Source organism: Dipodomys merriami, unplaced genomic scaffold, assembly GCF_024711535.1.
Source record: "Dipodomys merriami isolate MVZ:Mamm:240054 unplaced genomic scaffold, mDipMer1.0.p SCAF_3, whole genome shotgun sequence".
Taxonomy (NCBI): Eukaryota; Metazoa; Chordata; class Mammalia; order Rodentia; family Heteromyidae; genus Dipodomys; species Dipodomys merriami.
Window position 1 is genome coordinate 101,516,003 of NW_027204492.1, and position 144,179 is coordinate 101,660,181.

The window sequence follows — 144,179 nt, forward strand, 5'->3', positions numbered from 1 at the left end:
GTGATGGAACACCACTCAAGCTAGCAAGCCCAGCAAACAAGAGGCCTTGAGTTTAAACTCCTAGTACCACCAAAATGCACATATGCACATGCGTGCACATGCACACACACACACACACACACACACACACACACACACACACACACACACACACACGACCCCACTTTATTTAGGCTAGAGATATGGCTCAAGTGGTAGAGCAGCCATAAGCAAGCAAATACAACACCTTGTGTTCAAGCTCCTGTACCAGCAAAAAGAAAAGAAAAAATCCAGTCATCTTGACTGATGTTTGGTTAAAAGATTCAGCATCATAGTCTTACATTGCCACACAAAATTAGCAGTTGGAAATGGGAAAGGGGAAAAACCTAGACTCCGAAATACGATATTGCCACTAACTGGGAGAAGAAATAGAGAAGAGACTGAAGTTTGAGTGGAAATTGATGAGTTTGCTTTTTTTCATATTGAGATTGAAATATCCATGAACCAACCATAGTTTGACTTATTTTTAAAAGTTTGTGAGTGTATTGGAGTTTGGGATAACAGAGCTGGAACTTAGCATGGCATTGTTAGTAGCTGAAACTGGAAGAGTAGGTGAAGTTACCTTGGAATAGTTGTGGTCTAAAAGGATTAATGGATTGGATATGGCAAAATAAGGAAGACAGCTATTGCGGAAATTAAGAAAAACATGGTCAGATAAACAGAAGAAGAATCAGGACAAGGTAGTGTCTTGAAAATTGGCAGACAGCACTGTTACTCATTTCTCAGATACTTTGTAGCTGAATAGGAGATATGATTGGTTCTTGCCAATGAAATGATAAGGAAAGTGATTGGTTTGTCTTAAAGAAGATGCTTCTTATGGACTTCTGGTCTCTCTTTTCTGCCTAAGTGAGCAGGGATGCCCCAGATGGGGAAGCATCTGTCAACCTGAATGCCAGAGTGACAAATGAAACAAATACTTAATGCCCTTCACATAGCCACAATGTCATTGAAAAAAGTGTGGTAAAATTGTAGGATTAATTATCAGTCTACTATGACTCATTCTATTTTGGGTTAATGTAGACAGTGAGGCAGTAGCATATTTAACAAAGGAGAGATTGCTTGCTACATTCTCAGATAATGGATTTTTCACCATCACCAGGTGAAACAATTTTAAAGGATCTCAATTATAACAATCTGATGGAGAATCCATATTGTTTTTTGGCTTTAACTAGCAAATATGCTAATCAGATCAATAAAATAGTGAACATGAACTGAAAATGAACATTGCACCATATAGGTACACTACAATATATTTTCCTTATTCTCAGCTTAAAATCTTGTTTTGTAAGAAAAGACAAGCCTTAATATTTTCTCCTTAGTCCAAGCAGATCTAAATTTATAAGAAATTTTTATTCTCTGTATTTAGTCATAGTCAGATTGTTGAGAATTCTGGGTACTACTGTTAGAAAGAATTGATAAAGAAGCCGTCATCACAGCCTATTTAACCTACAATATGATTGAAATCGAATTTTTTTCTCATACTTCAGGCTTAGTGTTGATTCTAGCCAATAAGAATCAAACTAAATGTCATTGTACATAGAGAACGGTGACAGAGTAAGAAGAAACATGTGCCAGATATATAGATAGTATATTTGAAAAAAACATCATAATAAATCCCAAAGCTACAGAGATACAAAATGAAGGAAATCTGACTGGCCCCAAATGCTCATGTCTAATCATGAATTGAAAATATTTATAAATAACAGAAAAGTGTCTTATGAAGCTTGTAATTATGATATGAAGTGTTCCAGCATTGAGAAAAAATAAAAATCACCTAAAATGATAAAATATACATGAAATATGCTTTTCTTATGCAGTATTTTCAATATCTTCAAACTCTTTTTCTATACTATTTTCAAAACAAATCCTAAGAATCTTCTCAGATTTATGAAAAATATATTAAGTGCTATCCTTGGATACCAAACTATCCTTAATCATACTGTACCCAAGATGAGTTTCTCTGTTCTTCATTAATTAGCTATTATCAACAAAAAATCCCTCTTTACTGAAGCACTTCATTTATCCTATACAAATGAGGAATGAAAAATTAAGGCTAATATTTCTTGATAGTAAGTGCTGAGCTTTTTATTTTATTTTTGGCATTGCTGGAGTTTGAACTCAGGGTCTCATGCTTGCCAAGCAGATGGTCCATGCCTTGAGCCAGTCCACAGGCCCTGAACTTTTAAAATATTAATAATTTCTATTGATTTAATTAAAATGACTGAAAATCTTCCTATAGTGTTTTAGGAATTAACTATGTTAGAGGTTATTATTTCTATAATTTAGCTTCATAAGTGTTAATAATCTATATGTGATCTATATTCTTTTAAATAAAAGATCAACTACTTCAACATACAACATGAAAACTGAGTGAAAAAGTTTTTGATAAGTAGTTGATGTGTAAATATTGCAAATGAATTCACGAGAACATTTTCAAATGCTTTACCTTTATTTCTCAACATAGTTCTTAGATAGTGGGTGCTTTTATTTCAATATTGAAAGTGAGAAAAAATGTCACATGGCTAGTATATGGTGAGCCTAGAGTCAAACACCAGGTTTTTGGTTCTATAATCCTGTGCTTTTAAGTACTGCATTTGCCTTTCTAGATAATGTGAGATAAAATATTTTCTATAAGCTATGTAAAATTATATGAAAGGTTTAGAGTTAATTCTGTTACATGCTAGTTCTTATTAATATGTATCTTATTCTGTTTTCTGTTACCAAATCATAATGATACAGACCCAGTAAGTTGTCCAGAAGAAGAGTTTCATCTTGGCTTATGGTTCAGGTTGGAAGTCTAAGGACTGTATCTGATAAAGGCATTCTTGCTTGCAGGTCATCACCTGGGTTGTGTGTGTGTGTGTGTGTGTGTGTGTGTGTGTGTGTGTGTGTGTGTGTGTGTGTGTGTGTGTGTGTGTGTGTGTGTGTTCGCAAGTCTTCCTCTTTTCTCACAGAGTAACCAGTTAATCATGGAGGCTTCACCTTGAGGACCTGATCTAATCATACTCACCTCCCAAAGGCCTCTACACTGTAGTTGGATCAGATTTTCACCCTCTTAATACCGTACAAAGGGGATTAAACTTTAAGAGTTTCCACAGTGACAAATAAGTTCCAAATCATAGCTTATGCTCTCTTGAGAGTCCAGTGCTTGTATTTAATTTTCCATATTTTACTGGCAAAATAATCAGGTATCACTTAGCTGTTCTTGTAAATGGCTTATTTTACTATTTTAATGTCTTCCTAACATCTGTATTTGGAATGTCCTGTTCTTCTTAACATTTATTTTTCTTAATCTTTAAAAATATATTTAATACTAATATATGCCATCTAGGCACTGGTGGCTCATCCTAGCTATTAAGGAGGTTGAGATCTGAGTATGGTGGTTCAAAGCCACTCTAGGAAGAAAAATCTGTGAAACTCTTATCTCTAGTTAACCAACAAAAAGCTGGAATTGGAGATGTGGCTCAAGTGGTAGAGTATCAGATTGAGTGAAAAAGCCAAGCAAGAGCTTAGTTCCTGAGTTCATGCCACAGTACAGGCACAAAAAAAAGAAAAAGAAAAGAATAATGCATGTTACAACATACTACCCTCCACAGATCTGGTAGATTTTAATGTTAGAGAACCTTGAAAGAATTTCTCCAATACTTTTTCTTAAAAACTGTTTTTTTCCTTTTAAATATTATTTTAGTATTGATTTTATTTCACTTTTTGTTTCATTTTGTTTTTCTTGTTATTTATATGTGGGCCAGCACATGTGAGAGTGTGGTGAGCAATGAGGGGTTAGTAAACAAGATATAGGATGATAAGGTGAAAGTCCAGCAAATGCTGAAGTGGAGGAAGTGCATTTTCACAATGCTGAAAAACGAAATGGCAAAATGGGAACACAAGTGTTGTTTACACAGATAGATGCCTTTGTAGGAGCATTGTGAGTTTATAGAAAAGATGCTATCCTACAGAATAGACGCCATTATATGCACAATGCTTCATTTTACATTATCCAGTGTCCTGACAGAGACTGTCTGAAAGTAGGTAAGAAAGTTCTAACAGAGACTACATGTCTGAAATGACTTTGTCCTTTCATCTAATGCTCTTCCCACTCAGATCACTCTGAAACTTTACACTGTTATTCATAGATTTCCCAAACCTATTCATACAAGTTGTATAGACCCCTCACCAGATTCTCAGTCTTGTCTTCTCCGTGTTCCTTCTCTATCTTATACTAAACTCTAGATCCAGAACCCTGACTGTCTTAGCTTCTGTGGATTGGAATAGCACATAGGGTCCTTCTTCTAGATTCTGGAGGTTGCTCTCCCTATTAATCCTCCAGATTTTCTTTACTAAATGAAGTTGCCTAGAACTATTTTTTGATACCTGATAATTCTCACTAAATCTTTGCCTAAGTAATGGGACACGTTTTATTTATATCTTTCAATATCAAAGCATACACAAAGGAACTCTAGTACTCTAACCATCACTATAGACATCTCACTTTGTACAGATGGTTTAAGTTCCTATTCAATCTGCTTTCCTCAAACAAGGAAATAGCCAGGCGCCAATGACTCACGCCTACAATCCTAGCTACTCAGAAGCCAGCTCAGGCAGGAAAGTCTGTGAGACTCTTATCTCCAATTAATCAAAGAAAAGGTTAGAAATGGCACTGTGGCTCAAATGGTAGAGTGCTAGCCTTGAGCAAAAGCAGCTCAGAGACAGTGCCCAGGCCCAGAATTCAAGCTCCAGTACTGGCAAAACAAAACAAAACAAAAATCCCAAACCCAAGAAAAAATTAAGATAATTCTGAGATATTTTAACTATACAACTGAAACAAAAATCACTTAACTCATGCAAAAACAAGTCCTCCCTCAGACTCTGCAGAATTATACTGCAGTCAATTTAGTTAAAATATCACTGTAAAGAAGTGGAGTCATGAGCCAGGTGCCAATTGCTCACACCTGTAATCCTAGCTACTCAGGAGGCTGAGATCTGAGGATCGTGGTTCAAAGCCAGCCCGAGCAGGAAAGCCCCTGTGAGACTTTTATCTCCAATTGATCACAGAAAGAGTTGGAAGTGCCACTGTGGCTCAAGTGGTAGAGTGCTAGCCTTGAGCAAAAGGAGCTCAGGGTCAGCACCCAGGCCCAGAGTTCAAGCCCCAGGATCAGGGGGAAAAGAGTGGAGTTAGATTCCCTCAGTGTAAAGCACAGAGTACTAGCATAGTGATTTGAGAGTGTCTCACCATAAAAGGTTATCACCCTTATTTCTCAGAAAGTCTCTAGATGTGTGTATAAAACATACCCAGTCTTTTCATTGTGTTCACTTGTACTAGGGACAAAAGTACATACTACTCTCCCCCCACCCCCGCACAGATAAAGATTCTTTATGGTTTACTGGAATAAAAAACAAACAGTGAACAAGAAGTTTAATTTATTACAATTTATTCTTATGCTCTTGAATAGTGAAAACACATTGTTGTCTATATTTTGTTATACTGAACAATGAATTAGCAAGGGTTAAAAACTGATCATCTTTGACTACTTTTTCTCTATTTCACAATTTGACTGCATTTTATTTTGCATTTCTATTCCAATACTATGTTTCCTTGTTACAGATCACTAAATATGATAAAAGCTTTCTCAGTTTTTGTTGATAGTAAAATATGTGTTAATCCTAACAAAGAGCATCAAGTACGTAGTCTATCTATTACTACATGTAGATACCAATGCTAATTGAAAAGTCTTTTTGAGATTTAAAAACTTTCCACAAAAGATAAATCTATAAGTTGCTCATGTAGGACAGAAACAAAGATTGAATATGTATTGTGTTTCCTTAATTCACCACCTCTTCAAATGCAAGGTGAAGTGTCTCAGACTTTATTCTTGGTGGGAGAAGCTGTTGGAGCGTGCAAGAGCTAAGAAACTAGTAAGAAGTATAACTGCCAATCTTGTTTGGGATCGTTCTTCTTCATCTTTCAAAGCATCTTCATACCACGATGAAAAGGCACTAGGCGTGGTATTGTGGGTCATAGCCAGAAATTCAAGCACTCTCATCTTGCTTGTTTCAATATGAGCTCGAGGACCCCACAGGAACTGATAGCGTGGAGGATCACTATCAGGAACTTGCTGGTATTCTAAATATTTTTCCTGCACCAAATCTTCGGTGATGACCTTCTTTACATTTCCGTAGGCAAAGTGATTTATTTCATCGTGGATCCCCATCGCATTAAGCACTTTCCAGACATCCTCTTCGTTGGCACAATTTCCTTTCATGAAGATGACACACAGGATGGTCATCAAAAGGCCATTTCTCGGTATGATCTCACCACTCAGCCTTGCATCACAGATAGGATGTAATTTGCTGACAAGAATATAGTAATGCCTGATTGGATCCGATTCCTTCACATCAATTCCAAAAGCCAGCACCATCAGCTCTGAGGCTTTTTTGAGAATCTCATTGAAATGGGCCTTATCCTTTTTGATGACAAACCTGATCATATCTAACTTGGTTATAAGTTCTCCCATGTTATATTTGCGTATGATGAACTGTACCAGCAAAATAGCTTTCTGATCTATAATGGATACAACTGAACTATCAGTGTTGGGAAGTGCTTGGGAAGTGGTTGGCATTTCCTCAGCTAGGCTAGTGACACTTGCATCAAATTTGTGGCATAAAATACATGCAGAAGGATCCGTGGTAGGTTTGGCCTGCTCAGGCTGCTGGGATTTGTTACATGCTTCAGCAGCAGCAGCAGCAGGAGCAGCAGCAGCAGCAGGAGGAGGAGCAGGAGGAGCAGCAGCAGCAGCAGGAGCAGCAGCAGGAGGAGGAGGAGCAGCAGGAGAAGGAGGAGCAGCAGCAGCAGGAGTAGCAGTAGGAGCAGCAGGAGCAGCAGCTCTAGCTCCAGATCCACCTCCACCTCTATTAAGAGAGGAGGAAGAGGGGGTCTCTTCCTCCTCTGCTGCAGTAGGGGCCTGTTCACCTCGAGATTCACTTTTAGCCTTGTTGCGTTTCTCACGAGCACGTAGCTTACTTTTTTGACCACGAGGCATGATGATTCTGGTCTGTACTGGCGCACACCTAGAGGAGGGAGAATGGTATGGTGTTTGTATCTTCCGAGAGAGACTACCTTGTTTTTGGTTGGTTGTTTTTCTTTTCTTTTCTTTCTTTTTTTTTTGTTTTGTTTTGTTTTTGTTTTTGGTACCAGTCCTAGGTTTTGAACTCAGTGCCTGATCACTGTCTCTGAGCTTTTGTACTCAAAGCTAGTACACTACAACTTGAGCCAACGTGAGCTACACAGCTCACTTCTAGTTGTTGTTTAATGTTTTCTGGTGTTAATTGAGGAGTCTCACAGACTTTCCTGCCTGGGCTGGCTTCAAACTACGATTTCAGATCTCAGACTCCTGAGTAGCTAGGACTATAGGCATGAGCTACTGGTGCCTTCAAAAAATAATCTTGCTTAAAAATTTTTTTATTGTTATTATAAGAGTGATGCAGAGGGGTTACAGTTACATAAGTCCGGTATTGAACACATTTCTTTTTGGACAGGGTCACTCCTTTCCTTGTACTGTCCCAGTTTTTCCCTCCCATCCTTACCCTCAAGTTATATAGTTCATTTTCAACCCACCTTGATTTTTACCTGAGGCTGCCTCTCCAGGTTTCTACCAGATCACTGCTCTGACGGGGTTCCTGTTGGGCTCACTGGAGAAAGAGTGAGAGTGGGTATGTCTTAGGCTGCAGTCTGCCAACTCCGTGTAGGACACAAAGCATGGGCAGGTAGTAGGTCTGGGCTCTGAGAGGTAGGAAGAGGTCCTTGAGTTCACATACATGTCCACTGGCCCCCTTCCCTCCGTAGCTCTGAAGTTATATGGATGAGCCCTGAGAAGCCAACGAGGGAGGGGTCCAACCAGGAACCCCTTTCCAGACATGACAACAGAAGCTAGCAGATTTTTCAGTGTCTCCCTTGAACGAAGGCCTGCCCTCCCAGGCAGCCCTGCCGGAGCTTCCTAAAGCTGATAACAGAAACTGGATGACTTGTTTTCAGTTTTGACTCCCTAAAGTTTCCATCTGACCAAGGCTTTCCCTCCCAGACCCACTCTCCCTGACAGCCCTGCCTGGAGCAGGGGGCGTGGTGGTGGGGGGTTCCGGGGGGGGGGGGACCACTAGGGCAGTGTTCTGACATCCTTCTGTTGTCGTGTAGGTAGTCCCCACCTTCCTTGCTCACAATCCTCTCCTTTATTTTGTCTCTGTCCTGAGACTTTTCCTTTGCTGATCTGAGTCCACAAGCCTCAGATCTGTCTTCAGTCCTTGGCAATCTGGCCGCAGAACTGAGAGGGTGTCCGGCCAAACGGACGTTCCTAGAACTTCTTAACACTTGAGTCAGAGGCTGGCTGAATGAGCAGAGTTCTGTTCACTAGGGGCACTGCTTACGTGGGGGGGGTTCTATTCACGTGGGGCTCTGTTCCTGCTGGGGGCAGAGGCAGGCCTAGCCCTGCAAGGCTGTCACACTGCATCACTCCTCCCCTCAGGAACACCTGAGCTGGCCTTCCTTAGATCCTGAGCTCTGATCTCCTCCTCCACTTAGGACCTCCCAGGGGCGGGGCTCTGTGTTGTACCATTTGATTGGATGTGGGTAGGGGGTGATACATCCCGCAGTTCTTAGGCCTGGCTGTGAAGCCTAGTAGAATGTTTTCATGCTCTTGGCCACCAACTCCGTGAAAGCTCTTGAATTTCCTCTTCTGCAAACCTTGCAGAGAATGGCTCACAGTGGAGATGCAGACCTGAAAGCAGCACTAAGCAGACTCCTGGATTTGTTGGTTGCCTTATAAGAAAATACAAGCACACTGGAAATTAGGGTCTGCTCACCAGCCAAACTTAGATTTAGGAAACCTTCTATTTGAGGGCTACTTTCTAAGGGAAAAACCTTAGGCACAGAAATTTGTGAGACATATATCTTTTGACATTACCCACACTAGTCTGTTCTATTCTGGGCCTTTTATCATCTGCATCCCTAGCAAGCATATGTATGCCTGCATATTATTTTTCTTGAAACACAACCTTTTATATTAGATTAGAGGTTTCTGGTGGTCACTAGCACACTTTCTAGAAATGTACCATCTCCATTCAGTTACAAATCCTGGAGCCTGAGGTGCAGCATCTGATTCTCCAGTAAAGCAGTAGAAATTCATTGTCCCAGAGCAAACTAGAAAAAAAAAGCAAGGCCCAAACTAGACCTAGGGGAAGGGCTCTGCAATTTGGCAAAGGACAGGGGCCGGACACGTGTGCTGTCACTAAGGCAGTTTGCTCTCAAGGGGCCTTGGGACTAGGGGCAGGGGCCGGGGCCTCAGGCAAGTGAGCCCCACAGACAGTTTAAGTCTCAATTTTATTTTCCATCTTTAGGCCTGCCTTAAGTACTTTGGCCATAGGGTACGTATCACCTGAGGAATTTCTTGAAGTTGTGGGAATAAGAGACAGCAGGTTGGCCTCAACTTGGGAGGAGTAAAATAGTGGAGCATCTGGGCCTAGCTCTCTTACCAGCTGTGTGCATTTGAAAATGTTTTAGTTCTTTATCTGCCAAGTGAATCTCATATAGTACCATCTTGTAGGGTTATGGGAACATATTTAGTAGATGTAAAGCACCTGGTAAAGTGACTTGCCAATATTGGGTCTTTAATGAATGGAAGATGTATGATTATGTTCACACTAGAAGAGAACTACTTTCATCTCTGGGAACTTTTCTTGATTGTATCCTGAAGTTAGAAAATATGCATTGCTCTAGGACAAAGAAAATAAGTCAGCTAAAATGCTGATAAGCAACTAACACTCAGATTTCCTCAGTAGAGAATATTTAATACAGAGGCAGACACCTCACTGGGGTTCAGTTCAATGCTTGCAGGCTTTACCATAAGGACCAGCAATCTCCTTTTCCTTTGATGTCCCACTCAACAGACTTCTATTTTCATTTATTTCACTACCACAAAACCTAGGCCCACTATGGAATGTTGCCTAATGAAGGGAATAGGCTCTGGTTTCCCAAGCTTAAAGAATGCCTTCCCAGTGGTTTCTTGGCATCGCTCCTCAAGAATCACACACACACACACACACACACACACACACACACACACACACAAACACACACAATTTACAAACTCTAAAGAAAATGTGCATAAAACACTGGTCTCTGCACTGTGTTCAACTGCACCAGAAGAGCAGAGCTTCTAGCATTCTTACCCTAGGCAGAGATTCTCTCTGCTCTATAATCCCAAAGAATTAATTTCCTATTCTAGGGTTAACCTTGGAACTGCAGGGCTCATGGGCTGAGGGTTTGACATCTGCTCTTGATTATTAGTCTCACCTAAAATGGGACTAGCTTAACATATCTCCGAACAAATGACTTGCAATGTTCTCAAGCCACAGTGTCTTGACTCAGAGAATTTCCACTTGACCTGCTCCCATCTACAATCTACCCTCATACCATCCTGAGTCCCTTTTCATCTGTTACTGAATATCATACCATCTTCCTAGTGGAACAACTTTTTTTTTTACATTCTCAAACTCTACAGGCAGAAGATACGTCTCCTTTCTCTTAGCAGCATCTTTATTGCTAACACAGAGCAGATGCTCAATTAATGAGAATAAATGTGTTAGTGGGCAAGGAATATACTTTAATATTTTATCTTCATTCTGGAATCAGAAAACCAAGGATATATCTTTGAATTTCACAAAAGAAAAACAAACATGAATTAAGGCAATCCAACAACTATGTTTAGATGTTTTGCTTTATTTTAAATACTCCAATTATATGCAGGGGGGTCTGTTACACATTTTCAAAAATATTTTCATGCCCAAACCATGTTTTCTGGTTCTCTAAACAGATATTTTTGTAGATTTTTTTACAATGTATTTCACAGTAACAGTTCTTATACTGAAGTCTGAAAACATGTGATCTATGCTGTTAATAACCATGGCTTTGAAATGGAAGATTGTTATCAACAGAGAGATGTCTGAATAATAATGTGTAACAGGAATGCAATATGTTAACATATTACACTATTGCCATCAGCTTCTTTACAACTAAGTGATGAATTTGCCTCCAACTTCATTGCTGGTGGGAGGAAGTGCCAGGTACATCTGGATCCTTGGCTGAAACTTTAGCCTTTGATGAAACTTTAGCTCTAGCTCGCTCTTCTTCCTCTCTAAGCGCTTCTTCATAATGGCCAGGGAAATCACTAGGGACGGTATCATTGACCTTTGCTAAAAATTCAAGCACCTGCATTTTTGAGGTTTCAGCATGGGCACGGGGACCCCATAGGAACTGGTAACGTGGAGGATCACTACCTGGCACCTGCTGGTATTCTAGATATTTTTCCTTCACCATATCCTGAGTAATAAGCTTTCTGGGCTCCCCAAAGATAATGTGCTTCCTCCCATCATAAACGCCCAAAATACTCAGGAACTCCCACACTTCCTCCTCAGTAGCACAGTTGCCATTTAAGAAGATAACACCCAGTAGAGGCATTAGAAGCCCATTCTTGGGAAATTCTAAGCCACTGGGCATCCCACCACTGTTGGTAAATTCTGCCTTGCTGACTAAGGTATAGCATGGACTATTGGGTTTGATTTCCTTTAACTCAAGTCCAAATACGAGGTCCATACGCTCAGATGCTTTCTGGAGTATTTCAGGAAAATGGTCTTTGAATCTTCTATTGATAATTTTCATCATTTCTCCCCTCACAATAGGCTGTTTGGTTTTGTACTTGTACAGCAGATACTGCATCAGCATCCCGGCCTTTCTCAGAATGAGATCTTTCCACGGATGCTCAGTAAAGGGTGGGGCCCTGGCAGGATGAGCAGCTTCTGCCCCTCGGGGATTGGCACTTTTACTAGACTTTTTGAGAGAGTCAGCAGCAGTAGCTTTTGAGGTGGTGGCCAGTGGAGCCTTGGACGTGGCGAGAGGTGGCATTCTGGAGGTGGAGGCGACTGGTGCCTTGGTGGTGGTGGCAACTGGTGTCTTGGTGGTGGAAACGACTGGTGCTTTGGTGGTGATGGCGGTGGCAACTGGTGCCTTGGTAGTGGTGGCGGCGGTGATGGCGCCTGGTGACTTAGCGGTGGTGGTGGCGACTGGTGCCTTGGTGGTGGCAGTGACTGGCACCTTCGAGGAGGTGGCATGTGGAGCCTTGGAGATGGTGGGTGGAGCTCCATTTTTTCTCTTAGCAGAATCTTCAGCTGAGGTGCTGGGGATGGTATCTCTAGAACCACCTCCAGGGCAGTAGGTGGACTCTTTTGTGTCAGCTCTGGTGGCGTGAGGTTCATCGGTACTCTGGTGACTGTCTTGGGTCTCGTGGTAGCGTTTGTCTTGAGCAGCACGAAGCTTGCTCCCTAGCCCCCGGGGCATGATGACTGCAGTGAAAGAAACGCAGACAGGAATGTGGGCTAGAGAGCAAGTATTGGGACCTGGGGAGGGAAAATGAGATCCTGTCAGTACTTTCACAAAGGGGATACCACTTGAGCTCTGAAGGAGCCACCTCTGTAGGTTTCTGAGTGAGGACTACTGTATGAATCCACTGGGCTGTGTTTTTGTTCAGCCGATCCCTTAGAAAACCGGTGGAGGCCTGGCTCTGGTGGCTCAAGCCTCTGACCTGAAGGTGAGTTGGGAGGATCGGGGTTGGAAGCTAGCCCAGGCAGGCAAAGACACTTGTCTCCAATTAACAGGCCAAAAAATAAAAATAAAAACCCACAAAACAAAAAAAAAAGAAAAAAAAAACCCCGTCGAAGTGGAGCTGTGGCTCAAGTGGTAGAGCACTAGCCTTGCGCAAAAAGAAGCCCAAGGACAGTATCCAGGCCCTGAGTTCAAGCCCCAGCAACAGTGCCCCGTGGCCCTTTCCTCAGCTCAAGTGGACAATTCAAAGTTCTTTAGGAAACTTACTTCTTTTACAATCAAGACCATTGCCCGCTGTGGGGTTCGAACCGGGCAGGGGCTTTTCATCAGGCAGAAAGCCCTCGATTTCCAGAGACGGCTAAAATGGAGTCTCTTCAACGTCTTATAACTCTGGCCAGTGAATACCCCGGGCAGGCCTTCAGGGAGGGTTTTTATGAGGTAGGGGATTGTTACGTGGGGTTGACAGGGTTGACAGAACTCTGAGTTCACATTCAGGGACCTTTAGATTGACTCCGCCTAGATGAAGCTTGAAATTTCTGACAGGGCAGCTCCTGATGCTCTGATTCTGAGATCCAAGTTAGAGGCCTCTGCAAGGCCTGGAGGACCCAATCTCTTTCCTCAGCAAGGCAAAGGAAGTAAGCAGGAAACTATATCCGGTGTGGGGGGGGTGGGGGGGGAAGGGGAGATAGTCAAACGTTAGGGTGAGTTCTTAAAGGAGCCCACTGCTTTAAAGTTGATCTGCTCTAGGTCATCACCTCAATATTTAGCAGCATTTCGGATTCCTCAGGATATTGCCCGAAGTCCATAGGCTTTAAACCAAAAGCACACTTTCCTCAGTCCCTTCAGAGGAAATTGGGCTATAGACCTGCCTTCCCCACGGAACCTCTCAAGCCTGAGAGCAAGAAGCTGGGGCTTGTCTCCCTATTTTGGAATGTATCATCCTATTAGAACTTAGGGTCTTCATCTCTCTCTCTCCATATATATATATATATATATATATATATATATATATATATATATATATATATATATATAAATATATATATATATGATACTGTACAGAGGGGTTACAGTTACATGAGTAAGGTAATGAGTATATTTCCTATCAAGCTTTGTTATCCCCTCCTTTGTTTTACCCCTGCCATCCCTTCCCTCCCCACCTCCCTAACTCCTCCCTCCCCACCCCAACCCCCAAAGCTGTAAAGTTCATTTTTAACATAGTGTCTTGTACATCTCATTGCTAGAATGGGCCAACCTGTGTCCTTGTTTCAACATTTTGCTTTTTCCCTTCCCCTCCCCAAATTAGAAAAATGTATATACAAGATGCAGGGCACCAGAATCAAATACAGTGAAAACAGGGGTTATACATGGAGGAAAAAAACATACAAAAGAAACAAAAAAAATCACATAGTACATTAAAAAACGACAAAAAAGATAAAACCTCTTGTGTCCCTATCGTGGGGTTCATTTCGCTTAACATCATCTTATATGGTCATATGTACATAGCTTTTGACCTTCTCTGTTTATCCAAACATATACTACTTATTGCAAATAAGGGAAACCATGGGACCTATGTTTCTTTGGGTCTGGCTTACCTCACTTAATATTCTTTCTAAGTCTGTCCATTTCCTAACAAATGGGGGGGGTCCGGTTGTGGGGCCTGAACCTGTGAGCTGTCCCTCAGCTCTTCAGCTCTTCAGCTCAAGGCTAGCACTCTACCACTTGAGCCACAGCGCCACTTCCAGCTTTTTTCTTTTTGCTTATGTAGTGCTGAGGAATCGAACCCAGGGCCTCAGGCATGCAAGGCAAGCACTCTACCACTGAGTGACCTTTCCAGCCCCTATTTCCTAACAAATGGGACGGTGTCATTCTTTCTGATGGAGGCAACAAGCAGTAACAGACTTCTCACCCAAGAAAAACCCCAGAACTGGATGGGTTTACAGCTGAATTCTACAAGGCCTTCAAAGCAGAACTCACACCAATACTCCTCCAACCCTTCAATGAAATTCAAAGTGAAAGGTCACTACCAAATTCTTTCTATGAAGCCATCATAACCCTCATCCCAAAACCAGACAGGGATGCATCAAAGAAAGAGAACTATAGACCAATTTCTTAGATGAAATCAAAATTGATACAAAACTTCTTAACAAAATTTTGGCTAATCTACTTCAAGGGTCTTCCTTTTGACTTCAGTTTTCTAAGATTCTCTATTTTATAGAAGTAGTTCCCTGACCATTCTAAATCATCACTGTTTTCTGAGACTTTCTGGTTAAAAATAGACACTCTGGTGCTTCAAAGCCAGGTGTGGGATCTGTGAGGTACTCTGATACTGAAGGTCTCCTCCTTAACAGTCTTAATACTGATTCTTGTTAGGTCCTCCATCTTCTCCCTCAGCAAAATCTGAGGCTATCTCCACTTAGAATGAAGCCTTTACCCCACCTGAGATTTTCCAGGCAGAAATCAGCCTGATATCTGTGTGGGACTTTCTACAACAAACAGCAGAGGAAACTTTGGGGATCTCCTTTGAGGGGCCTCTCTGGAGAGAGTGTTACTATTAATTCACATTCATATCCCTAGTTAGACAAGTGACCAATCTCATAAGTCTCTTCCTTATTTATTTGAACCTGCTTCTCTCAATTTGGAAGTTCTGCCTCTATCATAATTTTGAATGAGAAGTCAGAGGGATTGTCATATGACCCTGCAAAAATCCAGCGAATTTCCTGGCTACAAACCCAGCAGAGAAGAGGGCCTTGATCGAGGAGTGATGTGTTAGAAATTGCAACAAAAGACAAGTAATTCAATGACTATATTGATAAATCTATATTTGTTGCCAATTAACTTATGTAGAGTAAAATAAGATTTTAAAATATTTTATAATTTAGCTTAGGAAAGCTAATGAAAACAGATTTTTTGTTTTGGAAGTTACATTTACTTTTCCCCTATTTAATTTTAACTTATATACATTTTCTGGCTACATGGTTTTTCTGTGTCTCTTTCACCCAAATTGTATTTTGAGATACTTTTTAAAGGTATTATAACCATAATTTATGAGAGACAAGAAAGTAATTGAAATCAGGAGTTTATGTTAGCATGTTAAAATATATGAATTTATTTTTCTTGTTCAGTCCTCTGCCAGGTAGGTGTGTGTGTGTGTGTGTGTGTGTGTGTGTGTGTGTGTGTGTGTGTGTGTGTGTGTGTGTGTGTGTGTGTGTGTGTGTGTGTGTTTCAAATGGGCTTGAACTCAGGGCCTGGTCTCTGCCCCTGAGCTTTTGTACTCAAAGCTACCACTCCACCACTTGAGCCATAGCTCTATTTCTAGCTTTTTCATGGTTAATTGGAGATAAGAGGGCTGGGAAGGTGGCTCAGTGGTAGAGTGCTTGCCTTGCATGCCTGAGGCCCTGGGTTCAATTCCTCAGCACCACATAAGCAAAAAGAAAAAAGCCGGAAGTGGCGCTGTGGATCAAATGGTAGAGCGCTATCCTTGAGCTGAAGAGCTGAGGGACAGCGCCCAGGCCTAGAGTTCAGGCCCCACAACTGGACCCAAAAAAATAAAAAAAATTAAAAAAATTAAAAAAATAAAAAAAAAAGAGTCTCATGGACTTTCTTGTCCATGCTGGCTTCAAACCATGATCATCAGATCTTAGCTTCCTGAGAAGCTAGAATTACAGGCAAAAGCCACGAGCATATGATATTATTTTTACTACTGAGTATACACTATTGGTTTCATTTTAATTTTGCTGCTCACTGATATTCTACACTAAGACATTCTCATTTTTATCAGCTCATATTTTGCTTCATATTTGTCTATGTACTAGTATCCTAAGTAAAATTCTAGTTTTATGTCCCAGCTTAAAAAACAAACAGGGATTTCAGGATAGATGTTGCTCTGGTTTGTGAGGGAAAACCCCACCCCACTTAACTATTTCTTCTTTGCCAACAAAACCGTAGTTATAAAAGATTTACTTTCTACAGAAAAGTATAGCATGGATCTGATTTTTGCATATATAGCTGACCACATTATCTCTATCCCCCCACTTTCTTTTTTTTTTCCTTCTCTTTTTTCAGTAATAGGTTTTGAACTTAGAACTTCTTGCTTGATAATTTGTCATTCTACCACTTGAACCATGCTTCCAGCCCTATGTTTTTGTTTTTGAGAACTTTTCTTTGGATCACATTGAACTGGGATTCCTTTGCTCTTTGCCTTCTGAGCAGCTAGGATTAAAGTCATGATCCTTCAATATTGGGCTTTGAGTATCATCATCTCTTTTTGCTCCTTATTCACATGTCAAGTATTTTGATATTCCTGTTTCTTAGGTTGTATATAGCAATATAATGCTTTGGACACAGAGTTTGTCATTTTATCATTGTGGATACATTTTTGAATCATAGATGAAAAAAAACATAAGCTATGTGTGCATGGCTAGCCACAATCAGGGATGAATGTGAGTTCTAGGGGAATTGTGAGCAAGAGTCTAGTCCTAGCCCTATCACTTACTAGCTGTGTGGCTAAGGCACACTACCGAATTGTATGAATCCAGATTATCTCTGCAAAATCAGTTCATAAGATCTGTTGTAGAATGTACTTAATGTGTGCAAAGCATCTGGCACATTATTTGGAGGGAATTGAGACTTAAAACAGTACCTGTTATTATTACCCCATTAAATCATATTTTACTTTCTAAATGGAATAATGCAACTTAAATTCTCTAGAAATTAGTTTAAGGACCAACTCTAGCCTTTCCTTCAAGCCATTCTTATTTTCATGAATTTAGCCACAATGCCAAATCCAGATGTTCTTTATAGTTTGCATGCGCATGCGCACGTGCACACACACACACACACACGCATGCACACACACACACACACACACACACACACACACACACACACACACATTCACACATTGGTTCTTTATTGGAATGGGCTCCCCAGACCATGGCACAATACCAACCCAGTGACTTCTGAGTTTCCAACCTCAAAAGAGTATCAATCTTATTTTTCAGAAGCTCTCTGGATACTAGATGCATAATAATAACTACTAATGTACTGGGGTGTTTTAGTTTTTGTTTTAGTTTGCTGTCACTTATGATAAAAAGCACAAGACACTCTCAATCCCAGTCACTGGTGAAGATTCTCTCTGGTTTGGTCATAGTCCAAAGTCTCTATGAAAGGCACTTTTCTATTTTAGAGTGGGATTCTCAACTCTGGAACCTTCTAATCTCTTGCTTCTAGAAGCTCAGCACCTTACACTATGCAGCCAGCTTAAAATTACTTACCTCTTAGGTATGTTCAGGACCTTCAGGCTAGTGATCTCACCTTCTCTAGAACTGATGACAGATATGATTGGTATTCATGGAAGAAATAATTGATAAGTTGGACTTAACTGACTTTAAATTTTTTTGCTTTGGTAAAGACATTAAGCCAATGAAAAGAGAACCCACAGACTGGGAGAAAATATTTTTAAATGATACATGTGAAAAAGGGCTGTGATTCAAAGGATACAAAAAGTCTTAACTCTCCATAGTAAGAAATAAACAATTCTATTTTTTAAAACAGTCAAAAGACCTCAGCATGTTGAATCATTCTATGATCCTAGCTACTTGGGAAGCTGAGAATGGGAGATGGAAGTTCAAGGTCAGCATCAGCAAATGTTTTTGAGACCCCTTCTCAATCAGTAGCTGGGAATGGTGGCATGTATGTGTCAACTTAGCTATGTGGAAGGCTGAGATTTTGAAGCAGTATGGCTCAAGATCAACTCTCGTGGGGCATATCTCTCGTCCCTGCTTTACTGGGAAGATAAATAGGAAAAATGCAATCCAGGAGTGGGCCAGACAAAAGTGAAATGATTCCTTAAATGAACTAGATCTTTCAAAAAAATTAAGTGACAGGAATGCAAAACAAATCTTGTCAAGGAGGATAAGAGTAGATACCAGAATGAAAGGATAAGGAGAGAAGAGAGGGTGAAGGAAGGCGAATATAGTCACAATAATTTGGTAGCATGTGAAAAGGGAATGAAGAAACTTGTTGAGATTGGTTTGAGAAGGGGAAAAGGGGATGGGCAAGAGTGATCGAGGGAGTGAGTCTGACCAAGGTATATTGTATGGATGTATGTACAGGTAAAAAAAATAAACCCTCCTTGTACAACTAACAAATATTAATAAAGTGTGGAAAAAATAAAATAGAGCCTGTAATCCTAACTACTCAAGTGACTGAGATCTGAGGACATCACTTCAAAGTGAGCCCCATCAAGTAAGTTCATGAAACTCTTTATCTCTAATTAGCCACCAAAACGCCAGAAGTGAAGTTGTGGCTCAAGTGATAGAGTGGTACCCTTGAGTGTAAACGCTTAAAGACAACACCCAGGCCCTGAGTTCATGCCCCAATACTGGCACAAATAAAAGAAAATAATATCATTTCTCATGAAAAAAAATAGTGCAGAAAGGGACCAGGGCTGTGACTTAGTCAACTGTACAGCTCCTACATAACAACTGTGAAGCCCTATGTTCAAACCCCAGTCAGCACCTCCTCATGGGCAAAAGATCTGAACAATACAACTCATTTAGCACTTGATATCAACCAACAGATTTGGTGAGGTTAGATATAACATTACTGCACATCTATTAGATGGTCACAATCTAAAACAATGACAACTAATGCTGCTGGAAAGTGGGATTTCTGAGGCTTCTGGAAAATCCTAGCACAGTTGTGTTCTTGGATCCTCCCCTAAAACAGGAAAGTAGGAGGTAGGAGGGAGAATACTGAGCACTTTTGAGACATGGGATCTCACTTTGGGCCAGGCAGGGTTGCTCAAAGTATGTATCTTACATCTCACCCCGAGACATAGTGACTGTGGTCAGGGTTAACCGGCAGGAATGTGGATCAGAGAGCAAGAGATGGAAGAACCTGAATATTGTGTAACGTAAACTCTGATTCATTGCCGGTGAGGATGTAAAAGGTTAAAGCCCCTTTGGAAAATAGTTTTGCAGTTTGATACTTATTTCATGCTTTCACCATAAGATTTGTACTTCTTGATATTTACTCAAGAATTGTACTTTGTGATACTTACCTAAACCAGTTGAAAAAGTACATGTACATGAAAAACCTGTACACAAGCCAGGTGCCAGTGGCTCACACTTGTAATCCTAGCTACTCAGGAGGCTGAGATGTGAGGATTGCAGTTCAAAGCCAGCCTAGGAAGAAAAGTCCCTGTGATACTCTTGACTCCAAGAACCAGAAGTGGCACTGTGGCTTAAAGTGATTGAGCACTAACCTTCAGTGAAAAGCTCAGGGACTGTGCCCAGGCCTGAGTTTGAGCCCCACAACTCACTCACACACACACACACACACACACACACACACACACACACACACACACACACACACACACACAATCAAACCTGCACACTAGTGTCAATAGAAGCTTTATTCATAATTATGCAAACTGGAATATAACCAAGATGTCCTTCAGTATGTGATGGGATATATGACCTATAGTAAATCTAGACAACAGAATATTATTCACCACTGAAAGAAATGAGCTACCAAATCATGAAAAGACATGGAAGAAATTTAGATGGCTATCACTAAGTGAAAGAAGCCAATTTGAAAAGGTTGTATATTATTGCTTTTGGCCTCTTGGCTACAGTTAAGTGGAAAAAGGCTACAGACTGAATATATGACATTTTGGGGAGAGGCAAAAGTTATAGGCCATTGATCTAAAAAGATCAAGGGACAGAGGAAGTGAGAGATAAATAATATAGGAGTTTTAGGGCAATGATTCTATATTAATGAATGTATGTCAGTATATATTTGTTGAAAATTGCCAGAACACACAATAAACCATAAATATAAACGATGGACTTTATGCTAAAGTGGTGTGTAGTATAGGTTCATTCACTGGAACCAGTGTGACACTCTGGTGTGGGATATTGATCTAAAGAAGGCTGTGCAGGGATGGGGACAGACTGTGTACAGGGACACTCTTTACTTTCTGCTTAGTTTTGCTGTGAACTTAAAATTGTTCCACATAAATAGAGTTATTTTTATTTTTTATTTTATTTATTTATTTACTTATTTATTTATTTTTAATTTTTTTTGTTGGTCATGGGGCTTGAACTCTGGGCCTGGGTGCTGTCCCTGAGCTCTTCAGTTCAAGGCAAGCATTCTACCACTTGAGCCACAGTGCCACATCCGGTTTTCTGATGGTTAATTGGAGATAAGAGTCTCCTGGACTTACTTGCCTGGCCTGGCTTTGAACCTCGACCCTTAGATCCCAACCTTCTGAGTAGCTAGGATTACATGCATGAGCCACTGGCACCTGCTGATGAACTTGGTGCCCCATAACTTGCCTTTGAATTTGTAGGCTTGGGCACACTCTGCCTAATATTGAACATACTCAAACTCATTTGTTCCCATCTGTATTTCAGGGTGGATGGTACCACCCACATCCACCCACTTCTCACTTGCTTTTCTTCATTTGACTCCTAGCAGGGTCTGGACTCTCCTCTTCTCAGGAATTTTGCTTCATAAAAGAACTGTACCTCCTCAGGACAGGAGGAAAAGGGCTTGGCTTTATCTGGCAACAAGTGGCATAGTCTACAGAAGTGACATCTAGGACAGACAGATTGATGTCCTATCATGGTCTGCACTTCTAAGCATCTGAACTCAAGATCCTAAATTTGATTGATAGGAGACCCTAGACCCAGTTCCTCCCTCTGCTGAGCTGGAACCACGCCCACTCAGACCTGGACTCTCATTTCACTGTTACTCCTGAGAAAGCTATGAGGGCTGCTTTCTGATACTTATGTGTGACCCTCATCGATGGCAAAAGATTCTGTGGTGGTCCCACCGAGAGAGGTTTGGTGGCTCCAGTGCTCCAGTGGCTGCAGATTACCCACAACTTGGGTAATCTTCCCTCTATGGACCTGGGTCAGTGAGCCTCAGAGCAAGGTCTTGACCATCTTGAGACCACCAAGGTGGAAATATGGTTCAGTCCCATCTTGTTAGAGTTGTTTGGGAACTCTCTGGGCTGACAGGTCATGGATCTCAAGGCCCCATTGCTCTAGGTGTTTTCCTCCCTTATTCAGGGTCCTTCACTTGATATGTCAGAGACTGAGATTCCTTAGTGCAAGATGCAAAAGTCTCTGAGAATCTTGGAAAAAAACAGAGTAGATGCCCAGGCTGATAACTCTGCCTGGCATATTGTCCCTTTACTTTTTCTACATTAGAGTATGTATGTTGGCTCCTGTTTTCTTTAATGAGGAAATACTTCATACCAGGGTCCCTGTCTCCCACAAGTTATCAAAGATGGGGAATTCTAAGTTTTGTGTTTTTTATTTTATTTTATTCCAGTACTGGGCCTACAAAAATCTGTGTATCATACTTGCTCATCTTGCTTCCTCCTCTGGTGCCGTGACACTTGAGCCATACCTCTAGCCTAGCTTTTTACTAGACATTTTGGAGATGAAGTCTTGTGGATTTTCTGCTCAATATGGCTTTGAAATGTGATCCTCCAGATTTCAGCTTCCTGAGTAGATAGAATTAGAGGTGTGAGCAACTGCGGCCTGGCATAAGACGAAGAATTTGTAACACAAGAAAGCTCCTGGGGACAGATAAAAAAGAGGGAGAAAGCACATTGATCTATTCACTTTCTTTAAAGTTAAAAAAATACCTTTCTGTTGGGTGCTGATGGCTCATACCTGTAATGTTAGCTACTCAGAAGGCTGAGATCCATAGGATCTCAATTCAAAACCATCCCTGAGAAGTCCACCAGATTTCATCTCCCATTAATTAGCAAAAACCAAGCTGGGATCTATAAAACTTGAGAGTAGGAATGGGAGGAGAAAATAGAGGAGAACAATAGGAGAGGTGACATTAACTAAGAAGCATTATACTCAAAATGTGACTTATAAAATTGTAACCTCTTTGCACAACTACTTGATAATGATGACGATGATAATGATGATGATGATGATGATGATGATGATGATGATGATGATGATGATGATGATAAAAAAAACTGGCTGGAGGCATGACTTAAGTGGCAGTATCAGTTATGAAGCAAACCCAGAAATCTCAAGGTCCTGCATTCAAACTATGGTACTGAAAAAGGTTAACTTTCTAAAAGAAAAAGCTGTCTAAAATATCTATCTATAACATATCTATACATAACATATATAACATATAACATATAATCTTTTGAGGTAATCTGACTTTGCATATGTAGACAATCATGTTGTCACAATATTATCTTCTTTCCTCTCGATTTCTTTGGTATTATTATTGTTTTATATAAGAATTCCAATCTATGGGATTGGACAAAGAATCCTTCATTTTTATCCCTGAGATACATTTGAGAATAGTGAGAATAAGCATGAAATAAGAATCGGGTGCCAGTGGCTCATGCCTGTAATCCTAGCTACTCAGGAAGCTGAGATCTGAGGATCGAGGTTCAAAGACAGCCGGGGCAGGAAGGTCCGTGAGACTCTTATCTCCAATAAACTACTAGAAAACCGGAAGTGACGCTGTGGCTCAAGCAGTAGAGCACTCGCCTTGAGCTGAAGAGTGCAGGGACAGCGCCTAAGCCAGGAGTTCAAGCCCCACGACCGACCAAAAAAAAAAAAAAAAAGAATGAAAGGAGCTAAGTGCCGGTGGTTGATGCCTGTAATCCTAGCCACTCAGGAGGCTGTGATCTGCAGGATCAAGGTTCAAAGCCAGTCCAGAAAGAAAAGTGTTCAAGACTACATCTCCAAAATAATTAGCAAGAAGTCAGACTAGAGGTGTGGCTCAAATTGTAGAGCACCAGCATAGCAATGAAATCTGAGCAAGTGAAGATTCTGAATTCACACACTGGTACCAGCAACGTACACACACAGATACATACATGCGTGCACATATATGTATGTGTGTATATATATATGGACACAAATCCAGCTTCCAGTTGGGAGAAATGGATTAACATGTCCTTTACATTTAAGCCATAGTTATTGTCACAAATCCTTTACTTACAAGCTATGTGAAATTGTTCATATAATCCAAATATGAGCTTTATGCTTTTCATCAGTGAAGTGGATAAGCTTTGTCTTATAATAATGTTTAAAGGTGTATTATGTATGGGATATTAAAAAAAGTACCAGCTGTTAAGCCCAACTCCAGTGGCTCACACCTGTAATCATAGTTGCTCAGAGATCTTCAAAGCCAGCCTGGGCAGAAAAGTTTACAAGAGTCCATCTCCAAAATAAACAGCAACAAGTAGGACTAAGGTTGTGGGCTCCAGCGATAATGTGTTAGCCTAGCACATACAAGGCCCTGAGTTCAATCCTCAGCTCTTCAAAAAAAATGTACTAGTTCTTGTTATGCTTGCTAGGGTTAACTTGTCCCTTGATGTTAAAAATCCACTACACTGGTATTATTTTTAACCTAAAAATGTAGATATTTTGCTATATTTAAAAGCAAAGAAAACTTATAAAATGCTATTTAGCACTTTATCCTTACCTCTTGTGTGATCAATCAATCAATGACAGTGTAAGGTAGATATCCTCAGTTGATGTAATACTAAGCTGCTAAAATGTATTTCCAGGACCATAAACTTTGCCTTCTTTCAGCTGCCTGTTCTATCTATACTGATTCTATTTTCTCCCATTTAACCATCACTTAGATTGTAGACCTAGCCTAGAGGTTGACAAATGATTCCACAGGGGGTAAACTATTGAATACCTTCATTTCTGTGTGCCAGTAATGGAGCTTGAACTTCAGGCCTCAAGCTCTCCCTCAGCTTTTTTCACTCATGACTCTACCACTTAGCCCATGCCTCCACCCTTGCCTTTTACTTATTAATCAGAAATGGAGTCTCGAAAACTTTTCTGCCTAGCTGGCTTTGATCTAAGAATCTCCAGGTGTCATCCTCCGGAGTAGCCAAGATTACAGGTGTGGGTTATTAGCACCCAGCCCAATTGAATGTCAATTGAATGAAGCAAGCTCTGAGTCGCCCCATTGAGGTCAAAGAGTGCTATCACACTGTCTAATAGGCATCCTATGTCCTTTCAGATTATCACCCTCATTTCCCAGATTCTCTGTGGCTGCAATGTATACTGAATACTTCATGTGTACAAGGTTTTGGCTGTGCTAGCACACACGTTCCATCCTTCCACCAGGTGAATATCCTCTCTGGTCTTCTCACAGTATCTTAAGTAAGCGTTAAGCATATTTTCCCATTCAAGGTGTAAGTCTTTCAACTCAGACATACCTTGTGAGACTCTGGATCTTTCTCACCACTCCCACAACCCTTGTGCCTCTCTTTAAAGTGGAAGCCCTCTCACATCTGAGGAGTTTACAGTTTCCTAAGGTCCAACACTGCCTCAGTCAGGTAAATTACACAAAACCATCTTTAAACTATGTCCTTCCTTTCCTAATACTTTTTCATTAGTTCTTTCTGCCTTAAGAGTGTATACCACTATTTTGACAGCTGCATCTGGACTTTATTATTGCATGATCAGTTGCTGGGTTTTCTTTTTTCTTGGTAAATTGATATTTAGGGAAGGAATGAATCTGTGAACACGGAAGTCTAGTTTATTATGACTTAAGTCTGCATTCTTGAAGAAATCAGCACCATATACTTACTGTGTTTTACTTTCATAAAATATAGAGCAAAACAGGTTAAAAATTCACATTTGACTCTATCACTCTTTTCTATTTCTCCATTCTGTATGTTTTACTGCACATTTTTCTCTATTCTAGGTTGTCATGAAGCAGGTCTTAAAATATGATGGGAATTTCCCCAATTTGCTTAGTAAAACAATAATACTCTTACCCTTAAATGATGATGTGTTAACAATATAATTCATATGCTAACACCAGACTGGGAAATACAAGGAACATTTGAAAAATATTTTAAAAATCCATATAAATCTTCAAATTATCCTGATGAGCATACTCTGTTATAAATTCTGTGTTTTCAGTCACACCCAGTCCTCCAGTTCTTAAAACAATGACTTTCCCCTTCAGTTCATAACTGAGGTATGGCCTGGATGTATGTATTGCTCAGTTTTTACCAGTGACTTTGAGGTATCTTTTTTCCTCTTTCAAAGCCTCATCATAGCAGGATTGGAAGGTACTGGGGACTGTATGATTGATTCGGGCCCAAAACTCTAGTATTTTCATCTTGGTAGTTTCAGTGTGGGCTCTTGGGCCCCACAGGAACTCATAGTGAGGAGGATCACTGTTTGGCACCTCCCGGTACTCCAGGTATTTAAGCTTCACAAAATCTTCGGTGATGAGCTTCCTTGGCTCCCCAAAAAGAAAGTGTTTCTTCCCATCATAGATTTTCATCTTATTCAGGAATTCCCAGATCTTCTCCTCACTGGCACAGTTGCCTTTTAGGAATATCACACCCAGGATATTCATCAGGAGACCTGTTTTGGGATAACCTTTACCAGCATTCACTCTGCCATCATTAGGGAGATTCATTTTGTTGACAATGACATAGGAATGTTTGGTGGTAATATTTTCCTGTAAATCAATACCAAATACGACCTCCATGTTGAACGCAGCTCTTCTAAGGATCTCCTGGAAGTGTTTCTTATACTTTTTGTTGACAATCTTCAGCATATCTTCTTTCAGAATGGGCTTTTTCATTATATACTTATCCATCATAAACTCCACCAACACCTGAGCTACGTTATTTAGAACATCTCCATTAGAATTCTTGGTGGGTACAAGAGGAGATTGTTTTTCCTTAGTTTGGCATGTGGTTTCTTTCTGTGATCTTGTGGAAGAATCATCTTCAGGGACAGTGGTAGAACGGGCTTTCTCAAGTGTATTAAAAACAATTTGTGGCGTACAGGCAGACTTTGAGCGAGTAATCATCCCCCATTGAGGAAGGGGGGATGTGCTTCTAGTTGGCTCAGGACTCTGCAATTCTTGGGTCTTCTTTGAGGCCTGGCAGCATTTTTCATGACTTCTGCGATTACTTCTCTGAGCCCGAGGCATGGTGCCTGCAGTGAGGGACACAGCAAGCAAAAGTGAGGGCTCGAGAGTTGGCAAGGAACAAACCTGGAGGGGAGAGAGTGAGAGAATAGAAGCACTTCTAGCAGGTAGACACCTTCTGATTTTAAGAAATCTGCCCCTGCAGGTTACTCTAAGATTTCTGCTCTATGAACTTGCTAGGCTCCTGTTCTGGTCAGCCTGTTCCCTGAGAACCCTTTGGAAATAATTAAAATGTACTGTAGAGGCTCTAGTCTACCACCCCTTTGTGGTGTGCACTAGTAATGAGGATGTGGTGGCAAATCTAATTCCTGTGGGTCCCCCTGTGCTCTGGGTTAGATGCACCTCCTTACACTCAAGACCATCATATCATATCAACTGTTCATACTGTCTGGGACCCTCCCAACAATGTATGACCCAGGCACTACTAACAGCTATGCTGCATGAATTTTGACACCTCCAAACAATGTCCCTATTTCCCCAGAGCGATCTAAAGTGAAAGGGCAGCTCAACACACCATCTTTGCTAAGACTCATTCAGTTCTAAGAGTTTGTGAAGATCTGCTCTGAAATATGTAGGTTAAGGTCCTTAGTTGTCCTTCAGGGTCCTCACTCGTGCCTCCTCTTATATGAAGGCCTAGAGCAAAATAATGCTACCAAAGAGAAGAGAGAGTTCCCATATTCCTCACCTCCATATGTGGTCCACTCCTCAGGGCTACATGTAGCTATGGAGGGAGGCATCCTAAGCCTTGTTTTGGTGGGGGAGGGAGAAGGGAAGTGGTAGTAACTATCATCATTTAGGAACATTCATTTTGAGTTCTGGGAGACTCTAGGTCTTCTCTGAAAAACTGGGTCATACAGTAAGTCCAACCTGTTTTTGACTCTCCCGATGGAAAAAGAACAAGATGGCTTGGCAGCTTTTTCAGGAGATTTCCAAGGAAGTAACCGAATGTGTGAGAACACAGGCCTTAGAGTCAGTTCCCCTTGTTTCTCACTCAGGTCTGCGATATGACAGTCAGAATAACCACTGACGTCGCTTAAAAGACTTGCTGAGTTGGGCGCTGGCTGCTTGGGCCTGTAATCTTAGCTACTCAGGAGGCTGAGATCTGAGGATGGCCATTGGAAGCTAGCCCGAGCTGATCGCCAATAAGCTACTCAGAAAAAGCTGCAAGTGGTGCTGTGGCTCAAGTGGCAGAGTGCTAGCTTTGAGTACAGTGAGGCTCAGGGACAGTGCCCAGGTCCTGAATAGAAGCCACAGGACACACACACACACACACACACACACACACACACACACACACACACACACACACACACACACACACACACACACCTTCAGAAATAAGTACGGGAATACCGCTTTATGTTTGTTTTGATGCTTGGATTGGGGAGTAATACCTTCATAACAATTTAGTGGTTTCAATTTAACTCCAATTAGTGCTCTGACCTACTCCACGGACAGAATCTAGAATCCTCCATTATACTGACTCTGTCTCTGTTTCTCTCTGTTTCTCTCTCTGTCTCTGTCTCTGCCTCCCCCACCCACCCCCCTCTCCCTGTCTGTCTCCTGGGAATTCCTCATGTGTGTTTTCACCGAGATTAATAGGGGGCCATCAGATAGGGGTAGAACTTGGTGGAGACCTTTGATTAACTTACCTCCAATTGAGAGCCCTCACCTAGAATCCAGAACAGTCTTGAGTATTCACGAATCAATTCGTTACGTGCTGCGTCACGTCGCGCCCAACGGCACCACGGCACGTACGTCGCAGGAATTCACAATCTGTCAGATGACGTGTCGCGCCACGGTTCAGGGATTCATGACTTCTCAGATGACATGTACATAGCAAGACGTCACGATCAGTCTCTCAAGATGCTGTGTTGTCTTGGGTCACGCCACATTGTGCTGCTAGGACACAAATCTCGGCCTTCGTCCCAGAGGAAGTGAACATGGAGCACATCCGGATATAGGCTATCTGGGGTCTCTGAGGCTGACAGCAGGGGGCGATATCTTAAAAGACACCCCCCATCTCTGTTTTTTCTTTTTTTTTCTTTTTTTTAATTTGGTCGTGGGGCCTGAACTCTGGGCCTGGGCGCTGTCCCTCAGCTCTTCAGCTCAAGGCTAGCGCTCTACCACTTGAGCCACAGCGCCACTTCCCCCCATCTCTGTTTTTGAGCCACTGTCTTGTGCAAACTTTGATACGTAACAGAGCACAGAACGCCGAGCACAGGATTTCTCCCTATACTGGAAAGAGTTATATAATATCCAAACCAAGGCTATGCCTATACCTAGGTCAAGCTCATCAGAAGAGACTTAGAGGTTCCACAAACATCAACTTATTGACAATAGAATGCTTACCTTAGGTCCTCAGATCTACTCATGGAATCTATCTTCATCTAGTCGGAATTTTTTCTAAGATGTCTCCTCTGTAAAACTAAGGTCCCACCTAGGGACTTTACTAGGACTCTGTTTCTGGGATCTTTCAGAAAGAAATGAGGTACACCTCAGTCTAAATGACTCTGTCCACTGCCTCAAAACCAGTGGGGTCCTGTAGATCCTGGTAGTACTCCCTCTACTACATATCATCACTTTCTGGGGCCTAAAAGGTCTGGCATCTATGGCCAGGCTTTTGTGCTTCTCTTTTCTTGGGAAGTGGTTATCTGAGTGGCACTGCTTGTCCTCACCTTAACTCTAGTTAGAGCCAAGACTCCTCATGTTGAAGAACAAGGTCACTATTAGATAAGGCCTTCGCCTCCTGGAGACTTCCCAGGAGGAAATGAGGAGCTGTTCAGCCTTGTAGTTCTGCCTGAGGTACCCCAGAGTTAAAGACAGAATCTGAAACCATGTGAAATCCCCTCTTTTGTGGGTTTATCCATCTCTTATTTCTGTCAAAAAAACTCTTCTTGATCCAGGCCTGACCTAGGACTCCATTCTCCCTGACAAGGAATCAGAGCATATAAGAATCTTCTCTTCCTGAGATCTCTAAATGGAAAGTGGGGGGAGGCACATTAGATTAGAGGTATCTTGGTTATGAGAGAGCTAATAACAGAGTTGTAATTGTATGCAACACACTATATTTTTTTCTAAAGTACTGAGGTTTGAATTGAGTCCTTTCTACTCACTCAGCTTGCTTGCTAGGCTGGTGCTCTTGTACTTGATCCACACTCACATCCAACTTTTTACTGTTTATTTTGGGGAAGGAATCTTGTGGACTTTTCTGTGGGCTAGCTTTGACCTGGGATCCTCCATATCTCTTCTGCCCCTTGATTAAATATAAATTATGGTAATGAGTCACTGGCACCTGCCAAGACATCATTGTTCGTGTGTGTGTGTGTGTGTGTGTGTGTGTGTGTATATGCGTGTGCGCACGTGTGTGCGTGCACGTGTATACATGTCCAGTCCTGGGTCTTGAACTCAGGGTCTAGGTGCTGTCCCTGAGCTTTTGTGCTCTATGTTGGTGCTCTACCACTTGAGCCACAACTCTACTTCCAGCTTTTTTGTGAGAGTGGAGATGACTCTCATGGAATTTACTGCCTGGGCTAGCTTCAGACCAAGATCCTTAGATCTCAGTTTCCTAAGTAGCTAGATTACAGGCATGAGCTACTGGTGCCTGACTGGCACCATTCTGTTCAAATAGTCCTCATTTGGAGTCCTCTTTTTATTTTCTCTTGGCTCAACTAAGGTTACCTCCCTTAGGCCAGTATTCTCACTTGGTATGAAGGAAGGATGTCTAGTGTGTTGGTACTTCTTAGAGCATTCTAGGTCTGAGATCAGGCCATTTGTTATGGGATGGGGGTCTCTAAATAATGTATTCAGAGAATACTCAATTTTCTTGCATTAAGTGTTTCTTGAGAATGTCATATCTTGGCAAAAACTGTTCCTTCTCAACTTTGCAGGTATTTGTCCCAGGCCTGATGTGAGATGGGGCTGCTGCCATGCAAGGCATGCTGAGTTCTCAGAGAAAAATGATGCTGATGTATTCTTCATTCCAATAACCAGTATTGAGTGTAAGTATCTCTTAATATGTCTCTATTAATTGGTTCACTTCCTTTGTGCAGAGTTGTTTTTCAAGGTGGCTGTGTGATCTCTGAATTTGGACTCTTTTTCATTGCACACTTGCTTGGACATATTATCCATGTGTATGTGTCTGTTTGCTTTTTTGTTTGTAATATTCACTTATTGTAGCATTTTTTCATTGCTATGGCTAAGAAGCCTAATCCAGTCTTTGGTATAGAATCATTTTTACTGCTTTAGGACACCCTAAGAGGAAGTGATGGGATGCTGACTTTTTTAAAATTAATATTGTTTTATGATACTGTAATATACACTGAGAATTCCCTAAGAAAGTGAATGCTTTGCATAGAATTGAAAAGCAAAGGGAATTAAGAGACACAGGGTCTGCCAAGGCAGAGAAGACTGGAAATCACATTGTGAGCTATAGAACAATTCAGACCAGAGCCTACTCCTAGCTGTCTGTTGTGAATTACTTCATTTTATCAAATTCAAAGACAAAGAAATTTCAACTAAAGAAAATTTTTCTAAAGCAAGAAAAAATATATGCAATGTATCCCCATTAGAAGATGCTGTCCAACATAGTTATGTGATCTCTAAATTTGGATTATTTGTCATTGCATATCTGCTAAGTCATATTATCAATGTATGTTAGTTTGTTTTCTTATTTACTTGTAACCTTCACTTATTGTACCATTTTTCCATAGTGTTAGCTAAGCAGTCTAATCTAATATTTAGGTACAGAATCAATTTTAGTGCTTTAGGTGCATGCTGGCTTTTTATTAATATTGTTAATGATATCATATTGGACACTAAAAATTCCCTATAAGACTGAGTACTTTGAAGAGTATTGAGAAAAAAAGTGAATTAAGGGACACCAGATCAGCTCAAGGCCAGGAGGACTGGAAAGCAGTGTGAGCTATAGAACAATTCAGACTGGGAGCCTAGTTTCAGTTATTTTATTAGTGTATAGTAATTGTAGAATATAATGGGCTGAATGATGTTTTCTTTATCTCATTCCTTAATAGGCTCTCAGGCTGATTCTATGACTAGTCTATAGTGAATAATGCTACAATAAACATGGATGTACAAATATCTCTTTTTTTTGGGGGGGTCCAGTCGTGAGGCCTGAACTCTGGGCCTGGGCACTGTCCCTCAGCTCTTCAGCTCAGGGCTAGCGCTCTATCACTTGAGCCACAGCTCACTTCTGGCTTTTTTTCTTTTTGCTTATGTGGTGCTGAGGAATTGAACCCAGGGCCTCATGCATGCAAGGCAAGTGCTCTACCACTGAGCCACCTTCCCAGCCGTGTACAAGTATCTCTATTGTATGCTGATTGCAATTCCTTTAATTATTCAGGTTTCTTTTGATATCCAAGAGTGGTATAGCAGGATCATGTGATAATTTAATTTTTAGCTCTTTTAGGAAGCATCATACTGATTTCCATAGTGGATAGACTAATTTACATTCCCACCAACAGCGTATATGTGTTCCTCTTCTCTTGCACCTTCTCCAGCATTTGTTATTTTCTGTAGTCTTTTTCTGTTTTGGAGATGCTGGAACTTAAACTCAGTGCCTCACATTTGCTCTACCCTGAGCCATACTTCCAGGTAATGGTGATGAGATGCATTGTGATTGGTTTGAGATAGAATTTCAGTGTAATGTTTTTGTTTTGTTTGATAGAACTGTTGCAGGATATTTGGACAGAGAGTCTAGATACTAAGGCTTTCCAAGAAGCAATGTTTGTGCCAGCACAGACTCAATGGACTTGTGTCCAAAGAGCTGACCTCTGAGAACAAAGGGGAATTGCCTTATATACCTTTACAAGCAGATTGTGTGAGCAAAAAACCAATTCTGTCCCATAGATAGTTACATACTATTGCATTGACTAGCTCTTTCTCAGTGCTATGTATTCCTTTCCAGACACTAAGTACTGTGTGACCATTTCCAGGTTTACTTTCGTTAACGTTCCGTTTCCTGCCACATCATCCCCTCATGTTATTCCCTCCCCCTCTACTGCATTATTCTCTCTTTTGATGCTCAAACTCACCAAGGGTCAATGAGCAGCATCCTGCTTGAGGAATTTGTATTTGAACAGCATCATTTCATGGGCTGCCTTCTTTCTGCAGTGGCCTCCATAATGGCTCTGATAGACTGCAGTACTAAGGAAACTAAGCAGGATAATATTAAGAATGCCCCTAAACAAGGACCATTGCTCCCATCAGGGTCTTGAATCTGTTCAAGGCAGAGAACCATCCTCTAAACAGGTCATTTGGATTTTGGACTCCATCCTTTCCTAGTTTGGATGGGGAAATGGGCAATCTTTCTCATCCTGTCTGTGATTTCTTCTATAACCTTTTCTTGCATCATCAATTTACAAACAACAGTTTCTTAGATTTAATTTTCCACTCACACCTTCATTGGAGGCAATAAGTAGTCTTAGGCTAGGCAGTTTGGGTATATTTGCATTGATATGTTATTTGGCCAGTATATCAAGGGCACTTGCAGGTTCATAAGTTATAATTCTGACTTCTGCCTGGAGGTAAGTAATGCAATTGAGCATATAAATTGGGGTGAGATAGTCACAGGACCCCTCTTCTACACAAGCTGCAGAACTATAATACAGAATGATTCACTCAGGAGGCCACTTATTATCTTTCTAATTTGTGAGACACCCCATTTTTGTCTACTCAATTTTTCTTCATAACTTCTAACATTTTTACACTGTTTGAGAGGGAGCAAGAAGAAGGATGACCATGGGCTGGGTAGGTGGCTTAGTGGTAGAATGCTTGCCTACCATGCACGAAGCCCTGGGTTCTATTCCTCAGTACTACATGAACAGAAAAAAACCAGAAGTGGCGCTGTGGTTCAAGCAGTAGAATGCTAGCCTTGAGCAAAAAGAAGCTCAGGGACAGTGTCAAGGCCCTGAGTTCAAGCCCCAGGACTGGCAAGAAAAATGAAGGATGACTTGATTGTGCCAAGACCTTAACCTGCTGCTGGGTAACAATCCTGCCACTCTATGTCTATAGTTAAATTACTACAGGCATGGAGGTTGGGGGAGTTGGCTAGTGGGTGAGGCTCAGGTTCCACGTTATTTGGAGATTTCCACTATGGGTCTTCTAGGTGGTGTCATGGTAAAACTTTTATCCTAAACAAATCCTCCATTGGAGTAGTGAACTGGCCTTTTGGGCAGGAGATATAGTAATTTCAGATAATAAAAATTTTTTAGGAGTTAGACATTTTCCCCATGATTGGTGGAAGTGGTCTCATTAAAGGGTTCCCATGGGTCCAGCTCTTTAGCTTCTCATGGAAAGTGGTCTTGCAGGTTTGTTACCCCCACAAACATCACATGAAGTGACCTTCAGTTTCTGGGATATGGGCCTGGCCAGCAAGAAGAACAGGTTTTTAGCTTTGATAGAGATAGGAAACCCACCTGCATTTCCTAATAAGAAGAGTAAAAGACTTGATATGAGGAATGCTTATGGGTAATTGTGATGAGTTTGAAGTATAGCAGGGTCATTGGATTTTTTTTTTTTATTTTTGGGTCCGGTTGTGGGCCTGAACTCTGGGCCTGGGTGCTGTCCCTTAGCTCATCAGTTCAAGGCTAGCACACTACCACTTGAGTCACAGCACCACTTCCAGCTTTTTTTTCTGCTTATGTGGGCCTGAGGAATTGAACCCAGGGCCTCATGCATATAAGGCAAGCACTCTACCACTGAGCCACAGTCCCAGCCCTGGGTCATTGTATTTGTACACTTTCCATCAATTTGAATGTCAATTGGGTGTCTGGTCCCCCACTGGGGTTCACTGACATTTAAAATGATAAATTTACAGGGTTACATGTACTAAGAGAGCAATCAGAGGTTGCTGCCCCTTACTGGCATAAGGAATTTGTTGCCAAATTCCCCATTTCACACAGCCCCAATAGAAGCAGTAGACTTCTTCATAAGATGCATAACCAGTCCAGGGATTGGTGTCCTCTAGACACATATATTCGTCATTTAGCCTATAGGTCCTTTTACAGGCTAGCTCCTCACAGTAGCTCCAAATAGTGGTGTTTGCATTTATTGGAGGACACATATCAAAGTATATGGACACAGGCTTGATAGAGTCTCTAACCCTTTGTACAGTTCATAATTTTTCCAATGCTGATAAAATTTTGGACCTCTAACCATTGTTATCGAGGGCAGTATGTGGGGTTGAAACAGATAGGTTGATTACCATGGGAGCACACGCAGTAGGTGGTAAGGTTATGGGTGTACGGGTACATGACCTAGTGACAGTACCTACACAGGAGTAGTGGGGAAAAAAACAGTCTTGGTAACAACATTCTATGCCAGGGTACTGCATATGTACAAATAACAGTCTGAGGTTTAAGGATCCCCTAGGAGAGAATCAATTAGTTTTGACACAAGGAAAACAAGGAAGGGACTCATCCTTAGGGAGTAGAAAGCAGTTCCTCAGGCTTCTTTGTATGTAAATTAATCAGCTTCCAGAATGACTAAAGCAAGGCTGTTGTCTCGCTGCTTGCTGCTCCGGAGTAGCTTGATCTTGGAGGGTCAGCCTGTGGAAGGGCTTGGATGTATCAGAAGGTAACTTTGCATAGTAACCCTGGGTCAGGGATATATTACTACTACTAATAATAACAACAATAACAATAATAATAATTCAAGATAAGCTAGCTTCTTTGGGCTGTGGTAGAACCAGGGAGCAATCTCAGCTACCTTAACTATAGTAGGTATAGACAAAATAACAATGAAAGGGCCCCTCCAATGGGTTTTTTTTTTTTTTTTGTCGGTCGTGGGGCTTGAACTCTGGGCCTGGGCGCTGTCCCTCAGCTCTTCAGCTCAAGGCAAGCGCTCTACCACTTGAGCTACAGCGCCACTTCCGGTTTTCTGGTGGTTTATTGGAGATAGGAGTCTCACGGTCTCTCCTGCCCGGGCTGGCTTTGAACCGCGATCCTCAGATCTCAGCCTCCTGAGTAGCTAGGATTACAGGCCTGAGCCACCAGCGCCTGGCTTCAATGGGTTTTAATGGTTGGACAATCCCATTCCTTCACCTGTGCAATATCCCCTGGTTTGTAAGGGTGCATGAGAGTTGTCAGGCTAATATGAAGATTCTTGCAGACCTAGTCAATGATTTTTGAGAGAGTCCACTCAAGGACCTGTATCTCTTGTCTCAAGGTGAGGTCACCTATCTATTCAAGGTCTCCTTGCATACCCCTGATTAGGTTGAGGATCCATAGAGATCTTCAAAGAGTGAAAGCCTTGAAGACTAGATCGAATCCTTAGTAATGCTATGGGCAATAATGGATCCCAATATAGATGGGATTCCTGATACAGTGTTTCCATTTGTAATTTTAGGGTCCTATTCATATGTCCCACTATCCCCAAACATTGGGAGTGGTAGGTCACATGCAACTTTTCTATGATTCCTAAGCCTTTAGCTACCAGTAGTAGCACTTTAGTTACTCAGACTGCTCCATTATTCGGCTCAATAGCAGATATCCCAAACCAAGGAATGGTTTCCTTTAACAGATACCTAGCCACCTCTTGGGCTGTAGGTTCCTTCATGGAACTGCTTGACAAATGTGGGAGCCAGAGACTTAGGTTTTCCACCATCCCTCTCATAGAAAACTTCCCTTCCTCGTCTTGAACCAACCCTGTTCCTGTGGTGTGCATTGTTGGTATCATTCTGCTAAGGGACACAAGAACACCACCACTGTTAGAATGATTGGGGCCAGTCCTTTTGTGAGGGCTACTTGTTTGGACTCTCAGTCAGCTCTCCAATTTACCCAAACAATTATTTCACCTCCCTTTTGGTGCCCTCAACAGTATATAACTGCCACCTGTTTAGGGACCCATACTGTGTCTAGCAGTTCAAGGATTTCTTGTCCATACTTGATACTTTTCCTCCTGAGTTAAGCAGGCCTCTCTCTTTACAGAGAGTCCCATGGGCACGAATGGTTGTGAAGGCATATTTTGAGTCAATATAGATATTTATCTGTATTCTTGCAGTAAGCTGGACTGCCTATGTAAGGGAAATTTGTCCAGCCTTTTGTGCAGAAGTTCTACCAAGCAGCAGGAGGGCTTGAATGACTGAGTTCAGAGTTATCACCACATGCCTGGCAAAGTGCATGTCGTTCTGGACAAAGCTGCTGCCATCTGTAAAGTATTCAACATCCAGATGGCCAATAGGCTGGTTGGTTTGAGAAAACCTCATCCATACTCTCTAGGCATTCATGCTTTAGGGGGCCTGGATCAATTGGCAATAGGGTAGTTTGGTTTAAAGTCTTAACAACTTCCAGCCAGATGTACAGGTTTTCTCATAGACTACTCTGGTATTTGACTGGGTAGAAGTTGTTCTGTTAGTAATTCCCCTTATAGTCCATGAGAGTCAGTATGGAATGAGGAACCTGGACAGTGAGTTCTTACCCTAGAGTGAGCTTATCTGCTCCCACCACCAGAACAATGGTGGCTGCTAGGGCACACAGGCAAGGTAGCCAGCCTTGGGAAACTGCAGAGAATTCTTTGACAAGTAAGCCATCAGATGGTGACAGAATCCTAGTATCTGAGTGAGGACTTGGACAACTGTTCCCTTTCACTCATGAACATACAAGAAAACAGGCTTCATCAGATTTGGTAGGCTTAAAGCAGGGACATTTGTGAGTGCCCTCCTGATTTCTCTATAGGCTTTCTCTTATGCCTCTTCACATACTAAGGGTTTCCATTCTATCCCCTTTGTGGTTTCATAGAGAGGTTTGGCCAAGAGGGAGTTAAAGATCTAAATTCATCAGGAACCAATGACTCCCTAAAACTTTCTGGTTTGCTGGTGGGTCTTAGAGGCCAGAATGGAACATACAGCGCACTTCCTCTTGAGGTTGAGACTGTGTTGCCTTATGGTGAGTGAAAACAAAGGTATTTAATGTTGTTTTGGCAAATCTGGGAGTTTTTTTCTGAGAACTCTTGAACCCTGCCTCCCATAAAAGAGAAGGAGGCAGGTAAGCTTCTTCCATATAGTCTTTCTGAGTTGGTCCAGCCAATAGGAGGTCATCCACATACTGAAGGACTGTGCAATCATGCTGGTCAGCTGGGAATGCTTGGAGCTTGGATGCTAAAGCAGTTCTAAAGATAGTAGGGGAGTTTTTGAAACCTTGTGGCAACTGAGGCTAGGTTAGCTGTCACTTTCCTCCAGTATTGGAATTTTCCCACTGGAAGGTAAAAATAGGCTGGCTCTGTAGCGTCAGACAGATGAAGAAAAATGAGTCCTTAAGATCTAGGCAAGTAAAAAACTTTGCCTCATCTGTAACAAAGCCTAAAAGCATATAGGGATTCGGGACAATGGGATGCAGGGCAACAGCTGCTGAATAAACTGCTCAGGGTCCCGGAACTAGCCTGAAATCCTCTAGTCTCTGGCTTTGTGACTAGATGATTTCATGTCCAGAACACCATACGGGGTGTTTCAGGATGACTAGCAAGATTGGAGATCCTATATGTTAGGAGTCTGAAAAGGCGTTTTTGAATTCCCACCTGAGCCGTGCAAGGAATGAAATAGTGTTTTTGGCTGATGGGCGTGGGCCTCCCACTTGGGTTCCACAACTACTGGGGGCATGTTTTGGGCCAGACTTGGGGATTATCTTCAGTCCACAAATCTAGGATCTTGAAGGGAAACTCAGAAATCTCAGGAGACCTTCCACCAGGGGCATGGAGCTTCCATTCATCTTCTTGATTGACTAACCATCAGAGTTAGAATTTTTGCCTCAGGTCCTCTCCGTTTGAAGGTTGACATGCCCTCAGAATCAAAGGTAATCTGTGCTTCCAGTTTACATAATAAGTCTCTGCCCATCAAGGCCACAAGGCAATCAGAGATAAAAGAATTCAGGCCTTACCTCATGGCTCCCAAGATTGCATTGTCTAGATTCCAAGAAGGGGCAGCAGGCCCTGTTCCTATAGCCCCAAAAATTGGGCCTACTAGTGGGGTCCCAACTGAATGTTCTGCTCCGATGTCAATGGAGACAGCCTTCTATCTTCATTGGGACCACAGGCTTCTGGTGTCCTGGCGGCCCAGTATAATGGAACCTGATCTGTTCCATTCCTCCGCATAGTCTTCTAGGGCTGCCAGGCTCAGTGTTTTCCTCCCAGGTGTCAGGCTCCCTGCAGGAGGGCTGATACTTGGCCTTTTCGTCATGACTGCAGGGGAGGGGTGGGGGGATCCTGGATGATGTTCTGGGGATTACCTGGCTCATTGGGGGACAATCATTCTTCCAGTTCACATCCTAGCAACAGTAGGCATATTAATGTCACCCTAGTTCCACCCTAGGGCAGGGGCATCCTGGAGAAATTGGTGACTCATAGCTCTGTTTGGTTCAGTCCCCTGGGACCACCTAACCACTCAACAAGGGCTGCACCCATGAGGTCTACTTTCCTTTACATAGTCCTACGGTCCTCCTGTTTTGCTTCCTGATCTTGATTGACAAAAACCTTTGTGGCTATCTTGAAGAGCTGGCTGGCATTCATTCCAGTGAATTATTCTAGTTTCTATAATTTCTACTTTATGTCCCCTTGGGCCTGGCCAACAAAAGAAGCATTAATTTTCTGTTGGTGTTCAGTGGCTAAAGAGGGCACAGGTGAAAGGCCTCACATAACCACTGAGAAATTAGGCTAGGACTCTCATCTGGTTCCTGGAGGGCTGCTGATATTTTGCTTATGTTTATGACCTTCTTTCTTCCTTCTTTCTTGCCTCCTAATAGGGCTTCCCGGTATTGACTCAAGCCACTCACTGATAGTCTCCATAACCATTAGGTCCCTATGGGGGTTCTCCTTGGAGAAAACTGAGCATGAATATTTGCTTGGGCATTGAAATTACCAATGGGGGCATGGTCTTCCGACCATTTTTCCAACCACGTTACAGTGTAATACAGTGTCATGCTTTAGAATAAATAGTGTGTCCGAAGTCGCTGGCAGTTTTTCCAGACGGCTTTATGAGTGTGAATGACAGATTATATTAAATCAATCGGAGACTGAGGTTTTTCTGTGATGTTTCCAGTTTGGGAAGTCTGTGGTTGTGAAGGGTAGTATATGAACGTTTTCCTTGCTCTTTGTATTTGACCCTGCTGCTTAGAATACAGCAGGCTTGAACTGCTCTCAGGGTCATCTATAGGGTGATGGGAGTTTGAGGAGAGGCCCTCATGGGACCTCTTGATTGAATGGAGGTTGTGGACTGGTAGACTTGGAGTGGACATCACAGCCACAGAATTTGGGGGAGTCAAAAGACCGGAGGTTCCAGATGCTTCCAGGCCAGCTTTTACAAGTGTAACTGTCCCTCAGGCTTGTTATCTGATATTCAAGGTTTGAGTGTGGAACTGGGTGCTGGTAGCACATAGGGCAGTGGCGTTTCCTCAGGTTCTTTGGCCAATACAGGCTCTTTTGATTTCTCCCTATACTTGGAACTTGCAACCACTCTGGCCTCTAGAACCTACAGACCTGTTCCAGACAGTATTTCAGTCTTGAGTGTTGGCTGAGGACCAAATTCTGCCAACAATTAATATAGGAAAACTAATTACCCTATAAACTTCATTGATTACAGTCTTGTCTGGTGACCCTTCCATGAGCCATCCTACACCAAAGGCAGGCCAGTCTAATTCACAAAGGTTCCTAAGCTTGCTAGGAGTTAACTGGACTCCGTAGTTTCATTAAATCCCTTCTTACATTTTTTAAGCATATACCACCCACTTCTTCCCAGTACCAGATGTCAAGATAGAAAAGGAGGGGTAGGGGTTTTGAAGGGAAGGTAAGGGGTCCTCGTCCCTGGCAGAACAATATGTGCCCTTTATTGGTAATCTGGACATGGTTGCCTGGCAAAGAACTGTACTACACAGGGTACTCACTTCCTAGTCAGGCTACATCTGACTAGGAAGAGGTAACCTGGCTATTAATCTAATCTTGTTGTTACAATTAAGGTATGTATACATTCATTGTATGCAGTCTTATGTAATAATAGTTGGCCAGATGCCATTTTTTTGTGAGATGGGGTATAAAGAGCCACCATTGATCAACACTGTTGGAAGGGTTACTGGTGATCAGAATATAGACATTGTGCTTCTCTTGGACAGAATAAACCCATGAACGGAGTATGCTACTATGCTTGAGAATGGGTCCCAGACAGTGATTGCCACTAATACATCATTGTAATCTTTTTTCACACCTCACTTTATTTTGGTAATATTATTGTTCCAGCCACATATTAAAAACCCAGTATTTGACCACAAAGTTTTTTAAAAAAATAAAACAATTGTTTGTGATACATTTGCAATAATGAGGCTGTCTAAGGAAGGCCTCAGACTAGGAGGAGTGAAACTGTAGATTTTGACTTAGACCAGGAGTATAGTCTATGTTGTTATTTACCAGCTGTGTAAACTGTGTAAGTTATCAAACTCTTTGAACCTCAGGCTCTGCATCTATGTTTCGATAAGCCCAATTTGTTAGACTGGTAGAGGGAGTATAATGATGGAATGCACTTGGCATACTGACATATATTGGAACACTTCCTTCTGCTGTACTTTATAGCCAATGATTTTACTTCCCTGAGAAGATATCTTCTTCCTATGAAGATGATAGCAGAAGGCTCACCTGATAGCCTGACTAGAAGCCTTCTAGGGCTGATTCCAAAAGGCAAAGCATGACATTTTTTTCTCCTTCTATTCAAATATACCTAGTCACTTTTATTCTTCCCAAGTTCTCTGATTAGACTCTTGTCAGAACTCAGGGCTCCCTTCCTTTTTAACTTGTGGTATCTCTTTGTAGTGAGTTCTGTACCTCCCCGATAATCCACAGGAAGAAGTGAGGTTGGCCTTTTCTAGCTATACACTTAGTGGACTTACAAGAATGAAGGCTGTGACAGACATATTGGGAACTTATGATGGGTGATTTCATACAGGATATCAATTCATTGTCCCAAAATCTAACTTCCAGGCACTCTTGGGTGACCATGCTAAAGGAAGACCCCTACTTTCTTGTTATCCCTGAGTGAGAACTGATAGGCACCTTTGCTTAACATTTCTGTCTGGGGTCTCTAAAGAATGGCAATTGGGAGGATTTTATATGCCTCTCACTGATATTATACTTCACTTTCTTTAGTGTCCTCCATCTGAATCCTGGAAAAACTTAAAATTCTCCGACTTGACTTGAAGCCTATTTCCTCATTCTAAGGTTCCTAAATCCCTGACACCCCCTAGGAAGAAGTAACTTCTGCGTTCACAACTATTAAAGCTCCCGCTAGGGAAATAGCAGTGGACGGAATCTTTGTTGCTCCCACAATGGTGGGAGCATGAGTCTCACCTTCACCCCTAGTACAAACTGGAAGTACACTCTCTGCTGATCTGATGTTGCCCACTTTGTCAACGTTAGCTTGGTTTGACTTAGAAGTTAGCATGAGTCACTAGGCCACCATATTGATGTCTCTCAGAGTCCTGGGAATTTCTTGTCTTTGAGACTATTCCTCTTTCAGCAACTGAGAGGCAACAGCTTGAAATATTTGCCTGTGGCAATTGGGAATTTTGAAGGATACTTATCTTCTCTGCTCAATATTCACTTTTTGGTTGGTACTAATGGAATTTGGATATCTATGTCCTAACTATGTCTGACATCATATTATTTTAGCCTTAATGCTTTTATTCCTAAGAAATATTAGGACTCCTTTCTCTTTGGATATGATGATTCTACCCTAAGGAGAATACCTATCCAGTATCTGGGTTTGAACTTAGGGCCTTACACTGTGTGTGTGTGTGTGTGTCTATCTGTCTGTCTGTCTGTCTGTGTCTGTGTGTTTGTATGTTTGGTCCTGGAGCTTGAACTCTATGATTGGGAACTCACTGTCCATGAGATTTTTTTTTTTTGCTCAAGGATAGTAGTGCTGAAGTACAGCTTCACTTCCAGTTGTTTGGTAGTTAATTGGAGATAAGTCTGAAGACTTTCCTGTCTAGGTTCAAATTGTGATCCTCAGATCTCAGCCTTTTGAGAAGCTAGAATTACAGGCCCAAGCCATCAATACTCAGCCATGGCCTTGCACTCTGGATTGGCTTTTCTGTCATGGTTGCACTCTACAACTTGAGCCACATTTCACCTGGCTTTTCCTTGGTATTGGAGATGGAGTCTTGAAGACTGTTCTGCCTCATATGACTTTGATCCAAGATCCTTCATGTCTCAGCATCCTAAATAGCTGGATCATAGGCATGAACCACAAGTGCATGGCCTCTTGCTCTTATAACTGTCATAAACCTGAAGAATATTTGAGGAGATGCATAGACTGACAGTTGTCTCAAACTACCTGTTTCTCAGACTATGTGGGACTGGTCTCTCTGTGACATGCTCCATATTCTGGGGGTGTTAATCTTCCCAGACCAACTACATAAACATGTAATGTTGGCATCTCAAAGATTTATCTTGGTTCTGTCTCTGGCATTAAATAATTTCAGGGAAATGTCTATTCCTGCACATTCTAGAGTAATTTCTCCTCTTCAAACCTTGTAGAGAATGGATCTCTGTCCTAGAAGTGATGTGAGAGGATGTTGTAACACAGGGCAGGGGCACAACATAAGCTGAGGTTATATAGTACTGTAAATGTAAACAATCATTCTATCACTGAATTCTCTTTCATTGTTTATGCTTTTCAATTACTTTTTGTAATCTTATTGCTCCAGTTTATGCAGTCCACTAAAATATTTGTGGCACAAGGCCATTTTTTTTAATCTATTAAAACAGATGTTGGAGTGCTAAGGGGAAAAAACCTAAAAGACAAGAGTATAGCCTCAATTTAGGATTAGTGTGGGCTCTAGTTAAAGAGTCCAGTCTCAATCCTACCACATTGCTAGCCATCTGAACTTTGGCACATTACCAAACTCTGTAAGCCTCAAGCTCTCCATTGAGAAGTAAGTTTGACAGAATTTACCTGTAGGATTAGGAAGATATCTAATGTATACAAAAGTACCTGTGGTAGTATCCGTCTTGTGTAGATACTACAACCTGACACTTGCTAATATGATTATCTTTACCTGAGATGTTATCATCCATGTCTGTAGGATTGAAAAACTTTATCATCCAGGAGATGTCACAGAATATGCAGAATCCTAAGACAAAAATATACAAAAAAACAGAAAATGTTTTTCCCTAGTTTTTCTGTTTGACAAGGAAAACTATGTAATCTTTTCTCTTTGTCCCCACTTTACCCTGTTTTTTACCTTCTTATGAAATAGAGTATTCCACTCTTTTTCACATTGATAGATTTTTCTATATTCTGTCACTGCAAGAGCAGATGCTAAGTCTCTTTTGACTAAACATCCCCAGAACAAAGCTTGAACACTCCCCAAGAAGGAGATGTTTGGCTAAAATGTAAGCCATGAGTAAGAAATGTAATTTCTATGGTTCATTTTTTCATATATTCCTGAATAAAATCAGCATTATCTATGTATATGTCTGTCTGTTATATGTTTGACAAGAAAGACTAAGTAGAGTAAAGCAAAAACAAGAGCTAAATGTTTTCCTTTATCTTCTGCTTATTGTGGGTCTTTCATGTTTCCAAGAATCTCCATCTTCCAATGAGGCTAGCTTTCTTTTTATCACCAAAGCTCATTAATAAATTCAAATCTTTATTTCAAAACAAATGCACACACACACACACACACACACAACAAAACACCTAACACTATGCTTGCCAAACATTAATAAATGTGAACCGTTAACATTTACTATATCTATTCTGACTCTCAAGCATTGAACACCAGTTGAAAAATGTAAAACAAAAATATTTATCAATGACTTACTAATTTGTAACATGAACAAAAATTAGCAGGCCTTTCAATTAAAAAAACCGTGAAGACTCTATCTCAGATATCACTAAGAAGAGTTCTTGGACTTGACCTTACGACGTGATTTGGCTTTAGCACTGGTGCCATGGCTGGTTGTCGTTTCAATTTGAACTCTTTCTTCCTCTTCTCTCAAAGCCTCTTCATAATGGGCTGGAAAAATAGTGGGATCAGCTTCATTAACTCTGGCTAAAAACTCCATGATTTTCATCTTGTTGGCTTTAACATGGGCTCTGGGACCCCACAGGAACTCATAGCGAGGAGGATCACTGTTGGGCACCTGACGGTACTCCAGATATTGCTCTTGCACTAGATCATGCGTGATGAGCTTCCTGGTATCTCCAAAGATGAAGTGATCACAACCATCATAGACTCCTAAGGTATTCAGGAATTCCCAGATCTCCTCTTCTGTGGTGCAGTTGTCATTTAAGAAGATCACACCCAGCAGAGGTGTCAGAAGCCCGGTTCTGGGAAAACCCAAGTCACCGATGAGATTCTCATTGTTGCTGAGGTCGAGCTTGTTTTCTAGGGTATAGGAGTTACCCTTAGGCTTGACTTCCTTCAACTCAAGACCAAAGACCAGATCTATGCGATCAGAAGCTCTCTTGAGGATCTCAGGGAAGTGCTCTTTGAACCTTTTATTGACTATTTTTATCATCTCCCCTTTCAGAATGGGCTCTTTCATCTTATACTTGAGCAGCAGGTATTGCATCACCAGCCCTGACTTCCTCATTAGCAGATCTTTCCATCCTCTATCCCTGGCCACTGCAGCCTTAGAGGTATGCTCACCTTCTGCCCCTCTGCTCCTGCTACCTTTACCAGACTTTTTGGGTAAAATGCCTACAGCAGCCACAGCGTTGGGTGGAGCTTGCTGATACTTTTGGGAAAAGCCAGTGGCTGAGGTGCCTGAAGCAGCATCACCGGAGCAAGAGGTAGCCATTTCTTCCTCTGCTGTAGTGGCCTGAGCATCTTCAAAATTCTGAGGAGGCCCATCTCGGGTTTGGCGCCGTTTCTCACGAGAACGGAGTTTACTCTTCTGTCCCCGGGGCATGATGGCTGTGGTCAGGGCCAGAAAAAAAAAGTGTGAATAGCAAGGAAGTTGCCTGGGATAGCTGCAAAGGCAAACTGAGAATCTATGAGGACCTACAGTAAGGAGAGACCTCTTGGCCTTAATGAAACTCTTCCCCCAATCCTCCATGCAGGTCTGCATGAAAGCAATGCTCTATCTAGAATCCATGGGGCTTCTATTCTCCTGGTCATCCTGTCTCCTAAGACTCCCCCCTAGAAACTATGAAGCCATTTTGACCTTGCCTTGAATTACTAAGGCCACAGCAGGCACTGAGGCCCCTGTGACACTGAGACCTTGTTAGTTCTCTGGATTACCTTATCAACTCGTAGCTTCACCTGAGCTATTCTCAATTGACAGCTTAAGGCTTTCTGTCACTCATGAGAAGGAAAACTTCTGGGAGCTTCAATCCACTTCCCAGCAGGGGGCAGACAGTGTTGGGAATTCAGTGGACATTAAGTCCTTTCTGTCTTGGGCTCACTGAAGGTCTTTAGGCCTTCTTCAGCACCTTATATTGGCTTCATGTCAGGTTTAGCACCACCCCTTTGACTCACTGTTGCTATATTTTCAAAATAAGGCTTTTTCCCTTAGGGCTAAAATAAAGGTCTTTATTCTTTCTTTTTTTCCCCTTTGGTTTATTCCCTATTGTCACTGTTTTTTATTTCTGTACCCTTTGTCTTGTATACAAGTTTAGATGATTTGGGGAAGGGAAAGAGAATCACAGAAATGGTAGGACAAAGGGTGAAACAAGCAACAGGGATACTCACTAGACACTATTTTGGAAATGAACTTTACAGCACGGGGTGGGGGAGAGGTAAAGTGGGAGAAAATGAGGGAGGGAGTAACACTGTTCAAAAAGAAATGTACTCATTATCTGACTTATGTAACTAACCCCTTTGTACATAACCTTTACAATAAAATTTAAATTAAAAAGGGGGTAAGGATTGTAACAGTGAGATGCACAAGATATTATCTTGAAAATGAACTTTACTAACTACTGGGGAGGGAAGGTGGAATTGGAGAAGTGGGGAGGGAAGGGATGGCAGGAGAAAAACAAAGGAGGGAGTAACAATGCTCCATAGGAAATGTACTCATTACCTTACTCATGTAACTGGAACCCCTCTGTATAGTATCTTTACAATAAAAAATTTTTTTAAAGAAAACAAAAGAAAAATTTAAAAATGCTGTGACAAAAAAAGAGGTAAGGGAGATATTCAAAGTGACAGTCTTTTCTTAAGCTTTTTGGGGCTCAAAATGCCTGGAAACAGTGACTGGTAATCAATCATGTCCAAATATCACAGTAGGAGTGGGGAGCTAAGTGGTTCCTTTATTCTGGAACAGGTCCCCTCATCATCCCTCAGTGTCACATACTTGACATCTCTTAAGAACCAGATCCCTTTGTTTAACTGGGCATATTCTAATAGGCCAAGCCTTTCCCTTCTGAGACAACCTGCTAAGGAAATGAGAGTCCATCCCAGCTTGTCACCTCTGTCATGAGTTTCTTAATGCTAACAGCAGATGTGTACCTCCGATACAAGGTTTAACGTCTTTAGACCCTGGAGGTTAAGTCAAGTCCCATCCCCTCCCCTCTCCTTCCCTCCTCTCCCCTCTTCATAGTACTGGGAATGAATGAATGACAGGCCTGTGCTTTCTAGGCAAACCTTTCTATCACTGAGCCACATCCTTAACACACTCTTTTTATTTAAGTACTGGAGATCTAACCCAGGGCTTGGCTTGTCATTGAGCCACATGCCCAGCCTTCGTGTGTGTGTGTGTGTGTGTGTGTGTGTGTGTGTGTGTGTGTGTGTGTGTGTGTGTGTGTGTGTGTGTGTGTGTGTGTGTGTGTGTGTGTGTGTGTGTGTGTGTGTGTGTGTGTGTGTGTGTGTGTGTGTGTGTGTGTGTGTGTGTGGTATGGTGATTGAACCAGGGCCTCCTCCATGTTGGCTAGCATTCCACCACACATATCTAGACTCCTTTTATGTGGAGGTATGCTAGGAAAGCTCTCTACCACTAAACCATATCCACAATACATTTTTCCAATTGTTAAAAAAAAATCCAAGGGCACATTCATGCTAGACCAGACCTCTACTACTGCCACGAAGATGAATCCTTAGCCTTATATATCAATCAATCAATTTAATTTGCTGTATGAGGATGGAGCATATGTTAGAAAAGTCTGAACCATATCAGTTGCCTTTCTTTGTTGGGTGGGGGGAGATGCTGTAGTTTGTACCAGGGCCTTGGGTATGGTAGGCATGGGCTCCAGATCCAAAGGCTCCAAAAGATTGCTAGTTTTGCTGGACTGAGTATTGAAAACATGACCTGGTATGTGCTAGGAAAGATTCAAACACTAAACCACATCTCTAGCACCTCCAAGTTATGTTTGTTTGTTTGTAGCTGAGAGTAGAGCCTGGGACCTGTTATGAGACAGGCAAGTGTCTTACCACTGAGCCATATCTTTGGCCCCTTTTCATTTGTGGTACTGGGGATTGGACCTAGGGCCTGGTACATGCTTGTAAGCACTCTACACCAATGAGGGACATTCCCAGAATCTTTTATTTGTGGAGATGGAGATTAAACTGAAACCTGGCAGATAGTGAACAAAGGCTCTGCTCTTTTAGCCTTACCCCAGACCTTTTTATGAAGTGGTGAAGCTTGAACCAAGGGCTTGGCACATGCTGGGTAAGTGCGCTATGATGGGGCTACACTCCTGGTTCTTTCCTGAGGGACTGGAAGTAGAAGGTGCTGGAGAATAAATCTAGGGCCTGGTTTAAGCTATGCAAGCACTCTTATTACTGAGCTGCTCCCCAAATGATTTTTGGTGGCAAGTATACTGAAGAATGTACTCAAGAATTAGAGTCAGGGGTTGGTGGTTCACATTTGTAATCCTAGCTACTCAAGAGGCTAAGCATAACAGTTTAAAGCCAACCCAGGCAAGAAAGGCTGTGAGACCTTTATCTCCAATTAAACACCAGAAAACGGGCAGTGAAGCTGTGGTTCAAAGTGGTAAAGTACTAGCCTTGAGCAAAAAGAGCTCAGGAACAGTGCTCAGCCCTGAGTTCAAGCCCCATGACTGACAAAAAGAAAGCAGAAATAATCATAGCATATGCTAGGCAAGTGTTCTACCACTGAGCAGCATACGTAGCCCTTTAGGTGTGAGATGGATGCTACAGATTGGATCCAAGGCTAGCAAATTAGATAAGACCACAACAACTGAGCCATATTCCCAGTACTTTTTAATTTTGCAGTGGTGGGGATTGAACCCAGAGCATGGAACATACTAAAAGTAGGAGCACTACTATTGGGCAATACTCCCAACCTTTGTTTTTTTGGGTGGGGAGATACTAGAGTGTGAACCATGCCCAAAGACATCATTATTATTAGTGTGGTACTGTTGGTGTATTGCTGTGATGGAGACCTGGCCTACGTAAAGCAAACACTGAGTTAAATTCCCTCCTCCCTTTTCTTAGATGTTAAGGAAACAAAACAAGTCATGGCACATGTTAGGCAAACCTCTACAACTGAACCACATTCCCAGCCTTTATGTAGTGGTTATGATTGGACCTTGCATCCAGTGCATGCTAGACCAGCACTTAACCTTGAGTTAAATCCACAGCCCACACTTTTCCTTTAGGTGCTAGAGATTGAACCTACAACCTAGCAAGCATACTAGTAATTTACATCCATGCCTTGTCTATTGGGCTGTGAGATGCTTGAAACTAGATCTATGCCCTAGGGCTTGGTAGGCAAGGCTAACACACTCCCAGGTTGTTTTTCTTTTTCCAGTGATGAATATTGAAACAGGGCTTGTAGATGCTGGCATGTACTCAATCACTGAGACTTACCCACAGTATCTCCCTCCTCAACAAAATGAACCAGAATTCTGTTCACTGGTATATTAAGCACTACAAAAGGCACTGGTTAAATGGTAGAGCCCTGGTCTAGCATGTGCCAGGTTTACGTTTAATCCCTAGCACCACACTCACGCACGCACACACACACACACACAAAATACACACATAAAAACAATGCTATGAATGTTGCTTAGTGATAAGATACTTGCCCAGAATACTAAGGCCCTGGATCAAATCCAAAGGATCTTCAGAGAAACAAGAGGGTTTCTGGGGATGAGAATCAACAGAAGAAACATATTTCTATCACAGTATCCTTCAATCACATAAAAGTGTTAGAGATGTGGGTATTTTCTTGTGTGTGTGTGTGTATGTATGTGTGTGTGTGAGGGGGGGAGGGAGGGGGGGAGGGAGAGAGAGAGGGAGGGAGGGAGGGAGAGGGGGAGGAAGAGGGAGAAAAAGGAGAGAAAGGGAGAGGGGGGGGGAGAGAGAGAGAGTGTGTGTGTGTGTGTGTGTGTCTTGGGACTTTAACTCAGAGCCTAAGCACTGTCTCTGAGCTTTTTTGCTCAAGTACTCTACTACTTGAGTGAAGCATAGCTCCACTTCCAAATTTTTGATAGTTAACTGGAGATAAAGAGTCTCACAGACTTTCCTGCCAGGGCTGGCTTCGAAATGGGATCCTCAGATCTCACTCCTCACTTCAGATTACAAGTGTGAGCCATCAGCGCCTGGCTAGGAGTCCCTATTTTCCATCCATACCACTGTGACAATGGGAGGTGATGGCTTTTATTTACAAGTATAGTTGTAGAGGTGGGAGGGAAGGGATGGTAGTAGAAAAACAAAGGAGGAGACAACAATGCTTGATAAGAAAGATACTCATTACCTTGCTCATGTAACTGCAACCCCTCCTCTGTACAGTATTCTCACAATTAAAAACTTAATTTTTTAAAAAATAAAAATACCACATATTTAAGAGTAAAGCTCCTACCTCACAAGTGCCAGCTCCTGGGTTCAATCTCCACCACTACAAAATAAAAATAAATAAATAAACAAAAATAGATTCATACATACATATATACATAAGTCAGGGGTATATGTTTCAACATCAGGGATCTGTAATATTACCAGGCCTTTTGGATAATCTCTGGCACTCAAATGGCTGATTTATGTCACAGTAGCAGGACACTTGCCTGTCATATGCCAATGCCTGCGTTCAATCCTATTCCCACACAAAAAGCGCATAAGAGCTCATTGGTATAATGCTGGAGTAGCATGTGACAAGCCCTAATTTCAATCCCTAGTTCCCTAGATTTGACTCAGTGCTAAGAATATTTGATTAAGAGAACCTACTAGGTTCTCTTATTAATGCCCAGAATAGAAAAAATTCAAATATTCCTATACCTGGAAAGGGGAACTGGGGAACAAAAGAAAAACTGTGGAAGCTACTAAGGGACTGAGTATTAACCTATCATGTATTAGGCTATTTTCATTCCTCATAATTATCAAATATGTTATGTATGGACCCCTTTCATATCATTCATTGTGCCATAACCAACTCTGTAGCAGTTCCCAACCTAAAAACCAAGAGCTACTAAGGTTTTCTGGTACTAGAGCTCCTGCCCCCATATACCAGACTCTGGATTCCATCTCCAACACGATGTAACAAAAATAATTCTGAGGCCTGTCTGAAGTTATAGAGCCCTTGCCTAGCCTTTGCCAATCACATCTCATACTGAAAAATAAATAAAGAAATACATACATAAACACAATAAGTTTTAGAAAAGTTTCTCCATGTCAAGGAGCCTGGCAGGCACTTGTTCCACTTTCTGGCTAAAGAAAAAGAAGTGCTGAGTAACATAACTCAGTCAGAGAACTCTTTCTTACTATTTTCCACTCTGGGTTAAAATCCCATCACTACAAAAAAGGGGGGAAAAGGGGCTGATGGAATAATTGGCGCACTGGTGAAGTACTAGCATATCATATCCCAGGTACTGTTTTAAAATCCCATTTAAAACCTGGAAGATTGGCACCTTCTGTGACTATGCACTCAAGAAACCATTCTCTAGCTCCTCACCACCAATAAACAAAGTGTAAGTATTTGACTCAGTGCTATACCATTACCTAGGTAGGTTATGGGTTCATTCATTCTCTAGCAACTAAAGAAATATTGAGAATATCTTTTTTTTTTTGTCAGTCATGGGGCTTGAACTTTGGGTCTGGGTGTTGTCCCTGTGCTATTCAGCTCAAGGCTAATGCTCTACTACTTGAGTCACAGAGCTACTTCCAGTGTTCTGGTGGTTACTTGGAGATAAGAGTCTAAGGGACTTTCCTGCCAGGGCTGGCTTTGAACCATGATCCTGAGATCTCAGCCTCCTGAGTACCTAGGATTACTGGTGTGAGTTACCAGTGCCTGGAGATAATATCTTTAAAAAAAAAGAGTTTGGGATATATTATACTCTTATCTAGTGTTCAGTAAGCCCCAAATTCAAAGATGAAGACACCATTTTCAATCTTTATAAAGAATGGGCAGGAGGCAGATTCTGGTGTCCCCTGCCCCATTTTTTGTACTGTTAGACTCAGAAAAATTGCATTTGAGAAAAGCATTGTACCACTGAGCCATATGTCTAGGTTTGTGATTTTACTGATGCTGGCAGTCAAACTCAATCCTGGATCATGGTATTGAAGTACTACCACTTGAGCCACTCCATTTAGGCTTTCTGGGCACACCTGTGCATGCATGAGTGCATGCGTGTGTATGTGGGGTTGGGGATTTAACCCAGGGCCTGTAACATGCTAGACCAGCACTGCAGCAACTTGGGCTTTTTTGTTAAATGGAGATAAGATTGTCATAGACATCTCTGCCTGGTCTGCCTTTGAACTTCCACACTTAGATCTCAGCCTCCTGAGTAGCTAGAATTACAGTTTTGAGCCACTGGCATCTGGCTGTGCTGGTGGATTTTGAACACAGTACTTTGCAAGAGTATGCCTCCTCCCCCAGTAGATATTTTGAGGTACTGAGGATTGAATCCAGGGTCTGGTGTATAATAGATAAACATTCACCACTCAGATATATTGCCAAGGTATTATTATTATTATTAATTACTATGCTAGAGGAGGGTAAAACTGGGAAATTGGGAAGGGGTGACATTGTCCAAAAAGAAATATACTCACTACCTGACTTAGGTAACTGTAACCCCTCTGTATAAACACTTTATAATACATTTTTATTTAAAAAATTTTATTGTCAAGGTGATGTACAGAGGGGTTACAGTTACCTAAGTCAGGTAGTGAGTACATTTCTTGTCAAACTTGTTACCCCTCCCTCATTTTTCAATATGTTTTTTAAATTTAATTTTATTGTCAAGGTGAGGTACAAAGGGTTACAGTTACATATGTAAGGTAGTGAGTCTATTTCTTGTCAAACAATCTTAACTCCTCCCTCATTTACTCCTATTTTCTCTCCCCTGCAATGCCCCTCCCCTCAATGCCCCCCCCAAGTTGTAAAGTTCCTTTCCAACATACTGTCTTGTATTACTGTTGCATTGGTTTACCCTTTGTCCTTTGTTTCACCATTTTGCTGTTCCTGTTCCCTTCCCTAATTCAGATAATGAAACCTTGGGTTTGATTCCTCAGTATCACATAAACAGAAAAAGCCGGAAGTGGCCCTGTGGTTCAGGTGGTAGAGCTCTAGCCATGAGCACGGAGAGGTTCAGGAACAGAGCTCAGGCCCCAAGTTCAAGCTTCAGTACCATCATGAAAAAAAAAAAAACAATTTTTAAAAAATAAAAAAAATTGTGGTAGGGATTCTATTTATGGCCTTTTGTGAACTAGGCATATGATGTTGTAACTGAATTATATCCCCTGCCTTTTTGGATTTTTTTTGTGTCCTACAATTGAACCTAGCATTTTTTTGCACGTGAGAAAAGAACCCAGCACCAATCCACATCCCCAGCCCTGTTTATTTTATTTTATTTATTTTTTTTGGTGGGTCATGGGGCTTGAACTCTGGGTCTGGGCACTGTCCCTCAGCTTTTTTTTTTTTTTGGTCCGGTCGTGGGGCCTGAACTCTGGGCCTGGGCGCTGTCACTCAGCTCTTCAGCTCAAGGCTAGCGCTCTACCATTTGAGCCACAGTGCCACTTCCGGCTTTTTTCTTTTTGCTTATGTGGTGCTGAGGAATCGAACCCAGGGCCTCAGGCATGTAAGGCAAGCGCTCTACCACTGAGCCACCTTCCCAGCCCCGAGCTCTTTAGCTCAAAGTGAGCACTCTACCACTGGAGCCACAGTGCCAATTCCAGTTTTCTAGTAGTTTATTGGAGTTAAGAGTCTCACAGACGTTCCTGCCCGGGCTGGCTTTGAACTGTGATCCTCAGATCTCAGCCTCCTGAGTAGCTAGGATTATAGGCGTGAGCCACCAGCGCCCGGCTGTTTTGTTTTGTTTTTTTTGCTGTCTGCAATCAAATCTCAACCTGACTCATTCTAGCTAAGTGCTTTACCTAACACTTAAGCTATGCATGCCTTCTTGCCATTTCTTTTTCTTGTTCTTTTACTCTCTTTTTTCTCTTTCTTTGGGCTAGGGATTGAACCCAGGGCCAGGCATGCAATAGCATTCTCAGCCACCTATTTTTTGTACTAGTAGGCACTGTACTTAGGTCCTGACATTTGCTACAATGATTTCTTTTCTCTTACCAACTCTCCCAGCCCCTCCCTTCTCCCCCTCCCCTCCCCTCCCCCTCCCTTCCACTCCCCCTCCCCCTCCCCTCCACCCTTCCCCCTCCCCTCCACCCTTCCCCCTCCCCTCCACCCCCTCCCCCTCCCCCTTCCTTCCACCCCATCCCCCTCCCCTCCACCCCCTCCCCCTCCCCTTCCTTCCACCCCCCTCCCCCTCCCCTCCACCCCCTCCCCCTCCCCCTTCCTTCCACCCCATCCCCCTCCCCTCCCCCCTCCCCCTCCCCCTTCCTTCCACCCCCATCCCCCTCCCCTCCCCCCTCCCCCTCCCCCTTCCTTCCACCCCCCATCCCCCTCCCTTCCCCCCCCCCCCCCGCATCCCCCATTCCCCACCCCCCCCTCCCGCACTCAGATGGAATGCAAAAAAAATTCCCCAAGGCCCGAAAATTCAGGAACAGAACTTACCACTGAACTGCACGCATATTTTTTTTTGTTTTGTTATTTACTTATTTAGTAGTGCAAAGGACTGAATGTGGTTCCTCGAATATGTTAGCAAATCGGTGTATCAGGAAGAAATAGCCCCCGCCACGTTTTTTTTTTCAAGGATTTTGTTTTTTAAAATCAGATTTTGCTATGTAGCTCAGCAAAATAGAATTGTGAGTATCTTACCTTCTCCAGTAACTAGGATTTAAAATCTGCGCCACCATGCCCAGCTTCAAAAGCATGGTCTCCGCCATTTTAAAAATGTGTTCAGGCCAACTCCCCACCCCCTTGCCACGAAGAATTTCTCCCAGGAGATGGAACCAAGTGGAGGCGCTTTTCCTTATCAGAGGCAATGGGGAATGATCTCCAGAAAACATATTAAGGATCCTACCTTAACTCAAGCGAACTTCTAGGATTCAGAATTATTTCCTTGACCAGACCTTGCGCCGATCGCTCCCTTCCCCTCCAGCCTTCTTGGAGGAAGTGAAGGGGAACCACATCCGGCGGCAAAAGGCTGTTTGGGGTCTCTAAGGCTGGCAGCAGGGGCGAAGTCTTAAAGGCCGCCCCCCCCCCCTCCGCTGTTTTGTTGTCTGGTGGTTGCTAGTTAGCAGAGCCTTAAATTTCTCCCTGTTCCAACAGGAGTTACATAGTATCCAAACCTGCACCTGCACCTGGCTCAGGCCTTTCAGAAGACATGTACACATTCCACAAGCAGTACTCTTAGCTTAACTTTGCAGGCCTGAGAACAAGGCAGAGAACTCTGTGATCTAGGAACAGATCCTACTACTTCAAATGGAGGAGAGAGGTCCTGCGGGTCCGGGAATTCCTCCCTTTACTAAGCCAAGGCATCCTGACTCAAACATACATAGCCCGCACTTTCTTCAGTCCCTAAACTCGAAGTCCAGTTATGCTACAAAGTAATCACAGGCTTGGCAAGTCTTCAGGCTTCTGGTGCCTCCCTCTTCAGAAAACTGGTCATTTGATTAGCACTGTTCGTTTTCATCTTAACTCCAGTTTGTCCAAGACTCCTCATGCTGAAGAACCAAGGTCACTATTAGATAAAGCTTTCCCCTCCCGGAGACTCTCCAAGAGGAAATGAGGAATTGTTCAGCCTCATAACTCTGCTTAGGGTGCCTCAGACTTAAGAACAAAATCTGTAGGCATGAAACCCTTTCTATTATGACTTTACCTATCCCTTATTTCCTTTTTTTAAATATATAGTTTTATTGTAAAGATACTTGTACAGAGGAGTTACAGTTATATCAGCAAGGTAATGAGTTCATTTCCTATCGAGCATTAAGTCCTCCTTTATATTTCCCCTACCATCCCTTTCCTCTCCACTTCCCCAACTCCTCCCTCGCCCCCCCCCAAAGTTGTAAAGTTCGCTTTCAACATACTGTCTTGTACATCTCATTGTTACAATGGGTCATCCTGTATCCTTATTTCAGCATTTTGTTATTTCCCTTCCCCTCCCCAAATAAGAAAAAAACGTATATACAAGATGCAGGACACCAGAATAAAATACACTGACAACAGGGGTTATACCATAGGGGAAGAACATCAAAAGAAACAAAAAAAATCACACAGTACATTATAAGTACATTAAGAAGAACAGCAACTTGGGACACAAGAGGTTTTTTTTTTCTTTGTTGCTATCCCTTATTTCTGAAAAGAGCCTCTCCTTGTTCCAGAGCTGGCCTAGGATTCCATCTTCATATAAGATGTTCATATAAGATTCTTGGATTCCTGAGATCTCCCAGGGTAACATGAGGTTGAGTCACATTAGGCTAGGGATGTCTAGGTTCTGGGAGAACCGACAACAGAGTCAGAATTATGTGCAACACACAATTTCCCCCCACCCCCAAAATACTGAGATTTGAACTGAGGGCCTCTGGCTTGCTCAGCATGGTTGCTCCTCAGCTAAACTACCACATGACCCATACCTCCAGTAGTTCTTTGTGCTGCTTATTTTCAAGAGGGAGTTTCATGGACTTCTCTGCCTGGGTTGGCTTTGAAGTTTGATCCTCTGTATCTCAGCCTCCTAAGTAGCTAGAATTATAGACATAAGTCTAGCCAAGACAGTACTATTCTTGTTCCCTAAATAGTCCCCATTCAGAGTCTCCTCTGCTCAAGGTTATCTCCCTTAAGCCAGAGCGTTTACTTGTTACAAGGGAAGGATGTCTTGTGTGGTTTCCACTGTTTTAGGCATTCTAGGGCTGAAAGCTGGCTGTTTATTATAGGGTGGGGTCTCATCACTAGTCAGGGAGTTTTCTTTTCTTTTTTTGTGCATTGGTACTGAAGAATGAACTCAGCCTCACATTCTCAATTGGATTTTTGCTCAATGCTGGTACTATGCCACCTGAGCCACAACTCTACTTCCAGCTTTTTACTGGTTAATTGGAGATAACAGTCTCAGGGACAGTTCTGCCTGGATTCCATTGAACCAGGATCTTCCAATCTCAGCCTTTTGAATACCTAGGATTACAAGTGTGAGCTGCCACCATCTAGCTTCAATTTTTCTCTTGTGTCTCAGATTAAAGGCTTCTTGGAAAAGAAGCAAACTCTTGAAAAGTTATCTCTGCCTCAAATTTTCAGGTCCCTGTCCCAGGCTTGATGTGAGATGGGGCTGCTGCTGTGCAAAGCAAGAAGCCCAGAACAGGTGGTGCTGAGCTGTCAGGGAAAATTGATGCTGATATATTCTTTCCATTATCTAGTGTTAAGTATGACTATCTTTTATTACTTGTCTTTTAATTGATTCACCTCCTTCGTGGAAAGGAATTGTCCAAGGTGGTTGTGTGAGCTTTAAATCTGGATTATTTTTTATTGTACATGGGCTTGGTCATATTATCTATGGAGAGTTATTTGTTTGCTTATTTATTTGTAGCACTTACTTATTGTAACATTTTTCATTGTGTTGGTTAAGTGACCTAATCCAATTCTTTTCGTGCTTATGTTGCCCTAGGAGTGAGGTGATGTTGGCTTTTTATTAATATTGTTAATGATATCATGTTGTATGCTAAGAATAGATGGAAAGGATGTTAAGATACACAAGGCCTGCCTCAGACAGAAGACAGTGTGAGCTGTAGAAAAATTCAGACTAGGAGCCTACTCCTATTCACTGTTAAGAACTACCCTTTGAACCTAGGCATATTATCAAACTTGAAGACAAAGAAATTGCAACTAAGCAAAATCAGTTTTTTTCTTTCTGTTATTTTCTTTCTTTCTTCCTTCCTTTCTTTCTTCCTTCCTTCCTTTCACTTTCTTTTCTTTATTTCCTTCTTTCTCCTTCCTTCCTTCCTTCCTTCCTTCCTTCCTTCCTTCCTTCCTTCCTTCCTTTCTTCTTTCCTTCCTTTCTCTCTTTCTTTCCTTCCTTCCTTTCTTTCTTTCCTTCCTTCTTTCTGGCTTTCTTGCTTTCTCTGTCACTCTCTTTTCTCCCTTCTCTTCCTTTTTTTTGTTTTATCGGTCCTGGGGTTTGAGCACTGCACCTGATTACTGTCCCTGAGCCTCTTTGTGCTCAAGGATATCACTCTACTGCTTGAGCCACAGGACCAGTTCCAGCCTTTTCTGAGTGGTGTATTGGAGAAAAGAGTCTCACAGACTTTCCTGCCCAGGCTAACATTGAACCCTCAGATCTCAGCCTTCTGAGTAGCTAGGATTACTGGCATGAGCCCCTGGTACCTGGCCAAACCTTTTATTAAGCAAGAAAAATTGTGCAATATGTCTCCATTATAAGATGTAGTTTATAGTGTGTTTATTTATGGATCTCTAGTTCAATGAGTCCATCTGTTAAAGGTTTTTTTTTTTTGTATTGTGGCTTGTACTTGGTGTCTCATGATTGCTCAAAAAGTGCTCTACCACTTTTCTTATACCTAATCACTTTTTCATTAGCAGCTTTGTTAGTCATCTCATGAACATAGCTTGATGGGCCAACTACCACATCTAGCTTTATTTGTTTAGATGGGGTCTTGCTAACTTTTTTCCTTGACTGGCTTTGAACTACAGGTCTCCAGATCCCTGCTTCTGGAGTAGATAAAATTATATGATTGAGCCACCATGCCCTCCTAAAACTACTAGAATATTTTTTTTTTTTGGTGCAGGGACTTAGTATATATACTCCATAGTAGAATTCAAATGTAGGATCCTTCTCCCTGAACATAAGAGCTAACATTACAGGAATGAGCCACCATTTTTAGTGTGCAATGGTTTTGACTGTGCTAGCATAGGATGCTAGGATTGGAGCATAAAACACATTTCATTGTTGTTTCAGGTAGAAATTTTCTCAATTTTACCCCATAATCCAAAAATTATGAACAAAATTTCACTCAGGCTTAGTCTTTCACCTCTAAAACATGCTGTCTTACTGTTACATTCTTAGCTTGACCACTATGAAGCCTCATTTAAATTATACCCCCACACACACAATGAGCAACGTAAGTTTCACAAAGCACAATCCTTCCCTATCTCAAAACATTTATATCTAACATTGTCAAAGAGAAAGTCTACCTTTTTTACCCTCCCCTTTTCTACATTGGCCTTTAGATATGAGAAATAATGTCATTATTTTACATGCTAGCTGTTCTTTACTACTTAATTGTAGTCATAGATTGGTATTTGGCCTCCACCCCCAACATTAGCATGTTAAAAAGCAGTTACTAGTTACTAGTTACTTAACTAGTTTTGCTTTTGACCAACCAACATATTTTCGTCCCTTCCTTGATTTAATAGCAGCATTAATTTTAAACAGCTATTAATTCTAAAATTTTATGTAGTGGCAGTGTGTTTATTCTTAAATAAATGTGTACAGGAAGAACACAGGCAACAAAAATAGCAGATATTAAAATAATTTCAAGAAAGGAGCAGATGTTTGACTAATATTTAGGAAACAGAAGAACCAGTGAAGAGGAGATCTAAGTTATTACAATTTAGTTTATCCTATGTTCTTGAATAATCTGAACAAGTGTAGGTATATATTTTAATTTTACAAAAATGAACAAAAATGAATGCTATAACTCAAGAATTGACCCCTAGCCAGGTGCCAATGGCTCATACCTGCAATCTTAATTACTCAGGAGGCTGAGATCTGAGGATCATGGTCCAAAGCTTGCCTAGTTAGGAAAGTCCATGAGACTCTTTTTCTTTGGCCTGTCCTGGAGCCTGAACTCTGGGCCTGGGCACTGTCCCTCAGCTCTTCAGCTCAAGGAATAGCGCTCTACCACTTGAGCCATAGCGCCACTTCCGGCTTTTTTATTTTTGCTTATGTGGTGCTGAGGAATCAAACCCAGGGCCTCAGGCATGCAAGGCAAGCGCTCTACCACTGAGCCACCTTCCCAGCCTTCCATGAGACTCTTATATCTAACTAACTACCAAAAAGCTAGAAGTAGAACTGTGACTCAGTGATAGAGCACTAGCCTTGAACAGAAAAGCTAAGGGACAGTGCCCAAGACCCTGAGTTGATGATCCAAGACTTGCACCAAAAAACCAACCAACCAACTAACCAACAAAACAAAAACCCAAGAATTGACCTCCGCATAATTTAAGTTTTTCTCTACTTCATAATTACAACCACAGCTATTTGAATGTGTCATTCTTTCAACCTTCCAAGACAGTATTATCTTGATGCTATGAAATCTTTTGGGGATCACAGAGGAAAATATAAAGATTTCCCATTTGTATTTATTAAATGCCTAAATTCTTTTTTAAAAAACCTGTTAAACAGCAATGAGTCTGAGGTCAAATAAGTCTTCCATTGAAAGGGAAAAACAATTTGAAAAAGAGATATAGATTAATCAATGCCTCAATCTACAAGGTACCCAAACACAGTGGAAACACAAAGAAGATACACATTTTGTAGCCTCTATTCCACCTTAATCCTTTATAACTTAGACCACTGACACACACTTGAAATACATGGTGAAAATGCAGCAGCTGCTGGGTGTGGCTCTGGAACACACCTTGACTTGGACAGTAGTGCCAGATAGGTGTGTAAATTTGGCTCAAACTCTTCCTTCCTCATCTCTCAAAGCCTTTTTATACCAGGATGGCAAAGCCCAGTGATTATATCAATAACCTTGTAAAACAATGTCCAAGTCTTCTGTCTGACTGTTTTCAGCATGGGCTTTTTGACTATACAGGTATTGACAACATGGAAGATTACTAGTAGGCATCTGCTGTTAATCCAGATACCTTTTCCAGCCTTAATCTTTGGTGATGAAATTCAAAGATTATCATCTCAGTTGTCCAATTGTTCTTTATAAATATCATACTTAGGAGAATCATCAGGAGGATAGTCTTGGCTATGCACTCCAGCCTAGGCTGTCTTTAAACTTGATATATTTCAGCTTTAGCTTCCAGTGTGCTTGGATTAAGGGTATATGTGTACGTTCCCCTACTTGAAAATACACTATCTTTTCAGTGCTAGAGATTGAACCTATGCCCTCATACATACTAGACAAGAAGCCTACTACTGAGGTATGCCTTTAGTCCAGGAGCGCCTTTTTAAGTCATTCTGTCTTCATGGGGAGGCCCAGTTTTCTAACATGGGCAATAGAGCTATCTACCACTTTTTACCTCAAATTCAAAGACAAGCTTCATATGCTCAGAGGCTCTCCTGAGGAACCCAGAAAGTGTTCCTTGTACTTTTTTTTTTTTTTTAAGAAACATTATTCAGCATGTCTGCATTTGTGGTCTCTTTCATTTGATGTCTGAGAACAATGAAATTCACTAACAAAGCCATTTTCTTGTCCAGAAAGTATCCAGAAAATTTCTGTGTTTGACATAGCCTGCAAGGTTTTTTGACATCTTTTCCTGAGCTCTGTGTCTTTCATCTTTAAAGCTCTGCAGATGTTTCTCACAGGATCTGCTCATGAGCCTGAAGGTATTGCTCACATGCATAGGCATATTTCTGATACATGGGCATGATATTTCTTTGGGGGGGGGATTGTGGACAAAAGAGGTTATAGTAGACATGTCAGTGGAGAACCACATGTTAGTAAAAGAAGGGGTATGTGTATTGCTTTAGCTGGTACACTCAACTTCATTGACTAACAAAGGCTACCTCTGCCATATGTTCCCTAAGAATCTCACACATCTTGCTTTGTTCCATAAATGCTTGAGGGGGGAAGTGAGAACGTAGCTGCATTATGATGCATCTACTCATCTAGAGACTTTGGGGGTTCACAGTAGGGCAAGTAGATGTGGCTTCTGTGATATTTTCTCATTATGGGATTGGATGATCCCTTCAGTCTTATTTAAGGTGCTCACTGAGATACTAGACAGATCTTGGGACAACTCTCTCTACTGGTCTTTTGTTAGCAGCACTCTCTCCTAAGTCAAGGCCATCAGTTCTCTGAGACCCATAGAAGGAAGTAAAAGGACATCATATATGGCTACTAGGTCCCCTAGGCTTCACCACTAAGGTATGACTCTGTGGGGCATCATTTATTCTTGGATGTGTGTTACCTACACTTGTCATTCTGAGTCCTTATGTTTATCCCTGGAAGAAGCTGAAATTTCTTCCTCTACTAAACTGGGATATTTCAGATGAAGGACCTTACTTCATTGAATCTCCCTAGGGGAAGATAGACAAAGACATATAGGAGCTTTTTTTTGGGGGGGGGGTCCGGTCGTGAGGCCTGAACTCTGGGCCTGGGCGCTGCAAGGCAAGCGCTCTACCACTGAGCCACCTTCCCAGCCCCAGGAGCTGTTTTCTATATATAGGATACCTGGCTACCTATTTGAGAAGAAAGCCCTAGGCCTCAGTTTGAAACTCCAAAGTCCCCCAGCAAGGCAGAGGAGGACAGTGAATTCATAGGGAAAAATTACATCAAGAAACCACAATACTTAGAGAAAAGCAGGTTTGAGGACCTGTAAGGGGATATGGAAGGGAATGACAGCTGAATATCTTCCTGGGATAATGTTACAGGAAATCAAATATATTTCCCAATCAGTGTTATGATGGTGTTTATATCAACATTTCAGAAAATAAGACCTGTGGAATAATATTTGCCTCTATGCATGTACAAATGTGTGTGTGCATGCATATACATACACACCATATAAAGTCAAACCATTTTAGAGTAAGGTGACTTAAACAAAGTAGAATACATTTGAATTTCTGGTTTTGATTTCTGCAGAACCTTCATTGCACACTGCATCATTTTTTTCTCAAGACTTCATCACAAATTAGTTTGTGGATGTCTCTGACAGATTCTCAGTTTCTGTTTTTCTGAGTATTTCTCAGTGAAAATACAGTGATCCTAGAGGGAAGAAGAACATAGGCCAAGTATACTTTCAAAACAAAATGTCTATTTAGTGCCCATAAAGATAATATCTAAAGTGCAAAGAAAGACAGTTTAATGAGCAACATGAAATATTAGCTCTTCCTATGGTTTTCTAAAAATTCAACTTAGAAAGTCAACAGGGCTTAACCACATTCACAACTCATTTGAGATATCTGATCATTGAGACACACCATCAAAAGGTCACATTAAATATATATTACCCTAGATTTTTCACGGAGAGATGCTAGACTAACTGTATTGAAAGGAAACTAGAGTCATATTTTCTCAGCTCCCAAGTATCTACAGAGAAGATCAGCTAGCGCCAGCCAAACTATAGACAACCTAACAAAAAATATACATTCAGAACAAGTTTTCAGCCTTAGTAGAGAAAGAGAACACTTGGAAACCACAGGGAGAAAATTATATCTTATGAATTAGTTTTTACATAGAGAGTAGTAAGGGAATGTGTTAATGTGGCACTTGCATACATGTGCCTGCCGTTTTTCCAAGTGATGCAAAATACTGATTCTTCTTTTCTAATATCTTCTTTAAACTATATTTTATTATCTTTAAGTAGTTGTACAAAGGGAGTTACTCTTCAATAAATCAGTTTATGAATACAATGCATCTTGATCTATGTCACCTCTCATCATTCTACCTTATCCTTCCCAACCCAACTCTTCCCCTCAATTTTCTTAATTTCATAGGCTATACAATGAATATTAGGACTGCAAGACTGCTTCTTTATGGGCTCCTGTGAATGTTGGGACTGAGGTGATTGATTTTCTTTCTTTTATTCTAATAATGACTAGTTTGAATGTGGAGTAGTGTATGTTCCTGCAGAAGCCACACACATAGGAGAGTATCCTAGAAAATGAATGTGGAGTAGTGTATGTTCCTGCAGAAGCCACACACATAGGAGAGTATCCTAGAAAAAGCAACTGCAGAGAATGGAGAGAGAAACTTTGAATAATGGTTCAGAGATGCCTGTACAAGTCAAGAGGGATATAGGGTAAAACACATTCACTTTCCCATTTACAGCTGAAATAAATGTACAAATTAAAACAATGTGATCCAAAGCTTTCATCTTAGTTTGAACCAGGCAATTAAAAGTATGTTGATCTGGTCAAGTTATTTTCCAAAATACTACCTTCCCCAGCATTATTAAATGCAAGGAAAACCGATAATTTCAAAAGGTAACTAACACTTTAAAAACAAAAGCATACGAGTAATGTATTTATGGCTATATTTATTGCTCATTGATATATTTAGTACTCATTGGTGTCTATATCTCCCAGTGGAATAAAATGCATGAATTTCATTAATATACAGTATTGCTTTAGTAATGTTCTAGCTAATAAAGATATTAAGTGTAACCACTTTTGAAATCTGTTCTTTCTGCTTATCTTTTAGTAATGTCTCTTCAATTGACTTTCAGTATATTACTATTTCCCTCTCTAATATTTAGATTGGTGTATAGTTTTAGAATGTTACAAATATATTTATCAGAGAATTGGAGCAGAACTTTAAGATTTTGCTAGAACTCTTTGCAGTTGAAAACATATCTATAGAGTTACCACTGGTGTTAGGAAACTACTTCAAATTTTGTAAGTCTATAAACCACATACTATTCATTCATTATAGAACAAGAAACAATAAAATTAAAACATCTCAATCAATGTTCAAGTGGATTTCCATCTTTGAAAGTTTCATTTTACAAAATACATTTCATAGTTCTTCGAATAGGTTTTTCCATTTTATGGTAAAAGCTCCTTTAAAATATTTGTATTCATTATTTAAAATGATCGCTGAATAGAAGTAGGAAAATAAGGAAAGCATAAAGGAAAAAAAAGAAAACAACCCTCAACAATATGGCTCCACCACTCTAAGACATCTGCTGTTCTCAAACTATTTTTTTCAGCTTGTTTGTTATTAGGCAATTTGGAAGACATCACAAACAAACTCAGCTTGGCATGTATAAACTACCTTGTGAACAATGACAGAATCATACCACCTAGTTAGTTCTTTTCAATTTGCAGATGGGTAAAGAAACAGCCCCAAGAAAATAATGCTGCTCTTGAAAGTATTCCTCCCTATGTTACTTCATCCATTGCTTCGATTGCTACAAGGCTTTACTTAAGCTGTTGACAATGATTCTTCTTTTAAGAAAGACCCCACAGGGAGAAAATAGCAAAAAAAATTACATAGGCTATTTAGAGAGTGAAAATAAAGGAAACAAAAAATCCACCATCAGAATTTGAACTTCTGGTTTTGTCAGTGATTGACAGAGAACACCTAGTGTACAATGCAATTTTTCCCCCAAACTTTAACATCTATTAAACATACAATGGCCAAGTGGCCTACATACATTTCATATATATTTAATGAGCTGCCTTCTATGTGACATTTCTGACTGAGAGCTAGAGGTATAGATAAAGTTGGTGACCTAGAGAGATGAGGCCTTAAGATCTGAGTTATAGCAAATATTTATTTAAATGAAAATTGGTACAGCTAAGGCTTCCCTGGCTTCAAGTTTCTGATTGATGATATCATAGGTCAGTTACATGGACAGAAACATGGAGATAATAGTAGGAGTTAACCAAAACAATCTTCCTTTAATGAAAAATCCCACTGAGTATGTGCATACTCATACAGAATATGATCAAATGATGGACAAAAGATATAAGAAATATTAAAAATGAAAATGAATAAATGTTGCTGAAACCAAAGAATTTAATTTGATAGAATCATTTTTCAGGGAGAATCATGTAGATATTGTTTGGTGTTTTGGAGGGACTGGCATGAAAAATGGGAGCACTGAAAATCGGCCAACCAGTAGGGAGATGGGAAGTAGTGGGTTATTTCCAGTTTCTGAGTGTAAGTTGTAGGGCAGTATTTGATGACAGGACTTGAGATTTTCTTTTAAAAAGACAATAATTTTAACCATGGGGGGTTTGCTTATTTAAAAACTGGGTTTTTTAGGCTGGGAAGGTGGCTCAGTGGTAGAATGCTTGCCTTGCATGCAGGAGGCCCTGGGTTCGATTCCTCAGCACCACATAAGCAGGAAAGGCCAGAAGTGGCGCTATGGCTCAAGTGATAGAGCACTAGCCTAGAGCTGAGGAACTGAGGGACAGTGCCCTGGCCCAGAGTTCAGGCCCCATGATTGACCAAAACCTCCCCCACAACCCAAAAAAAAAAAAAAACAATAAAAACCCCAAACCAAAAAATACATCTGGGTTTTATTTTCAGCTGTGCTCTTAATTTGAACAATTGTTTAACCTTTCTGTCTATTTCAGTTTATCCATCTTCAAAATGGAAAAAAATGGCCTTTGTCTATACCCAACAAAAACCCAGGTTTCATACAGGAGTTTATTAATAATGTATATTTCATGGCCCATTTCAATCCCTGATTCAATAGGAGCTTTGCAATCTAGATTTTTACAAAGAAATCTCAAGTGATTGTGGTCAGAATCTCAATTTGGAGCCATACTGTCATGCACAATGATAGCTTGTTAACACTTCATGAAGAAGGGTTAAATTCTTGAAAACTAAGGTTTTCCAGAAGATAAAATGCATTTTCCATTTAAATTCAAATTTAAATTCAAATAACTATGACCTTCATCAGAAGGTCATAGTTATCTTGGGACTTACATGAAATGTTTTAGTGATCACTTTCAGCTGCCAAACTTTCCTTCAGTAATGAATATTTAAGCTAAGTGTGGACATTTATTAAAATATAGGTCTCAAGTTGTCCAAATGATGTCAGAATGTATGAAATAAGATTGGCTCAAAATGTTAGTTGAAACTTTGCTAAGACACTATAAATATTTAGAATTTTTAGTAGGTAAGGGTAAAGGCAGGTTTTAGCTCACATAAGATATTCTTTTTCCATTCATTTTGAAGATCTTCCTGTATTATTTATTTTCTTCTTTCCACTTCTGTACTTACAACTGTTTCCTTATAGCTTTAACTACAGCTGAAAAGTATTGTCTACAGGTTCTAAATATTGATTATATGTAGAATGTTATATAATTGCATAATCCACATTTTTATTCTCTGTCAAATTAATTCCTCTGAGTAGGAACACAGAAATATTGTTCTGTGATATCCAACACCTCTGAAAACAATACACGAAGGCCTTCCCTAGGGGAGAAGATAGCAAAGGCAGAGATACAAATGGGCATATTTTGGAATGTGCTATGAGTCAGAGGTTAATCCACTTTACTGGCCATAATGATGGATAGGTGTCTGCTTCTATATCTATCCTTGTTCTACTTTACCTCTCTAGAGACTACTTTGTACATGTGCTTTTTTTTTTTTTTGGTTGGTAGTGGGGTTTGAACTGCGGGCCTGGGTGCTGTTCCTGAGCAGTTCATCTCAAGGCGAGAGCTCTACCACTTGAGCCACAGCACCACATCTGGTTTTCTGGTGGTTAATTGTAGATAAGTGTCTCACAGACTTTCCTGCCCCGGCTGGCTTTGAACTGTGACCCACAGATCTCAGCCTCCTGAGTATCTGGGATTACAGGCATGAGTCACTGATGCCCGGCTGTACATGCGCTTTTATGCTAGTATGGGAACCTGTCTTTCAACTTGCATATTTTTAATTAATAGACTATTTTTACAGACACATTCTGTTTACAATTAAATTGGACAGAAAGTGCAAATAGTTCCAATGCATCCTATCTCACCCCTTCTCAATTTCTCCCTGTAACTTCTGGCATTGATGTATTTCATATATTGCAATAAGTGAACTAATATTGGTATCGTGTTATTAAACCAAATTCACAGTTCACTTAAGGAAATATTTTTTATTAATTTACTTTATTGTTATTATAGAGGTGATATACAGAGGAAAGTCAATTACATAACTCAGGTAATGAGTACATTTCCTTTCGTACAGTGTCTTGTGTTCCCTCACTCTCTCCCAGTCCCCCCATCTCTACCCTCGAGTTGTATAGTTCACTTTCATCAGTGTCTAGTGAGAAGCACTTTTCATCCTTTTTCCCTGGAGTTCTGTACTTTCCCCTCAACCCTTCTGAAGATGTACACTTGAATATATCATGCATAATGTAAAGACGACAGAATCATCAAAAAATAAAAACTAAAAAAGGAAAAACATTAAAAAGGAGATGTCTTATTTCCATATCTTGGAGTTCATTTCAGTATGTATATTATTTTATATAAATTTGAAGAAGTACCTAGGTATTGCACCTTTGTGTTTCTCTCCTACTTTTGTGTTTCTCTCCTAAGGTATCCTATTTTAGTCTCACTGTATCTAGAGTTCTATATAATTTATCATATCCCAATGTATTTTAGATCTAATTTCTGCATCTCAAAGTAATCATGTACTTTGTCTCTCTGAGGTTGGCTTACCTTGCTTAACATGATTTGATCTAGTTCCATCAATTTCCTTGCAAATGACATTATTTTATTCTTTCTAATGGCTGTGTAAAATTTGTATAGGTACCGTATTTTGGATATCCACTAATCTATTGTGGAGCATCTGGGCTGTTCCCATATCGTGGATATTATGAATAGCGAGGCTATGAACATGGAAGTGTGTTGTCTTAATAGGAAATACTTTTGGGTTGCACAGCTGTATAGGATTTTCCAAATGAATAATGATGTGTGTCCATGATTATAAAATCATATGCTATGATTTCAATGTTGTAAGATTTCCTGTACTTTACTAATTCATCCCTCTTTTTCCATTTTTAGTTTACTGAGATTTTTCCCCCCATGAACACATGTTGGATTTTGTCTAATGGTTTTACTGCATTTATTGATATGTTTATGTGTGATTTTGTGTTTTGCCTGCTGATTTAATGGGTTATATTGATTATCAAAAGTTGAACTAGTCTCATATATTTGGAATAAATTCCACTTGGTAATAATATGAAACTGTTTTATTTTATTGTTAATTTGGGTTGCTAACATTTTCTTGAGGAATCTTGCTTCTATGTTTATGAGAGATATTTGTTTTCCATTCTGATCAATATGATTTGGTTTTAGGGAAATATAGCCTTATAGATTGATTGGGGAGGTATTTACTACATTTGGAAGTTTTAGGAATGGATTGTAGAGAAATGGAATCATTCTTCCTTTCATGTTTTGTAAATTTTACTAATGCATACAAGTGTGAATTGCTACATTGTGTGTGGAAAACTACTGATTTTTGATTCTCTCTATACATACAGGCCTTTTTAGATGACCTGTTTCTCCATTTGTGGGTTTTGGCACATTATGTCTTTCAATGAATTGCTTTATTTTACCTAAGTTATCAAATTTGTAGGTATATAGTCATTCAAAATATTCTCATCCTTTTAATTTCAATGGGAACAGTAATAGTGGCCTCTTTTTAATTTCTGGTATTATTAAATTATATCTGCTCTCTTTTTTCATGACTGGCTTGCTTAAAAGTTTATTAATTTTATTGTTCTTTTCAAAGTACTAGCTTCTGATGTCACTGATTTTCTTCATTATTTTTCTTGTACTAATTTTAATGATTTCTGTGTTGATTTTTTTAATTTAATTTAATTTTATTTGTGAACATACTGTACAGAGGAGTTACAATTACATGGGCAGGATAATGCGTACATTTCTTACCAAGCATTGCAGCCTCCTCCTTTGTTTACCCTTCACATCCCTTCCCAGCCACCCCCCTCCCCCCCAATCCCAATCCTTCTCCTTTGCCCCCCTTCCCCCCCCCCCCGCACCGACGTTGTAAAGCTTGTTTTGGACATGACAACTTGTACTTCTCACTGTTGCAACAGGTCCACCTGTATCCTTAAACAACTGGTTTTTCCCCATCTCCTCCACAAGTTATACTGACATCAAATATAGTGAAAGCAGGGGTTATAGTGTGGGGGAGGGACATACAAAGCAACAAAGAGATAATCTTATAAATGCATTAGAAACACATGCATGAAAGAAAAAAACATTAAAACACACATCTAAGGGTTCATTTTCCTGACATCACATTATCTGACCTTTTCCGCTTGACTCATACATATACTAGATATTACAAATAAGGGAAACCATGGGACCTATGTTTCTTTGGGCCTGGCTTACTTCACTTAATATAATTTTTTCCAAGTTTTTCCATTTCCTAACAAATGGGGCAATGTCATTCTTTCTGATGGAGGCATAGAATTCCATTGTGTCAAAAAATTAAACCCCCAACAACAAATCCTCAAAGAAACAACTGCCCAATAAATAAGTGGGTGAAAGACTTAAAGAGAAACTTCTCTGAAGAAGAAAGAAGGATGGCCAATAGACACATGAAGAAATGTTCAACATCCCTAGCCATAAAAGAAATGCAAATCAAAACAACATTGAGATATCACCTCACTCCAGTTAGAACGGCAAAAATCAAGAACTCTAACAACAACAGATGCTGGAGGGGATGTGGACAGAAAGGAACCTTACTTCATTGTTGTTGGGAATGTAAACTTGTTCAACCACTTTGGAAAGCAGTATGGAGGTTCCTCAAAAGACTTCACATAGAACTCCCCTATGACCCAGCAATCCCACTTTTGGGCATTTACCCAAATGTTTACAAACAAGACCACACTAAAGCTACCAGCACAACCATGTTTATTGCAGCATTATTTACCATAGCTAACATATGGAACCAACCCAGATGCCCCTCAGTAGATGAATGGATCAAGAAAATGTGGTATATATACACAATGGAATTCTGTGTTGATTTTTACTATTTCTTTGCTTGTGCTTATTTTGGATTTGATTTGCTCATCTTTTATCTAGTTTCCTAAGATGAAATCTTAGATATTGATTCTAGAGCATTCTTTTCTATCAGATGCATTCAATGCTATAAATTACCATGTAAGCACTTTTTTCTCCTGCATCCTTCTAGTTTTGGTAGGTTTTATTTTTATTTAATTAAAATACTTCATAATTCTTTTGATGTTTATTCTTTTAAATTTGTTATGATTTGTTTTGTGGACTGCTCTGTTCTGGTGAATGAGTTTAAGGTTAATGTGTATTCTGCTCTTATGGGTTTGATTATTTTAGAAATGTCAATTAGATACTGTTGGTTGATTGAGTTCACCTATATCCTTGTTCATTTTTGCCTATAGGAATTCTTTACTAGTGATAGAGGGGTGTTCAGGCTTTCTAATTAGAATAGTGGATTTATATTTTTTTCATTCTGTCAATTTTTGCCATGTGCGTTTGGTATATATTTATATATAAATGAAAATTGACACTTATAATTGTATAATATATTCATTTGGTAAAATTATTTCTTATGAAGACTGTTTTACCTAAAATTAATAAAGCAACTCCAGGTTTCTTTTCATGAGTGTTTTCATGTTCTAACTTTCTCTATCCTTCTACCTTACATCTGTACTTTTATATTTAAAGTGAGTTTCTTACAGAAAATGTGTAGCTGGGTTTTATTTTGCTATATGCTTTTATAATCCATCTTTTCTATTTCCATACAATATTTACAATATCTATAACTTTATAACATTTACAACTTACAATATTTACAATTTATAACATATAATAGTTGCATTATCTAACTCTTTCTATTTCTTGCCCCTTTTCTTTGTTCCACTTTTGTCTTATTGTATTTTTTATTTCATGGGTTTTAATTTTCTCTAAATTATATTCTTTCCTATATTAGCATGTCAATTTTACCTTGAAATATAGTGGTAGCTTTAGTGTATACAACATACATTTATAACTAAGGTTTAAATAATATTTTTGGTGTTTTTCCATTGTCAATATTGTGGTGCTCCTGAAGTTAAAGTCAAGGGATTGTGGGGAACTCAATGATTATGATACTACACAGCACACTATTGATTTAACTTCAAGCTTGCTAGCTTACTGCTGTTGAGATTTAGGCTGCCAGCCATCTACTTTTTTTTTTTTAAGTTTAGCAAAGTTTTATTTAGGAAAGTAGATCAAAGCAAGGAGAAATAGATAAGGAGCACCATCCCCAATCTTTAACACATTAGAGGTAGGAGTAAGTGGCTCAATGCATCTGTTTTAGAAGACTATGCTTTTACTTTCAGGCCATGCTGAAAATCTTGGAAAATGCTTGGAAAATCTACGTACCTCCAAGAAATTGACACCATCCTTTTCTCTAGTAATGGAGACAAAGGGAGAAACTTTTACTTCTTTTTGTATTAATCAAGTTTTAATGGAAGCTTAAAAGTTGTTGTTTCCATTTGAAACTACAATGGTCTGATAGTGGCACAAAGGGGAAACTCATTTTCAAGTTTAATCTTCTCTACCTCAATGTGTACATCAATTTTACTATATATAGTATATGTCAAAAGTCCATTTTTGCTATGTGTATGAATTGAATATCCACCAAAATCTAAATGCTTTTGCTTGATGGAATCTAAAGATAAAATGTTTACAATGAGTCTAGTAACTATTTACTTTCATACTCTGTTGGATCTCTTTACAGTCTAGTAATATTGCATTAATTCCAGAGCTTTATAGTAAAAGTTGTTTATTAAAATGTAGTTTAAGGGGGCTGGGAAGTTTGCTCAGTGGTAGAGCGCTTGCCTTGCATGCCTGGGGCCCTGGGTTTGATTCCTCAGCACCACATAAGCAAAAAGAAAAAAAGCCAGAAGTGGTGCTGTGGCTCAAGTGGTAGAGCGCTAGCCTTGAGCTGAAGAGCTGAAGGACAGCACCCAGGCCCAGAGTTCAGGCCCCATGACTGGACCCAAAAAAAATGTAGTTTAAGGTTTTAAAGTTGTTTCAATTACATCTCTTTTTTAACTTCATGTCAGGACTTAGTAATAGTCCTAACATTTGGGTTGACTCTGGTAAGTGTGGAGTGTATCTGATTCTGACCTTTTTCCTCTCTTTAAAGCTTTCCCCTTTATGTGGTTGGTCTTACTTCTGTGACTAATACTGAGAGGCTGGGTTAGGCAGTACCCAAACAATGATTTGTTCAGTAGAAGCCTCTTAACTATATGGTTCCCTAACAGGAACAGATTTCAAAGTAGCAAAACATCCTATTGTCTCTTGCTACTAAGATACCCTCATCAACATCAAGCCCCCTTTAGAGGGCTATTGGCAAGATTGCTCTAACCATGTAGTCTTGTCAGTGACTACTGGAAGCTTACACATTTTATTTAAATGAACTAACTTTTGGGGAAAGGTAAAGGTTGAAATAGAAGGTTTGAAAGAATAGTGTAAATTAACTAAGGAGTTGAAATTTTTCAACTTTTAGCATGTCCAGATAACACTCTGCACAAGATGAGTAGTGATGAAAAATACTAGGAGCAGCTTGACTGCTAAATCTCGGTGACTATGTATTTTTATTCTTTTTCATTGAATGAACAGACATTAGAATACCGAGTTCTATGAAGTAACCTTTGCAGTTTATTTTTCTTTCTTTCTTTTTTTTGTCGGTGATGGTGCTTGAACTCTGGGACTGATCGCTGTGCCTGAGAGCTCCAGCTCAAAGTGAGTGCTCTACCACTTGAGCCACAGCACCCCTTCCACTTTTCTGTGGTTAATTGGAGATAAGGGACTCATGGACTTTCCTTCCCAGGCTGGCTTTGAACAACAATCCTCAGATCTCAGCCTCCTGAGTAGCTATGATTATAGGCATGAGCCACTGGTGCCCAGAAGTTTATTTTTCTTAATCAGCTATTCACTAAGTATCTCTAGTCACCATGAAAAATATAAAGATTTATAACATATTTTTACCCTATAGGAGTTAAATTCTTTCTTTTGACTTATGTATTTTCTTTTTCCAAGACAGCAAAATGAATGATAGCATACTAGTCAGGGTTCTTCAGAGAACCAAAACTCTCAGGATAGATAGATATATGAATTTGATTACAAATTTATAAAGGCCAAGAAGTTCTCTGCTAACTACAGTATGAGAAAAGCTGGTGGAGTAATTCAGCCTAAGTCTAAGTCTAAAAGCCCCAGAACCTGAAGCTTTGATGTCTGTCTGCAGGAGATGGATATCCTAACTCTGGAAAGATAGTGCTAATGTACAGTGTCTCGTGCATTTTGTTCCATGGTAACCCTGAATGGGTTGTATGGTGACTGCCCACAATGATGATGGTGGACCTTCTTTACTCAATTGACTAATTCAATGGTGATCTCTTCTAGAGACACCCTCATGGATACCTCCAGAAATAGCACCTTACCACTTTGTTGAGTATTTGTTAATCAATTCATGTGGATATTACATATACTTAACCATCTCTCACACCAATGAGAGCCCAGTTCTGATAGATTTATTATCTATCCCTTGCTGTTACTATTCTACCCATCCTTTCTATGAAGACAGTGAAGGGATAACTTCTGGCATATTGATATGAGTTGTAAATATTGGAACAGACTTCCAAAAGGGTGTTACTTCAGCAAACAAAAGGCTTTTTGAGGATCTCAGTGTTAAAAATATGCACATAGAAGCCCTGGCTTCTCTTTAGTGCCTTCAAAAATAAAGAAGAAACATTTTGCATTTCTAATTCGCATATCCATTCTCTGTAATTTTCATGAATTTCTAGTGACCACTTTCATCAAATGTGTATGAATTCCTTATATAGATTTTCGAAATGAACTGCCAATCTAACTGCTGTTCCCATTTCCAAAACGAAGATAAGTGAAGTATAACAAAGTAGATGAAGCAAAGGCCTATTTATTGCATGGATTTCAATTTTAGCAAGATCTCTTATTTCAGATTTTCTAGCTTAATTGATCCAACCTTTCCTGTTGATTACCAGAAACAATTCACATTTGAAAATAAGGCAGAGAGACCTGCTGGTTTCTCAGCAGATGGTAACCATATTCTATTAACAATATACATGCTGCCTGTAGATGTCACCATACCCTTATAATTCCTTTCAGTTACTCAGCCACCACCCCTCCCACCACTACCCTAAGAGTTACAGGGATAAATACAGGAAAGAAGATTGAATTCTGTGTTCTAAGCAGAAAATTGGGAAGCAGCATTTCTTATATTATATAAAATTGCAAACCAGGCAGTAATATGTGGAGATATAGGGAAGTTTTTAAAGATAGTTAACTGTATTTACCATCTTCATTTTATTAGTCAATCAGTTAACCTTTTAGGTTAGAATATCTAATCAGGAATGTGTTTCTATTGCCTCTCTTCTGTACTTTATTTACAATGATTTTTAAGCATGTAGAATTCATACAGCCAAAATCATATTTCAAAAACTCTTTTTACATTAGATATTAATAAACTTAAAACAAAAAAATACTTGTTTTTAGAAAAAGAGTATAAGCAAGGCATCAGTGGCTTAAACCTGTGATCTTATCTGTTCAGGAGACTGAGATCTGAGGAGCCCAGTTCAAAGCCAGCCTGGGTAGGAAAGTCAGTGAGACACTTTTCTCCAATTAACCAGTAAAATGCTGGATGTGGAGCTGTGGAGTGCTAGCTTTGATTTTAAAAGCTCAGGGACAGTTCCCAGGCCCCCAGTTCAAGCCCCAGGATTGACACAGAAAAGAGAGAGAATATGAAATTGATACTTTCAGGGATTAATTAATGACAAACGAAATGTAAACATATATGTCGGGTTTTAAGAATAGGGTTTTTCTTTGGCATCATTTTTGCCTGAGAACTCTAGCTGCCTAAACCTCGAAAACTAGGCACGAGTGATTTGTTGTCTTCTCTTCCACTCAACTATGACATAGTTTATATACAGGATAGGGTATTACATTTAAAAAATTTATAATAATATCGTACAAACTTCATGCTTTCCAATAGGTCAGTTAAAATATGTGAAGTAGTGTGTGGATTTTGAAAGAACAAGACCTTAGTTGGCATGGATACTAAGATTCTGAAAGTTTTCCATCTTATATTGGGCTACAAAACTCTGGGGTTAATATTTTATTAGGTAGCTATGCTCTTTTAATTAATTTGGTCCTGGTATCAGTTTATTGTAGTTTTCAGCATGCCAAAGTGTTTTAGGAGGAGGAATAGATTACTCAGAAGTGACTTAAGATGTCTTACAAGGTCTAGAAACTCATCCTTACCTTACTGTGGAAAGCAGACATTAACCATTTTAAGAAATACAGAGATAAAGCAATAAATGATCTAAGACTTGCAAAAGCAAAGACATTGGAGCAAAGGAGATCTGGTTAATTAAAATAAGCTTTGAGGTAGAGGAGTGCATATCCATGTTATCCTCTGGTTGATGCTGATTGCCAGAGGTCAAGACTCAAAAATATTCTACTCAATTAACTTGGATACAGAGTAATATTCTCTACCCATAGGCCTAGAAGTGAGGAAAAAGAAAATAAGACATGAAGTTGGAAGGCTCCTGTATGAAAAAGTAAAAGGATAAGAATAAAGATGTGAAGCATGAAAAGGCTGAATTAAGCAACACAGGTGGACATAGACATGGGCAAAATGCTATAGAAATAAGGCACAACTGATTATAATTGAAGCCAGGGGTAGTCACTGTCAATATTACAAATATATCTTGTATTGCAGGTATGCATAGACATGCTTCACATTCCTTATTGTAATTATTTTGATATTGAAATCATAGTTTCATTTATCTTGATTTCTCATCTTCCATGGTACCTAGAAAATCATCTGGCACCTAGTGGATTCTCAAACAACAAAAATGAAGTCTTAGTTGAATAAATAATGAAAACAGAAGATATATTGTGGAAGAAGCAAATTAATACCATCAATGAAAAATTAGTATGTAAGAAGTCGTCTGGGTGGCTTGATTTGGAGATTATGGAAAAGGTGGTGGTATTGTTAGGTGCTCAAAGTTTAGGAATGGGGATTCAGGTTTCAAGCAAAAGAACCATTTCTTTTTAGGATATTTGAAGACAGACCTTGTTTGGTGGAGGGGTGTTTAATAAACTAGACTTAAATTGACTGGTTGGAAATACAAGATGGAAGGAAAGTGAATTATGCTACTTTGGCATTCTTCCACATAGAGGCCCATCTCTTCAGAATGGGTGTAGAATGTATTATGTGTATGAGGCAGTTCAAGAATTATTTTGGAGTATCTGAAGTTAAATGGTAAAAGAAGAGAGAGAAACTTGAATAAACAGAAGAGAGAATACTCTTGTGTTGGCCAAGAAAGAAAAGTTGTCAAAAAAAAAAAAGGGTGACGTTTCAAGAACGAATAATATACATTAAGGAACTTAAATAAATTGAAAACATACAATAAATCCTGTACCAAGTTTTTTCAAGAGGTATTTAAGGGGTCGGCCTTCCTATAATGATATAGTACATTGGTAAGTTAGATTTTTGACAGTTGTATAAGGGGTGGATAGCATAAGAGGTAAAGAAATAGAAGTCACATGCGTAGCGAGTGTAAAGGAAAGGTGATTTCTTAGCAGATTGATTATGAATAATTGTTTCTTACTCTATGTTCCCTGCCTTCTTCATGGATGACCACTTCCTGGTATTTAGAGAGAAGTTTAATAGAAGAACTGAATAGTTGAGGGGGATAAAGAACATACCATACACAAAACAATGATCCATGATTTTTATATTAAACTGAAGGAAATATTTATTCAGCTAGAAAGCCTTCTATTATTGGGGGAAGATTATTACGGACTATAAAAGCTCTACTTCTCTCAGAAGAATATTCATATCTAAACTTCTTTTTGTGTGTGTTTACTGGTCCTGGGACTTGAACTCAGGGCCTGGGTACTATCTTTGAGTTTCTTCTGCTCAAGGATAATGTTCTACCACATGAGTCACAGCTACATTTCTGCTTTTTTAAAAAAGTAGTTTATTAGAGATGAGTCTTATGCACATTTTTGCCCAGATTGACTTTGAATGGAGATTCTCAGTTCTTAGCTTCCTAGTAGCTAAGATTATAGGTGTGAATCACTCATGCCGAACCATACAAAAACTTCTTTTTTTGGGGGGGGTCCGGTCTTGAAGCCTGAACTCTGGCCCTGGGCACTGTCCCTCAGCTCTTCAGCTCAAGGCTAGCACTCTACCACTTGAGCCACAGCGCCACTTCTGGCTTTTTTCTTTTTTGCTTATGTGGTGCTGAGGAATTGAACCCAGGGCCTCAGGCATGCAAAGCAAGCGCTCTACCACTGAGCCACCTTCCCAGCCCCTAACTTCTTAGACTAGTTTTTATTCTCTACAGAGCCAGGCCCCAAATGTAAATGATTTATTTGGCATCTTTCAGTCAAATATGTTACAGTCTATGTGTCAACTTAAAAATGAAGACTATTTGCACTGAATTCATTCTTCTCTATTTGTATGATTAAATTTCCCTCCACAAAAAGCACCAGGCCATTTTACAGATTCTCAGGTGTACATTTCCACCCATGCTCCTTAGATATTTAGAAGACAAGTTCTACTTGCATTTTTAAATCCCCATGTGAATTCCACTAGCTGTTACTAAATAACTCTGGAGTCCCTCAGCACAAGTTTTGGCTCTTTCCTTATTTTTCCAATAGCTTTGAACTCTATTATATAGGGGATGCCCTAGAAGCTTGTTACACACTCACAGCAGGCCCCTTTTACCAAGGGAATGATCAAATTTAACTTCTTAGGAAAGTTTCACCATTATTTGTTTGGAACATTTTGATGTTCTTCTGAAAAACAAGAATTGAAAGAAGTCAAAGACGCTTCTACAGAAAGCAAGGTTTAGTAGCAGGAAAGGGCAGTAGGGTCAAATGATAGTGCTCAAGATAACAGAGAAAGAGAAGAGGGGAAATGACTGAATAGAGAAAGGAGAATGAAGAGAGAATAAACTAGCTGATTTTTCTTCTTCCTTTGATTTTGTACCATATGGATCTACCAGGAGCAGCTTCCTGGGACAAAATACTGAGCCATAGTTATTTCTTACGAATGAACACAAGGCAGGTCATTTTTTTTAAAGTTGAGAGTATTGAGCCCCCAAACTTTTGGAACTCACATTCTGATTACTTTTCAGGAAAAAGAAAAAAATAGTATTTGATTTTCTTAGCCTAAGTTTTCCCTTTAGAGTCATTAAGTAAAAATTTCAGGAAAGCATCTGTCTTCCAAATTAACACATTTCTAGATCCATGCAAAGAGGCATTTGGGGCAAATAGACTTTATTGAAGTTAGTCGGATAGGATGATTGTAGAGTTAACCCCTATGTTGGGAATACTTAAGTTACAAGAGCTAATTTCTAACATGAGGCTGAAAACTTTAGGCTATATTTCAAAAAGGTAAAATATTTGAATACTTGAAAATCAACAATAGAGCACTCTTATTCCCAAATAATCTTTAGAGCATTCATCAGAGTCACATAAAAATGATTCAAAAGTCCTAAAGCCAGAAGTCAAGTTGCATTAAGCTAGCAGAAGAAGTATACCCTTGCCTGGCACTGCTACGTGATTTTAAAACTCACCATAATTGCTTGCAAAAGGCTGAGACAGCAGTTATCTAATGACACTGCAGGGACAGCAAATAATGACTTTTTAGTGGCAAACATTGCCAGAATTGGATCCAACAAGTGTTTAAAGGCCCATTTACTTGATACAGAAAATATTCTATTCTTTCAGTACATCTGATAAGTTTAGTTGTTCTCTGTCCATAAAGAGCCTTAGCATAGTAGGCCAACTGAGACAAATCTTCAAAATCTGGTGTTTAGGATAAGACAGCAAATTTAAGGCCAGCCCATGATATTAGATGATCCTCTATACTTCACTTAGAATTTCAGAATTTTAAGTGAACAATGTATAGCAGCCTTAAAATAAATTTCTATATAAAGACTTCACAAAAATCCATCCTGTTCTATCTTTGACTTAGTTCATTTATTGATTTAACTATTCAATTAACAAATATTTATTGAAGACCAATTATATGCCAACATTGAACTAGATGCTTTGGCTACAAAGCTGATCAGACAAAATTCTGTATTCAAAGAGTTCAATGTTTAGTCAGAAATATAGAGAGGTAAGAAAATCCAGGATTGTGTGATAGTCACAAGAATGAAGTATCTAGTTGGGCTGAACTGAACCAGGATCAGTGATTAGTTTATTAAGTGAACAGAATATGTCAAATTCAAGAAAAAGGTAGTTGTTAGCGTTCAGTGCTCTTACCTCTTTCCTTTGTATATTACTTTTATGTAGTACTTTTATCATTATATTATAATTCTTCTTTTACCTCTCTATCTTTCCTATTACATTTTGATGTTTAAGGATAGATCTAGTTACTTATCATGTTTTAGTAGGAATGCAGTGAATATTATATAATAAATTATCAATGTCCTCATAAAGAAATGATTAATGTATGAGAAGATAAATATGCTTGAACGGATTTAAACATTATGCAATTTATACATATATTGAAACATTACACAGTACCCTATATACAATTTGAAAAACATTTTATTAATATAGGGGCTTCATTGTGAGATTTCCAATGCATGCATACAATGTACACTAATCAAATTCACCTACTCTATCATTCTCTATATTCCCTTCCTACTTTTTATAATTTCAACAGTTTTTTATTGTTCTGTTCTTATACACATGTATAAAGTCCATGGACCGTGTTTAGCTTCTCTTGTCCTTTCACTTCACCCTCCTCCCACATAACATGGCTTAGATTCCTGTAAATATGTATAATTATTATATTTTATGTATTAGCTTAAAATAAAATAGTATTTTTGCTAAATGTGAATGGCCAACAATGTAGAAAGGAAAAAATATTATGATCTATGTTACATATCATCTATCACTATATCTAAGTTCATGAATTTACCCATGAAAACCTATTTCTGACTGTGGAGTCTAGAGTCAAGTAAAAGTTTCACATGCAATATCTCATTAGTATTTTTAATTACACAATACATTTCCATTACTGAATAGCTCCTTTCCTTCCTATATACTGTCAGAAAAAAATCTCTTGAGAAAGATGATAGAGTGGGAAAATGTCACTCAATCTTGCATAATATATACAATTAAAAATCATGGATACAATATGCACATAAATAATAATGACAACTTTTAGCACAAGTTTTCCAGTTCCGGAATGTTTTCTAAACAAGAAGTATAGTCAACTTATAAAGCAGATTCCAACTGTGAACAGAAGGCATGGGTGACAGATTTTGGTATCCTGAGATATTGATGATGCCATTCCATGTGGAATGGCAGGAACATTAGAGGAGACCGAGCTTTTAAATTTTTAATTACAAAGGACAAAAGCAATTTCTTCTTTAGCAGAACTACTAGAGTAGGAGGAGGTTATAATTTAGACAGAAATCTTGGGAAGCTGCTTAAAAAAGGGACCAGGTAAGTGGCCATTTCGGTGTTTGGGGTCAGCAGGATCAGAAGGAAGCCAGACTAATGACCCTGTGGTCACCACAAAGTCAGCCATAGTTGATGGAAAGATGCTAGAGTATCTCAGTAATCGTGGCAAAATGTTTTTATCAAGAATTATGACATTCCAGCAATGATTCTACTCCATGGCATGTGTGAACACAGCAGCAGAAATTAGCCTTCAGACTATCTGCAAGGCATGTCAACATTGTTTTAGGCTGAGGCTAGAACTCTGAGGTATAATTAATGCTCCCAAACTGCCCATGGAATCAGACTGAGAGGGAGACTTAACCTTAAAATATTTATTTGGCCTTGTCTGTCCTCTCCCCATCCCTTTCTGGTTTCTACTCTAAGTTAGAAAGCTATTTACTCTAGCAAGGGGCTTTTAAGTCCTATTCTCCTTGACACTGAGCCAGAAACAAGAAGTACTAGGGTTGTGTAGGGGAGGTTGGAATAAAATCATTAAAATAGCGAGGGGTCTTTAAAAAGGGGCTGAATCAGATCCCCTCTTTTACTTACTGTTTTCCCCCCATGGTCCCTCTTCTGTGTGTCTTGTTTTTAATGGCTCTCACCTATGGCCTTGTCAAAGCATTGCCTGAAGAAAGATGGAATGCCTGTGAGTTTATGTCCCAGTCCATGTGCTGTCTAATGACTGACTGATGAGATGATGTGAAAGCTCAACTTCCTCATTTTACAGAATCTAAGGTATAATTAATGCTCCTGAGCTATCTCTGAGATCAGACTGAGAACAGGACTTCACCTGAAAAATCATACCTTTCTTTGGCATTGTCTGTCTTGTTCTCCCTAACTCTTTTTAGTTTTTTTCCAGGAGCAATCTTATTCAATCTTTAGAATGAACATGAGTCATGTACAATCATGATGCCCCTTAACATATGAAGAACACAAAAAAGACTAGTAAGTGACCTGAGTCACATAGTAAGTCACCAAGGAGGTTTGAGATTTGAGTGGAGGTAATTTGACTTTAAAACTCACCTTGAATTTTGATCACTCTTCTGTATTGCTTTGTTGGTAGCCAACACCAACATATAATTTGTCTTCAAACTCATTTCTTCTATAAGGTCAGGGTTGTTTTTGTCAAGTTTTCTTGCTGATCTCTTTTAAACCCACTGATGATGAAAATAGTGTTTAATTCATATATGTTTTGTACTATTATTAAGAATATTAAGAAAAGAAAAAAGGAATATAAAAATATGTCTAACCCTTTAGTAGTCTCTCATTTGGAACAGAAGTAGGGCCTTTAATTATTGTAGAGAGAGACAGAGAATCATATTTTAGGATACCATCAATCATATTTTAGGATACCATCAATGGGAATTTCAAGAGTAAAAAAAAAAATCTCCAGACTTGGAAGATGAAGATTTCAAGACTTTAATATGATCAAAGATTACACTGGAACTATTATTATTATTATTTATTATTAGCAAAAAATACCATTTCCACCCTTTTAAGTGGCTAGTTGTTTTAGCAACATCAAATAATATCTGATTTTAAAAGTGCTGAACACAGATGAGAGTATTATTTGGAATGGCCTTTATTTCATTTCTTTATAATGGAGAAGGTTAATTATTGGAACTATATTGCTATTTTGTATTTGTAGACCCAAATTTGACCATCCCCTCTACCACCCTTCATCCCTTAATTGTGATTTTTTTAAGTTGCCTGGTATCATTTTCTTTTTTTAAAATTTCTCCATATATATTGGTCTTCTGCACTGGATGGAAACTCAATAAAAATAGAGACTTGTCTGGTTTGTTACTGTGTCTCTGACTTCTTGAGAGTGACTGTTATATATTATGCACTTGATAAATATTTGTTGAATCAAATAATGAATAAAACATGACTGAGCATAAGGTTAATGTGAAACACCTGGAAAGGAATTGATATGCTTCTCTAAAATTCATTCTAAATATTTAAACTCTTGTATAGTAATTGTAGATTGAGAAGCATTACAGCATAATGAAGGCAGTAAAAACTTTAGCATTTTAAACTGGTTAAAACTCTGAGTCAAAATCTTGGATTTGTAATTTTGGTAGCTGTTCACTCTTAAGGAAATAGTTAATATTTCTGATCCTTAATGTTCTATGTGTAAAGGAGAATGTAAAAGTAAAGAATGACTACCTCACAAAATGTGTGACATGGTCAGTCCCATTAACTTTTAGCTCCTTTTCTGTTATTCGAAGACAGGGGGACTAATTTTTCAGCAAATAAGAATATTTGTTAAGAAATTTCAAATGTTGTCTGGTTTTACAAAGACTGACATTTTAACAATAGAAGCTATTATAAAAGAGACATTCCCATGATTTAATGTAAAAGTAAAATGGTGTTTTTCAATGTCTTTTCAGCATTAATCATTAAGAATATAATTATATTTTGACCATATGATTATTATAGTTGTAAAAGTATTCAGATATCAAGAAAAATGATCAAAAGTCCAAGTTTTCTTTCTTTACTCTTCCTTTCTGTTTTTTGAGACTGTCTCACTAGCATAAACGGTTGGTTGAACAGTGATTCTCATTCAGCCTGCTGCAGCCTCCTGATTACTAGAGTTCTAAGATGTGTAGCTCTATGTTCAAAATCTAGTTGTTTTAAGCTGAATATATATATATATAGATAGATAGATAGTTAGATACGCACAGATAGATTCCTTATAAATTATCTATCTACTATCTATCTATCTATCTATCTATCTATCTATCTATCTATCTATCTATCTATCTATCTATCTATCTATCTTTCCCATAAAAGCATAGTTGATTCTGCTTCCAAGAGAATGATCAGAGTAAGTTTACTTAGAATGTAGAACCATTTAGTGCAACACAGAGTTGAAACCATTCTTCTCAGGCTATTAATGATATGACTAACAGATGAGAATATGTTGTTAGCAATGTAGCCTTTGGACACAGTGGTCATAATAGTCATTGTTTGGGGAACACAATGCTGACAAAGAGTAATTCAAGATTAATTCCAACAGACATTGTGACAAACAGAAATGAAAACAAAGATGGGTTAGCAATATTTATCTTCAGTTATTTTTATGGATTCTTAAAATGAATACAAGTGAAAAGAAACTGGTGACAGTTAGTCACCGGTTATTTATCAATCAACTAGCAAGTCAATATTCTTATTTCTATATTTTTTTGGTAGAATTTGATCTCAATGCCTTGTGCTTCCTAGGCTGGTACTGAACCATGACTCTATCCCTTTTGGTTGCTGGTTATTTTAGAGATGAAGTTGAGCAAACTTTTCTGTGTGGGTTGGCTTTGAAACATAATCTTCTCGATCTCTGCATTCTAAGTGGCTATTAGAGGTATAAGCCACCAGCACATGGCTTTTTTTTTAAATGTGATTTTATTTTTTATAATTTAATTGAAATTGAAAGAAATTTTTCATCATATATGTCCAGAAAAGTTGTATCTGAATTATATTTAAATAATACGTCATACAATTAGATAACCTCTATAAAGACTCCATTTGTAAATTTGAGAAATTTATGTAAGTATATAAATGATACATTTTGATAAGTTTAAATAGTTTTACCTCATTCTAAAGAGATTATATTATATATGTGCCTTTGGAAAAAACAGGAGATTATTAATTGATTAATTTATTATATCAACAAATATTAGTATTTCTGGTATACTGGAAATATTAATTTTATTGTCCTATTCATTCATTCATTCATTCATTACACAGTTGACAAAAATCTCTGAGTCCCAGTTATGTGTTAGGTCTTGTATGAAGCATTAGGGATATATACAATGTATGCCCGCCCTCTAGGAGCACTTATTGTCTAAGGGCCGTGGTTGACTCCTAAACAACTGACAATGGGACAAGTACTTGTAAAGGCTCTGGTGGATGTGTATTGCGTAACCTTCATTAGGTTGAAACTATGCTTTCCAGAATGTCCTTCTGTACATAGGTCTAGGTTAGTGTGGGCTGTAACGGGAATACTGTGAATGGAGAAGTAAAAGTCCAGTATTGTGGTAGTACACACCTATAGTCCCAGGAGTTACAGGGCTAAAAACAGGAGAATCAGAGTTGGAGGCCAACCAGCCTACCTAGTAACACATCATCTACAAAACAAACAAAACAAACAATGGAAACAACACACACACACACACACACACACACACACACGAAAAAGGGAAAAAGAACACAGATGCATGAGAGAGAGAGGAGGAGGAGGGTGGAGAGAGAGAAAGGGAAAGAGAGAGAGAATCATGGATCTGCACTGCTCAAGAGGGCAATCTGAGCAACTAGACAGACCCAGAGGCTGGATCCCTGAAAGGAGTTGGCACCTTTTTGGTTCTGCTAAAAGAATGATGAAAGTGAGGCTCAAGGAGGCAAGGTGATCTCTCCAAAGTAACAGAATAATCGGTAAGGCTGGACCCAAATCCAATTACTGCAGAGACCCGAGATCTTTTATTACAGTCTTAGAGAAGAGATTCTTATTGAGGGAAAATGCTTGAAGTCAAAAGAAGCTAGAAAGCTCCCCCACGTGGCTGGGGGTTGAATAAACCAAACGCTGGATAAATTAGATAGGAAGAAGCTGATCTCCTGAAGGGCAGGAATGGAATTTGTGTGTCCCATCCTCAGGATGCACCGACAGACAGCCTACCATATTTTTGACCTCTTTCTTTTTCGTGTGGAAAATCGTAAGTAGAGAACTCTATAAATATTGTATTAAAGGCTGTCACACAATAGAAAACGCTGAGGTATGAGTGTGCTGTGTACGTGGCAGCATTCAGACTCAGGACACCAATTTTGGAAGGGAATGCATTTGCCAAGTACTCAAATGTAAGCTGAAAGTGGGCCTTCAGTGTGTTGGGCCTGTGAGCAAAGACTGTTCTGCTGACCATATGAACCTAAGTGCATTTGTTTTTTGCCGGTGACCTCAAGAAGAAGTAGCTTGAGGCTTCTGGCAGTGAGTCTCCCTGAGCAGTAGTAGCATGCCCACCTCAGCTCTGGGTTACATCATCCAGTATACATACTGTGGCTGTTGGGGCTACTCTGTCTGAGGCTCTTAGCCCAGGCCCCCTTTCTCCATGTTGGACTTTGGATCTTGCAAGTGCCTACTGGTTGTACAACTCCTTCTTGTCAGAGCAGTACCCCAAGCCTGAGGTGGAGCCCGAGTTGGAGATACTAACCAATCACCAGCTATGCTTTGCAAAAACAAAACCTGTAAGCCCCTCCCTGCAAAACAGCATGGGGAATAGGGAACATACACAGCTACCATATTCTTTTGTGGGGGGGATCAGTCGTGGGGGCTTTGGGCAAGGTCCCTGAGCTCTTCACCTCAAGGCAAATGCTCTACCACTTGAGCCACAACACCACTTCAAGTTTTCTAGTGGTTTATTGGAGATAAGAGTCTCCAGGACTTTTCTTCCTGGGCTGGCTTTGAACCTTGATCCTCAGATCTCAGCCTCCTGAATAGCTAGGATTACAGGCATAAACCACCAGTGCTTGGCCCATTTTCTTTCTTTCTTTCTTTCTTTCTTTCTTTTCTTTCTTTCTTTCTTTCTTTCTTTCTTTCTTTCTTTCTTTCTTTCTTTCTTTCTTTCTTTCTTTCTTTCTTTCTTTCTTTCTTTCTTTCTTTCTTTCTTTCTTTCTTTCTTTTGCTTTTTAAAGGATGATACAGAACGTGAAGCTCTGTTGGGTTCACTTACACTGCTCAGTGAGCTTGTGAAGTTGATATGGGTTGGGATTGAGCATAGCAGGGCCTGTAGTCCATTCAGCTACTCCTTCAACTTTTTCTCAGTCCAGATGGGTGTTTAACTTTATGGTAATCCACACCAGCTTTTCCTGCTGTACACAGTCATTATGCAAAGTAGAAACTTGAGGTGGTGAGAGAACCAGCTATAATTGAATATGTTCCAATTTGTTCTAGGTCAGCTTTGCAGATTCATTTTTTGCCCTTCTGTCAATATTTTCCTTTTTGATTGATTTTTCCGAAGACTTACAGCTTCAGTACCAAACACAGAAATAACCGCATAACATCAACTGTTAAACACATTCCCTGGTTCCATCCCCAGTACCCCAAGTGGAATTACATGATATTTTTGTTTGGGTAATATTTTGCATAATACCAATTACTAAGATATAAGTACTTATTAATTAGTTTTGATTTCATGAACAGAACTATTAATTATTTCTTTTGGTCAAAGAGGCCAAAATATTATAAAAAAAAATCTAATAGAACTACAAACAACATAGGAACCTTGTAGACAGAAAACTACAAAGATATGCATAGTCGAAGGCAAAGTTGGGGCACACATTTCAAATTGTAGGATTTAACATTTGGCCTAAAGGTACAATTGTATTCTATAATTGCAAAATGCTATAGTAGCATAAATATTTCTCTGCTTGCCTAGCTTTTGATAGTAACTCTAGCTGTGAGCCCCTTATGCCACATTTTCCTTGGAGCAGAAGTCATGTGGAGAAAGAACATAGAGGATTTGAACAATTCAGTGCACCGCATTTCTACATTGGTGAAATGAAGTGCATTACTGAAAAAGTCCAAGTAACTAAAAAAGCTTTTTGATTTTCCACCTGGAACAAGTAGAGCCGTTTCAGGTAGATGCTATTCTCCTGTATGAACCAGGAAGCAGTGTTACATACCCATAATCCAAATTTCTCTGGAGGCGAAGACAAGATTATTAATTCAGGACCAGCCTAGATCTTATGGCAGGACTGCTTTCTCAAAACAACAAAACTCATGAAACATTAATTCTTCTGCACGGCCATTTTCTACCATAATAATTAATGATCAGTTAGAGTCTTTTGCTTTCTTTTAAGTCTGAACATTTTGTCCATTATTACTGGGGTTGCAGATGTTTATTCTTTTCAGTAATGTTGGCTCCTAGTTTATTAGTTCATTTATTTGCATTGCTTTATTTGTCTGCGTGGAGAGAATGAGGGGAGGAAACTTGTTGATTTTATTGAAATCCGGGCATAATAAAAAGTGAATACATATTTTTTTTTACTATGTGCCAGGCATTTTTAACAATTTTCTAAACTGAGATGATATTTAGTTATTTTTTGTGTCAGTCTTGGGGCTTGACCTCAAGGCCCTGAGCCTTTTTGCTCAAGGTTAGCCCTCTACCACTTGCGCCAGAGTTCCACGTCTGGCTTTCTGGTGGTTCATTGGAGGTAAGAATTGTATGTACTTTTCTACTCAGGCTGACTTCAAACCATGATCATTACAGGCATGAGCCACTGGTGCCCAGTGGCATTTAATTTTATTGCAACACTAAGGAATAAGTATTATTATTGTCCCTACTTCATGTATTGAGGCCCAGAATGTTTGTGGAATTTCATTAAGTTGATTCATCTAATAGATAAATTTGATCCCACAGTTGACTGATGCCCAAGACTATCATCTTGACCACTGAGTAATATTGATTTGCCACAATGTAATTAGCATTTTAGGAGAGCCATATTGTTTGAATCTCAATATTCCAGAGTTGCAGACATGAAAAATTAGCCTCAAAACTACAGGAGTAGCTAATGGGCTCAAAGTTTTGCCTCTCAATTTTCTGTTCCTTTGATTTACTCAGTGGCCTTTGAAGTGCAATGAATTATGTCAATTCATACAAAAATTCCAATATTTTTACTTCATAAACAATTGAATATGGTGCAATTTTAAACAATATGATCAACTAAGATTACTGGAAAACATTAGAAATTCTCGTTAGGTTTAATTTAAAAGGAGGAATAAATTAACTCCAGTGATGTTTTAGTTTGATTATTGATAATGTGTTCTCCCCACATGTCAAGTTGTTATTTCCACTACATAGTTGATGAGATTCCTGATTGGCAACATGGACAATATAGAATTTGTTTATACATTACAGAGGTATGGAGAGTAACACCTATGTTAGTTTGCTCTCCATGCATTGTGCCTTCTATACAGTATAACTTATTTTCTGTTAATTTGTATATTATAAATATGAGTAAGCAGATAAACTATGCGCTTTAAATAATGACATGTTTGTCATACTTTGTAAAAAAAATGGAAAATAATCATGAAAATCCCTAACTCCCTTATCAGAACTGCGTCAGAAACATGGAAAGGTTGTTCACATCATCTCTCACTAAAGACACATTGAATACATCAAGTGCTACCCAGAAATACAAAATAACCAGACATACATCTAAAGTCAGTGGGAAACCAGAGATAAGCATAGCACTGAATGTCCCTTTGTTCTAGACATTGTCATATAGGCTAACTTGAACTGTTAATGAATCAGTATGAAAAAGGGAACAAAAGTATCCTCATAAAATGTGATGCTTATCTTAGGAAATATAGTACATATGCTTTTGTATTAAATGGGGACCCTCAGGGTAGGTTGTAAAGCAGTTTGTCTCATCCCAGCACCATAATAGTTGATTTTTAAAAAAAAATTGCCATTCCTACTTATAAGGTTGTAGCTCCAATATTTTATGGCTTATACTGTTTCATGGAAACTCTAGCACCGTTCCTGGCTCATGTGTTTCTGTGCTGTCAAGAATTTGAGCTCATGAGTTATTTTAAATATATTTTTGGGGAGTCCGGTCATGGGGCCTAAACTCTGGGCCTGGGCACTGTCCCTCAGCTCTTCAGCTCAAGGCTGGTGCTCTACCACTTGAGCCACAGCACCACTTCTGGCTTTTTTCATTTTGCTTATGTGGTGCTGAGGAATTGAACCCAGGGCCTCAGGCATGCAAGGCAAGTGCTCTACCACTGAGCCATCTTCCCAGCCCCTATTTTAAATAATTTTATTTATGATGTTTCTTACTGTTATTTATAATTAGTATCTCTGAGACTGATCGTGAAGTTGGGCTCAAATATCACATTTGGAAAATAACTTCCCATTTCTTAGTAACATGTTTTCCCCGCCCTTTTTCCTTTCATTTGGCACTTCAATTACACATATATTTGGCCACTTGTAAATGTAGATCCTTTGAAAAGTTTTTCTTCCTTTTGTGCTTAAGATTGAACAGAATTTTCTTTTGCTATGTCTTCAGGATCACTAACTTCTTAATTCTAAAAAGAGTGCCTACATCTACTCCTAATTTCACCAAGTTCATCTCAGAAATTTCCATCTCTATTTGTTCAATTTCTTCCTAAAAAGCAATACTCTTGCATGCATGAAGCCCTGGGTTCAATTCCTCAGTACCACATAAACAGAAGAAGCTGGAAGTGACACTGTGGCTCAAGTAGTAGAGTTCTAGCCTTGAGCAAAAGAAACTCAGGGACAGCACCCAGGCCTAGTTCAAGCCTCGGGACTGGAAAACAAAACAAAATGCCAAAAAAACAATATTTTGTCTCTCTTTAATAAAATAATGCCTTTTTACCTTCTTACATATGTGGGATATAGTTATGATAATTGTTTTGTCCTTGTCTGCTAATTTTATCATGTATTTTATCTCTCTACCTATTTATTTATTTACTTGACTGATCTATGTAATATATTCCAGGCTTACCCCAAACTGCAGTTCCTCCTGCTTCTGTCCCTTGAGTCTGTGTCATTTCTACCTATGATTATATTGAAAGCTATTTTCCTTATTATTAGCCATATTTTTGTGATTTTTTTCCATGCCTAGCATTTTTATTGGATTAAAGTTATTATGATCTTACCTTCTTAAGAAATGGATATTCTATAATTATTCTATTCAATAATCATCCTATAAATATTCTTGAGATTTCTTTCTTTCTGGAATACAGTTAAACTATTTTAAAAGAAGTTCATTTTTCCAGGGCTTGTTTTTAAGTGTTGTTAGGCAGAAACAGACCGATGTTTGGTCCAGAACTATTTCGTTTTCTAACACAAAGTTTCTAAAGTATCATAAATACACTCCCTGATGTTCTGGGAAGGCTGAAGTTTTTTCACTGTGTTCATAGGCACATAACTGTTTTAGGTCCTGTTTGAGCTAGGAGCATGGATTCACATGTCCTTTCTGATGGTTCTTTCCTGGTCTTAGGTAGTTTCTCATACATTTGGGCTCATTGGTATCCAGACAAAAACTAGAGGGGAGCACTCTTTAGAATTACTGGAATTGTAATCTTTGTAGTGCTTTCTGTTATCCTGTCCTGTAAATTTTAGCTACTTTGACCTCTCTGGATTTCTATCTGTCTCTGCAGCTGAGACAGAACACAGGCTTCCTCCCTGAATTGAAGCCTTGAAATTCTTTTCAATCAGTAAGTGTAGACCACCTTATTTATGTCCCTTCTCCTAGAAATCACATTTCTGTACTGCTGCCTTCCAGTATCTAAAAGATTATGTCTCACGTATTTTTCAGTAATTTAGTTGTTTAATGTTGCAAGTATAATTTGGCTTGATGTTTCCATATTAAAGATAAACAGAATGTTTATTACGCTTATTAGATTTTTAGAAAAACATTTTGAAAATATCAAAAATGTGCAGATATTTTAACAATGATTTAGAAAAACAATTCAATACAACTTTCTAGATAGAAAAATAACTTTAAGAATAATATGAAAGTCAGGTGCCCGTGGCTCATGCCTGTAATCCTGCTACTCAGGAGGCTGAAATCTGAGGATGTGGTTCAAAGCCAGTCCAGGCAGGAAAGTCTGTGAAACTCTTATCTCCAATAAACCACCAGAAAACCAGAAGTGGTGCTGTGACTCAAGTGGTAGAGTGCTCGCCTTGATCTGAAGAGCTGAGGGACAGTGCTCAGGCACAGAGTTCAAGCCCCACGACCAACAAAATAAAAACAAACAAACAAAAAAACAAAACAAAAAACAGAAGAATATGAATATTTTTACCAGCAGATATCACTAAAGAAAAATTAGTAAATTATAGTTCATTCAGAATAAATTACATAGATTCAGCATGCCCTAATGAATAGAGTTTTTAATTAAATACATAATGTGAAAGGGAGTTTCTGTGAAGGTTAACCTATATTTAGTCATGATGTACAAAAGAGAGAAAACAATGTGGTGAAGATATGAATATTGAAAATCTTTCAGAAGAGTGTGACATCAGTCTATAGAGTAAGGAAGGCTGATGAACTGCTCACTAAATAAATACTAAAATCTAGACACCTAGAATTAGACACATCAGAAGGAAAGCATACCCTAAGGCCCTAAGTTCAAGCTGTGGTACTCAAATCAAAAGAAGAAAGCAAAACAAAAAGGAAGGAAGGAAAAACAAAAAGAGAGGAGAAAGGCAAAGGAAGGAAGGAAGGAAGGAAGGAAGGAAGGAAGCAAGGAAGCAAGGAAAGAAGGAAGGAAGGAAGGAAGGAAGGGAGGAAGGGAGGGAGGGAGGGAGGGAGGGAGGGAGGGAGGGAGGGAGGGAGGGAGGAAGAAGAGCGATGGAGGGAGAGGAAGGAAAGTAGAAAAGAAAAAAGCAAGAAGAGGGGGGAAAGAAAGGAGAAGGAAGGAGAAAGAAAAATAAATTATATTTTTTCTGCCTTTTGGCCATTTTGAAAATATTTATTAATCTCCTTTTCTGAATTTTGTAACCAGATCATAAGAGCAGAATCAATTATTCAACCTTGGTATTATTTAACAATGACTGGATCTGTGTTTCTTTCAATGCTCACAATCACTACTAACTGCATTCTAGGAGCCCTGGTGGATATGAGTATTTAATCATCTTAATTTCTCCGGTGACCATCTTCTTAGCCTTTATTTGCCATAACTTCCTCAAGGTTTGCTTGAATAACACCAGTTCCAGCAGCCTGTTAAGATGACTGTGGGCTATTTAATTACAAATTGAAAAATCAAGCCCCTTAGCATGCAGTAAAGAGCAACAATTCCCTCAACTTTATCTCCCTGGGACACACAAATATTCTAATGTGTGAGAAGCCTCAACTTGTGTACACTGTGTACTATGACTAAAATCACAGATACCTCCAAAGACATTTATATCAAGCTCCACGAACATCTGGTTTTTCATAAATCAAAAAGCTGAGATGCTATGTTTTAAGGGCCATTTGCCATTTAAAAGAGAATTTTGATGAAGCAAATAGAGCAATTTTTAAGAAGCCATGGGCTTTGTTTGGAAACACTTCCCTGATAACCTCCCCATACATTCATGATCAGTACATATCTTTGTTGTGCAGGAGAGGCTAACCTATCGGGATAACCTGTAAATCTCTCTTTCTGAGCATTGGCAAGATGGCTCTTTTGATAGTTTAGCAAAGGCTATAGATCTTGGGAGGAAATAAGGTGAATTTACTTTTCCTTCATTACTAATAAATAATCTTAATCTTATTGTTGAAACTTCATCAATGTTTATGGTGGCAAGCTTCCTTCCTTTCCAAATAGATCACTTAACAAAAAATCTAAAAATACGAAATTAAAATCCTCAACTTTTGCCCATGATAGATTCAAGCTTTATTGTTTGATTGTCAAATTGACATTTACTGGAACAGATTCAACCTTACTCTCTGTCTACTTAAAAATGACGTACCTCTCCATACCTATTAAAAGGTATAGCTGCATTGCTTAAATATTTTTCTGCATTTCATTTTCAACCTCTGAGAAACCACTAAAAGAATCTGCAGGGCTATAGCTTCCCTGGATGTTAATGAGCAGAGATCTGGACACTGTTCTTAGCATAGTGTCTTTTTAAAATACTTGTGACAGTGGCAGCCAGTAAAAGAACAGATGGGCAGGGTGGATAAGAGGACACTAATTTAAAGGTGTTATTCATGGGAGAGACAACTAATGAGTGACAACACAAAGGCACATGGCAGCTCATAGACGAATACTTGCCCTAGTATAAAACTGCTTCACAATCACAGTTGAAGCTAGTTCACCTAGTCATTCTATTATTTTCTTCTCTGTTTCATTTTATTTTCATAGTAAAATGGAGTTGAGGGACTGAAACAAAGGGAAATGAGCAGGAGGAAATGCCATCAGAGATTTTAGGATATGTGTTACTCGCTTTCAATCCCTTTGAACAAATGGACATCTTATTAAACTGTGACTTCCAAACTTAATTCTGTACTGCCAGCTGAGGATCTTGTTAAAATGCATATTCTGTTTCCATAAGTCTGGAGTGGAGTCTGAGATTCTACATTCATTATGCACTCCCAAGCAATGATGTTGCTTCTGTTCTGGGCACCACCCATCAAATAGCAAAACTATAAAAGACTTTGATGCATTCAAAACTAATAAGATATTCAATTAGAGTCATCTTTCTCTAGATTGAAAATAAAGGACAAAATTCATAGGCAGAATAAATGTCAAACAAAGGCACGTTAGCAGGTATGTTCTCTCCTATTCCCAGTTCATTTAATCTTTATAGACATTCTAGCAGCTCGGGAACATTGTTCCCATTTTCCAGGTAAAAGGACTGCAGAATAGGACAGTGAAGGAGCCTGCCCAAATCATGCCTGGAAAGAGATGGAACAACAGTTTCCACAGTGGGTTCATGTTTTCTCATCTAGTTAATTTCGATGAGTAAAGTGCTCTCACACACATGAACATGTTTGATCCTCACAGTATATGCCCTGTGAGAAAAGTACGATAGAACTTATTATCCTTATTTTGTAGACGAGGAAAGAAAGGTAGCAAAGATGAAACAGCACGGGCAAGCTCCTACAGTTAATTAGCACGAGAGCCTGAGCTGTCACTGAACCCTTCTGACCCCAGTCCTCTTCTCTCTTTTATCATTATCATGCTACTCACACTAATCAATTGGTAAACTAGAATGAAAACATCAACCAGTAATATGCTTCAGAAATTCCCATCGTGGAAAAATAGCAATATTTACAAACTAAACCTTTTAAAACAACTTTTAAATAGGAAGCACGAGTGTTCAGCTTTCATTTCAATTTCAAAGATCTCACAACTTTAATTTTAATGATTCCTGACTCTACAAAGAAATCCCAGGTTGGAGGGGCATCCAGGGTTACAGAATACTATGTTAATGCTAACAGCTTTTGTAATTACCTTAGTTTCATCTCATACTTTAAATTTTGATTTGTTTTTGTCTTGATTTAATGGGCAACTTAAAGTAAAAACTACTTAGGCAAAACTGCTTTATTTTATCCTAAAAAGACAACACTGCTTTTTCTTAGCAAACACATCCACTTTATGAATTACTTTAATTTCTATATCCTCAACCTTTTTTCTTTTACTGATTCTTTCCTGTTAAACTACAAGCACCATTATTTAACTCTGGATATCTTTCTTACATAGTAAAATAAAAGACCATCTTTTTTTTTTCCAGTCCACATGTTACCTATATTACTTTAATTTCTTTTATGTGGGGACAAATATACATAAAGAATAGCTTAAATTCATTATTTTCCCTTATCCATTTTTTTATTTTGGTCAGTCATGGGGCTTGAACTCTGAGCCTGGGTACTGTCCCTGTGCTTTTGTGCTGAAGGCTAGTGCTCTACCACTTGTGCCACAGCTCCACTGCCAGTTTTCTAGTGGCTAATTGGAGACAACAGTTTCAGTAATTTTCTAGCACAGGCTGGTTTTGAACTGTGATCTCAGATGTCAGCATCCTGAGTAGCTAGGATTATAGGGGTAAAGCCATCATTGCCCATCTCTATTTTACTCTTTACCCCACTCCAGTTCAGATGTTTCCCTTACAACTCCACCACAAATACACTCCCTAACCTCCTCAGTTGTGTCTATATTGATTAATTCTTTACACTTACTTGACTTTTCAATAGCATTTGGTATGTTTATTTCCATACTTCCTTTGTGAAGTTCCCTTTTTGCCCTGGCTTCTTAATTTACAGTCTCTATTGAGTTACTCCCCATTTTTATGTTTGTCTTTCATCAGTTTTCATTATAGATTTCTCTTACTATATTCAACCTTCATTTATTGCACAGATATTTACAGAGACATACCCTGTTCTTTATATTATTCTAGACACTGGGGATAAACTATGACTAAAAAACAACAAATTGTTTCTATTTGTCTGGAAACTTTCATTTTAAATAAGGAGTTGTTTAACAAAGCATTCCAGAAAGGCTTTCCCAAGGGATGATACGGGTGAAGTCAGAATGGTGAGTAGGAAGTGATGAAGTCAGAAGAGCATGAAATGCCAAAGGAATGGATGAGTAAAAGCTTTGGATCATGAGAAGGAAAGTAAGGTGCAGGATTAAGCTGAAGGCATTACTAGAGATTTTCCTATGGGGATCATTGAAATGTTTTTAATTCAACTTAATTGATTTTCTTTCTGAACTTCAAAAAGTTGTACAAAGGGGTTACCATTAAAGATGACCATCTAGTATCCAGTACTTTCTGTTCAGAGACCCTCTTTCATCATTGTCCTCCATCCTATCTGCTTCCTCTCCTCAGACTCATTTCCCACTTCTGTTATCATATACAAACACTGAATATTCTTGCCATATTTGTTCTCTGCTCCCACATCTACTAACCCCCTTACATTCTTCTCTCAGCTTCTGATATACATTTGGTTAAACTGTTAATTGTTCAATAGGTTCAGTCAGTTGAGATTCAGTCTTGTATACACCAAACTACCGTCAACTAAACATATGACTCGGTGTGTGATTATATAGGAGGTTGAATTTGGGTCTAAGATTCACGTATGAGAGAAAACTTGTGTCCTTTTTAGCCCTAAGTTCAAGTTCCACAACTACCACCACCACCAACAAAAAATAATTTCTACTCTATTTCATTTACTTCAGTCACTACTCAATTGTCATCCTAAGAAAAATTTCTCATTTTTGCCATATTTTTCCTTTAATTTAGTGGTTGTTGGCAAGACTGATTTTTATATCATATACATTTTCATATCTATAGTATTAAAAAACATTTTCCCATTGGATGTGGGAAATTTTGTTTGTTTTTGTCAATATCAGAGTTTGAACTCAGGGCTTTGTGCTTGGTAGGCTAATACTCTAGCACTTAAGCCACCCTTCCAGTCCTGACTTTTGCTAGTTATAGATAAGAGTCTACCAGACTTTTCTTTTTCTTTTTTTTTAATTGTAAAAATACCATATAGAGGGGTTACAATTACATGGGCAAGATAATGAGTACATTTCTTATCAAACATTATTGCCCCCTCCTTTGTTTCCCCTTCCCATCCCTTCCCATCTCCCCCCCAACCCTCCCAAAGTTGTAAAGTTCGTTTTTCGACATAATGATTTGTACATCTCATTGTTGCAATGGGTCCACCTGTATCCCTATTTAAATGATTTGTTTTTTCCCTGTCCCCTCCACAAATTATACCAACACCAAATACAGTGAAAGCAGGGGTTATACCGTGGGGGAGGGACATACAAAGCAACAAAGAAATCATCTTATAAATATGTTAGAAACAATTGCATGAAAGAAAAAAACATTTGAATCCTTATCTTGGGGTTCATTTCACCTAATATCAACTTATCTGACCTTTTTTCATTTCTTTTATGGCTAGACTGGTTGAGCATTTCTTCATGTGTCTATTGGCAATCCTTCTTTCCTCTTCAGAGAAGTTTCTCTTTAAGTCTTTAGCCCACTTATTTATTGGGCAGTTGTTTCTTTGAGGATTTGTTGTTGGGGGATTTAATTTTTTGAGTTCCAGGTATATTTTAGATATGAGACCCTTATCCGTTGTATGGCTAGTGAAGATATTCTCTCAATCCATGGGCTTTCTATTGCTAGCTATGTCCTTTGCCATGTAGAAGCTCTGCAATTTCATGCAATTCCATTTGTCCAAACTTTCGTTGATTTGTTGTGTTTCTGGGTCTCTATTAAGAAAATTTCTGCATGCGCCAAGGAGACCAAGGGTTTCTTCTATTCTGTCCTATAATGTTTCAGAGTGTCTGCTTTGACTCCGAGGTCTTTGATCCATTTGGAGTTGATTCTGGTACAGGGTGATATATAAGGATCTAGCTTTAGTTTTCTACAAGTAGTTAACCAATTTTGCCAGCACCATTTACTGAAGAGGCTGTCTTTCTTCCATTCTATTTTTTTTAGCTCCCTTATCGAAGATTAGATGGCTATAGTTCTGTAGGTTCATTTATGGGTTTTCAATTCTATTCCATTGGTCCTGAGGTCTCTTCTTGTGCCAGTACCAAGATGTTTTGATTACTATGACTTTGTAGTAGAGTTTGACATTTGGTATTGATATTCCTCCAGCACTGTTCTTTCTGTTAAGGATCATTTTTGCTATTTGGTGTTTTTTGATTGTTCTATATGAATTTTTGGATTTCCTCTTCTATTTCCTTGAAGAATGAGGTTGGAATATTAATAGGTATCGCATTTAATTTTCTACCAGACTTTTCTTTGTGGGCTGGCTTAAAACCACCATCCTTCAGAGCTTAGTCTCCTGACTAATGAAGATTAAAGGCCTGAGCTACTAGTATGGGTCTAATAAATAACTTAATTCTTGGTGGTGGTGGTGGTGCTGTGGTGTGTGTGTGTGTGTGTGTGTGTGTGTGTGTGTGTGTGTGTGTGTGTGTGTGTGTGTGTGTGCGTGTGTGCGTGTGTGCACACACACGAACCTAGTACATCGCAAAAGCTATGGAAGCATTCTACCACTGAGTTATACCTCTTCCAATCCCCGTGCTTTTTAATTGAAGGACTGGATTTAATTTGCAAGAAATAATATAAAAACATGGAAGCAGTGTTGAGCAGAGTTGAAAGGATCTCAGGTTTTTAGGATTTGAGGTTGTTCTCTTTTACATATTACTCATAGGCTTATGACCAAGTCACTTTTCCTCTATATAAGAGGAAGCATTTGGATTAGATGATTGTTAAAGTTGCATTCAACTTTGACAACATAGCATCAATGTTTAGTATCACTGACTAACTATTAGGATGGCCCATAGAAGTGACATTTCTTTCCCTTAGGCTTTAAATTCTAACGTATTATAAAACCACCCTACAGCAAATGAAATTAATGGTTAAGAATACCAAAATAATTTTGTATGAGTGAGTCTTAAGAGAAATCCAAGATGTACACAACAGAGTAACAGCAGTCTTCAGTGAAGCACTATAAAAGAGATCTCAGTACTTCTACAGTTACAGAAAAGCACTTTTTGCAATAATAGGATGACTTAAAATATAATTCATCAAATGTAAGTTTCAGGACATGTCCAAAAGAACCAGCACATTCTCAAGATGAAAGGAAATGTGCAGGAAGCTCTTACATTAGTATCTTTTTCTTCCCCTCCCCAATGAGATGTCAAGGATAAATTTGGGGATACTTTTCACATTGCAGATATAATTAACAACTTTGTGGCTGATATCAGAAGACCAACCAATGGGAAACAATGACTGAAGTTGACAACATTAATTAATTATTTTGGTTTCAATAAGGTTTTATCTATCTGTGTATCTATCTATCTATCTATCTATCTATCTATCTATCTATCTATCTATCTATCCATCTATCTGTCTAGAAATATTTCCTCAACCATTCCTTCCTTGATTCAAGAGAAGAAATGAGATATGATCCCGTAAGATGTTTAGGTCATAGGTGATGATGTGTTGGTCCTTAGGCTCAATCTCAATCTTGTTCTCTGTCTAATGGACCAAGTTGCCAAAGTAATCTGTATTAGAGCCATTTTGAACTTTGAAAAAATACAGCAAGATTTTTGATAACAGAGTCTTATAAGTGATGTGAAAAAGGTACTATTTGACGACATACATATTTTTCCCCACAAAACAAAATGTAACACCCTCTTTTTCATGATAAGAAATTGATTGTTTTTGTACTATTCTTGGAGCTTAAACTCAGGGTCTGGGTGCTGTCGCTGAGCTTTTTGCTCAAGGCTAGCACTCTACTACTTGAACTACAGTTCTACTTCTGGCTTTTTGGTGATTAATTGGAGATAAGAGTCTCATAGAGTTTCTTTCTAAGGTTTTACCTTTTACATACTAAACAAAATCCCTTAGAAGTAGTGTTTAAAATGTTTGTTAGAAAATTCTAAGACCAAGATTTATTCCTTACTTAGTTAAGATTGTCTTATTTATTGTTCTAAAACAATTACCCTTCATGGAAAAGCCTTTTCTGTCTTTATTTCACATGTATTAATGAGAAATGACTAAAGAAGTTAAGGAGCAATAGAAAGGATATTAAATGCCTTACACAATGTCAAAAGAGCATATATTTATTCAATTTATCAGTGGGCGTGACCTAGATTCATGAGTGAAGAGACACTATTAGTTAAACTATAGAGACAATATCAAACACTTACTCTAAGTGCATGTAAATATGCTCATGTAATAATATGATTAAATATATTCTCTGGCAGTATGATTTTTTGTAAGGAAGCAAAATGTTCTATGCTTCTGAAAGTGATAGGTGAACTAAAAAATAAACAGTGTAAGGGGACAAAAAACCTTGTACCTGGGTTTCACTTTTGGAATGATGAAGTAAAGAGATTGATTTATTGGAAGACCTTTAGAACAGGCCATTGATTGATCCTTCCTGAGGATAATAAAAAATAAATTGTGCTCACTTATTCTCTGTCACATACTGATAATAAAGAGAGCCTCATTTTCTCCTTCATTCTTTTGATCTAGATAACAGAGAGAAATGCTTGGCATTGACATGAAATGATGCCCAGAGATAGAGGTATGTAGAATGCTGTAGAAGCTCTCCTGTATACCTGGAAATGTTAGGAAGAAGTGTAGGCATCAGAAAAGTTTCTAAGGAAGCTGTCTGCCAATATTTTCTAAAAGGAATACCTGCTTCCATATATTGAATCAGGTTGCTTTAAGGTCTTCTTTGTTAAATTCCTTGTAAGATCTATCAAGCCAGGTATTGGTGGCTAATACCTGTAGCCCTAGTTATTCAAGAGACTGAGACTTACAGGAGGATCACAGTTTGAAGCCAACTCAACCCCCCCACCAAAAAAAAAATCCAAAAGATTCCATCTCCAAAACAATCAGCACAAAGCCAAGCCAGAGTCATTGCTTAAATGATAGGTCTGAGCAAGAAAACTGAGAAAGTGTGAGAGCCCTTACATTCAAGCCGCAGTACACACAAACACACACACACACACACACACACACACACACACACACACACACACACACGAGTGCGCTCATGCGCACTCGAAATATCTGAGACTGCAGCTCATTTGTCTTGAAACAAGATCTTTCTAAGCAGCCCAGAGTGGCTTCAAACTTGTGATCCTCCTGCCTCAGTCTCCTGAGTGCTGGGGTTAAAGGCTTGCACCTAGTTCATTCTTATAAGAAATATATGCCATCAATTTAATTGCAGTATGTGAGAGATGGGATCTTTTGTGACTGATGTTGCTGCTTTCCTTATGTTTTCTGTTATACCTACCTGCTTATCTGTAGTACTTTCATGAGAATAGGCTAAGAAGAGAGTCTCCTTTGGTTCCTGTTTTTAAAGGCTGCTTTTTTCCGCTACCAACTTGAATGTGATGTCAACTTGGATCTTGGGCTCATCCAAACTTATTTGGAATTACATTTGAGCTTTTATGACATGCGTGGGCATCTTAGTTTGAGGCTGAACCCTGGAGGTTATGCCCTCGTGGGGCTAAGGATTGGCTGAGAGGTGGCTGTCTGCCGAATGAGTAGGTGGGTGGAGGATGGAGCTTGGCTTTAAGGGGTCCGTTTCTACATGCCTAATGTATGGGACCTATTTCTGTTCCTTGTGGAATAAAAACAAGGCAAGGAGAAAAGAAGGGAGCCAGATGCAGTCTGGAGACTATATATATTCAGGGTAGGAGGACAAATATATTATTTCTTACTAGCTTGATTTATAAATTACTCTTGGACTCACAAATTTTAGATGCTGCTTGGCCTAGCAGAGTGCCTTATTCAATATAAGCAGTTAAAATGTGAATTGATTTACAGTCTGAAAACTATGGAAGTGTTAAAAATTTTTGTAATTATTAATTCAGTAATATCTGTATATATAACTAAAGAGTTTTAGCAGCTGAGAATAATATTTTAATGAATTTATTGCACAACTCATTTATTATATAAATATCTATGAATATATAACAAGTACATCATACATTATAAATCTAAATAACTGTGTGCAGAGATTATAATTCTTGAGGTTTCATGAAAATCAATGAGGGTCTTTATTTAAAATGCTGTCACAAATACTTCAAGAAGGATGCTTGGAGTGGAGAGCACAGTGGTAGAGTATGTGCTTAGCATGCAGAAGGACCTGGGTTCAATCCCCAGCACCAATGAGAAAAAGAGAAATACATCAAGAATCTTGACATTTAACTTAGATGACTAGCTACCAAGAACCCACTTTTTCTGTTGCATTGAACCTGGCATGGCTAAAATAATCAGTAGTTTGTGTAATACGTCTATTGGCAATGGATCCACAAAATTACATATATTCACTATTCACGTTATTCTTTCACTCACTAGTGACTGTAGTATTTATTTATTTATTTCTTCTCCTGGAGAGAAATAAAAGGCTCTTGAATGTTCTTCCTGGGAAAATAAGAAGTTAAACCTACTCTACGGTAGAACTCACCCCCAAAAGCCAAGAAAGTATATCTAAACCTAAGGTTCTCCCCAATAAGTGTAAATCTAAGGACTTTCTCACTATATCTCACATGGTTGAATGGCATTTGAGATAATTTTTTGCTCTAAGATTTTTAAACATTGGTCTGAGGTATATGCCTGTGATCACTCATGACTATAAATAGTTTGTGTATAAGCTACATTTTTAGTTAGGAAATAAACATATTTTTACTTTTTTTTATTCCAGTGCTAGGGCTTGAACTCTTGGCCTGAGCACTGTTCCTAAGCTTTTATGTTCCAGGCGAGTGCTCTACCACTTGAGCCACAGCTCCACTTTCAGTTTTTTTGGTGGTTAACTGGAGATAAGAGTCTCACATACTTTTCTGTCTAGGCTGGCTTTAAGACATGATCCTCATATCTCAGTCTCTTGAGCAGCTAGGATTCAAGGCATGAGCTGCCCAAGCCCAACTTCTTTGTATTTTTTAAATCTTTCAGCCAAATCTGTAACAGATGAAATGTAATTATGGTGTATAGGAATATAATGATATTATTTTGGCAATTAAAAACTATTACATCAAAATTATTCCTAAAACACATAAACAATAAGAAGTCTACTTTAATCAAAATTACTTTAATCAAAGCGAGTTACGGTTCATAATGGCATCATTTGAAGAATGATTTACAGGACAGAAAACTATAGTTATGGCTGCAAGTAACTAGAAGATTTGTCTGCATAGGTTGACATTGAACCTCAACCCCAAATCTCAGCTTCCAGAATAGCTACGATTACAGGCATAGCCACCTGTGCATGGCATCATTTGTGGACTTTGGTGTGTGGCAGTTATGTAGCATTTATTATGTTTACATTGTTGTGAAACCATCACTACTTTCATTTCCAAATTTTTCCATTTCACACTATTAAAAGTCTACTGGTTAAAAAGAAACTCCTCAATCTCTTCTTCCCTCAGCCCTTGGCAGTCTCCTCATATTTTCAGTCTCTACGAATATGACTACTTTATGTACCTCATATAGGTAGGACATCCACTTTCTCCTTTGGCTAATTACAGTTTTCAAGTGTCCATGGGGCTTTTATCTTAAGGTTTGACATATGACTATCGCAACACCATGCATATACAGAACAAATTTTCCAGATTCCTCTTCAAAGTGGGACTTTGGCACTTCAGCAAACTGGCAAAAAGGACCATTTCCAGACAAAGAAATCTTCTTTTGTGCTATTTTTTTGTGCGATAAGGTTATCAAGGTGGCTCAAAAGAGTTAATATACTTCCCAAAGCGTCCAACTTATTATAAGTGAGTAACTCAGGAACTAGAGAGCAAAGCCTAGAACCCAGTATCAGTTGTCAGCATTTCTGGGCAAATTATATATCTTTCTTATGTAAGTCCTGTAATGCCAGTGAATCTTTCTCTTCAGAGTAGTTACTGTTTAGACGATGAACAGACTGAATTATAAGTTGGATATTTATTTTTTAAGCTCTGTTTTTAATAGACTCATTTTTTAGTTCTTACAAAATAGCTTCATGGGAGAACATGTGCATGTCCTATATTTCAGATCTAGTGATTTGTCAATTATGGCTCTTGTGTTATGATCGTACCTAACAGATAACATTACCTTAATGGTTATTCCTTCACATTAACAGAGAAAGAATTTTTTTTTAAAAAACCTACCTCCTGACTTGCTCAAATTAGGATCCTTGTCCTGACTTTCTGCCAATTTTCCTGAAAAATTGTTAAGTATTTAAATTATAGCACCCCCTAATAAGAGATTCTTGAGCATATAGGAAACAAATAACCAAAGTAATGAACTAATACAAAACACTGCTTAGAAGTCCCTATGAAGAAAGAAGGATTGGGATCTGACTGAACTTGGAATGAAGAGGAGGGAAGCAGTATGTTATGAAGTGTCTTATGAGAATGTATATATTTAATATTGAACTTATAACTACATAATATATTCAAAACTTAAGTTCAAAAAACAAAGAATAGCAACTGATCTTGAGAATTGGCAAAAGTCTGGAACAGGTGCTTGATCAGAAAAGATTACAGAGTGACAGAGTTACGGAAACATGCTTAACATCATGCCACTAGGAAATACAACTTAATGCCACAATAAGATGCCACTTCTAAACTACAGAGGTTAAAATAAACAAAACAACCTGTGTTGGTGAGGGTGAGGGATCCTTACATACTATAGGTGAGAGTATGAAATGGTTTCACCATTTTTGAAAACTGTCAGGGTCTCCTAACATGAGTACATGTATCCCCAGTGACCCAGCAATTTCACTTCTAGGTAAATATTAAAGAGTGGTGCTATCTATCTGCATTAGTGATACGTTCTAGAATATTCACAGAAGCTGTTTATAATTCTTCCAAAGAAAAAGTATCCAAGAAAGCATGCAACTAGTGTTAAATAGATATATACATTGTGGAACATTCATATAATTGAACACATTACATTAGTGAGAAAGAGCAATCTTTATTTGTATGTGAAAAAAGGGACTGGATGAATCTCACAGATTAATCTAGATATAGAATAAACATATTTGGCTCAACTAATATTAAGTCAGAAAGCAGAAAAAAACAAACTGACCCATAGTTATGTAAGAATCATGCCTTCCACCTTTTTGGAAATAGTCTGGATTCTTTTTCCATAAGTAAGTTAATCTTGTAAAGATGTGCCAGATTTTGGTATTGCATACTTTTCTAGGTACAAATGATTCTTCTAACTCAACAGCACCTTAGAATTTTGTGATTCAGGAACTGAGGGTTACTTGAGCTGTAGCAAAGTGAATTTGTCAAAGCAATCCACAGTTTTCCAAAGCCAAAGAACATACAGTTATAGAATATGACAAATATTACTTTCTGTTTGGAGCATCAACTATAATTCAAGATCCAGTCGGAGCTCAATGAACTGTGAGTATGATTTCACAGGATTGTGGCAAAGTTGCTTGTAGAAGCCCATAAGCATAAATCCACAGGTTTATTGCTCAGTAAGTGCCTACTTCATCACCCAGTGAAATGATCCCCGTTAGGATGGTTTTGAAAAGCAAAGCTTAGAAAGGAGAAGGAGGGGTTTGAAACTCAGCTTGCCAAAATTGAGATAGCAGCTATTAAAAGGTTAACATTTTGGAACAGACAATACTAGTAAAGTGGAAGTGCCCATTGAAACAGAAAACTTAAGTCCTAAACTGGATGAGATTTTCATTAGTACCCAAGCCCACCTAAAGATGTCTGAATTATTGGCAGGGACATTGAAACTCAGAAACTAGATCCCTATGAGCTTTTCTCACACCTTAACATGCCCAGGGAGAAATAATGGCTTGTCTGCTCCATATGTATTATGCTCAGCCAACCACACCAAAAGCAAAAGAGAAGCTGTCAGGTTCAGTGGGAAGACAGAGCATATGTTGTGTTCTCATTTTCATTGTTTCCAACATTATGTTTCCCAATGAATAAGCAGTTGGGGCAGAAATGTTGACAGAAACATGATTAAGTGGTCAGAGGTTTGCCAGGATTGGCAACACAATACCACACTGTGTCCAATTTGGTCGTCACTAACCACATGTGCCTATTTCAATGCAAATTAAATTTGAAAATTCATATTCTCACTAGCACTAGCCATGTATTGGTTACCATATTGGATAGTACAGACTTACTCCTGCAAAAACTTGCAGTGGATAACACTGCTTTCGATTAGGGTTTTAAAAATCAACATCTTTAACCCAGCTTGCTTTTATGAATAAAGTTTTATCAAACTAGAGACCAGTCCTTACCTACAATCTTAGCTACTCAAGAAGCTGAGATCTGAAGGATCTCAGATTGAAGTCAGTCCAGGCAAAAAAGTCCATGCAGTTTTAGTGAAAGGCTGGGCTATAGGCATGGCTCAAGTGGTAGAGTGTTAGTGGTGAGCAAGCAAGCCAAGCAAGCATGATGCTCTGAATTCAAACCCCAGTATGGGCTAAAACAAAAGCAAAAACAAAGTTCATAATAATATATATTTTTACAATTCAGAGTATCTGCTTATATATTGCCTCTGGCTGCTTTAACAGTAAAATGTCTGTTGAATATTAGCAATAGAGATTGGCCACAAAATCTAGAATATTTAGTTTCTGGTCTCTTTGGGAAATGTTTGCTTGGGGAATTTTTTGATCATGTCACTTTGGAAATTTTCCATAGAAATTCCCAAGGGCTTCATGCAAATAGACACAATTTCTTCACAAATGGAAACACATAGACTATTCCTTCCATCTCTAAATAATCACAAGAAAAGTGAATTAAAGGCCTTCTAAAGCTCTAAAAGCCTGTTCGGTTACAATGAGGAATTGACTATGTGGGAGAAGAAATTCAGGTCCATCATTGTACACCTATCTAGTACATAAGATTGTATTTGTTGCTGGAAGAAGAAGGAATAATAAAACCTGGCCCAATTGGGCTTGAATGAGAAGACAAAGTAAATCATTTGTCTACTGACTATATGCTAATTAGAGTGCTTACAGGCTTGTTCCTTTCAAAGCACATTTCTCCATGTTATTTGTGGAGATGAGACGTTTCTGTATGCATAATGCTGGGGTAGACATGGTGTCCCTTCTAACCAAGGCATTGAAGTGAGGCCAAAGGTAGTATGATTCCTAGTTTAGGCTCCCTGGGAAGCAGATAAAGAGCCTGAATGTGGTGACAAGCATTTTTGTTGACATACTCCTAGTGGCTTCATAAGAAAAGAGAGATAGACTTAAGATGATAGATAAACATTTGCCATCCCCGACTTTTCTATGTGATGTTCTACACCACTCTGGGAGTATGTACTTTTTCCTTTTCAAAGTTTAAATTTACTTTTATTCTCAACTTCATTAGGTTGCTAACCTATTCATGATCTGAGTCTACATATTTCCTTGAAGAAGCCCTGTGGGTCCCATAATTTTAGTCAGTTTCTCAAATCCAGCCACTCTGAGTTACATACTTTACAGATTTTTCCTTAGGAGGACTTGCTTGCATATTGTGACTATGTAGTAGAGAGGTCTTATATAATTTACATAACAAAGAACCTGAAACTACCAATCCATTCCTAACCAAGAGCTCTGCTGTGTCCTCTGTAGCCCTTCTTTCCTTCTTGATCCAAAGAAACCCCAAGCATATATATATTTCCATTAGGGATTCTGACCAGAAACGGCATTTTCTTCAACGAATACAAGTAGCCCTGGGCAAATCCTGACTATATTCTTTGAATGGAGAAAGGAAACATGAAATTGTACATTTTATAAAGAAAAGAGGAACACACAGTAGTTTCTCAATATGTTACCCTTACGAAGGATTATGCTTTCCAGGGGCAAAGCTTAGGATGGATGTGGGGATAGCAGATATTTATGAAAGGATCAACTTTTTTTTCTTATTAATACGTGTTTTTATTGTGAAAATACCATACATAGGGGTTACAATTACATGAGCAAGGTAATGAGTACATTTATCAAGCATTGTTGCCTCCTCCTTTGTTTCCCTTTAAGGATCATCGTTTTTAAATATGTTTTTTAATTGTAAAAATACTGTACAGAGGGGTTACAGTTACATGAGTAATGAGTATATTTCCTATCTAGCATTGTTACTTCCTCCTTTGTTTTTCCCCTACCATCCCTTCCCACCAAACCTCCTCAACTCAACCCTCCCATCTCTCCAAAGTTGTAAAGTTCATTTTCAGCATAGTGTCTTGTACATCTCATTGTTACAATGGGTCAAACTGTATCCTTATTTCAGTATTTTGTTATTTCCTTTCCCCTCCCCAAATTAGAATAATGTATATACAAGATGCAGGGCACCAAATCAAGTACAGTGAAAACAGAGGTTATGCCTGTGGGGGAGGAACATACAAGAGAAACAAAAAATTACATAGTACATTTTAAATACATTAAAAACAACAACAAGAAAGAAAAAAGAAACACTTGTGTCCCTATCTTCGGGTTCATATCACTTAGCATCATCTTATATGGTCATATGTACATAGCTTTTGACCTCTTTTGCTTGTCCTAGACATATGGGACCTATGTTTCTTTGGGCCTGGCTTACTTCACTTAATATAATTTTTCCAAGTTTTTTCATTTCCTAACAAATGGGGCGATGTCATTCTTTCTGATGGAGGCAGAGAATTCCTTGTATAAATATACCACATTTTCTTGATCCATTCATCTACTGAGGGACATCTGGGTTGGTTCCATATCTTATCTATGGTAAATAATGCTGCAATAAAGATAGTTGTGCTGGTAGCTTTAGTATGGTGCTGTTTGTGATCATTTGGGTAGATGCCCCAAAGTGGGATTGCTGGGTCATGGGGGAGCTCTATGTGGAGTCTTTTGAGGAATCTCCGTATTACTTTCCAAAGTTGTTGAAAAAATTTAGACTCCCACCAACAATGCAGTAGGGTTCCCTTTTGTCCACATTCCCTCCAGCATCTGTTGTTATTAGAGTTCTTGATTATAGCCATTCTAACTGGGGTGAGGTGGTATCTCAATGTTGTTTTGATTTACATTTCTTTTATGGCTAGAGAGGTTGAGCATTTCTTCATGTGTCTATTGGCCATTCTCATGAAAGGACCAACTTTTAAAGGGCAGAGGGACAAAACATTACTGAGGAGAGAGGAAAGTGATCTGATGTACATCAATCTAGTGAAGAGCTCTGTAGTGAGGATTACCTATTGGAATTGAGTGAGAGATAACTGAGATTTTTATAATGCTATCTTGCTCTGTCACCATGAAGTCTGCTTTGGAAAATACAGGACCTTCACTGAAGCAGATCCTACCAGCTAAGGATGACCCTAAAGTGCTGCTAGCTAGAGGCTACTTAATAAGCCTACTCTTGACAGTTGGGTAGCAAGCTTAGAGGGCAACCTGAGGGATGCAATTCTATATCAACCCAAACTCTGCTACAGAAAGATGAACTGTTCTGCTCCTTAAGCTGGTAATAGCTTGTAAATCCATAGTAGTTGCTATATTTTAAGTGATTTTTCATATAATATTCCATTTTGATCCTTACATGTGAAGCAAATATAATTACCACCATTTCACAGATGAGAATATAAGACTTAAAAATGACCATTGATTTGGGATTAAATGGCAAATTATGAATCCTGTGGGCTAAATCTTGCTCAATACCTGCTTTTTTTTTTTTTAAAGGTTTCATTATGTCAGATTTCTTCAGGAGAATAGAACCAATAGAAGGTATAAAACTGTAAGAGGGGATTTAATATATTGGATCACATGATCAGAGGCTGGCTAGTTCTACAATGTCTGTCTTCAGGCTGAACTGGCAAGAACATTAGTAACTGATGAGTCCAAGAACCTGGGAATCTCAGAACAAGAAGAACCAACGATGCAACCTTGAGCAGAGGCTAATGTCCTGAGAGCTCCCTGGCAAGTCATGTACAAGCATGCATTCAATGGCTGAAGAATGTGGAGTCCGATGGCAGCACCAAAAAAAAAACCAAAACCAACAAACAAAAAAAAAACAGATCCATTCAAGAAGAGTGTAGCCTGCATGTACACGTTTCCGTCTTGTCCTGTGTGTTTTATTCCCTCTGGGCCATTAGTCTACTGAGAAGTACTACTCACATTCACAGTGTGTCTTACCCATTCAGTTCTCTGGAAACTTGGATACGCCGAGGAATGTGCTTTGCCATTTGTTTTTAGACATGGCTCAATCTTAACTAAGGCATAGTGGGACTCACTTTATTGATTTTTGTGGTAACTCTGCTTGCTTGCTTTCTACAGACATGGGCTTGAGAGTTCTGAAGAAGACTGGTCTATAATGCTAAAATGTTTGATATTTGGCCCTTGTCCCAACTTTTCTACTATTCCACACAGCCCTTTAATTGTAAAATAGGAGTAAGAAGAGATCACAGACAGACATATCAGTAGGAACCAGAAGTAAAGGACAGGAATGACACCAGAGATGATATAGTTGGACAAATCTACATTGTGTCAAGGAAAGGATAGTCATCAACTGGAAGGGCTATGTCTATCTAAATGGAGCAATTCTATGTAGATCTCAAGGTTAGGTAATAACCATGGTTTTCTCCTTAGCAAGACACATATCTTTTTTAAAATAAGCTATGTGTTTTAGTGCGAAATAAAAGTCATGTGTGAGTCAAGTGGAAATGAAAAAAAAAACAACCAACTGTGAGGGCTTATGATGATATATCTGTAGGGTATTTTCTTCACCTCGGTATGTGGAGCTTCTGAGAAGTACACACAACTAGTTGCTTAACAAGAAAATGAAAAACATCCCCGAGAGTTGAGATGTTCTCAAACGAAATAAATATCACATAGGGCATATGAACAGGATATGTACAGAGAGTACATAAACAATGGACAGACAGGGCCAGGGAGGCAAAGACGCTGTGCAACAAGAAAGAGATTACACACTACTCCCTGTACTGACTAAAATGTGCTTCATCTGCAATGACAGCTCTCTGTTATTAATTCTCCTTCCTCTTAGGTAAACAATATCAAAATACCTAATTGCCAGTGTTTCCTGCTTCCTGGAAACCTCTAATCTAGTCTCTACTTCCTTAAAATGTCCTTAGACTCATCTAGCAGGAGCTCAAATATTCATGATCCTCTGACATGAATTCCTGCAAGCTACAGTAAGTTCAATAAACCGTGGCTACACTTGGATTTGTGGTTGAGTTTGGACAAAACATAAAGAATGTCTTCAAATGCTTGCTATTTGAGATTGGCTTTTAAAAAATGTATAACTGGTAAGAATGTATGGAAAATGTAGGTATAGGATAAGGCTTAAGCACAGAGTGAGAGAAGAGCACAGGATTAGTTAGAGGACAGTGAGCTCCACGGTTTGTCAATAACCCAGGTTAAACATAGGAAAATACAGAAAATCAGAAAGGTAGAGGGGCGGCATTTGTCTGCATGATCAAGACAATAAGCCATAAGGAGCTCCAGGAAGTTTTTGAGAAGAGAAGGGGATGTTATACATTGAGCCACCAGAACGCACGGAGAAGTACTTTCTGGACAATGAAAAAAACTTCATTTGGAACTCTGGAACACATCAGCAACAGCAGTAACTTGGCATAACTAAAAAAAAAAATCACAGAAGTCCAGCCACTACTAATAATTGAAAATTTCCTCTTTTGATTGGTGGTGTTTTGGCGAGCCCCAGAATAGCAGTTGAGGGTGTTTAATTGGTTTTCCTCTGCTCAATTTTATTAAGCTGTCCTGTGATCTTGAGTCAGCCAACTTAGCACTTTTTTTTAAAAGCTGAGCTTGCTTTCTCTAGAAGGTTTTTCTCCAGTTTATTCAGCTTAAGTTCTCATATCTGATTCTGAACACTCACCAGCTGCTGGGCATGCAAGAGAAAAAAAAAAGAAAGAAAAATCTCAGTAATTGTATCTGAAGTTTTCTATTTTGCCTCAGAATATAACCAGCTCAAAGAAAAACAGTATGAACAAGTTTCTCTTTGCTGTTGGACAATATGCCCAATAATTAACTTGTTGTGAGTGCTTGAGGGTATCACAGCCTCTCATAGCATGGCATGTCAGAAAAAAAAATTCCAAGCAGGATCGCAGTGGAACTGGCCAATGTCACTATTCTGCCATTGACCAACTGTGTGATCATGCAATTAAAGATCATGGTAATTGACATCAATATCCATTTCTTCCCAATATTTATTCCACATAAACTTTGATTGTGCACTAGAATCATCACTACCACTTGCTAACATTTCATACTACATTTAATTATGCTTAGCCAGGATGGAAAATATCTGGTCGAAACTAATCACTGTTAGGATTGTTTAGTTAATTGCCCCATAGGTGGTGATTTGTCAATGAGATTTAATAACACAAATGAGGGCTGATTTTTCTCATTTCTTTTTTATTGGCCTATATTAAGTGGATAAAATAATAATTTTGATTTTGACACTTTCACATATTCCTGATTTTAGTTTTGGTGGTGCTGAGGTTTAAACCCAGGGGCTTATACTTGTTAGGCAGACAGGTATTCTACCAATTGTGTCACCCCTCTAGACCTTTTTTCCTTTAGTTATTTATATTTTGGATAGAGCATTGTGTTTTGATTTTGTGGCCTACCACCATACTCAACTTGTTGGCTGAGAATGTGGTCTCACTAATTATTTGTCCAGACAGGCCTCTAACTCTGATCCTCCTGAGTAGTTAGGATTGCACTCATGAGCCACTGCGCCTGGTCTGCATAGGGTAATAATAGCCTTATCTAATACTTAGTACAAACAAGCCATCTCCAAACTGAATGCTTTTAAACTATATTCATTTATTCATCTCACAATTCTATGAATTGGATATGAGGTTATTTTAGAGTGACCTTCAGGTGTCCAAGACTAGTTGAAGGGATGACTAGGTATTGGACAATCTACCTTGTTTATGTGACTGTAACCCCTCTGTACATCACCTTTACAATAAATAAATAAATAAATAAAAAGGATAGTCTCATTCATATGTTTGGTGGTTTCTAGGGCAACAGAACTAGTGTATCTTTCCTCTCCAGCAGGCTACCCTGGGACTACTTCCTATGAGAGCAGTATTCACGAAACATTTCAAGACTTAGCTTGTGTCATATCCAGTCTTAGCTAAATAAAGTCACATGAAGCTGGGTGCTGGTGGCTAATGCCTGTAATTCTAGCTACACAGGAGGCTGAGATCTGAGGATCGTAGTTCAATGCCAGCCTGGGCAAGAAAGCCTGTGAAAATCTTGCCTCCAATAAACCACTAGAAAGCTGGAAGTGGTGCTGTGGCTCAAGTGGTAGAGCACTAGCCTTGAGCTGAAGAGCTGAGGGACAGCGCCCAGGCCCACAGTTCAAGCCCCACAACTGACAGGAAAAAAAAAAAGAAAGTCACATGAGCCCAAAGTCAGTGTGGAAGGAGTTACAACCAGGAAGGCTTGAATGGTTATTGTCATAATCTACTATGTGCCAGAAAATCTCCTAAACACTCTATGTACAAAAATTCATTTAATGCCCATGAAAACCGAATGAGATAGGAAAAATATATTTATTCTTTTTTATAGTTCTAGAAAATGAAGCACAAAATAGTTAAGTAATTTGTCCAAGGAAGGTATCCCAGCCACTAAATTACATTGTTGCTGCTTCAACCCCCTCAGCCTGGTACTGAGAGTCCATATTTAGAATCACAAAATACATAGCTGAAGGCCTTTAAGGAGACTGCTCCTTACTGTCGTGAAGGAGAAATAGGAAGGGGTAGCCCTGCTCCTCCCTTGGACATTATCAGGATGGAAGATGGTTCTGATGCTGAAGAAGTCATCTTAATAACACATAGTGGAGGTCCAGGTTAGAGAGAATTGGTGACAGCCAGATCTGAGGAACATTGAGGAAACCCACCCTGTTTTTTATTATGTGCGATAACACCCACCTTACTGTATAAATAAAATTAATACTTACAACTTTGATCATAGTAATATTTCAATAGTTCCATAACACATATTTCCATGTCTTAACTTGCTTGTATGTCAAATATAACCCTTAAATTAGATGAATGCTGGAGTTTGTGACATTAACACATTATTTCAGTGTTATTTTTGATAAGGGGAGAAATTTGGTTGCTGATTATTGCAAAGGATCTGTACATGAGTAAAAAGACAGACTGGGAAATCTTTAGTTTAGTTTTTGTATTAGTGTTCTGTTGCTGCTCTAACAAAGCACCACAAAATTAGCAGTTTAGAGAAACCATGGGACCTATGTTTCTTTGGGTCTGGCTTACTTCACTTAATATGGTTTTTTCCAGGTTTTTCTATTTCTTTACAAATGGGGTGGTGTCATTGTTTCTGATGGAAGCATAGAATTCATATTTTCTTGATCCATTCATCTACTGAGGGGCATCTGGATTGGTTCCATATCTTAGCTATCATGAATAATGCTACAATAAACATAGTTGTGCTGGTAGCTTTAGTGTGGACTTGTTTGTAGTTGTTTGTCCCATGGTTTCTCTTATGTGCAATAATTAGCATTCGTCTAGGATAATCTTAGCAGATGAGCAGAATAACTCAGTTGCTATGTATATATGACCATATAAGATGATGCTAAGCCAAATTAACTCCAAGACATGGACACAAGAGGTTTTTCTTTGTTGTTCTTATTTTTAATGTACTATGTGATTTCTTGTTTAAATTGTATGTTCTTCCCCCCATGCTATATTCCCTGTTGCCACTGTATTTGATTTTGGTAACCTGAAATTGTATATACATTTATCTGAATTAGGGAAGGGAAGCAGAACAACAGAATGATGAGACAAAGGACAAGGGGGAACCAATGCAACAGCAATGAACACAAGACAATATGTTGGAAATGATCTGTACAACTTGGGGGTTTGAGGGGGAGGGAAAGTTGGAGAAAAATGAGGGAAGGGGTTACAAGTTTGACATGAAATGTACTTATTATCTTACTTATGCAACTGTAACCCCTCTGTAAATCACCTTGACAATAAAAAGAGAAAAAATAGCAGTGTAAAACAATACATATATATATATATATATATAATATGTTTTTAGAATAGGAATTCTACACAAATTGATTCCAGAAGTTTTCAATCATGATTAGTACCATTTCTTTGGGCCTATGATGGTTTAAAATTTCATGTTAGGAAGAAGATGTTGGAGACGATGGGGCAGAGCTGCTGAGCTTGTGGGAGATTTTTTTACAGATATTATTGATTGTTTCTCCAGGGGATAGAGAGTGTGATAGGCAAGAGGAGAGACAGAGAGACTCACAGAGAAAAACTCAGAGAGACAGACATGGAATGAGGCTAAGGTGTTGGGGGACTAGATTAGCCTTCAAAGGCAGGTCTTCAATGAGTTCTTCTATGTAGACCCTACCTCCTAATGCTTCCACTACTCATAGCTCATTAAGAAACAACTTCATAAATGGATGATTCCATGATAAGGTCAGAAATCTATGATCTAATAACCTTGTGTAGGCCTTACTTCTGAGCACTTAACTAAATCCAAACTTTCAACATCAAAGCTTCTGGGAGGTCACTTAAAATCTAAACTATAATAGGTACTGTTAGAGTAAATTAGACTTTGCCAGAAAACCACTCAGACATCCAGGTACAAAGAACAAAGAAAAGGTTTATTGCCAGTAAAGGGATCTGCAAGACCCTTCACAAGAGAGGAGAAGCCCTGGCTATTGTCTCAGGTGACGTTATATAAACTCCCAGGTTTGGGCGATCTTGCTCCCTTATATGGTTATAGCTGTCCTAAAGGAGTGCCCTCTCAGATGACTCATATAACCTGTGAGGTTTAGGGAATTTTGCTGCCTTATATGGTTATAGCTGCCCCAAAGGAGTGCCATCTCAGGTGAAGGGGGCAGAAGCTAAATATTTACTACCTCTACTTAATATGCCTAGTGTTGCCTAGGGAAACAGCCTGCTAATCTATGAGGCAGGAGGCTATTGGGCTAATCGGTGGTATATAGGAATACCATACCCTTAATGAGTATCAACTGTGTAATATCATTGCGAAGTCTTTCACTTTTTTATTTAGAAGGAGTTTTTTTGATTGTTCTTCTTTTTGTGAAAAATAAGTATACAAATCCCATACCATTTGTATAAAATCTGCCATGATGACTTACACAATTGCTGATATAGAAGCCAGAGGATCAGAGCATTGGGACTACCCTAGAAAAGATTTTGAATTTAAAGGTTAAGAAATCTCAGGATACTCCAAATCATATAGTCTAATTTTAATTATACAAGTCAGATTTAATCTTCTTTTACCTCTATACATTTGTATAATTTAAAAATCAGAAACTGTTTTTCAAAGTTATATTCAAAATATTCAGCTCACTTTGCCCTTGATGAAATAACTCTAAAATGCTTCTGGCCATGCTGGTGGTCTCCAAGCTCCTCAGGACTAAAATTGACAGCTGAACACTGCTCAAGGGAGCAATGGAGAGATTAATGCTACTTTGCATTTTTCCCATTCACAGCATTTCTATTAGAGTCATAATAATTGACCCTTGTGTGTGGATCCTCCACTTGGGAATCACTACAGAATTAGTACCTCATAAAATGGCACCTGCTCAATTGTCCCTTCACAAGTGTGATAAAAATTGCTTAATTTCATAAATGTGATAGAAAATGCTGCCATAATGATGATAATGGATCTCTTTAGGTCTGCAGTATCTTATCCATTTCCCTATGAGTTTTTCATCGTTCATTTCCTTTACTGAAAATATTTCAAAAGTTTGATGAAAAGCCATAAAATAAAATCATTTGATATGAAGTCAATCCTCCCTCTTATCCCAGTTTAGAGTGACTAGGCATTTCAATGAATGTGTATCTCTATTGTCCATAAGTAATTTTAATGATTAGTTTGGACTGTGTTTTTCTATATGGCTTTAAACTTACATATATGTATCCTAAATTTTGCTTTCATTCCTTCCTGGAATTTGGTTGATTTTCAAATCAGAACAGCAGTATCTTGGGGGCCATTTTGCTAAGTTACTCAATGAGTTTGGGTTGCTGAGGGGAAGCACTGTGGCAGGGGGAGTTGTTTATGTTCAAAATATAATTAGTCACATGGCAAATCCTAACAGTAGCATCCTGGGCCTCACTTCTTCAGATGGGAATTTTCACTTCATAATTTTTCTCCTCATTATAGTAAGAAGGAGACAGGGCAAATAATATGTATGCTGAAAGACCTGGATAAAAACACTCATAGAACCTTATTTCTAATAGGCCTAAATGGAAAACACCCAACTATCCACCAAGAGTAGAATAAATACATATATCACAGTAGCTATATGCAGTGGTATACTATAGAGCATGGAGAACGCACGTAACCAACTCTTCAGAAGTGATAGGGGAAATATCACAAGAAATCAGTATGTGAAACTTGACACAGAAGAGCACACATTGATTTGTGTTTCTACCAAGTTCAAATTCAGGGAACCTAAAAATAATGGAAGTCAAAATAATGGTTAGACCAGAAGGGAAGATTTTGACTATGAGGGGTAAAGATGAGGCTTTTAGTTAATAGTCTACACTCTTACATGCATAAATTGCTATGTAGATATGTTTGTTTTATAGAAATTCCATGAGAATAAACATTTATGAGCTGTGTGTTTCACTGAATACATATGTATGTCAATAAGGCTAAAATTGGCAGTGCGTATTTGTTTATTCATTGATTCAATTGCCTGTTGGTCATGTTGCATATGAGAAAACATAAGGATTTTCTGGCTGAGAATAATGAATGGTGGATATAGAAATAATTTTGGCTTACATTTAGGTACCAGAAAACACATCAACAAGAGTATAAAAGTGAATTTAGTCATAAAAGTAGATATGCCACTGGCTCAGTAAGCCAACAATTTATGCACAAATTACCAAGTTTATACTGCCCAAAGTAGGTATCTCCTATTGCTCAATGGCACAGATAAGCATGTTAGGAAGGAATAAACTGTTGTCAGTTGGGAAGGGACCTTTGAAAATATTCCCTCAAAAACTGTGCAGCCATCTGGATAGGAGGTTTATAGCCTTAATGCCATGTGAATATCTATTAAAAGGGTACATGAAGATGAGGCCATGAGGAAGAATATATATGAACATTCTATACTTACCTAACTGGAGTTTGCAATTTTCTAATAATTCCAAGACATATTACCTTTCCTTAGCCCATTAGAAAAAAGATCTGATGAAAATGGGTCTTGGATATAATATACACAGCAAGGAGAGGGGTAAGGTTTGCTTCCCAAATTATGCTTGGTTTCATAGAAATACGATAACAACTAGCCCCTAGACGACCATACACTTTTTTCTGTATGGATTTTAAAATAAAACACTTTAATGCCTCTTGATTTTACAACTGAATTTATACTGTATAGTTCAGTTGAAAGTGAGCAAGTATAGAACTTGCTCTATTTCTATACACTTGAAAGAGAACAAAGGATAAGATTAAAGGAACTCTTAACACTGTTGATTGGAATATAAGTCTTAGTACTACCATTATAGAAGTCATTATGGAGGTTCCTTAAAAAACTAAAAATAGAATTCACTTAAAAGTGAATTATATAATACAAATGATAGGAACATTCTTCATGATGCAGGAAAGGTCACATAATATCTGACGTTGGTTAAGCTTATCCTAGCCTGTTGTTGATGCTACTTGAACAGACTCCCAAATGGTCATTCCTTTGGTGCTGTTTCTCAGTAAAGTTCTTCTGTTGTTCCCATAATTGTCAGTGGTTCAAAGAGAACTCGCATACTCACATCCTAGGCATGCTATCATACTCCAAATTTCTGCAACTCATGTGATCAACAGAGTGAAGAATCTCGCAGAAAACAACAAATAACACATTGTATCCTTTAAATATGTCACATATGGTAAGCCTTCAAAGAATATAAAATGAAAAATTCCAATGCCACGTTCAAAAATGAAACTACTAATACCATTGGCAATCTTTCCAAAATATGGTTCAAGTGATTTAATTGAACCTTCTCAGTAACTCATTGGCAAGTTGGTTAAAGACACTTTGATAAAAAGTAAGCTCTTCATGTTCTCAAAATTTTGAAATATTTTATATTTCTTAACTTTTTATTACATTTGTCCTCTTTAAAACACTACTTTTTAAAAGCTGCCTAATGGAAGGAACAAGACGGCAGATGACGGGCACTTGCTGTATTTCTGTTTCCACAAATCTGAAATACAACATCAGGCATGCCAGTATAAGAAGAGATCAGTGGCTTAGAAAGTCAAAGGAGGACAAAGGAAAGAAATACCAATGTTTAGATTTACAAAAGAAAAAAAAAGGGAAACTTCATGGAGGATAAGCCTGGAGATGCCGCTATACTTACTATCATGGAGAATTCAAACTTCATAGGATATGTTAAGACTCATTTTGTGCCTGGTGTCTCATGTAATTGAGTGGAGAGACCTGGAAGTATGCTAGGTGCCATTTTGCAACTGGAGTACCAACTATTCTGTCTAGGGTGGCACCTGTAAACCATACTTAGAAATTGCCAGAGCTGCCTTGTGCCCTGAGCTCCTTATCAATTATAATACAGTGAACTGTGTGACCCTACAAAGGGTAATCCTGATCCACCCTATTCCCCATGTACTTGAGTGGACAATGCAAGCAGTATGTTTAGGTCACTCTACCCTGACCAAGAATGCTGCTATGTGCTCTAGGCCTCCAACAATGGCTCAGGATAAAGGACAGGGATAAAGGAAATCATATACACTGTTGGTAGGAAAGTAAATTAGTACAACCACTATGGAAGTTATTATGGAGGTTCCTTAAAATACTAGAGACACCTGTATGTTCATGTTTATTGTGACACAGCCATGCTATAGAATAAACCTAAGTGCCTATCAACTGATGAATGGATAAAGAAAATATGACATACATATGATGGCATAATGTTTAACTATGAAGAAGAATGAAAATGTGTCATTTACAAAAAATGGCTGGAACTGGAGCTTAACATGTCAAATGAAATAAACCAGACCCAGAAAGATAAATAGCATGTGTTTTGTCTCATGTAGATTCTAGATCTAAGAAAAGAAAGACATGTAATAAAGGACCTATCTAGTGTGGGAAAGCCAAGGAAATTGAGAGGGGGAAAATGAGTGTGTGTGGGAGAATATGACTGAAGTGAATCGTGCATATAGATCAAAAGGTAAAAGTGAAACCCATTTATCTTTTTGTGAGTGGTTTAAGAAAAGGAAGTATGGATAAGGGGAGATTAGAAAGAATAATACAAGTGTTAAAGATGATCAAAATGTATAATGTGGATGTAGGGAAGCATCACAATGATACCTTCTCACCTTGTACAGCTAATATACATTAATAACAGAAAATTTACCTAAAGGCACAGTGCTTGACATGTGATACGAATATTGAATATATTTCCATAAACAAAATGTACACAAGGTAGTTGGAAGGATGGGGAAAATATATGCATTAATAAATATTAACAGTTAATGCATATGTGATGGGTCTTTTATGGTGACCAAATGTTCAAATTATGAGCTGGATGCTGGTGGCTCACACTTGTAATTCTAGCTACTCAGGAGTTTGAGATCTGAGGAACATGGCTCAAAGCCAGTATGGGCAGGAAAATCCATGAGTCTCTTGTTTCCAATTACTCACCCAAAAATCTGAAAGACTCAGAGACAGTGCCTGCACACAACAATGTTCAAGTTACATCTAAGATATATACATCTGAGTTGGAAACTTAGCTACAGATTACATTTTGCATATTCCTGGGCAAGTTATACAACTGTTCTAAGTCTGATAAAGTAGGGATAGTAATAGAACCTATGTTGACTCAGAAACAACAAATCAAAGAAGGGTTGGACAAATGGGATTGCATGAAACTGCAGAGCTTCTGCATGGCAAGCGACATAGCTAGCAAGATCAATAGAAAGCCTGCGGATTGGGAGAAAATCTTAACTAGCCATAAAATGGACAAGGGTCTCATATCTAAAATATACACAGAACTCAAAAAGTTAAATCCCGCAACAGCAAATCTTCAAAGACACAACCACCCAATTAATAACTGGGCTAAAGACTTAGAGAAACTTCTCTGAAGAGGAAATAAGAATGGCCAATAGACACATGAAGAAATGCTCAACTTCTCTAGCCATAAAAGAAATGCAAATCAAAACAATATTGAGATTCCACCTCACCCCAGTTAGAATGGCCATAATCAAGAAATCTAATAACAACAGATGCTGGAAGGGATGTGGCCAAAAGGGAACCCTACTGCATTGTTGGTGGGAGTGTAAACTTATGCAATCACTTTGGAAAGTAGTATGGAGGCTCCTCCAAAGACTTCACATAGAGCTCCCCTATAATTTAACCAAGCCATCACAAACAAGGCCATCTAAAGCTACCAGCACAACTATGTTTATCGCAGCATTATTTACCATGGCTAAGATGTGGAACCAACCCAGATGCCCCTCAGTAGATGAATGGATCAAGAAAATGGAATTCTCTGCCTCCATCAGAAAGAATGACATCGTCCCATTTGTTAGGAAATGGAAAGACTTAGAAAAATTATATTAACTGAAGTAAGCCAGGTCCAAAGAAACATAGGTCCCATGGTTTCCCTTATTTGCCATAACTAGTATATGTCTAGGACAAGCAGAAGAGGTCAAAATCTATGTACATGTGACCATATAAGAAATGAACCCCAAGAAAGGGACACAAGTATTTTTCTTTCTTGCTATTGTTTTTAATGTATTTAAAATGTACTATGTGATTTTTTGTTTCTTTTGTACATTCTTCCCCCATGTTGTGACCCGTGTTTTCACTGTATTTGATATTGGTGCCCTGCATCTAGTATATACATTTTCTAATTTGGTGAGGGGAAGAGAAATAACAAAATGCTGAAATAAGGATACAGGTTGACCCATGGTAACAATGAGATGTACAAGACATTATGTTGAAAATGAACTTTCCAACTTTGGTTGGGAGGAGGGAGGAGTTGGGGAGGTGAGGAGAGAAGGAATGTTAGGGAAAAACAAAGGAGGGGGTAACAATGCTCCATAGGAAATGTACTCATTACTTTACTCCTGTAACCCCTCTGTATAGTATCTTTACAATTAAAAAATAAAATAATATAACCTATGTTATAAGGCTTTCTCGAGAATATATCGTCTATAGTTGAAAATGCTTACCACAAATCTCGACATACCTATTTCTAGGATGTGTTACTTATTATTTTTGCATAATATCTACTTAATTTCAACAGTTCAAATAATTGTTTAATTATAAATAATTCTATATTGACCTTAGCTTTAAATAGGACAGTGTCACATAGTGTGGTAGATGTGTGTAATTGATCTGTAGTTGAATTACCTTCTGTCATATGTCTAATTTTGGGCAAGTTCCTTAGAGTTTTGTTTTTCATCTGCAACATAGTTACAAAATAATGCCAACTAATAGGGTTATTGTGAAAATTGTAAGGTACATGGTAGGTAAAAATTTAGGAAGATAGATACCTGCTACGAAATGAATAACAAGCTTACTTTATTATTATATAAATTGGCTATTTATCCTCTCATTTTCAGGCTTTTCTGTGCCAGTGTCCAATTAAAATTAATTATACACAAACAGCCTACAATCAAATGTCAAAAGCAGAAGTATAAAAGAGTTATGTTTGGAGTTGAAAGTAAGCACAGCATTTCAAAAAAGAGCTCAGAAGGGGATGATTAACTCTATTGATGGTGGAGATCTTGTCTGAGAATCCCAGGGACTACATTGTTTAAATGTCATTGAGCTGACTTCTTTCTTTTGCCCTGTCTATGCTTTGGTTATATGTCTGTTGTTATTTGTTTACATATCTGTGTAATGAAATAGTTTATAGACTATTTCACTAGAATGAGTGAAATACAGACAAAGACTGGGTTGAAACCCTTGTTATACCATACAAATACATACAGCATGTGGCTGTTCAAAGTGGCAAATGAATATATGATTTTCCTGTATTACTGCAAAGTCTCCTGATTTATCTGAAGTAGGTGGAAGGCCTTATGAAACAGTTCAGAATATTACCTGAAATATTTCTCTGGGTTATAGGTAGAGATGACTGAGATGACTGACAGATTTTTAGGAGATTGGCTTATATGAATAAATTGAGTGTATGCTGCGCATTTGTAAATAGCTTATCATTTTATGATTGTGAGATTTTCATAGGAAACAAGAGCAAAAATCACATATTATTTGGTTCTTTGCATCTTTCATTTTCTCCATTTTACCTTGTCTTTCCTATATATATACCAAGACTGGTAGAACTCAACATGAGACTTTAAGCTGTGTGTTAAGCAGAATCCTAGAAACTAAAAAAAAAAAAAAAAAAAAGCTCAATTGCAAATATATCTTAGAATAACTCCTAAAACTGTACAGTTTTTAAAAGAAGTATAAGTGCTGAACAAATACACAGTTGTAAAAGGAATTCAAATCAAAATGACACTGAGATTCCTTTATACTCCAGTCATAATGGTACCCATCAAGAAATCAATGAACAATGAATGATGGCGATGATATGGGAAAACAAACTTGTATACCATTGGTGGGAATGCAAGTTGATTCACGCACTATGAATCAGGGAGTCAATATGTAGGGTCCTTTAAAACCTAAAAAAATAGAACTACTAAATGATTCTGCTATATCACTCCTAAGTACGTACCTGAAGAAGTGTAAGCCTACACACAATAGACATACCTGTATACCATGTTTGTTATAGCACTGTTTACATAGCCAAGCTGTGGAATCAGCCTAACTGCCCATCAACTGATAAGTGGATAAAGAAAATATCCATCTATACAATGGTTTAGCCATGGCAAAGAATGAAATTGTGTCATTGAAAGGAAAAATGGCTGGAAGTGGAGACCATCACATTAAGTGAAGTAAGCCAAACTAAAACAAAGAAAATATTGCATATTCCTCTCATATACAGAATCTAGACCTTAAAAAATGTATGACATGAGTATAAAATGGGTGCTCTTTAGGAGAGAGACTAATGAGAGAGGAAGAGGAAATTGAGAGTGATGGGGGGAATATAATAAAACTATTTTTATGCATATGTGAAAATAGAGTAATGAAGCCTGTTAAAAATCATTTAAAAGGGAGAAAGAGAGAGAACAAGAAAAAGTAATAGAGGATGTGAATTTGATCAAAGTATATTATATACATGTATGGAAATACCACAAATAGTGCAATTAACATATACCAATAACATAAAATAAAAAAGTAAAAAAGTAAATATTTTCCTAATTTTCCTTTAAATAACAAGCATATGTAAAGCATTTTTGTAAATAAACTCATTTTTTCATATCTATTGCCATGGCATCACATAATGTTTTGAATCCTAATCTTATTGATTAAAAGTACTTTTAAGATAGACATGGCAATATGCTTCCCATTTGATTCTGTAGTTTAGTGTGAGTCACTTTAGTTCTTTGCTTTTCCACATCCAAATATATGAGTAATGTTAGATGTTCTGTAAAGACCTACTCACCCATTATGTATTGTTGTGTTATTTGGGAATTTGTGTTTGAATTCACAAAGCAATAGAACATTTTCCTAGGAAATATCAAGTGATAAATTCAGATTACCTAGAGGAAAAGATATTCAGAAAGAGGACATAGCAATGAATGGTATAAACAAATAAATATAGCTTGCAGAAGGAGAAAAGAAATTATGGTTAGAGAGAATGTTTTGAGCTCTAGTAGTGCCTGCCTTCAGAAACATTAGAAAGAATGCAATAGGTTTGACTATATAAGAAGTATGAATTAAATGTTTTCAGATATACAAACCAATGCTTTTTTAAACTTCTAGGGCTCATGCATGCTTTGGAGAATCTGACAAAATGTAAGAAATGCTTGACAGAAAGTTAGGTAAAGATACATGTTTACACCTCCCCATTCTACTTCCACATAATCAGATTAGAATCAACTCATATGGCCACAGAAATACTTCCTCAATATCTCCTTCTTACTCAAAAGGTTAAGGAAACTGGCTGTGCCCTGGGGAAATCAATTTTGCTAAAATTATACCTATTGGACTGTTCCAGTCTCTCTTGAGTTGTGAAAATGGATAAGGAAATGTAAATAGTGTCTATAATCTCTGCAGCACTATTTTATGTCATCCTGCAGACAGATAGGGGATATTTCTGAGGTCCCAAATCTCTTAAAACTATGCAACTTCATTTATGTTACCTGTAATATATCTACTTACAGAAAATGAAGCTATACCTGCTTATATTCTAAGTTACATATGCTTAAAATCCATCAAAATAACCTAGAACAAAGAGGTAAGACAAATTATCACTAAATGTAAAAAAAAAAGTCTTTCACAGAGTTTACCTGCTCTTGGATTCCTTCTTTGACTGCTTACATCTTTACATCATATGGCCACCTTGTTTTGGCTGCTTGCATTCTCTATATCAAATGACCACCTTGTTTGATGGGTAGATAATATAAGCACAGGTTAGCAAGGCTAGTCTGTGAAGATCATGATGACCAGTACCAATGCATTAGAATCTCATTTACTTCACCAAAATCAGCATTTATTTCTCATTGCTAAGCTAAACCCTGTAAGATTTTCTTTTGTTTTATAAATTGGGGGCAGGGGTTATTGGCTTGGGGAGTGCTGTCAGAAAGTTAGTTAAAAAAGATTTTGCAGTTGGTGTTTTGTCTCTAGATAAACAAGTCCATCGTCTAAAATGTCATATCTAATTGCTTTAGGTTTTTTCCCCCTTTGTGTCTGTTGCTGCTTTGCAAACATTTTTGCAGTTCTAAGAAAAATCGATTATAATAGGCCTCTAATGTTTTCTGTTTTTGCTCTTGCTAGGGAAAAGCTGATTATTTAAGATTTCAGAAAGCAGGTTCAACATTGATCTTCAAACCTTAATATAGTTATTTGTATTGATAAAAAAGAAAATGCAAACCAATTCCAGGAACCATAAAATACTTTTGCCACAGGAATTTTTAATAAAGACACAAAGACCCAAGCATATATATTGTATATGCATAATGCTTTTTTATTGTAAGACCTACTAATCCCCTTTAACCTAACTGTCCTAATTAAGTTGGACAATATATGATATGTAATAAGATATTGACTGCCATTAGTAACCAAATGTAGTAAACCTACTTGGCCATATTTTGATAAAATCTCAGCAAGTGGAAGTAGTCATGTTTGATTCTCTTTAAAAATTACCCAATTTCATTTAAGGCAATTTGTACTAAATGCTCAGTCAGAAAAATGTAGGGATCATAACAATTCTTGGCATACTGTTTTTGGTCTGAGACAGAACACAGTACAGTGTTTACATCTGTTGGCCCCTGATCAGTAAATTGCGTATGCAGGAAGTCATTTCATCTTATTTTCTTTGAGATGGACTGCCAATTCACAAGTTCAAGCAGTATTTTTCTTGCCAGTTGAAAACAATAGAAGGGCTTTTTACTCTGACTATAGTTTGTTTTTGTTCTGTTACAGGCTCCATTTTACTGTTGTCTGCTCATTATTAGTGCATGATGGGTACTACTATACAGTTGATATGTGTGCACGTATGTATGTTCAGCTACAAACAACTCATGGAGAGCAGCCTGAAAATAAAGGACTATTAGGCCATCCTTTTTAATTTTTGAAAATATCTATGGGATGGAAGAAGAAAAAGGAGTAATTAAATTCTGAAAGGCATTAGTGTACAACTTATGTCACATTATATCACAATAGATATGTTACACATTATACAAAGATTATATTGTAATGGATTTGGGGTATAGTTCTAAAACAATAAAAAGGGGTATTTATTTAGTGTAGTGTCTGCTGGGCACTTTCATAAGTCTATTTGTCTCAGTCTCCATATTAACCATGGAGGGTAAATACAATCTATTTTTTAATGTTTTATAAAAGAAGATACAGTTAATTTAGTATTTTGTAATGCTATATCTCGATGAATTTTTACCAACTGAGGACAACTGTGAAGCTAGTCACCAGATGAAGAAAAGAATATGATCTGTTACAGAACAAGCTAGCCTCCTGCTCTTTTTCTATCACAAGCCCTCTTCCCATTAAGAAAACAAATACCATTATAATTAACAGCATAGCTTTAGTTTGGACAATTTAACATTTTGACAGTACAATAATACAATATGGAATCTTATTAGTCTTCTTTCACTCAATACCAGGGATATGAGATTCTTTCATAGCAGTGAATGTAATTGTAGTTAATTCATTTTTATTGCTGTCATGATATACTTATCCATTGTATTGTCAAAGGACATTTAGATAGTTTGCAGTTTGGGACTACCAAGAGCAATACAGCTAGGAGGTTTTTAGTATGTTTCTTTTGGTGAAAAAAAATATACACATTGCCATGGAATATACATACAGGAGTGGAAATTCTGATTTATATATTATATGCATTATGAACTTAATTGCTTAAGAGAAAATGGTTTTTATTTTATGTCTTGAATACTTTTATTATATTAAATAGTTGTCCAAAGGAGCTGCCATTATACAGAGTAGCCTATGAATAAAGTGCCTCTTGATCAGTCACCCCTTTTCACCTTCTCACCTACACCTTCCCTCACTTTTCTTAATTTAGGGGTTATGTATAGAAATCTTGCCATTTAACAAAGCCATATATGTGAAAACTGCATCTTCATCTATGTCATCCCTTCAACATCTTCACATCCCTCTGACACACCCCCTCTCTTAACATGTCTCAATTTTGTGGTCTATACAATGAATTCTTTTTTATATGTTTTTATTGTAAAAATACTATACAGAGGGGTTACAGTATCATGAGTAAGGTAATGAGTACATTTCCTATCTAGCATTGTTACCTCCTCCTTTGTTTTTCCCCTACCATCCTTTCCCTCCCTTCATCCTCAACTCCCCCCTTACAAGTTGTAAAGTTCGTTTTGAACATACTGTCTTGTACGTCTCATTGTTATAGTGGGTCAACCTGTATCGGTATTTCAGCATTTTATTTCCCTTCCCCTCCCCATATTACAAAAGTGTAGATACAAGATGCAGTGCACCAACATCAAATACAGTGAAAAGAGGGTTATATTGTGGAGGAAGAACATTTAAGAGAAACAACAAAATCACATAGTATATCATAAATACATTAAAAACAATAGCAAGAAAGACAAAACCACTTGTGTCCCTATCTTGGGGTTTATTTCCTTTAACACCATCTTATATGGTCATATGTACATAGCTTTTGAACTTTTCTGCTTGTCCTAGACTTATACTAGTTATGGCAAATAAGGGAAAGTATGAGACCTATGTTTCTTTGGGTCTGGCTTACTTCACTTAATATAATTTTTCTAAGTCTTTCCATTTTCTAACAAATGGAATATTTATATATATATGTATATATACCGCATTTTCTTCATCCATTCTTCTACTGAGGGGCATCTGGGTTTGTTCCATATCTTAGCTATGGTAAATAATGGTGCAATAAACATAGTTGTGCTGGTAGCTTTAGTATGGCCTTGTTTGTGATGGTTTGGGTAAGTGCCCAAAAGTGGGATTGCTGAGTCATAGGGGAGCTCTATGTGGAGTCTTTTGAGGAACCTCCATACTGTTTTCCAAAGTGGTTGAACAAGTTTACACTTCCACCAACAATGCAGTAAGGTTCCCTTTTAGCCACATCTCCTCCATCATCTGTTGTTATTAGAGTTCTTGATTATAGCCATTCTAACTGGGGTGAGTGGAATCTCAATGTTGTCTTTTATGGCTAGAGAAGTTGAGCATTTATTTCTTTATGTGTCTATTGGCAATTATTATTCTTCTTCAGAGAAGTTTCTCTTTAAGTCTTTAGCCCACTCATTTTTTGGGCCATTGTTTCTTTCAGGATTTGTTGTTGGGGGATTTAGTTTTTTGACTTCTAAGCATATATAAAAACCTGAAATAATAAATTAAAGCAGAACTTAGGAAGTGGAAAAATCTCCCATGCTCCTGTATTGGGAGGATTAACATCGTGAAAATGGCAATACTTCTGAAGTCTATCTACAAATTCAATGTGATACCTATTAATATTCCAACCTCATTTTTCAATGAAATATAAGAAGCAACCTCAAAATTCACATGGAACAATAAAAGACTCCAAATAGCCAAAACAATCCTTAGCAGAAAGAACCATGCTGGAGGAATATCAATACCAAATTTCAAACTCTACTACAAAGCCATAGTAATCAAAACAGCTTGGTATTGGCACAAGAACAGACCTGAGGACCAATGGAATAGAACTGAGGACCCAGAAATGAACCAACAGACCTATAGCCATCTAATCTTCGATAATGGAGCTAAAAAAATATAATGGAAGAAAGACAGCCTCTTCAGTAAATTGGTTAACTACTTGTAGAAAACTAAAGCTAGATCCTTATATATCACACTTCATGAGAAACAACTTCAAATGGATCAAAGACCATGAAGCCAAAGTAGACTTTCTAAAGAATTATACTATTTTCACTTACCATGGAGTCAATTATATTTCAGTTAATTCATTTATATCTGTTTAAATACCACCCAGTGTGTATTTATTTATTTATATTTGTCTTTAGTTTGAGGTGCTGAGGTTTCCACTTATCAGTCTCCCAGACTACTTTTTGCTATTTATGTTTGCGATTTGGCTGTACTTCCCCCTTTCCTCTGGAAATCTATCTAATTTAGGCTTTCATTGTTTCAGGATCACATGTCCATACCACTGTGTCCAGCTTCTCTCTGTGGAGTTGAGTCTTGCCCAGGCTGACCTGGAACTGAAATCCTCTCAATCTCAGCCTCCCTATGTAGCTTGGGATGACATCTGTATGCCATTATACCCAGTTATGGGCTGAGGAGTTTCATGAACTTTTATACCTGGGCTGGCCTAGAACTGAGATCCTTACAATCTTAGCGTCCCAAGTAGCTAGGATTATAAGTATGATACACTATTGCCTGGCAGGAGACTGAATCTTAAGGAAATTAGTCAAGGAGCTCAAGATCACACAACTAGTAAATGATAGAAACATGGTTCCAATGTAATTATAATTATGAAATCCACTATTCAACCTAATTTAGTCCCTAACAATAGACAAAATATAACAGATATTAAGCATTTTTCAATTGTAGTAGATTGTGCTCTACATGGCATTTTCTATACCTAGGCCAGGTTTTGCCTTTTGTTTTTAAATGCAGCAAGTAATGAATCAATATGACAATTAATCAATAAAAGAGACACAGAAAAATGGCTGGGTAGTGTTTAATTTTACGACAAATACTTTATATAGCTTCATTTACACTAAAAATGAGGAATTGTTGTATGAAGAAATAGGTCTTGTAAGATAACTAACTCAAACTCTGTGTCTATGGCAATCTGTTTACATATATGTACATATATTTTAAATATAGTATCCCAATTACCACAGTCAACTTATAACTCATATTTAGTCATAGTAACTAATTTGACAATTTGCTTATCATCTGTACATGTAAAGCTATTTTATTGACTAACTGAGTATAATGAAAATACAATGAGATTTGACTGGTTAGCCTATTCCTTTAATAGTTGGATGAATTTTCAAATATTTATTGCATACCCACAATGTTCCAGGTTCCATGCTAAATGAAAATATGTCAACAGCTCAATAATTTTATCCTATCAGTCAATGACTCCAGTGCAGTAAGCAATTTGTAGAGAATACTACACTAAAGCAATGGAAGAGGTAATAGGAACTGTGTTTATACCCTAAACAAGTTGAAAATGGACATGAGCAGTAGAAATTTGAAGTAATAAAATGCAATGTTATGAACTGGAGAGAGAAAATGAGACTTAAATATGATTGGCTTCATCAAAAGGAGGGGAAGAAGAAAGAGGTATTTCTTAATGAATTGTTACAGCAAGCTTTCTGAATAGCCCACCATATGCCCAATTTTCAATTGCAAATAGGATAATGGGAAAGTACTGGTGTCCTGCAAAATTGTTGCCTTCCATGATTTCCCTAGTCTGCAGCAATTTTCCATGCTCTTATTTCCATAGCACTTGAATTCTGTGCCACATAATTTAGTGCAGTTTTGCACTGCTTGCTAATTATGTTGAGGATCTTGATTACTTAAATAGATCATTATCTCCTTGAGGGTAGAAAACTTTTCACAGCATTTTTTGGGGTATTTTTCAATATCTCACACTGTGCTGTGACTTAGCCATGTGAATAGCCAGAGCTGTGACTTGATCTTTAAGATGCAGCTCCTTTCCCTTGGAAATGGACTTGCTCGTGTTTCTGTCTCTAGGGACCATCACATTAAAGAAGCTGGAATGCAAATGTGTGTACACATAAAAGGTTTTAATCTCAACCATCCTAAGACTTTGTTGTAGTTAGTGATTGTAGTTAAAGTGGCTTTTGGGGGCTGTTTTACAAGAAAGGGTAATGACTCTTACTTAGATGCAATAAGTTATCCCATGAACTTTAGCAGTAATAGATTGAATTTCTCACTAAAAAACAGCTGAGCTATAGTATGCAAGCAGACGAAAGAGTTTCTGATAGGATTACAGAATGTGCAACCCATGAAGGATGGAGAAAAGAAAATCACAAAATATCCATTGCCAATAATGTGCAAAATAAGACTTTTATGACTCCTTGGAGACTCGAGTCTGCTTGTTTTATATGTACCAGAGTGCATTGGTACAACTGAGGGCCATGTGAATATTCATAATGAACATTGCCCCAACCAACATAAATCTCAGCTAATAAGTATTATGATGGGCATACAATTATCTTAGGAGCTTCAACATACCAATTTAATTCATTCTGTTCTAACTATGCCTTCCATGGCTAGGCAGTATACATACGAGAATCTCTGCTTTTAAGGTGTTCTCTGTCTCATGCAAAACATATATACTTTTAAAAGGATTTGTTGGGCTGTGGCTAGAACCCAGGGTCTTATGCATGCTAGGTAAATACCATTTTACTGAGCTACAACCCCAGGCCTAAAATATTTTAATGGATTAAATATTTTAATACAAGAATATTGAAATTTTGATGGTAAATTATTTTGGGTTTTAATGTACTATTTCTTATGTGTTATGACTTCTCTTTTTTTCTTAATGATTGTAACATTCTATTTTTAATTTGGAAGTGTATATATATTCTTCCATTGCATAGAAAAAACAATTATGAAAAATCACATTTTGTAAATGTTAAACCAAATGTAAATTTAAAAAATGCAAAAATTTGAATCACCCTGTTTTTTTGTTTTTATTTCTACCTTTAAATGTTTTCTTAGCTAGCTAGATATCTGTTTAAAATATTCTTTTCAAAGAGGATAGCTATTAGTTATTGTTTATAATGAGTCAACTTCCTATAGCAAGAAAGAAGTTTTAAGGAGCACAAATAAATCTAGATCACATTCCAAATAGTCAAACTTTTATGATCACTAATTTTTTTGATATCCTTAATGTGATTTTAAAATATGATATAGAGGAAAAGATACTTCTTTCTCCATTGCTATGATTTTAGTTATATACATCATTTCACACTTTTAAATTTTTTGCCACGATAAAATGTGACAATTATTTTAATTAAGCAGAGAAAAGTCAAGTGAGTTTGAGTTCTTAGTTTCTTCTAGGTGTCTCTACACAAAAAATTTGATAAATATCAATTTTTATTGTGTATTACCCTTATGTAGAATTTTATGCTGGCATTATTTATTTATTTATTTATTTTTGTCGGTCGTGGGGCTTGAACTCTGGGCCTGGGCGCTGTCCCTCAGCTCTTCAGCTCAAGGCGAGCTCTCTACCACTTGAGCTACAGCGCCACTTCCAGTTTTCTGGTGGTTTATTGGAGATAGGAGTCTCACGGTCTCTCCTGCCCGGGCTGGCTTTGAACCGCGATCCTCAGATCTCAGCCTCCTGAGTAGCTAGGATTACAGACGTGAGCCACCAGCGCCCGGCTATGCTGGCATTATTTTTGCGATTCCCTAAGATGTAAATAAGGTTTTTACTTTTCATAAGGAAAAGCTCATTCTACACCATAATTACTTAGATTATAAGAATTATATTATAGTTTGTTTTGTTAAGCTAATATCTTAAGGTTGTTACTTTCATATCTACATATATTAAAAATATAGTCACTTCTCATAAAGGTAGGAAAGTTCAAATATGAAGAGTTTTAAATTACTGACTTGATAGCAGCAGGGGAAAATATACTTTGCAAAAGTAATTTTTATGACATTTTTATTGTTATTGTAGAGTTGATATATGGAGGGGCTGCTACATGAATCAGGCTATGAGTGATCAATTCAATTCTTTCTGAACCATGTCTCCTCTTCCATTGCTCTCTTCTGGTTTTCCCTCCCATTCCTACCCACATTTTTTTTTATTACATCTAGTTGTCTCTATTGGACCACTGATGCATTACTGTGCTGGTAATTTGATTCCTACAACTTTATTGAAAGGTAAAAAGTCTATATTATCATAACTACTACCATATATTGACAAATATTATGCACAAAACCTTTAGAAAGGTACTCTGTCTTGTACTAACACTGAGAAATGATATATTATTCTGAAATAAACTATCCATTAGTGACATGGAAAGATGAAACACAAAAATAAGCATCACTGAATTTTTGATGGAAACAATTTTCTTTATTTAGGATGAGCAAAGAGTTCTGTGTTCCAGAAAACCAAAAACAGAAAAGATTTGTTTTAAATATGAAAAAGGTCAATCCTTTCAGAATCTTCTTAGACTTATACAAAAGTCCAATCCTGTCTGGCATTGATAGGATATTTCCATTGAATAATCCCTTGCCCTTCCAAACAGATTACAGTGCTGTTTGTTCTGTTTTCCTCAGTATTGTTCAGATCGGAAAAAGTTGGAATGTAATCAATTCTTGCCAGTAATTAACTAACTCCTTCTATAAAAGCAGAAAATCATTAGGTAGAAAATTATCACATTGAAGAAAAGATTGTAGCCAAAGTTACAGAAAGCAGAGGAAAATATGCATGCTCTAGTATCTGAGAAGAAAAGATTGCTAATTTTTATTTCATTAATGTATTTAAAGTTGTAATTTGGAGATGAAATTTGTGATCACTTGCCATTATTAAGCATCAAATAAGACATGCACAGATTCTGTGCATTTTCCACTGTTCAGTTACTCAACAAATTTTTGTCAGTCCTCTAATAACTTACCCAACACTAAATAAAAATGAACCAGGATCAGTCACAGTGTATGTGCCCACCTGTGTGTGTATGTGTGTGTGTGTGTGTGTGTGTGTGTGTGTGTGTGTGTGTGTGTCTGTCTGTCTGTCTGTCTGTCTGTCTTTCTCTCTCTCTCTCTCTCTCTCTCTCACTCTCCCTCTCTCACTCTCCCTCTCCCTCTCTCCCCTCTCCTCTCTCAAAATTCTTTTCTATAGAGGACATCTACTTGCAAAGCTTAGTAAGTCATAAGAAAAGGCATTAAGAGAGAAAAATATTACAATATGAAGAATAAGTGGGAAGAGAAAAAATATTGCACAAATTTACTCGGATGGATGATGGTAGGTTTATGAACTAGTTGTGGGGTTAAGCTTTGAATTTCAAAAGCATTCCTTCAGAACACCATGCTATTTTTTTCCACCACAGTCTATTGATGAATCTCATTCACCCTAGACAGCAAGTATCTCAAGTAAAGCACAAGTTCATTTAAAACAGTTATGTACTAAGAACTAACAGAATGGTGGAGAGTCAGGGGAAGAAATGAAGAATAACTATTAATGGTTATGGAATTTATTTTAGGGGGTGACAACATTCTAAAGTTGATTGTGGTGATGGTTTTACAACTCAGTATACACATTAAGATGAGTTGGATTCTATACTTTAAGTGAGTAAATCGTGTGATATGTGAATTAGCTCAAAAGTTGTTTTCATATATATATATATATATATATATATGTGTGTGTGTGTGTGTGTGTGTGTGTGTGTGTTTGTGTGTTATGTTCAGTGGCTCTCTTGCCTTGCCTTTACTCTTCACATAGATGTAGTTGGTAGTTATAGGAATGTACTAATGGTTTTCTTATACATTTGGTACTAATAACAATCTCTTGTTGATGAGATGGTGGAAATTTAATTCACAAGAAATATATTTTTAGTCTGTAGTAGAAAACCCCCACACCTAAAACTCTAAATCTTTGGCTGACCTCTGAACTATGAATGCGTATGGAAAATTTCAGGCAACCCAGCTAAGGTAGGGAAAAATGCATGCACAAATATTTCAGCTGCTTTTCATTGCAGGAGTGACAGAGTATGAAGTTTACATACATCCAAGTAGACACACACACACACACACACACACACACACACACACACACACACACACACACACACACACACACACACCCCTCTGAAGAAATTTAGAATCTAGGATTTGCATGTTGTCTGACAGCCCCATTATATAATATACACTTTTGTTTTAGTATTTGAATGTGTGTAGGCACACATGTGTTTTCATGTAGTTTCTTCACATGTGATCCATTCTTAATCACAACACACAATTCAAGGAAATGTCAATCCTAGCTAGTGGAATGATAATACAGGAATGATTCTTGGAAAAGTGATTAGAATTTATGAAGATCTTTTGATTTTTATTCAACAATTTTAACAAGTAGCTAAAGTATTCAAAAACTACATACATATTTCTTTATACTCTTGGTGGCTTAATTTCCATATCTAGTAAATAGAAACAATTGTGGTACTTAGATCATATGCAGATTGGGATAAATGATGAAATTCATATAATAATCTTTCAGCTCAGTCAGTGCTTGGCCCATAATGAACTCTTGATAGATGGTAGTACCATTGTTGTTATTAAGATTATTTCTTTACTCCAACAGAGCATTCTCTAGAGTATTCATTTAGTCATATTTGGTACCATTGATATTTGGTACCTGCCATATTCCAGGCCCTATCTGAAGCATTGAGTTATCAAAAGCAATCCTTGCTTCTATACTGAAAATGTAAGATGTATATATTGATCACAGGTCTGATCGAGTACCTGATAGATCCCTGAATTAATGGATTAGAGAACACATCCTAGTCAGAAAGCTGATTAAGTCTAAGTGGTTGATCTTCTCTCCAATAACAAATCCATAGAATGGCTGCAGTTACTTACTTTGGTGTTTTAATATCTCCAACCCATTCAGCTGCTATGTCAATGCATAAGAAAGCACCACATTCATTTTACTTTGATATCTTTATATGTACCATCTACTATCCAAGGCTATAGAAGTGCCACTTCAGTCAACTACAGATTCCAGAATACACAGATAAGATATTATCCTGCTAGTGAGATACAGAAAACTCAACACACACACATGCACACACATACATGCACACGCACATAAGCTCTCACAAAGAATGCTTTGAAGCAAAAATGAAATGTCACTTCTCAACAAAGGCAATGAACATGAACCAAATGGTCAAGTCAAACAGTGCAGATTCTAGCTGCAGTGCTGAATCTAAAATCAGTTTTCTAGCCTACAAACCGAAGAATTCTTGGGAAGCTATGTTTCTTTTCTGTTACATCCAAGGACAAGCTCAATCATCCTTAATGTTGCAGTTAGCCTCAGACTTAAGTAGGAATAGTTAAATATCACTGAGTAAGCACACCAAGATCTTTGCAGGCACATCTTTTACACAGAATGCTTAAATATTGAACACAATCTTGGCAGTAGAAAGAGTGAAGACATAGATTTATTTATTGCACCCGAATAGTCTATACTATCAAATGTGATAGATTTATGCACCTGCATAAGAAATCAACAAATGAATGCTCCTGAAGTAATCATTATGACTTCAGAAAATCTTTTTGCTTTTCATACAGGAAGACCCTTGAAGATCAGTTCAGTACAAATCTGTATCTTTTCTAATGTTTTTTTTTAAATTATAAAGATGCTCTACAGAGGGGTTACAGTTACATGAGTAAGGCAATAAACACATTTCTTGTTGAACACAGGTCTTTTTTGGTTGTTGACCTTGTTGTTGACAATGTACTGTATCTAGTTCTTTCTTCTTATTTTATTTCATTTTTCTTTTTCCATTGGTTTATCCTTGCCAAATGTTATATCTTTCTTCAAGCTTTGCCCAATGTACTTGGAGATCATTCTGCTCTAAATTTCATACTGACCTCATTCACCATCTCTCTAATTTTGCAAAACTTCATAGTTTTATGGATTACTCTGAATCAAGGGTCAACAAACTTTTTTTTCCTATAAAGAGCTAGATAATAAATATTTTAGAATTTGTAGGCTCCATACCATCTCTGTTGCATATTCTTCTTGTCATTGTTTTTAAAGTCCTTTGAAAAATGTTAAAAACAATTCTTAGCTCAAGGGCTGTACAAAAACAGGCTGCCAGCTGGATTTGGCCCTCAAGTCAGACTTTGCCACCTCTTCTACTAAATCATTGAAAGTGTAAAGATGTGGGTAAGAAGTATACAAGGAAGTATGTATAATGTAACCTGCATATTCTTTCACACACATGCTGTAGACATGCAGTTGCTTATTTTTTCCACTTGAAAACAAATTCTTCCTGTGCAGAGATTTCTCTAATTTTTTTACAGTTCTTCCAAACAGCAGGAAATGACTTCTACACATAGTAGATCTCAATAAATATAGACTGACAGACTAGTAAAGAAAATAGCCTATGGTTAAGAAAAAAACATAGCCAGGGAAAATTTAGATCTTTTTTTCCAACAGGAAATAAACATTCTACTTTATAACTAGGAATACATGTTATTTAATGTTCAAGGCTATGTGTGTCTGGTAATGTTATTATCATTATCAACATTGAGATTGCTACTTTTTAAATTAATTGGAAAGGTGATGTAAGAGGGGTTACATTTACATAAATAAGGTAATGAATGTATTTCTTGTCAAACATTGTTACCCTTCCCTCGTTTTCTACCACTTTCTCTCCCCCTCCCTGATTCCACTCCTCCCTCCCAGATGTAAAGTTCATTTCCAAATAGTGTCTTGTGAGTATGGCTGTTACATTGGTTCCCCCTTTGTCCTTCATCTCACCATTTTGTTATTCCCCTTCCCTTCACCAAATCAGATAAATGTGTATACAACACGCAGGGTACCAAAATCAAAAACAGTGAAAACAAGGGACAATCCAAAGGAAAAAAATGAAAGAAAAAAGAAATAACTTCACACAGTACATTAAAAACAACAACAACTATTGTGATCCTCTGCGAGGACTATCCTAGACATATAATAATTATTACAAATGAGGGAAACTATGGAGCCTGTGTTTCTTTGGGAATGACTTACTTCACTTAAAATGATTTTTTTCCAAGTCATTCCATTTCTTCACTAATGGGACCATTTCATTCTTTCTGATGGAAGCATAGAATTCCATTGTGTATATATAATCACATTTTCCTTACCCAGAGATGCTATTTTATTTTTATTTATTTATTCCTTTTGTCGGTTTTGGGGCCTGAACTCTGGGCCTGGGCACTCTCCCTCAGCAATTCAGCTCAAGGCTAGTGCTCTACTACTTGAGCCACAGTGCCACTTTCTGCTTTTAATGCTTATGTGGGGCTGAGAAATCAAACCCAGGGCCTCATGCATGCAAGGCAAGCACTCTACCACTGAGCCACCTTCCTAGCCCTGAGATTGCTATTTTAATATATCACAAATTTTGATTTTCAAAAATGCTATCTGTGTGTTTTCCATGGATATCAGAATTAATGTATGTTTTCACAGAGAAGAGAAAAACAGATTTCCCAAGGGCAAAGACCAACATAATAGCTCAAAACTGCCCTGAACGAAGTCTACATTTTATGACAATCCATGATTGTTTAAAAATGCAAAATATATTTTTATGCCACCTATGTATATGTGGAATTTGATTAAAGGAAAGGATGAAACATATGGTGGCGAGAATCCATATAGGAATCAGAAATTCATTATTATCTTTCTATTTTATGAAATATTTTTGGTCATATAATGACTGTATAATATGGTCAGGCTTTTCCACCTTGTGGCTTTTTTTTATCTATTTATCATCCTAGGAATCAGAATTTCATTATCTTTCTATTTTATGAAACATGCATTTTTAAAAACTATAGCAGAGGCATTTTCACATTCAGCACTAAAATAAAGATTTTATTATTGAACACCAGTCTGTTCTTTCCTCTAAAGATACCTGAAGTTATGCATCACTAAGAATATTTTCTTCATGGTTTGGAAAGATTTTCTTTACTACAGTTTAAAATGCCAGCATTCTGAGCTAAGCTATCATACAAGATATTGACAACAAAGTCAATATGCAGCCATCTACTTTTTACTCTATGATTTTTGTCTTGTTACTCAGTTGTGACATACAGAGGGTATGCATTTCCTCCATATCATCATGTTGCTCAACTTAGAGCTTCAAAGATAATGTTCATGGTTGCTAAATGAAAGCAATGAGACATTGTGAAAAGACAATTGGTTCCCATTGCCATTACCATTGTTAGTTCCTGGTTTTGTTTTCTGACAACTTCACCAGTGCATCTTTCTCTACCTAGGAAATTCATCTGTTACTTTTTACTTTTTCTCTTCCCAAAGGAGCAGAGATCCCATGTTTGTAATATATGATTGTTGTTACAATTACTTCTAAACACCTGCACCATGATTTCAAGGTCCTTCATAAAATTATGTTTCTTAATAGTTAATATATTTCTATATAGAAACTTGGCAAGATATATAGACATTATACATATAGTTAATAACCACAGAGTGAGTTTCACTATTACCTGCAGATAATGGGTACACTGAGTTCAGATTCTACTAAGAAAATGAAAACAAACAAACAATGTTCTCCCCCCTGACGGAATCACACATTTAGTACATATGACACATACCGTAGCTGAATGGCCAGGAGATTGTTCTACAGGATTATTCTATTTCCTCTCTTTACTTTCCTCTCTAAACGTGGTATCCATCAGGCCATGGGGTCCATCATAGGAGCTGCACCTGTAGATTCTTCAGAGAGAGACAGCCACAGATCATAGCAAAATTTTGTTGCTATGGTGAACAATTATCATTGTGTCATTTCTTTCTTCACTTTCTCTACCCCAGAAAGGAGGAAGAACATCTTCTACCTTGTTAATATGGTCGTGTCACTGATACCCAGAAACACCAGGTATATCTGCATTCACTCACCTAACTCATGTGTTGTTCTCTTCCAGAACCCCTGTTCTGCTGTGCTTATTTCAGTCCTTCAGAACGTCACTCCATATTTGGCATGGAATCTTCTGTCCCAGTTATCTATCACCACATAATAATCCACCAACAATTTACTGACATCACACAACTAACACTTTACTTTGGTCAAGATTTTATGGGTCAGGAATTTGGGTGATAGACACAAGGCATCAAACATTTTCAGTCGATGACTGGAGTCTCAGCTGGATGGTTTGAATGCCTAAAGATACTTGGGATAACTCAGTTTGAGTCTTATATCTGTGAACTAGCTCTACTGACTATCTTTCCTATTCTCTACATCTCGGTTGCTGGCAGAGAATCATATGTCTGAAGTCTGAGACTGGGATGGCTAAAACACTGAGGTTGGCCAAACATCTTTCTATCTAACTTCTACATGTGACTAATTTGTATGCCCTAACAATATGAAAGTCTCAGAGTGTTCAGACTTTCATCATGGTGGCTAGCTTGCCTCAGATGATTAAGGATGTGAAAATACAGGTAGAATAGTATATATTTCTAATACATACAGCTGATGAAAGATCTTACCCTGGGTATATTCTTAAAATTCAATACAAATTGTTAGTAAAAAGGAAGGTACTTCAGTACAAACGTAAGAGAATCAAATGAGTAGTTCATAAGACAAGAATATAATAATAAACACATAAAATAGCCTCAGCTTCACCAATCACTCAGGGACTGCATTGAAACATAATATTATAATACTCGTCATCAATCAGTATGGCTAAAATGAAAATCATTGATTATACGAAGTAAAGAAAAGTAAGTACAGAAGCAAGAATTCTCAGAATTGCTGAGGATTAAGAGATCCACAGGCACTGTGGGAAAGGGTGTACAATTATCTACTAAAATGGAAGGTACCCTCACCCTGCTATATTAGGGAAAAATTCTTTAAATTCAATAGACAAGGGGCTGGGAAGGTGGCTCAGTGGTAGAGCGCTTGCCTTGCATGCCTGAGGCCCTGGGTTCAATTCCTCAGCACCACATAAGAAAAAAGCCAGAAGTGGTGCTGTGGCTCAAGTGGTAGAGCACTAGCCTTGAGCTGAAGAGCTGAGGGACAGCGCCCAGGCCCAGAGTTCAGACCCCACAACCGGAACAAAAAACAAATCAATAGACAAGTTCATATCCCATCATATATGAATGTCAAAGACATAATGCTAAACACAAGACAATGTATGTTAATCATAGTTTTGTGCACTGTTCAGTAGGTACATTCGATTTCGTATCTAAAATTATTGAAAATCGAATTTATACTACTGCTTTTCTGATCTTTTTTTCTAAGTTTGTCTTTGTCTAGATGTGACGCTTTCTATTTTATTTTATTATTTTACTGTTTGATGAGTTCCATTTCTCTGGCAAGCTAATTGCAAGAGTTTCCCCCAGGTGAGGAGGGAATAGATAACATTGTAGTTTAGATGACTTGTTTTTTACTGTGCTGGGCCTCTAAGCTGCCATAAAGCCAGACTGCATCTGATTTTATTTCTGTGATTCTCCACCTAACCTTCATTCCTTCTCTGAACGAAGTGAATCTGGTAAGCAGCAGGGCCTGGGGAGGAGGTGTGGAGAAGACTTCTGCTACCACCTGGCTTTCCCTTGTTTTCTATTCTATTTTATATAGAAAAGTAGCTTTTCCCTCAGCATGTAGTCCTTATTGCAATAAGTTTATTTTTATCTTTGATTCCTGGGACATGCAATGTATTTAGACATATACGTGCTAGAACATATATTTTACATATAGGATATGGACTTGTGGTAGATTATTTTTTTTTTGGCTATTTTCAGCTGAGAGGTGTACAGTTCTTTTTACAAGTCCTTCCAAAGCCCATAAAAGAGTTGTGTTGATATTTTATTTTTTTCCTTTGTTTAATTATCAAATAAGAAGTTTTTCAATATATCTATATCCACTATTAGTGGATATATACAAATAAATTAGTACCCTTTCTCTGACTTATTTTTCTTGAAGGTTTCTATTGAAATATAATAGAATTATTATAGTTAGGACATTTTACTTTTTTTCTTTTTAAAGAAAGACATTTTCTAAATTCTCATGATAATAACATAGTACGGACACACCAAAAAAAGAAGAGACCCAATATTAAGATCTTGCTATGTATGGAAATTCTTTGGGTGCACAATATGTGAAAGTCTTTAGTCTAATTTGTTTCTAAATATACCCTAAAATAGAAAGAATGTTCAATGTAAATGTTGAATTGGTGGACCATTACCACCTTTTCAATTAAGAGACTCTAGGGTGTATTGAGAAGCTACTAGAGATGACTTTTCCATATTACAATATTTTTCAGAATCAATGTTTTGTGTAAGATCAAACATGTATATCCTGGTTGAGTAGTAGTTTCTTAAGAATGATACTCTGCTCCTGATAGAAACACTTTTAAGAAATTGTTTATTTTGAAATTGTTTGTAGTTATTTTAACTAATTCTAGCTTACTAGATAATTGCCCTTACTGTTCTATGAATTTGGCTTATATAGTAGTGTAGTCCCTGAAGTTAGAGCAACTGATTTCAAATTCCAAGTCATTTATTTGCTACCATGTGATACTTAGTAAGTTACTTGACCCCTGTACCTCAGTTTTCTCCTGAAGGTAAAAACAATACTTAGCTGAGTGCTGCTGGCTCATGCCTGTAGTCCTAGCTATTCAGAAAGTTGAACTCAGTAGGATTGTGATTCAAAGCCAACTGGGACAGAGAAATCAGTGAGACTTTATTTCTAACTAACCAGCAAATGAAGTGAGGTTGCAGACATAGAGAATTAATGGTCCAACCATTAGCAAGCAAATGGAGAGAGTGCAAGACTCTGAGTTGAAGTTCTTGTACCAGAAATGAAGTACCAATTTTACAAGTTGCTTATAGTGTTTAAAGTCATAACACATGCATTCATAGCTTTTATCATAGTGGCTCCTACATAGTATGTGCTCAATAAACATTAGCTGTTGTTATTTATTCTGATATCCTAATTTCTTATTACAAAGAATTGCTTTATTGCAGTAATTCAAGCCTGCGTAATACAGTGATGCTAAAATGCTTTAAAATTTAAGGCAACATGAGTTTGTATGATAGACGGTGAAGCACAATCATGGCTCTGATATTTCATCCTACTAACACAGTTGTTTGCTACATTTTCGTGTATTTTGACAGAAGATATTAGCTTCCTGAATCAGGGTCCAAGAACTCTAGTTCTTATAGAAGGCAGAATGGACATCAAATTTGTGTGGATGCACTTTGCCCTTCTTAAGTATCCTGGCAGCAATATGGAACAGTCCAGATGGATGTTACACATGTAGCAGATTTACATCAAAAATGAAGATTTTGTTTGGAAATTCTTCATCTTTTTAATATTTTAATTGTAAAGATATTCTACAGAAGGGTTACAGTTACAAGAGTAAGGTCATGAGTACATTTCCTATATAGCATTGTTACCCCCTCCTTTGATTTTCCCCTACTATCCCTTCCCTGCCCACCTCCCCAACTCCTCCCTCCCCACTCTCCCCACCAAGTTGTAAAGTTCATTTTCAACATAGTGTCTTGTACATCTCATTGTTACAATACGTCAACCTGTATCCTTATTTCAGCATTTTATTATTTCCCTTGGGAAATTCTTCATCTTTTCAAGAGAATTGCTGCCAGGTGCTAGCGGTTCATACCCATGACCCTAGACACTAAGAAGGCTAAGATCTAAGGATCACGGTTCCAAGCTAGCATGGGAAGAAAAGTCTTGGAGACTTTTTATCTCCAATTAACCACCAAAATGAAGCCTGCCAAACATTTTCCCTGGTAGGGACATTATCTTTGTTAATCTTTTTGAGAGAGGCAGAATTTTTGAGACAGAATCTTGCACCATTACCCAAGTTGGCAGAGCTGCATC

General features: G+C 38.3%; 4 protein-coding genes and 2 long non-coding RNA genes across 6 annotated transcripts; 1 reads left to right on the forward strand and 5 right to left on the reverse strand.

Moving 5' to 3' along the window:
• Window positions 1-5,750: 5,750 nt before the first annotated feature.
• Window positions 5,751-6,744, reverse strand: LOC138839687 (melanoma-associated antigen B18-like). Its single transcript, XM_070039263.1, has one exon. It carries the CDS (start codon window positions 6,654-6,656, stop codon window positions 5,904-5,906), a length of 753 nt encoding a protein of 250 aa, XP_069895364.1. The 5' UTR covers window positions 6,657-6,744; the 3' UTR covers window positions 5,751-5,903.
• Window positions 6,745-7,001: 257 nt separating this feature from the next.
• LOC138839688 (uncharacterized) lies at window positions 7,002-8,360 on the reverse strand. Its single transcript, XR_011376012.1, has 3 exons — window positions 8,236-8,360; window positions 7,652-7,725; window positions 7,002-7,104 (listed from the first exon to the last, which is right to left on the reverse strand). It is a non-coding gene; the product is annotated as an uncharacterized lncRNA (long non-coding RNA).
• A 2,571-nt stretch (window positions 8,361-10,931) lies between these two features.
• Window positions 10,932-13,058, reverse strand: LOC138839689 (melanoma-associated antigen B2-like). Its single transcript, XM_070039264.1, has 2 exons — window positions 12,950-13,058; window positions 10,932-12,477 (listed from the first exon to the last, which is right to left on the reverse strand). Exon 2 carries the CDS (start codon window positions 12,416-12,418, stop codon window positions 11,123-11,125), a length of 1,296 nt encoding a protein of 431 aa, XP_069895365.1. The 5' UTR covers window positions 12,419-12,477; window positions 12,950-13,058; the 3' UTR covers window positions 10,932-11,122.
• A 196-nt stretch (window positions 13,059-13,254) lies between these two features.
• On the forward strand, window positions 13,255-110,069 carry LOC138840423 (uncharacterized). The gene is made up of 3 exons (XR_011376078.1): window positions 13,255-13,317; window positions 30,556-30,666; window positions 109,713-110,069. It is a non-coding gene; the product is annotated as an uncharacterized lncRNA (long non-coding RNA).
• Mageb3 (MAGE family member B3) lies at window positions 25,551-26,663 on the reverse strand. Its single transcript, XM_070039266.1, has one exon. The coding sequence runs from the start codon at window positions 26,543-26,545 to the stop codon at window positions 25,721-25,723; it is 825 nt and encodes a 274-aa protein (XP_069895367.1). The 5' UTR covers window positions 26,546-26,663; the 3' UTR covers window positions 25,551-25,720.
• LOC138839691 (melanoma-associated antigen B2-like) lies at window positions 44,342-55,066 on the reverse strand. Its single transcript, XM_070039267.1, has 3 exons — window positions 54,984-55,066; window positions 50,432-50,467; window positions 44,342-45,582 (listed from the first exon to the last, which is right to left on the reverse strand). Exon 3 carries the CDS (start codon window positions 45,575-45,577, stop codon window positions 44,558-44,560), a length of 1,020 nt encoding a protein of 339 aa, XP_069895368.1. The 5' UTR covers window positions 45,578-45,582; window positions 50,432-50,467; window positions 54,984-55,066; the 3' UTR covers window positions 44,342-44,557.
• Window positions 110,070-144,179: the final 34,110 nt, after the last annotated feature.

What these genes read in the sequence shown, in the direction of transcription:
- LOC138839687 (XM_070039263.1), bottom strand. Translation starts at nt 6,656, where the DNA reads ATGCCAACCACTTCCCAAGCACTTCCCAACACTGATAGTTCAGTTGTA.
- LOC138839689 (XM_070039264.1), bottom strand. Translation starts at nt 12,418, where the DNA reads ATGCCCCGGGGGCTAGGGAGCAAGCTTCGTGCTGCTCAAGACAAACGC.
- Mageb3 (XM_070039266.1), bottom strand. Translation starts at nt 26,545, where the DNA reads ATGATTACTCGCTCAAAGTCTGCCTGTACGCCACAAATTGTTTTTAAT.
- LOC138839691 (XM_070039267.1), bottom strand. Translation starts at nt 45,577, where the DNA reads ATGCCCCGGGGACAGAAGAGTAAACTCCGTTCTCGTGAGAAACGGCGC.